Below are 112,803 nucleotides of genomic sequence, written 5' to 3'. Positions count from 1 at the left end.
TATTTTTTTTTAATTTCTGCAAAGATTGTTTTTTGGAAGATTTCATGTTTTCCTTTTCTCTCCTCTTCCTTCCCTACCTCTCGCCTTCACTTGTGAGAAATATGATATAGTTTATATATGTATAATGATGTTAAAAATATTAATATTCTGCTTTAAGGTAGCTTTGCCAAAGGGTTGGCTAAGTGGTACAGTGGATAAGAGCACCGGCCCTGGAGTCAGGAGTACCTGGGTTCAAATGCGGCCTCAGACACTTAATTACCTAGTTGTGTGGCCTTGGGCAAGCCACTTAACCCCATTGCCTTGCAAAAAAAAAAACAACCTGTAAAAAAATTATTAGTCATGTACACATGTATTTAACATTCATTTCCTTTCTTTCCTTATCCAAAAGGGGGTTGGATTCAATGTCCTTTAAGGTCTTCTTTCATGTTTAAAATTATGAATGTATAGTCCTACCCAAAAGATTTTACCAGGACCCACTACAGAGGGAAAAGTACTGGAACTGGAGCCAAATTTACAATGCTAGCTTAGGCTTACTAATTGTATAATTTTGGGCAAGTCACAACATCTGGGACTCAGTTTCATCATCTGAAAAATAAGAGTGGTTGTCTTCTATCACCCTTGAGGCACCTATTACCCAGCAATTGAAGACTAAGGCAGAAGGAAATGCTTAAAAGAGAACTTGGTACCTATGAAGGAACTCTGCCTCTAAGAACAAAGTAGGGAAAAAACTTACCCATATCACTTTCTCTAGTTCTACCCCTGTATATATTACCATGGGTTTGGTGCTGGCTATCATTTCTGTTGCTAAAGCTCCTGTTTATTCAAGGAATAAATAGGGAAAGGGGAGAATTCAGTGGGAAAGGTTAAGAGGGTTATCATTGGGTGCCTGCATTTATGCCTCATCTCTATCCCCAAGGCATATTAATCTTTGGAAATGGGTAGAGAGGTGCTGCTGAGGGGAATTTAGCCTAAGCCTTAGCGAAAGATATAGTCTTGGAGCTTAATAGTTAGAAGCAACTAAAGACCTCATTACTCTTTTTTGTTTTTTTGTTTTGGGGAGGCAATTGGGCAAGTGACTTACCCAAGTTCATCCAGTTACTAAATGTCTTGAGGTTAAATTTGAATTCAGGTCCTTCTGACTCCAGGACCAGTGCTCTAGCTTACTTAGCTGCCCCTCTCCCTCCCATTAATGCCACTGAGTTAGACTTGGGGAGGTAGAGGATATGTTGGAGAGTCCATAGAGCTGGGGAAGTATTTCTCTTATTCAATTAAGCAAGGTCTGTGAGTGTATGTGGACAAAGATTAAGAGTCCTTATGGGCACCAAACTGGTCTTCAAATGTAGTTTATCTCTTCTAGTCTTACTCTGGGAACAAGAAGCTACCCCATTCACAACCTGGTTCCAGAAAAATGGTTCTTCAAATATGTCAGGACTCCCTATGGAATTTCTGGATTCTTCATTCCCCAGTCCATTGGTTCATGTTCTCTCTACCAATTTCACACTTTTTCCCCCCAGAGCTACAATGACCCTTGCTGCTGTAGATTGGAAAAAGTAAACACAAAGGTAAGGATAACTTTGCCAAATAGCCCCAGAATAAGCCAATAACTGACTCAAGCTATGATTCCATCCCTACCCCTTAGCCCAGGAAGCACTTGTTCCATACCTACCCAAGAGAGTCATGGGAATAACTTGAAAAATGGAGGCACCCTGACCCCCAATCCCTGTGGGTACCCCTTACAGTTCCTCAAGTTGGATGCAGCCTTACCTGGAAGTAAGGGGATGGATGAAGTAACCTCAGAGTTCTTTCTAGGTCTATGCCCCTAGTACAAAGGGAGAAGAGTCAGAGTTTTCTGTAGTGGGAGTGTCCCTTGTTCTGGATGTGGAGGATAATTATAACAAAAGCTTCACAGTTCTACAAAATACTATTTATTGAGTTCTACTTATGGGGGGGCAGAGGAGGCCTGAAAGTAGTGGGAGCACAGTGGAGAAAGCACCAACCCTCCTACCCAATCTGGTTCTCTAGTCCTTTTGGCTGAGGAGGGACTAAAGGTTACCTCATCCTCTGGACCTTTCCTTCCCCAGGGAATTCTTGGTAGAACGAAGAGCAAGGTTGTGGACAGGTGCTAGTAATGTCTTGCCTTTTCTTTCCTTGTCTCTCCTCAACCTGTCAGAATAGGTCACCCTAGAATTCTTGGAGAGGGTGCTCCCTTTTTCTACTGTTATTCCAGGTCACCTAAATTGAGTTTTTCAAAGGCAGCCAAAGTCACAGCTTCATAACCCTGGGGGCACTCTCCTTCCTGCACCCAACAGATGGAAGGTCTGAATGAACCAGGGATGGTGGCAGACTTGATTCTTCCTATCTTGCCTTCTTCCCTTCAAGCCCTGGCCCCAACTTTGGACCTCACTCAGAGGCTCTGAGGAAAAGGCAGCATTCAGGGTCTTCTCTTAGTTCTCTCTCCCACATGCCCCAGGCTGCTTTGCCTCAGAGCCAGTATTTCACGATGCTGAAGTCTTTTTCCACCACTGAGACTCTAGATCCCTAAGTACAGAAGCGAATGGAGCAGAGAAGAGCCAGGTTCCTTCAGGAAGCAAATATGTTTCAGGTTGGCTCCTCTGCCCTGCTATTTGAAAGGGAGCCCCTTATTTCAAACCATAGTCCATCACATCTCTCTATAATCAGGGTCAGAGAGAGATAGCCTTCTGTTTGGAGGGCAAGAGGAAACAGTGGTTCAAGTTTAGCCTTCTAGCTCCTCTGGTGAGCAGTGGGAAGTAGGAGATCACTGCAGGGCGGGTTCCTTGACTTAACCCTGATGAAAACTCATTCTAGGAAGCTGGCTGGCCCGAGCGCTTCTGGCTGGGTAGCCTCCTCCCCACACGGTGCCACCGCCGCAGTACTTTGGGACCACTGCCTCCCAGTTCTTTTTCAGGTTCTTCCAGGGCATGGTGCCTCTTGGAAGTTCGGCTGGTCACTAGTTTTTCTGTTTCTACCTTCTCCAAGGAAGCCACCGGAGCATCCCCATAGGTCCGGTAACCACCAACGAGGCAGTAAGTCTCCCCATGCCAGCCCACCTGGGTCTCCCCACAGCCTCTGTAGAGGACATGGTAATGACCAGGTGTGGGGGGAGAAGTGGGAGCAGCAGCTGCTGGGAAAGAAATTAGAATAAATTAGACATTACTACAGGTTTGCAATTCAATTAAGTACTTACTATGCAATCAAGCATTAGACTGAGGACACAATGACTACTATGAAATAACCTTTGCCTTCAAGTAGTTTTAATGAGAAAGAATAGAGCATACTCAATATAAATCAGATATCCCCCTCAAAAAAGTAACTTGGGGAGGAAAAACACTAATGGACTATTTAAGATTTGAGTTAAACTTGAAAGGAAAGAGGGATTCCAGGCTTAGGGTAATTTGTAGGCAACATTAGCTAGGCAGAACAGGTAGAACATAGAACATGCATTGAATGGGAAAGAGTCACATGGAATCAGTCTAGTTACTGAAGCTCTTAACTTGGGTCAGTGAACTTATTTTAAATGATTTTGCTTACTGTATTATTTTGATATAATTCACTTCATTTGTAGTCCTGTATTTTTTATGTATGTAAATGTTACTCTGAGAAAAGGGCAGAGGATAGAACTATAAGCTACACTGAGTTATAGGGGGAGGGATAAGGATGAAAATCCTGCAAAAGAAATTGAAAAGGAATCCCAAGACAAGTAGAGGTGTGTAGGGCAGTAGAAAAGTAACTGAATTTGTAGTTAGCGGATCTCAACTGTCACCTTTGTCACTTACTATCTGTATGACCTTGAATCATTCCCCATATGAGATCTGGCCATTTCATTTTGTTATTTGAGGGTAGCAGTATAACCCTCATCTAAAATATGGAGGTGTTGAACCAAGTTACTTATAAGGTCCCTCCCAGCTCTAAAATCTATTGATCCTCCCACTGGTAGGTAAAGTCAGGAGAACTGAAAACTCAGGGAGCACAAGAGTATCAAAGAGGGAGGGGATGATCAACAGGGTCAAATAGTGCAGAAGTCAAAAAGAATAAGGCTTGGGTGGTAGATTCTTTCATACCTCTCTACCTCCTTATATTGCCTCTTTTATAGGAGTCTAGTGATTAAAAAACTTTGCATTAGAGAAATGTGAGCTATTATTATGATTCTTAGGTAAATACTTTATAGATTGTTGTTGCTGCTGTTATCCTTCCTTTGTTCCTGAAGAGGACCAAAGATCAAAGAGGAGGGTGATGCTTTTTGACTTGCAAGTGAATTGGATTTAAGTGAGGCAGGGCTGTGTACCTCCTCCAACCTCACTCTCCTCCCAGAGTCACCAGAGTGCAGGAGCAAGACATAGGTCAGGAGGACGGGTAATGGCCCTGGATGCAGTGGAAGATTGTGGCTTTTTTAGTTGGGTCTTTCCCAGGTCTCATTTTGTCTGAGGCAATATCCATTCAGTGATTAAAGGCTAGGTAAGAATTGAAGGAAAAGATGGCTTAATTTGCCTTCCCAAAAGAATCAAAGAGGAAAGGAAGACCCTCAAGAGTTTCTGAGCAGAACAGAAACAATTGAGAATTCCACTCACTATGAGTCACCAAAACCCAAACAATGAACTGGTGAAGTTTGGGCTGGGATTGATTATTGGCCTATCAGGAAGAGCCAGAGTGATTTGAGTTTGGTCAATAGCTCTATTTGAATAACAATAGGCTTTTTTTTTTTTTAGCAAAGCCTAGTTTACCAGAGCTATATCTCTAGTAATCATGAAAACTACATGGGACAAGAGAAATAATTTTTCCAAGTTTTGAAAGAAAGTGATTTCATATGTATATATATATATATATATATATATATATATATATGTAATTAGAAATTAAAAAGAAATCTAATCCCTCCAAACCCCAAGATTTCTTACCAAGTATAAAAGATCAAAACCACACGTAAGAGTATAACTCTTCATGTGGACAAAGTGAGAAAAGGAGGAGGGGGAAAAGGAGGAAGAACAAACACAATATCCTAGGAAGAAACCCTCCTCCCTACCCTACTCTCTTTTCTAGATCCTACTCTTTGCAATGAATTAATACTATCTCTTCTGACCATACTAAATATGAATTTTTCAAACTGAATATTAAATTAGAAAGACAAAATTCTGAAATCAAAGGGACCAGAATCTGAGTGGCCAAGGACAGATTGTGGTCTTCTCATCTGAAACCTAATACTCTGTCTGGGGTCTCTTTTCTTTCTGTCTTTCATTGTTAGTGTTCCATAGATTCAATCATTACCTCTATGCAGATGAAAATCTAAATACCTAGCCCTTACTACTCTTTGAACTCTAGATGCTCAGTCTCCTATCAGATATATATCCACCTAGTTTAAGTATCACAAACAACATGTCCAAAATTTACTCAATTATTTACTGCCCCCCTTATTTCTATTTTTTGTTGACTCAAAAACGAACTCAAACCAACAAAACCAAAACCTTCCCCTGGTCTTTCCTATTTTTACTTAGGGCACCACTATTTTCTAGTCATTCATTCTTTTTCCAGGACTTCCTAGTCCCCCTTAACTCTAGTGCCTTCACTCTAAGATCTCCAATTTATTCTGTACACACACATACACACACACATATGGTTGTTTGCATGTTATCTTCATTAGACTGAGAGCTTCTTGAGGGCAGTACTATCTCATATCCTTTTTTTTTAGCCCCTTCCTTAGCACAGTAAACACTTAACATCTAAACTGTCACTCAGGTTCACCACCCTGAACTCATTCTACATTCTTCCTTCTCTCTCATTCACTAATTCTCTTCTCTGTATTCCCAGTGTCTAAAATTGAGGCCCATCTCATCTCTCATGGACCATTCTAATAACCTTCTAGTTGGTCTCCCGATTTTCAATTTCTTACCCTCTTCGATTTATTCTCCACAGAGCTGCCAAACTGATATACCTAAAATACAGATCTGAGATTCATTATGCTTCTCAAAAATTGTATGCGACTCCCTATTTCCTAACAGACTCCTCAGCCTGGAATCCAAAGGCCACCTACCTTTCTAGTCTTACTTCATATTAACTCCCTTTCTGCATTTTTCCTATTCTAAACTGGCATGAAAACTGTTCCCATCCATAAGATTCAATGTCCTGTCCTAGTGTCTTTGTACAGATGGTCTCCTCATGTCTGAAATGCAGTGCATCCTCACCTTGACCTCTTAGAATTCCCTCACTCAAGGACTACCTTCTCCTTCAAGTTCCTCCTAATCTCCCAGAAGGTAAAGCTCCCTCTTTTTGAAATTCTTTAGTATTTTCTCCTTGTATAGTATCTATTGCCACAATGAAATAAAATCTTCTTAAAGGCAGGGATCATTTTTTGTTTTTGGACCTCCAGCAAGGACAGCTCCAGCAAGGACTGTTTTGTATGAAGTAGACCCTTAATATTTGTTGAACTAAACCGAATCTCCAAGAATAGATTCCTCTGGTCTCTCTCCATAGCCCATCTGTCAGCATCACTTTCATTCTCTCTCTAGTAGCACTCTTCCTAGTGCTACCACTTCATTCATTTTTTCCACCTTTTCCACCAAGTATTCAACCTTTGACCATAGTGGTCCAAGATTGCTCCATCAATATGGATGGTTCTCACAACCCCTCCAACCTCCACAGATTCAGCAGTCTACTACCCAATTCACTCTATGCCTCACTTACACTTTGGTCAACAAAATCAAAATTACTTTGCTGAAAAGGTTGACCTGCAAAAATACCTGTAGCATCAATGCATACATAGTATTTTCAATAACTGAATCACATTTCAAGTATCAATGATCTCTTCATTGTGCATCCAACCTCAACAGACACAAACCCTCCACAACTCATTAGATGGATGATCTTTGATGAGTTAATGCTGCTGAAAAAAATGAGCTTGGAGTCAACCTTTGATGAGCCTTTCTAAACTTCCATTGTTTGGTTCTTGATTGACAGACTACACTGCGTATCATTGGCCTCACATCCAGTCTTTTCAGGTGGGTGAGTGGGCCAGAACTTGGACTCTACAGGCAGTGACTTTTGAGAACCTCTATTCAATTCCATGGTGGAGGATCTTCTCATATGGGAAATGACCCATTGTGCATCTAATTACACCCCCACAGGTAGATGCTCTTGTACATTTCCTTCTGTATATCAAGCCTACCTGCTGTACTGCCCTCCCAGGGGACGAAGGACAGGTTGGAGTGTATATAGAAGATCCGGTCAGACATTCTCACTCAGCTAACCAAACAGATAGGTATCTCTTTGAGAAGAGGTAGGGAAAGATTCCCCCAGAGTGACCCGTTTGTGTGCTTACCCCACCATGGAAACTGTTGGGTAGGGGGGGTCCTGTGAGGTAGTCACTGCCCTGTGAGGTCATCATTGCCACCGTGAGATCACATAAGGAACCTGCCTTAGGATAGCAAGAGTCTAAGTCTTAGAGTTTTCATATGGTATGGCGAAAACTCTATTTATAAATTGGTTTTTAGGCAGTATAGTAGAAGGGGACTGACATTTCTTAGTGCTAACACATAGCCTCCCTCCCAAGCAAAAATGTCTTTACTAAGCACTTTTATGGCTAGCATTGTCAGACTTATGTAAGATGTTGTCTCTATGAAGCTCTTGGAAAAACAATTTTTTTTTTTAGGAGGGGAGTCCAGATCTGTGATTTAATTGGTGTGAAGAGCTTCCTCCATCCCTGCAGATTTGCAACTATCTATAATTTAAAACCTTACCAAGGTGACCAGGTGCCAGGAGATTAAGTGACTTGCCATAGATGTCACACAGTTAGGATGGTCCCAAGAAGAGGTCTTCCTGACACTAGGACTAGCTCCCTTTAACAACCACACCTCCTGCCTCATAGAGAGAAATTTAGTTTGCATGAAAAAATTAGTGTGCTAAACTGCAAGGTATGAGATGTGGATGACATTCATAAAAAGAAAATGTTGATTTGCCTGGTCAAGGAGGACTTCAGGGATAGGTAGGAATCTAAAAGTTTGGCAAAAAGGAGAAAATATTTTAAGTAGGGATGCTAAAAAATGTTCAATCAACTATGAGCAGAGTGAAAATGGACACAGCAAGTGAGGATTGTGAAGAGGATTTATGACTTGACCATGGTAGAAAAAAGACACATGCTGGGGAACCTTGGATAGGATGGTACTTACTGGTCCAATGGTCCTTGGACCTGAGTCCTCAAGAGGGACACTTTTCCTCTAGTGACTTAGAGGGCTTCATCAATCATTGCCACACTAGGCTCTAGACCAGGACTGTCCAAAATGCAACCTGTGGGTGATTTTATGTGGTCACCTGTGAGTTTACTAAATGATTTAGTAAATGAAGCCAAGCTACCACAGAACTCTCACTAAAATGGCAAATCAAAATATATTGTCCATTGTTTCAATAAAAACTTTTAAAAGTAAGTTTGGAATGCCCTGTTCTAATTCTAGATGCCTCTTAGATAAGAGGAGCACAGGGTGGAAAGATACCATGGTAAGAACATTGGCTTTGCAATAGGGGAACCTGGGTTCAAAATCCAACCCTATTACTATGAGACTTTGGCAAAGCTACTTTATTTTATTTAGTTATTTTTAGTTTTTTGCAAGGCAATGGTGTTAAGTGGCTTGCCCAAGGCCACACAGCTAGGTAATTATTAAGTGTCTGAGGCTGGATTTGAACTCAGGTACTCCTGACTCCAAGACTGATGCTCTTATCCACTGCACCACTTAGCCACCCCTTTGGCAAAGCTACCTTAAAGCAGAATTCATTTACTTCCAAGTCTACTATGTGGATATTACTGTACCAGCAATACAATCTTTGACCCATGAAAAATTATCTACTATTTGCAAAGAATTGTACCAGGAACTGAGGGTTCAATGACAAAATAAACTCCTTGCCCTTACGTAACTTATAGTCTAATGGCCTCATAGATGATAATTTGAGGAGGGAAACGGCATTAACAACTGGAGGAATCTATATACACAGAAGTAATATAGGATAATCATAAACATTTATAAAGAAAGTCCCTGGCCTTATATAATAACACTTCTCAAATTAAAAATTTAGAAGGCACTCTCATGTCAGAATTTTAAAAAAAATCCTTCTAAGGCCAGTCTCATCTACACAGAGACAAGGAAGTTCACTGACAATAATGACATTTACATGGCACTTTAATTTTGCAAAATTATTTTTATTTATTAATAGTTCATTTAAGCTGTGAAATAACCCTGTGAGACAAAGTCTAAAAATATACTAAATATATAGATTAAAAAAATTGAAACTGAGAAAGATTAAATGACTTACCCATAGCCATATAGGTCATAAATGTTTTATAAAAGGCTGAAATCTAGATAATCTCCCCTCTCCCCCAATTATATGTAAAGACAATTTTCAGCATTTACTTTTTCACAATATTTTATTTTTCCAACTGCATGCAAAGATAATTTCCAATAATCATTTTTTTCAGGATCTTGAGTTTCATATTTTTCTCCCTTCCTCTCTCTCTTCCCTCCCCCTCCCCTTGACAGAAAGCAACCTATTATAGACTCTACATGTATACCCATGCTAAACATAGTTTCATATTAATCATGTTATGAATGCAGAATAAAATCCAAATGGAAGAAAAAACATTAGAGAGAAAAAAGACAATACATAAGACAACTCTTAAAAGTTGAAAATAGGAAGCTTTGGTCAGCATTTAAACTCCACAGTTCCTTCTCTGGAGGACAATATTTTCCATGACAAGTCGTTTAGAATTGTCTTTAATTATTGTACTACTGAAATGAGCAAGTTCTTTATAGTTGATAATCACTCACATAACTTGAAGCCCCATCCCTCATGATTTCTTACAGAACAATAGTGTTTCATCACATTCATATACCACTATTTGTTCAGCCATTACCCAGTTGATGGGCATCCCTTCAATTTCCAATTCTTTGCCACTACAAAAAGAGCTGCTATAAATATTTTTGTACATGTATGTCATTTCCCCTTTCTTATGATCTCTTTGGGATACAGATGGCAGTAGTGGTATTGCTGGATCAAAGGGTATGCAGAGTCTTTTTGCCCTTTGGATGTAGTTCCAAATTTTTCTCCAGAAAGGTGGGATCAGTTCACAACTCCACCAACAATGCATTAGTGCCCTAGTTTTCCCACATTCTCTCCAACATCTCCTTTCTAATCATATTGATCAATCTGATAGATGTAACACTTCAAAGTTGTTTTAATTTTGCCTTTCTCTAATCAATAATGATTTAGAGTATTTTTTCATATGACTATAGGTAGCTTTAATTTCTTCATCTGAGAATTGCCTTTTCATAACCTTTGACCATTTAACAATTGGGGAATGATTTGCATTCCTATAAATTTGACTCAGTTCTCTATATATATTTTAGAAAAGAATCCTTTATCAGAAATACCAGCTTTAAAAATTGTTTAGCTACTTACTGCCTTCCTTTTAATCTTGGTTGCATTGATTTTATTTGTGTAAAAACTTTTCAATTTAATGTAAGCAATGTTATCCATTTTGTATTTTATAATGTTCTTTATCTCTTCTTTGGTCATAGTGTAAGACCCTGAGTTTCAAAATCTGTGAACTTTAGCCTGAATGCCTGTAAGACCCTGAATGTCGAAACCTATGAACTGTTGCCTAAATTCTTCCCCTAAGTCTCTGCTTGGTCAGCTAGCTGAGTTTCTGCCGGATCAGCTTCTGAAGATTCTGCCTGGTCAGCCCTCAGACTATGCAGCAGGGGGGCTTCTCCAAGGACCTGCATTCAATAAGAACATGCCGCACCATCTCAAGACAATCTGCAGGCAGATGCTTGAAACTCCCTTACCAAACCATATATAAGGTCTCTCCTCACTTTACTCGGGGTTCCAGGATCCTAGCCCTGACCTAGGATGGAACCCTAGCTCAAGCTAGTTTAATAAACCCTTGCTATTGCAACTCCATCGTGTCAAGTGTCACTTTTCTGTAATTGGGGACTTTTCTCGGACCTTAACAATAGATCTGACTGACATTGCTTGTTCTCCTAATTGGCTTATGTATCCCCTTTTATGTCTAAATTCTGTACCCATTTTTGACTCTATCTTGTTATAGGGTGTGAGACGTTGATCTATGCCACCATACTATTCTCCAGTTTTCCCCAGCAGTTTTTATCCGAAGAGTGAGTTTTTATCCCAGAAACTGGAGTCTTTGGGTTATCAAACAATAAATTACTAGAGTCATTTATTACTGTTATTTTGCACTAATCTATTCCACTAATCATCCGTTCTACTTCTTAGCCAGTACCAAACAGGTTTTTTTTTTTGTTTTATTTTGCGGTTTGTTTTATTTTTTAGGTTTTTTGCAAGGCAAATGGGGTTAAGTGGCTTGCCCAAGGCCACACAGCTAGGTAATTATTAAGTGTTTGAGACTGGATTTGAACCCAGGTACTCCTGACTCCAAGGCTGGTGCTTTATCTACTACGCCACCTAGCCACCCCCTACCAAACAGTTTTAATAACTAATGCTATATAAGATCTAGTAACTTAAAATTGCTCACTTTCTTTTGCATTTTTTTCACTGATTCTCTTGATTTTCTTAACCTTTTTTTCCTCCATTTGGATTAGCTACTATTTTTTCTAGCTCAAAATAGTTTTTGGTAGTTTGATTGCATGGTATTGAAAAAAGTAATTTAATTTAGGTAGAATTGACATTTTTATTATATTAGCTAGACCTATCTATGAGCAGTTGACATTTATTTATTTAGATCTGATTTTATTTGTGTGAAAAGTGTTTTATAGTTGTTTTCATATAGTTTATGAATTTGTCTTGACTGGTAGACTCCCAAGTATTTTATGTTATCTAAGATTATTTTAAATGGAATTTCTCTTTCTATCTCTTGCTGCTGTGTCTTGTTGGTAATATATAAAAATGTTATTTATGTGAGTTTATTTTATATCTTGCCACAAGGTATTTTAGATGATTTTCAAGGATTCTCTAAGTATACCATCATATCATCTGCAAAGACTAAGTTTTGTTTCTTCATTACTTCTTCTAATTTCTTCTATTTCTTTTTCTTCTCTCATTGCTAAAACAATTTTTTTTTAGGTTTTTGCAAGGCAAATGGGGTTAAGTGGCTTGCCCAAGGCCACACAGCTAGGTAATTTAAGTGTCTGAGGCCGGGTTTGAACTCAGGTACTTCTGACTTCAGGGCCAGTGCTCTATTCACTGCTCCACCTAGCTGCCCCCAAACTAATATTTTTTAATAATATTTTTAGGTTATTTTTTCAACTACATACCACAGCAGTTTTCAGCAATCATTTTTTGCAAAGTTTTGAGTTTTACATTTTTCTCCCTCCCTCCCTTCCCTCCCCCCTCCTCCTGATAGAAAGCAATATAATATAGGCTCCACCATGTATAACCATGCTAAACATAGATTCATATTAATCATGTTGTGAAAGAATCAAAACAGAAGAAAAAATATTAGAGAGAAAAAAATGATACAATATATAAGACAACTTTTAAAAACTGAAGATAGTAAACTTTGATCTTTTAACTCTACATTTAAATTCCTCAGTTCCTTTTCTGGATATGGATGGTATTTTCCATCAGAAGTCTTTTAGCATTGTTAAAGCTAACATTTCTAATAAGATATTGAATAGCAGTGGTGATAATGAATATCTTTGTTTCACCCCTGATCTTATTGGGAATGCTTCTAGCTTATCCACATTATATATAATGCCTACTGAAGATTTTAGATAGATATAGCCTATCATTTTAAGGAACACTCCATTTATTCCTATTCAGCATTCATTTTTATAAGATTTTGAATTCCACATTTTTCTCTCTCTTTCTCCTCATCCTAAAATGGTAAGCAATTTGATATAGGTTATGTAAGTGTAATCATGTAAGATAAATTTCCACATTAGAGTTGTGAAAAGAAGACACATACCAAAAGGGAAAAAAATTATAAAAAAAAGTAAATTAAAAAATATGCTTTGATCTGCATTCAGAGTCCATCAGTTCTTTATCTGGATGTGGATAATCTTTTTCATCATGAGTCCTTCATAATTTTCTTTGATCATTGTGTTGCTGAGAAGAAATGTCATTTATACTTGATCATCATACAATATTGCTATTATTATGTACAATGTTTTCCTGGTTCTGTTCATTTTATTTGGCATCATTTTGTATAAGTCTTTTCATATTTTTTTTTCCTGCAATCTACCTGTTCATCATGAAATCTAGATCTTCTTGGCACTATGTCAGTAGTCTTTTCTTTATACCGTACTACAGAAGAGAAGATTTGATGAAAATTAATGCAAACCTAAACTATCTTGGTATATAGAAAGAACTATGCTCTTGTTTCCATTTTGCTGCAAATATCAAGTTTAGTTTTAGGAAATCTATATTCTTTGAGCAATGGAGTCTTTACAATTTCCCTTTTATCATCGAGGATCTCACCACTCAGCCATGTACTATTTCAGTATCAACCTCAATTCCTCATTCACACTCATCTTACATAACCAATTTATTGTTGTATATTTATTTATTTATTATTTATTTTTGAATTTTAAAATTTTCCCCCTAATCTCAATTCCCTCCCACCACCCCCCACATAATGAAGTCTGTTAGTCTTTACATTGTTTCCATGTTATACATTGATCTAAGTTGAATGTGTTGAGAGAGAAATCATATTCTTAAGGAAAAAAATATAAGAGATAGCAAAATTACATAACAATATTACATTTTTTAAAATTAAAGGTAATAGTTTTTGGTCTTTGCTCAAACTCCACAATTCCTTCTCTGGATATAGATAGTATTTGCTATCACAGACACTCCAAAATTGTCCCTGATTATTGCACTGATGGAATGAGCATGTCCATTAGGGTTGATCATCATCCCTATGTTGCTATTAGGGTGTATAATGTTCTTCTGGTTCTGTTCATCTCACTCAGCATCAGTTCATGCAGATCCTTCCAAGATTCTCTGAATTCCCATCCTTCCTGGTTTCTAATAGAACAATAGTGTTCCTTAATGTGCACATACCACAATTTGTTCAGTCATTCCCCAACTGATGGACATTCACTCAATTTCCAATTCTTTGCCATCACAAACAGGGCTGCTATGAATATTTTTGTACAAATGAGAACATCACCTATTCTTTGTAATGCCTAGCTCTCCCACCACAGCTGCCACTTTGACTGTTTGATCATCTGAGGGAGACAGTGGTTCCTTGAATACTTCCTGTGTTACCCTTCACCTTTGGCAGGAGAGAGAAGTATGCCATGCTCTTTAAACTCAACTAGCCAAGTTGAGTTTAGTGCTAGACACTGAAGTTTGAAGACATGACATCAAATCTCACCTTGCACACTAACTATATGACCCCATACAAGTCACTTTTCCTCTAGTGATATAAAGGGCTTTAAAACTTTAAATGGATATAAAATGTTAACCACTAGCTCTTATTACCTCAAGCTACCATTAGAACAAGGCTCTGGGATATTTTGTTTTATCATTCCTAGTTGCATATTTATAGTCCAGTAGGAAGGTCATCTACTTCCAGCAGGATCACAAAGAAAAGTCCCAAAAAAGGGAAATAAACCCTGGAAATCTATTAATAGAAGTCTTACTTGGGCTACAGTGTGTTTGCTTTTGACATGATTCATTTGTGTGTACTATGATTCACAGAGTTGTGACAGAAAGGAAAGAAAGGGCATTGAAGAATTAGGATGAGGTACTGTACATTAGTAAAAAGGGCTTTATAAGACATATATATATATATGTATATATACATATATATATATATATATGACTTTATAAGATTTCCCATTTACCTGTTCTTGCCAAAGCCCATTGCCACCAGATCAAATGTTGTTCAAAAAATTCAATGAGGAATTACAGTAAGCAATTTTTTTCACTCCAGAATTATATAAAACTTAGCCAGGAGCACATGGATAGCAGGAAAGGGAACCCTAGCATCAAAGGCAGCACCAGGTAGAGTAACCTCCCAACACAATCAGAGACAAAACCTTCTCCATTTCCCTGGGTAGTAAGATTGACCATTGAGATGTTTCACGGCTGGTTAGACAGCTTTAGATAAGGATACCAGAGTCCCAGGGACTCAGATCCCTAATACTTTGTGTCTAGTCACTAAAGGAGATGATTTCAGAGAATCATGGGCAAAATGAACTGATGAAAAGTGAAGTGAGCAGAATCAGGAGAACAATTTATACATAAAAAACAATTGGGGGCTGCTAGGTGGCGCAGTGGATAGAGCACCGGCCCTGGAGTCAGGAGTACCTGAGTTCAAATCCTACCTCAGACACTTAATAATTACCTAGCTGTGTGGCCTTGGGCAAGCCACTTAACCCCACTGCCTTGCAAAAATCTAAAAAAAAAAAAAAAGCAGAATTGGCCAGATGAAAAAAAGAGATAAGAAAGCTCTCTGAGGAACATAAATACTTCAGATCTAGAATGGAGCTAAAGGAAGCTGTTGCCTTTATGAGTAATCAAGACACAATACTTCAACACCAAATGAATGAAAAATTAGAAAAAAATGTGAAACATCTCATTGAAAAAAAACTGATATGGAAAACAGATTCAGGAAAGATAATTTAAAAATTATTGGAATACCTGAAAGTCATGATCAGGAAAAGAGCCTTGACATCATTTTCAAAGAATTACTACAGGAAAATTGCCCAGATCTCCTAGAAGAAGAGGGCAAAATAGAAATTGAGAGAATCCATTGATCTCCCCCAGAAAGAGATCCCCCCCCAAAAAAACAACCCTCAGCAATATTATAGCCAAGTTCCAGAACTCCCAAGTCAAAGAGAAAATATTACAAGCAGCCAGGATACAATTCAAATATCATGGAGCTGCAGTCAGGATCACACAGGACTTAGCAGCAACTACATTAAGGGTTTGTAGGGATTGGAATATAATATTCCAGAAGGCAAAGGAGATCAGAATGCAACTGAGAATCAACTACCCATCAAAACTGAACATCGTCTTCCAGGGGAAAAGACAGACTTTCTATGAACCAGGGGAATTTCAAATGTTCCTGTTGAAACAACCAGAGCTGAACAGAAAGATTGACCTTCAAATATAGGACTCAAGTGAAGCATAGAGAGTGGAGGAGGTTAAAATAGGAGGGACTTAATGATGATGAACTGTATGTATTCCTGCATAAAAAAATGTTACTGATAATACTCATATGAAACTTCTTATTTAGTAGAGTAGTTAGAGGAGCTTTTACAGATGTAGCACAGGAGAGAACTGAATTTGAAGATATGGAATATTGTAAAAATGGAGTCAATGGCTAAAAGGGAAAGGTAATAGGAGTAAGAGAAAGGAGAGGTGGAATAAGGTTAAGATATTTTGTATAATAACATTTTTTTTATTATTGCAGTGAGCTACTGCAATGATATGGAAGGGGGAAGGCGAGGTGGGGGGATAAGGGAAACTTTGCTTTCATCAGAAGTGGCTCAGAGAGGAAACAGCATATATACTCAATGGGGTATAGACATCTAGACTAAAAAGGAGATAAGAGGGATGGGGGAAGGAGGGGATGTGAGTGATGGAGGAGTTGGTGGACCATGAGGGAGAGTGGTCAGATATAACACATTTTCTTTTTTACTTCTTGCAAGGGGCTGGGATTGGGTGGCCTGTCCAGGACCACAGGGCCAGGTGGATGCTGGGCCTAAGGGGTGGTATGTGTGCTAGGGGCCTCTTGGCCCCAGGGCCAGTGATCAGTCTGCTGCACCACTCAGCTACCCTACAGCACTTTTAAGAAGAGGAGCAGTGTGAAAATATAGTATATGGTAGTAAGGGAGGTATGAATGGAGGGAGTTGCGATCAGCAGTGGCAATGATGGAAAAATATGGAAGTAGCTTTTGTGATAGACTTTTCATAAAGAATATGATCCACCTGTGACAGAGCTGGTGGTGATCAAACACAGACTGAAGCACATTGTTTTTTATTTTTTATTTTTATTTTTTCTCTTTCCTTTCCTTTCTTTTATTGCTCATGAGGGTCTCTATTTTTTGGGGGGAAGGGGGTATTATGTTTACTCTTAAACAAGAATATTTTAGTAATGTATAAAAAACATCATTTGTACAAAAATAAAAAAATAAATATGTATTAAACTCAAAAAAAATAAAATGAAATAAAATAAAATGCTCTAGGCTTGGAGCTCTGCTTCCATTTCTTATCATAGATAGGATATTTTGGACCTTACAGAACTCTGATAAGTGTAATGACTAACCAACCATATCTACAAAAGACCAATGAGGAAGCATGTTATCTACTTCCTGATATAGATGTAATGGAAATATAGGGTGTATGTATGTATGTATGTATGTATGTATGTATTTGCCCATGTAGATTATGTGTGCCCACATGGGCTTATTTGATTGTGACTTTCAGGAAAGCAGAAATAAGTATCTCCAGAGTCTCTTCTCTTGACATATGAGAGAGGAAATAACTGAGGAAACAAAAGTTTGATGTGACTATATGGATTTATTAAGTAATGCTTGCCAATTGCTAAATGAGACCTCCTCAGCATAGGTCTGAACCCAAATATAAACAGAGACAGAATTTTATACATTAAAAACAACCAATAAGGCCAATTAAAAGGAAACAATCACAACATTAGGTAGTTTGATTTCTAATTTTCTGAAAGATTAAGTGATAAGTTGAGGGAGAGAAATTAAGGGAGTTAAATTCCTTGAAATCAGAAAAAGAGGTGTCCACCTCCCCCAAATGTCAGGAAATAATCAGAGAAACGTGGAAATAATAACTGATTGATCAATATGGGGCCAGTTTTCAGATAAGACATTGTTTGTTTGAATGTACAATTGTGAGAAAATTCTTTGCATCAATCTTTGACTCTGAATGGGTTTTTGGTCACCATAACCTGGGTTCCTTAGTTAAGAGTCTCTAAACAACAGAATTCAGTTTTTTAGCCATGTAAGCCTGGATTCAAACAATACAATAAGCTTTTCTCCCAATTTTCACAATTGAATAAAATTTTTTTCACGAGACAGAAGTTGAACTAGAACCATATTTGAATAAAGAGGGAACTGAGCTAGCTCCAGATCTGTGTCACAAGATAGAGTCAGTGCGGTCCACTTGTCCTATTCTGCACCATTCTCACTCTGCCTACATTTCTCTGAGTTAGTGTTTGATTCCTGTCAGGAGATGAAGCAGACAATTGGCATTGGAAGATGGTCTTGGCACATTCCTCAGAGAAAGTATATCAGGTCAGAATTACATGTGTCTGCTCCTGTGTATTGTTAATCTAGGCAAAGTCTAAATTGAAGTCTTGATTAGGTTTCCCTTACCAGGAAGGAGAACCCAAGTTATTTAATCAAGGCTTGACTCCCTCCCACCAAATGCCAGCTTCACAAAGACCACACCCAGGGCAGCTAAGTGACACAGTTCTCCTGGAATCAGGAGAACCTGATTTGAATATTTGAACTTAAGACACTTACAAGCTTTGTGACCCTGGACAAGTCACTTATCCTGTTTGTATCAGTTTCCTCAACTGCAAAATGGGGATAATAACAGCATCTCTTTTTTAGGATTCTATGAGGGTCAAATGAGATCTAATATAATACCTGGTACAATCAATTAATAAAAACATAAACATAAAAATGTTTATTCCCTTCTCTACCCCTCCTCTTTTGAACCCCTGGTTACAAACACAAGGTGGCAGAGATACATTTTTAGATATGGCCACTCTAAGTATATGTTTTGCTTCACTACTTTTTTCTTATGAGAAGTACATTTTTATTTTCTGTTTTAATTGTGGAGAAGGATCTAAGGGGAAGAAGAGTTAACAGTAGTAGTACCAAAAAAAGAGGGCCACTAGAACTTTTTTAAGTGTACAGAAGAGAACAAAGAAAACAAGGATAATATGAAAAAATTTAAGGTAAGGTGTGGAATTTGTTATTTTCTATTACATTACTTTTTAAAAAGATAGCTGTAAAACATGGAGATTTCATTTCATCTAGAATTCTCTTTTTATCTTCTGCTGTGTGTATGAAAATGGTCCTATTTTGGTGTTTAAATTTATAGGTCTAATTTTTTTGCTATGTTAAGTAGAAAACTTGGGTTCAAAACCTGGTTTTACCATCCAGGTTTCTCTGTAAAATGGATTACAAAAAACCCATTATTTCTATATTATCAAGAAGTTTTGGGGGCGGCTAGGTGGCACAGTGGATAAAGCACGGGCCCTGGAGTCAGGAGTGCCTGGGTTCAGATTAAAAAAAAAGTTTTGGAAAAAACAAAAGCTATACAGTCTAGGCATGCCATATGTAGCTTAAAAGCCTTTTAAACATAATATCTCAATTCTCACAACTCTCCTTTTTGGGGTAGGGATACCAACAGTGATGGGATTCAGTTGGATTGTACCAATAGAACCAATACCTTATTTTATGTTGAGCTCCACAAACAAGTTGTTAAAATGGCACTAAGATGGGACATTTACATTCTTTACTTTTTTTTTTACTATTCATCTGCTCAATAGCATTTTCTAAGCACCATACATAGTACTGTTCAATCCATCCATAAGTGAAAAAAACTGAAGGAATTATGGTTGTAATGTTTATTTTATTCATTTTTTCCTTTTTTTTTGTCTGTTTGGAAGCTCATTTTATTTTCTTTTTCTTACTATCCCAACCTGTGTTCGTTCAGTGTGGCAGCTCTGCTCTTTGATTCGCCACAGTAGCTACATTTCTCACCCTAAAAGCATATTTGACTTGGGACAGAGACACATCCTGCAGTTTTAATAATCAACAGATGAATTCTTACCATAGGCCATAAAATTGGATTATCCTTCTGTTAGGCAGAATGTCCTTTGTAACCATGAACATTTAGCTTTTTTTTTAATGGTTATTTGGATTGGTTTTTTTTTAATTTAAATTTATTTTTTATTAAAGATATTATTTGAGTTTTACATTTTCCCCCCAATCTTGCTTCCCTCCCCACTCTCCCCCACAGAATGCACTCTGTCAGTCTTTACTTTGTTTCCATGTTGTACCTTGATCCAAATTGGGTGTGATGAAAGAGAAATCATATCCTTAAAGAGAAGTCTAAGAGGTAACAAGATCAGACAACAAGCTGTCTGTTTTTTTTTCTAAATTAAAGGGAATAGTCCTTGTACTTTGTTCAAACTCCACAGCTCCTTATCTGGATACAAATGGTACTCTCCTTTGCAGACAGCCCAAAATTGTTCCCGATTGTTGCACTGATGGAATGAGCAAGTCCTTCAAGATTGAACATCACTCCCATGTTGCTGTTAGGGTGTACAGTGTTCTTCTGGTTCTGCTCATCTCACTCAGCATCAGTTCATGCAAATCCCTCCAGGTTTCCCTGAAACCCCGTCCCTCCTGGTTTCTAATAGAACAATAGTTTTCCATGACGTACATATACCACAGTTTGCTAAGCCATTCCAGTTGAAGGACATTTACTGGATTTCCAATTCTTTGCCACCACAAACAGGACTGCTATAAATATTTTTGTACAAGTAATGTTTTTACCCTTTTTCCTCATCTCTTCAGGTTATAGACCCAGTAGTAGTATTGCTGGGTCAAAGGGTATGTACATTTTTGTTGCCCTTTGGGCATAGTTCCAAATAGCTCTCCAGAAGGGTTGGATGAGTTCACAGCTCCACCAACAGTGTAATAGCGTCCCAGATTTCCCACATCCCTTCCAACAATGATCATTATCCTTCCTGGTCATACTGGCCAATCTGAGAGGTGTGAGGTGGTACCTCAAGGAAGCTTTAATTTGCATTTCTCTAATAATTAATGATTTAGAGCATTTTTTCATATGGCTATGGATTACTTTGATCTCCTTATCTGTAAATTGCCTTTGCATATCCTTTGACCATTTGTCAATTGGGGAATGGCTTTTTGTTTTAAAAATATGACTCAGTTCTCTGTATATTTTAGAAATGAGTCCTTTGTCAGAATCATTAGTTGTAAAGATCGTTTCCCAATTTATTACATTTCTTTTGATCTTGGGTACATTGGTTTTATCTGTGCAAAAGCTTTTTAATTTAATGTAATCAAAATCATCTAATTGGTTTTTGGTGATGTTCTCCAACTCTTCCTTAGTCATAAACTGTTCCCCTTTCCATAGATCTGACAGGTAGACTAGTCCTTGATCTTCTAATTTGCTCATAGTATTGTTATTCATTTCTTAAAACTCATTCTTTTACCTTTGATGAAATAATACATTTTAATTCCTTCCTTTTTGTTATTTCAGTAAACAAACATATAACTTAAAGAGAAAAAATGCCAACCAACCAGGGGGTGACAAACTGTCATTTTTCTGTTTTGGGTTATGCCCCAAATTCCCCCGAGATATGATAAGCTGGTGTTTCCTGAACAGTGAAACCAATAGGAAGCTGGGACAAAATGACCCAGTAGAAATATAGATTTCAAGGGTTATCTTATCACCCATTTCAGAAGCCATGGAAGTAGAAGAAAAAAAAGTTAGAATAGATAGAATGAGTTTTGGTTTTGCACATGTTCTAACATTGGCTGCTGTGGTCAAGTGGCTGCTTTTGCTCCAAGATACATTTACTTACTGTGAGTAATATAACATAACATAATCTAGTTTTGTGTACCTCTTTTTTTGTTCTTATTTGAGTATTAAATGCAGGAAATATTAAACTACCTTTTGGTATCTCTTTTTGTATACTTAAAATGGTCATTAGGGCAGAGAACCAATTGTTGATTTATTTGAACCCTACCACTGGATATTAAATCAGTAAGTACCCTGTATATGCTAGGACCTGAACTAGATGCTAGAGATACATATTCAAAAAGTGGGAAAGTCTCTGTCCTTGAGCCAACTTACATTCTAAGGAGATGCATTTTCACAGATAAGTAAAGAAAATATATTTTCAAAGCAAGGGGGTAGGGGAGTGGGAAGGGCAGAAGAGATAGCAGCCAAAAGTTCAAAAGTGGGAGACAGAATGTAGTGTGTAAGGAATAACTCTATGGGCAGCATCAGATGATGAAGGGCTCAGTATCAAAATGACCAGTTTGTATTTTATCCTGGGATCAGAAGGGAGGCAGGAGGGTCAACCTTGTGTTTTAGAAATATTAATTTGACAGTAGAGGAAAGATTGGAGGAGAGAAACCCATCAGGAAGACAATGATATTACAGGCAAGAAGTGATGAAGGCTTAAATTAGGGTGGTAGCTATGTTAATACAGAAGGGGACAGATGTGAAGATCATGGAGAAGAATTGAAAAGGTTTGGAACTGATTAGAAATGGGTAGGTAGTAAGAGAGAAGAGCTGAAGATGACATTAATACACTGTTGGTGAAACTGGAAGTTTTTACCGTCATTCTGGAAAGAAATTTGGAACTATATTCAAAAAGTTACTATACCATTAAACTCCACAGCATTGATACCATTACAATATCTATACTCCAAAGAAATCAAAGAAAAAAGAAAAGAACTCATATGTATAAAAATATTTATAGTAGCTTTTTTTTATGTGGAGGAAAAGAACTAGGAAGTACTTATTAATGGGAAATGACTGAACAAACTGAGGTATATAAATATAATGAAATACTATTATAAGAGATGATGAAAAGATGCTTTCAAAGGAACTTAGGAAGACTTATGTAAACTGATGCAGAGAAAAGTAAGCAGAATCAGGAGAATAATTTATATAATAATAACATTGTAAAGACAATTTTGAAAGACTTAAGGATTCTGATCAATGAAATGACCAACTACAATTCTGGAGGATAAAAGATGAAGTATGCTTCATAATTTTTTTATGGACATGGACAATGTGGAAATTTGTTTTGTTTGATTATGTATATTTGTTACAAGGACCTTCCCCCTTCCCCCCACAATGGTCTCTCACAAGATGAGGAAGAAAGATAGAAGGGAGAGAGAATTGATTCTTTCTAAGTAGAATAAATTTAATTTTTTTAAAGTTGAGGATAACTTCTAGGTTGCAAACTCAGGTAACCAGAAGAATAGTAGTGTCTCAACAGAAATAAGCAAGTTAAAGGAAGGAGTGAACTTAAGGAAAAAGATGAACTTTTTTTTATCATGTTGAATTTAAAATGTGTATTGGACCTCCAAGGGATGTCCATTAGGGAGTTGTAGTTGTAGCTCTAAAGCTCAGGAGAAAAATGAGATTTGATAGTAATCTGCATAACTGAACCCATGAAAACTTATTAAATTATCAAGAGTCAGTCCATCCATAGTCCATAACCACCTATTATTTGCTAGACATTGGTAAGCCCTGGAGACAGAGGCAAAAGACAAGACCCTACTCTCAAAGAGTTCACAGCCTAATGGGGGAAACATTACAGAAAGATGTACAAACAAGATAAATTGGAGATAATCTCGGATTGACACTAAAATTAGGGAGGCCTAGGAAAGGTTTCTTGCTGAATGTAGGACTTTAGCTAAGATTTGTAGAAATCCAAGGAAGTCATGAAGTGAAAATGAGGAGAGAGAGCATCCTAGAGTCATGAGAATGCCTTGATCCACTGAAGAGATAAGCATGGAGGACACTATCATTAGATTGAAGAATGTGGAGATGAGAAGGGGGTGCTGTGAACAAATCAGCAGAATTTGGTGTAGGAAGACTGCAAATGTAGTATGGGGCCAGTTTGTGAAGAGCTTTGAAGACCAAATGGAGGATCTAATATTTGATCCTGGAGGCAATAAAGAATCACTAGGATTTACTGAAAAGGGGGTGACATGGTGGATTTAAGAGACAAAAGGGTCAAAATATACTCAGGAACATGGGATACAATAAGGATGTTGATCCTGCAGAAGAGATGGAAAGGATTTGTCTGATTGGTAGAGAGAGAGAAAGAGAGAGCAGGAGAAAGCAGAGACTGAAACTAAAGGAGAAAAAAGTATCCAAAAAGAGAGGAGGGTCAAGTGTCACTTGATATATAAAATCAGGGATGACTGTTAAAGGTAGACAAAAATGTAGGATTAAGAAGATAAAAGGATCACGTCCAAGTTTCTTAAGGATCAATCGATCAACAAGCAACGAGTACATGGTAGGCACTGTACTTTGATGGAGATAGAGTGACAAAAACTGGGTCATTGCCAATTGTCTTGACTTTTATCTTGCCATTGGACTCTTGATGACTCTGGAGGAAAGAATGAGGTTGATGACTCTGCACAGCTCTGCTTCACTCAAATCTAATTCATTTGCAAGTCAAGACATCACTCTCCTGATGCATTTAGTCCTCATAAAGAACAAAGAATGAACAACAATATTGATAAAAATCAAGTTAATACAGTATATGTATTCTATTGAAGGAGACAACACTCTGTACTTCGCTGTCATCAGATATATTGCAGGACATTCATAACATGGAGAGGATTCTGAGGAGGGCAGACAGATTGATGAAGGGTCTTTAGTGCATTCTTAAACTTTGTGGTCTTAGGAACCATTAACATTCTTAAAAATTATGGAGGACTCCTACACAAAGAACTTTTGTCTATGTGGAATATATCTATTGGTTTTTAAATTAAAACATCTTAGTATTATTAGGAAAATAGTTTTGTTTCAGTAGACATCCTGAAAGGGTCTTAGGTACTTCTCAATGATCTGCAGAACACATTTTGAGAACCAATGGGTCGAAAGGATTAAAGGTATTTAGCTTAGAAAATGAAATATTCATGGAATTATGTATGCTAGATGTCTTTTAAGAATCTGAAGAGCTGTCATGTGAATGAGAGAAGGTGATCTTGGGAAAATTCTACCTGAGAGAACTGAGATTCTGTTTTTGTGTACAATGCATGTAAAATGAGTACAAGGTAATTTTGAGAGAGAAGACAACTGTTAGTGGCAGAAGAGAACTAATTAACTTGTTTTTATGTATTTTTTGAATTTAAATCCTTTTATTTATGTTTTTCCAACTGTATTTAACTGAAATTTTCACCAATCATTTTTTTTGCAAGGTTTCAAGTTTTACATTTTTCTCTCTTTCTCCCTTCTCTCTTCCTTCCTTGTGACAGAAAGCAATCTAATATAGGCTCTACATTTTTGTACATGTGGGTTTTTTTTAACTTTTTGTAATCTCTTTGGGATTCAGACTTAGTAATGGTATTGCTAGATTAATGGGAACGCACAATTTTATTGCCCTTTTGGCATAATTCCAAATTACTCTCCAGAAGGCCTGGATCAGTTCACAACTTCACCAACAATGCATTAGTGTTCCAGTTTTCCTCTATCTCCTCCAACATTGATCATTTTCCTTTTTATTCATATTGACCAATCTGATAGGTGTGAGGTGGTATCTCAGAATTGCTTAAATTTGCATTTATTTAATCAATAATGGAGCTAATTAATTAATAAGCATTTATTAGGTACTATGTGCAAGGCACTGGACATAGGTGCTGGAGATACAAATACAAGAGAATGAAACCGCCTCTTCTCTTAAGAAGTTGACATCCAAATGAGGAAGACCACAAGCATATTTATGTGTATATGCAGTATAAATATAGAGAACATAAATACAAATAAATATAAGGAGGTTGGGGGAGGGCCCCAGTAGTTGGAAGGATCAGGAAAGAGTTCATGGATGCTGTTTGAGCTATGTCTTGAAGAGAGGGATTCTATGCAAAAGTGAGGAGGGACTGGATTCCATATAATGCTAGGGCCTGAGATGAGAGATGGGTGAATAGAGAGAATAAGGCTAAAAGGTAGGAGATAAAAACTTATTTTTCCAATTACATATTATGAAAGTTTTTCAGCATTCATCCATATGCACACACATATTTTAAAGTTACATAATGTTCTTCCACCCTTCCTTCCCACCCTGTTCTCCTCAGTGACAAACAGGTAAATATTATACATAAATATTTGTGTTAAACATTTTCACAGTCATTTTTGGTATGAGGAATTAGGATTAAGGGAAAAGAAAAGAAAGACATGAGATAGGAAAGAAATATATGAATTTTTTTTTTTAAGTCAATGTAGTGTTCATTCAGATTCTAAAAGGTTTTTTGGTCTTGTTTTTGTCTTGCTTTGGTTTTTCTTCCTCTGGATGGGGATAGTATTGTCCATAGCAGGTCTAATAGGGTTGTCCTAGTTCTCTGAGCTGTTGAGAAGAGCTGCATCCATCAAGGTGGATCAACTCACAATGTTATTGTTAATATGTACAATGTTCTTTTGGTTCTGCTCAGCATCAGTTCATATAATTCCTTTCATGCTTCTTTCAAGTTCAACCATTCATGGTTTCTTATAGAATAAGTGCTCTAATAATATTCATATACCATAACTTGTTCAGCCATTCCCCAATTGATGGACATCCCTCAATTTCCAATTCTTTGCCATAACAAAAAGAACTATGAATATTTTGGAACATATGGGATTTTCCCCATTTTTTATGATTTCTTTTGGATATAGCCCTAGTATTGCTGGGTCAAAGGATGTGAACAATTTCATTGCTTTTTCAGCATAGTTCCATATTGCTCTCCAGAATGGTTGGATCAGTTCACAACTCCTCCTGCATTACTGTCCCAATTTTCCCACAATCTCTCCAACACTGATCATTTTTCTCTTTTTGACAAATTTTAGCCAGTCTGACAGGTGTGAGATGGTACCTCAGTTTTAATTTGCAATTTTCTAATCAATACTTAGAGCACTTTTTTTCATGAGTTCTAATTTCAACTGAAAATTTCCTGTTCATATCCTTGACCATTTATCAATTGGAGAACAATTTATAACCTTATAAATTTGATTCAGTGTTCCATTTATTTTAAAATGAGACCTTCAGCAGAACCCCTAGCTGAGAAAATTGTTTCCCACCTGTTTTCCTTGTAATCTTGGTAGTATTGATTTTATTAGTGCAAAAACTTTTTAATATAGTTAAAATCATCTACTTTTCATTTTATAATGTACTCTATTTCTTGTTTGTTCATAAATTTATCCCCTTTCCATAGATCTGATAGATCTAGAGTATTTCTTGATCTCTTAACTGGTCTTTGATATCACACTTTATGCCTAAATCCTGTACCCATTTTGATCTTATTTTGCTATAGTGTGAAATGCCACTGAAGTTAATTGAGTAGAGGGGTAAGCATGATTATAGCTGAGCTTCAGGAAGATCATTCTGTTAGCTGGGTAAATATTGGAGAGGAAAGAGACTTGGGGCAGGAAGATAAATTAGAGACTGGGGGGAGGGCATGAGGTCCTGAACCAAAGGTGGTAGCTATGTGAAGAGAGATGAATGGGAGAGATATCATTGAGGTAAAAATGGCAGGATCTGACAAATGATTAAATCCACAAGGGTAAGTTTAAGGCTTCAAGGAGAGTGACAGTGTTAGTACACTGGAAAATGGGGGGGGGGAATTGTGCTGCCTTTGACAGCAATATGTTCATTTGAAAGGGTTGGTTTTGAGAAAAATTCAGATTGAGGTTCAGTAACTAAATTTGGAGGGCAGTTAGGGATGCTAAGAGGCAGCAATGAGGACCGAGTAATTTTTGTAATGAGGAAAAACATATGCAAAGGTATAGGATTTGAATGTGTTTGGTCATTTGAGTCATGTGACATCTTCATGACTCCATTTGGGGTTTTCTTGGCAAAGATAGTAAAGTAGTTTGCCACTCTCTTCTCCAGTTGATTTTGCAAATGAAAAAACCGAGGCAAAAAGGGTGATTTGTCGAGAATCACACAACTAGTAGGTGTCTGGGGATCAGGCCCATCCTTATCCACTGACCCATCCAGTCTAGGATGTAATAAGGCAAACTGACTGCACCATGGGAGAGGTGAAAGGCAATCATATATCTGGTGAAGACTGGAAAGGAAGAGATCTTAGCAACATAGATTTAAGAATTATAATGAACCTTAAAGATTATGTAGTCCAATCCCCTCTTTTAAAGATGAGGAAATAGGGTTAAAGAACTTTCCCATGGTCAGAGGTGGAATGTGAACACAATTCTTCCTGACTTCAAGCCTAGCACTTTATCCATTTCACCAAAGGTTTTAGGAAAGAGCTAGTCCTGTTTTAAGGAAGGGCTGGGGGGGGGTGTCAAAGACAAAAAAGGTAAGTTCCATAATATTCTAAAATATTCAAGGTAGCACTTTTTTTATGGTAGCAAAAAACTGTAAACAAAATCCAGCAACTGAAGTCTTTTTTAAGTGTTGCTATTTGTACTCCCCTCGACATATTTCTCATTTTTCATATTCCCCCTCCCCCATCCCATTCAAATACTATCCCTTTTATAACACAGGAAAAAGGAAAAATGGTTCAGTAAAACTAACCAACATACCACCCAAATCTAACATCATTAAGGATGTTCTACTCTCACAATCCCTATCTTTGTAAAAAATGGGAAGGGCATATCATCCGTTTATTATAATTCCAAAGTTTAGTTTGATTTTGTTCTTTCCTGTTTTTAGTTATTGTGTACATTTTCCTGATTCTGCTTAGGGGAAAGAAAATAGAGAATCTAGAGAGAAAGATTGATTTTACTATCTGCCAGTGACTGGGTGAAAAACTTTATAAATATTATCTCATTTGGTGCTCACAAACACCCTGCAAGGTATACTGACATGGAGGGGCTTGACAAGAGCCACACATCTAGTATTTAAAGCTGGATTTGAACTCCGATTTTCCTGATTCCTGACCCAGCATTCTATCCACTACACACATCTCACTGCTTATTTCACTTTGCAAAATTTCAAATCCTTTCCATACTACTTTGCATTCATAGCTCATATAATGCCATTTACATTCACATATTACAATTTGTTTAACCATCTCCTACTGAATGAACAGCCAATTTGCTTCCTATTCTTTTCAACAAAATTATTTTGGTGATGAAACCTTTTTTTTTGTGGCTGACGTTCTTGGGCTGTATATCTAGCAAAAACATTTTTGTGTCCAAATATATGGGCGCTTTAGTTGATTGGGCAATGAGTGAGCCAATTATGGTATATATAAATGTAAACATCTTTCTGAAAGGCTGTATGGCATGTGGAACACAGATCCAGTAAGTAGAATAAGAAGAGGCCTAGTACTATCTCTGATACAAACTAGCTGTGTAACCCTGGAGGCATCACAAATTCAGTACCTAAGGCAAACTATTCACTAGGATAAAAAGTTACCAACAGATCTGCATTGGTAGACAGGATTCCTTATACTGATGAAATCAGTCTGGAGATCGCAAAGTAAACTGAAGGAGAACAATAGAATATGACTACAAGGGTTGAATGTGGAAGACCAGGAATGACTCATATACTCTATTGGCTAAGCTTATTTTTTGTTATGAGAGTGAAGAGCATATGAAGAAATGATTAAGATGTGAAAAAAGGACACTAATAAAAAATGAAAAAAATAGGCTATACCTCACCATATAAAAAATTCATATGGCCTTACATATTTGTTGATCATGTATACCATATTAAAAAACTTTGGACACCACTACCCTATGCAAAAGGAACAGGTGATATTACTTCTGAGATAGTTTATACTAAATGTTTAACAATTAAATTAGATTTTATTACACAAAAGTTCACACTCATGTAGAGATGCATAAAATTCAACAATGATGTTTGGCAGTCCTCTTACAGGAATAAACTGGTACTTCAAAGCCCTAAGACTTTTCCCAATTTAATGCTCCTCTTGCTCTGCAGGAGGCTCTTCGAATCCATGGACAAAGAGAAGCGTCCTTTGTGAGTAGTTGTAAATACCCATAGAGTCACTGGCTAGCTAAGATGTCAATTCTATTGGGGGCAAAGGTTCTTTAACACGTGTCTTTATCCCTGGTAGGCTTCTCCTTCTTCGGGCTGCCAACTCAATCTTCTGAACCAGTTCCACATCCCAAGGATGAGTGACAAAACTAATCACAGATCCCAGCATCTCACTCCCCACTCGGCCCACCCTGCCAGCTCTGTGGATGTAGTCCTGCAACGTGGGTGGAAAGTCATAATTGATCACCAGATCCACCCGAGTACTGTCCAGGCCCCGAGAAGCTATATCTGTACAGAGGAGAACGTTCCTGGAGCCATTCTGGAAGGACTGGAAGATGCCCGCTCTCATGGCCGCGGGCATCTGTCCCTGAAGCCTCAAGTGTCGGATTCTGTGGTCATCCAGGATGTAGCCCAGCCAGTTGACCGTACTGGAGCTGTTACAAAACACCAGAACAGCCCCGGGGGAGCCAGGGCCGTCTTCTCCGCGCAGCTTGAGGAGCTGGATGAGTTCGGTCACCTTGTCGCTTCCCTTCAGCCTCAGGAACTCCTGCCGGACGTGGGGCATGAGGCAGTGCAGCCTGGGGCTGGAGAGCGTGGTGAGAGCGGCCAAGTCGGTGAGTCTGCCCAGCAGCTGGCCCACTCCCTCGGGGAAGGTGGCCCCCACCAGCACCAGCTGGGCGCGGGGGTCGAAGGGGTCCTCCAGCTCGGCCGGGTCTCGGGCTATGGGGCTCCGGCCCAGGATGGCCTCCACCAGCTCCAGGAAGCTGGGGTCCAGCAGGGTGTCGGCCTCGTCCAGCACGAGGAAGCAGAGGCGCTCCAGGCTCAGCAGGCCGGCCCGCAGCGCCTTCCACAGGGCGCCCGGCGTGGCCACCAGCAGGTCGGCGGGGGGCCGCAGGGCGAGCTGCCGCCGCACGAGCCCCAGGCCGCGGCCGCCGCCGATGTCGCGCGCCCGCAGCTGCAGGTGGCGGCACAGGGGCCCCGCCACGGCCCGCACCTGCTCCGCCAGCTCCCGGGAGGGCACCAGCACCAGGCCCCGCGGCGCGGGCCGGGCGGCCGGCAGCCTGGGCCGGCGCAGCAGGCGCTGCAGCAGGGGCAGCAGGTAGCTCAGGGTCTTGCCGCTGCCCGTCTCGGCGGCGCACAGCAGGTGGCGACCGGCCAGCAGCGGCGGCGCGGCCCGGGCCTGCACCCACGTGGGCCGCACCACGGCCAGCGCGGCCCGCCGCAGGGCCTCCAGCACGAGGGGCTGCAGGCCCAGGGCCGCGAAGCCGGCCAAGGCCTCCCCCTCCGGCCCGGCCGCGGCCTGCTCCTCCGGCCCAGCCTTGGCCTCCTCCGGCCCGGCCGCGGCCTGCTCCCGCCGCCCCGCCGCGGCCTGCTCCTCCGGCCCGGCCGCGGCCTGCTCCCCCGGCCCCGCCGCGGCCTGCTCCTGCCGCCCGGCCTCGGCCTGCTCCCCCGGCCCCGCCGCGGCCTGCTCCTCCGGCCCAGCCTCGGCCTGCTCCCCCGGCCCCGCCGCGGCCTGCTCCTGCCGCCCCGCCGCGGCCTCCGCCCGGACCCGAGCCTCCAGGGCCGGCGCCTGCCGCCGCGTGCGCTCGATGGAGAAGCGGTCACCGCGCGAGCGCCGGTGCTTCCAGCCGCGCGAGGCCAGCGGCGCCCTCTCCCAGCGGCCCAGCGTGAGCCGGGCGGGCTGGCTCAGCTCGGGCCGCCGCGCCGCGATCAGCAGCGGCCCGGGCCGGGGCACGGCGGCCGGCGGGGCGGCCTCGCCCCGGGCCCGCGCCTGGCGCCGCAGCTGCAGGGGCTGCGGGACGCGGATGACGGGCAGCGGCTCCCGGGGCGCCCCCGAGGCCAGGCCCCGCCGGAGCAGCAGCAGCAGCAGGCGCGGCCCGGCCCCCGGCGCCATCCCCGCGCCTCCCCCGCGCCGCCACGGGCCCCGGCGACGCGCGACGGGCCGGGCGCGCGGCAGTGACGTCACGCCGGCCGGCGCCGCCGCGCTACGGAAGCCCCCGCGGACCAGGCGCCGCCGCCGCCCCGGATCGCGGAGCCCCGGAGGTTCGTAGGCCCCCGGGCTCGTCCCCGCCGCCGCCCCCCGCCCCGGGTCCCTTCTCCTCAGGACGGGCGGGAAGGCGCGGTGGAGTCGCGGGGAGGGCTCCCCGGCGGGCAGGGGAGGGCGACCCTCCCCACGGCCGCCGTGCCCGCAGCCCCCCAAGGACCGGGGCGCGCCCAACCGCTCCCCGACCCGGCCTTTCCTGGCCGAGAAGGAGATTCCTCCGAGCCCGCCCGGCCGGGGCGCCTCGTGGGCCTGCGGGGCGTGGGGGGCGCGTGGGGGGCGCGTGGGGGGCCACAAGGCCGGGCCTGGGGGGGCCGAGCCAGCGGCCCCGGGAAAGCAACATCGTTACCGCTCTGTCCCAGGCTTACCCGGACAGGAAGAGGCTAAGTGGGGGGCCCTGGAGGGGCCCCTGGACCCGGGTCATCCGGGAGTTTGGATCAGTCCTGTACGAAAGGAGGCTGGGGGCGCAGTGGGGAGAGCACCGGCCCTGGAGTCAGGAGGACCTGAGTTCAAATGCGGCCTCAGACACTTCATAATGACCTAGCCCTGTGGCCTTGGGCAAGACACTTTCACCCCATCGCCTTGCAAAAAAAACCTAAAAAAAAAATTTTTAAAAAATGCCTCAGGACGAAGCCCTTAGGAATACCTACAGTTAGTGAGTTGAAGAAAAACATACTATATACTCTGAAATTTAAGCCCAAATCTGTCAGAAACAATTTTAATATATATCCAAGCCATTTATAGTTTGTAGAAAGACATATCTAAAATGGCATGTGTTATAATATATCTCTCTGCCCCAAGAAGATTTCAGGTAACATTTGTAGGAATCTTGAACAAGAAAAAGATTATAATAAAATACAGTTTGGGATTCATATCCCAGAATAGTCATGGTCTTGCTTGGTTTTTTTTTTTTTTAGTTTTTTTGCAATACAATGGGGTTAAGTGGCTTGCCCAAGGCCACACAGCTACACAATTATGAAGTGTCTGAGGCCTTATTTGAACCCAGGTACTCCTAACTCCAGGGTCGGTAATCTAACCACCCCGCCACCTAGCCACCCCTACTCCCCCCCCCCCTCGATTTCTTTCTGAATTATTTCTCCTTAAAGAGATCTTTCTGTAATCAGTATCTTCACCTTAAATTTCAGTCATACCATCTAGTTGAATTTATCCTTCTTCCATTTTAAAGGAAGCCCTTTGTTCTTTCCACTTTTCTAAAGGAAAAAATGTCTGATTCATGTAGCACATACATGCTGCCTCTCTTTTAGATATCTTGGTACTTCAGCTCATTCGATGTGCCTACCTAGAAGAGCCAATTGGCTGACAGCTGGGGGTAGCTGGTAGTTGTAAGAGCGCTGCATTTTGAATCAGGAAGAGTTGGATTTGAATCCTAGCTATATAATTTTGAACAAGTCACTGAATTTCTCCATGCCAGGGTTAATCTCTTCCTGTATAAACTGAAAAGATTGAGCTAGAGGAACTCAGTCCCTTCTGCTTCTAAATCTGGGACTTTTGTGACTGAGGTTTGCCCATCCACATAAAGTCTCTGGAGTTGGGACTAACAGATTCAGGTATCTAGATTAGGAAGTCACAAAGGTTCAGTTCAGTTAAGCAAATGTTTATTATTTATTATTAAGTGCCTACACCCTACTTGGAGGAGAGAGGAACAGAAAAATGACCAAGTATAAGTTTGCATTAGAATAAAACTTGGTTTCTTTTCTCAAGGAGCTCAAGGATACAAATGCATGTCCATCTATCCCAGTGTGCTAGGGAGGAAAAAAGAGGAAAAGGAAAGAGGGAAGGGGAAATAATCCAGGCTTCTGGATCCAGTACCATTTGGAGCTGGGACCCTTCTTTCCTTTAGAGGGAGCAGACTACAGACAGGAAAGGGAGGGATGGGTGTGTCAAGCTATGTATGAAGTTCTGGGAAAATATGGGGTCAAAAGGTACCCTTGTTTTCTTGGTGTTGCCACTCAGCATGCCACTTCCCTTTCTGTCACTTTATCAGTCACAATTTGAGGCTGCTTTGTTTTCCACCCACATAGAGTAGTAATTGAGTTAATACTTGCTAGCAACTGTGAATCTTAAAATGTTTGTATGATGCTTTGCAGAAAAACTTTTTTAAAAAATCACCCATGGGGGGCAGCTAGGTGGCATAGTGGATAGAGCAATGGCCCTGGAGTCAGGAGTACCTGAGTTCAAATCCAGCCTCAGATGTTTAATAATTGGACAGCTGTGTGACCTTGGGCAAACCACTTAACCCCACTGCTTTTCAAAAAACCCAAAAAATAAATAAATGAATGAATGAATGGATAATCACCCATGGAAATTGTTTTAAACACTATAAGAAGTAATTTTGCTGTCTAATTTTTCCTCAGTGTTGCTAAAAATACATTCTGAGTTAATCCATACATTTTAACCTTCATTAGTCTTCTTCCAGTAAATTACCCAGAAGATAGCTAGGTGGCATAGTGGTTAGATCAAAAGAGCTAGAATCAGGAAGACCTGTGTTAACATCCAGCCTGGATGTGTCTTAGCTGTGTCATCTTAGGCAAATCACTTCACCCCTGTCTCAGTTTCCTTAACTGTAAAATAGGGATAATGACCTACCTTGCAGGATTGTTGTGAGGATCAAATGAGGTAATATTTGTGAAAACATTCAGGGGGCAGCTAGGTGACACAGTGGATAGAGCACTAGCCCTAGAGTCAGGAGGACCTGAGTTCAAATGTGACCTCAGACACTTAATAATTACCTAGCTGTGTGACCTTGGGCACTGCCTTGCAAAAATAAAAAAAAACATTCTGCTCAGTAGTTGGTCCAGAGGAGGTGCTATATAAATGTTTAGATGTTATTGTTATTATGATATCAAGATGATCCTGGACTCTTTTTAGGTTTTTGCAAGGCAGTGGGGTTAAGTGGCTTGCCCAAGGCTACACAGCTAGGTAATTATTAAGTGTCTGAGGCTGGATTTGAACTCAGGTCCTCCTGACTCCAGGGTCAGTGCTTTATCCACTGTGCCACCTAGCCACCCCGATCCTGGATTCTTGATGCTTGAATCTACTAGAACACAAATTCTAATAGATCTGATGTAACAGGAAAGGCTTTGAGTAAAAAAATTATACACCTTGTCTATTACGTCCAGGATCAAATCAAACATCCTGTTTGGCTTTGATAGCTATTCATTGTGTCCCTCCCCGGTTTTCCAGTCTTATTGCCCTTCACTCCTTGCCACAAAGTCTACTATATAGTGATAAGCTTTTTTCTTTTTTTTTTTGCTGCCCCTCTCCCTACTTATTCCATTTTCACTAACTCTTCTCCATGCCTGAAATTGTCTCCTTATGATCAGCTCTTTCTATGGATATAGACTGCGCTGATAAAGTCTGAATGCACACCAAAACATGCTATTTTCCCTTTGTGTGTTAGTGTGGTTTCTTCCTTTGTTCTGTTTCTTTCACAATATGACTAATACGGAAATGGTTTACATGATTGCACATAAGTAGCCTATATCAAATTGCTTACATTCTTAGGGAGAAAATTTGGAATTTGAATTTTGCAAAAATGAATGTTAAAAATTATTTTTCTGTGAAGCTGGAAAAAATAAATACTCTTTAAAAAAAGAATTCTTCCTCCTCACCCTTGCCTTCAAGCTTCTTTGAAGTCCCAGTTAAAATCCCACCTTCACCAGGAAGCCTCTCCTAGTTCCTCTTCAATGGGTTTGTTTCAGTCACTTTGTCTCCTCATTAGATTGTGAACTTCTTGAGGGGAAGATCTCTTTCTGTTTTACTTTGTTTCCCCAGTGCTTAGCACAGTGGTTGGCGAGTGGTGGACATGTAATATATATGCTTTTTTTTGGAACTGTCAGTCATCTTCATCCTCAATGATCTCAGCTAAGTTAGAAAACAATTATCAAAGGGTTTGAATCTTTGGGATTCATGATGACATTAACAAATTGAATCATCTATGAAGACACAGAATGATTGTAATCTGTATTGGCAAAGGGAATAGTCATAGCTAATATTCATGTAATACTTACAGGTTTACAAAACATTTTATATATTTTACCTCATTTACACCTCCCTGCAGCCCTGTGAGGTAATTACTACAGGTAATGGCCTCATCTGTAAAGTGGGTCATTTAACAGTCAATCAGCAAATTTTATGCCAGACATTGTGTACTAGGAGATGCAAATATAAGAACAAAGATTGAGGCATGCCAACTCAAAAATCTTAATTTCTGATGAAGGAGATAATAAGGACCCAAAACTGTATGCAGCATAAATTCAAAATGAATAACCACAAATAGTTTGGAAAAGAGGGTATAAGCCATCAGAGAGGAAGTTTTAGTATTGTATATAAGCCAGTGAAGAGATGATCAGTTTTGTTGGATTTCAAAATGCAGGAGGGATAGTAATGTCCAAAAAGGCTGGACAGACAGACTAGGGTTGTGTTGTGAAGAGCTTTAAATGCTAAACAGGAGTTTATAGTTGACCATGGAGGATTCATAGAAATCACCGGAGTTGATAAGTAAGGAAGTCACACTCAGGGATAGATTTATGGAAGATTACTTTGTCAGATGGGAAGATGGAATGGAGAGTGAGGGAGTCTTGAGGCAAAGTGACTTAATTAGAAGGCTGTTTCAGTAATTAAGTAGTGAGGTAATGAAGATGTGTACTAAAGTAGTAACCATGTTAAAAGAGAGATTGAGTTAGTAGTGAGAAATATTATGAAGGTAAGAATAGGAAGATTTGACAACCAATTGCATATGTGAGGGTGAAGGAGAGAAGTTCAGAATCACCTGGACATTATAAATCTGGGAGCCAGGAAGGATGATGGTACCTTTCAAGAAAATAGGGAAGTTTAAAAGAGGGAGAGGATTGGGGAAGGAGCTTGATTTAGTTTTGTTGGGTTTGAGGCATTCCTAAGACAAAAATAGTTTGAAATATCCAATAGGGAAGTGGTAAAAGCTCAAGGATGACTGGAGAAGATTATATAGAACTAATTAAACCATGGAAATTGGTGAGGTTTTCAAGAGAGAGAGAAGAGAAGATGCTCTAGGAGAGAACCTTGAGAGGGGTGTGTGTCTGTGTGTGTGTGTGTGTGTGTGTGTGTGTGTATACACACACAGCCACAGATATAGACTGAGAAGTAGGAAGCGAAGTAGGAGAACCAGGAGAGAGAATCCAAGAGAAGAGAGTCATGGGCAGAATCAACTGTAGTAAGTTGAGAAGGTTGAGATTTGGATAAGACCATTGAATTTGCACATAAGAGATTTTTGGAGAAAGTTCAGTTGAAAAATGAGATTAGATGAATTGTTGGTGGAGTTGTGAATTGCTCCAACTTTTCTGGAGAGCAGTTTGGAATCATACCCAAAAGGCAATCAAATTGTGCATATCTTTGCTCTAACAATACCACTACTGGGTTTGATCCCAAAGAGCACTAAAAAGGTAAAAATCCACATGTACAAAAGTGTAATTTTACATTTTACTTATGATTTTTTTGTATGCGTGATTTTTCATTCTACCTTTTGTAGTAATGTATTTCTTGGCTCTGTTTACTTCATTTTGCATTAGTTCATACAGATCCTTCATCATATTTGTCCTTTCTTGTAGCACAATAATATTCTATTATATTCATGTGTCACAATTTATTTAGCCATTTTTTTAATCGATGGGATGTTTCAAATGTTCAAACAAAAAATGTTGCTATAAATATTTTGATGTGTATGGGGACTTTATTCTTGTCAGTGGCCTCTTTGGGGTATAAACCCAATGGAATGCTCTTGGTCGAAGAGCATTTTAATAATTTAATTTGCATTATTTCAAATTGTTTTCCAAAATGGCTATATTTTTTCACAACTCCACCAGCAATGCACTGGTGTGCCTGGCCCCCTTAAACATTGATTATTCTCATCTTTTACTTTTGCCAGTTTATAGTTGCACTATAATTTCTCAGTCACTCATCTATGATTAAAGTGATTGATAGTAAAACAACAATGGTTTTTAAATAATAAGCGTTGTCTGTCTGATCTCAAGTGACATTGATAAATATTGATTTCAGTGTGGGATAGCCTAATATCTGGATTTTATTCAATGTTGTAACAACAGTGATGTAGTTTTGAGTAAATTGAAGATACAAATATTCATTGTTGTTTACTACTTCTCTTAATTTGGGAATGTGTATAAATGAGTAGATTCTGTAGATTTACCCATCCATGTTGGCAGGTTGAATACAAACATATACATAACTTAGGAGCATTGAATATAAAACAGGTTGGGCCAGACCAAGAAAAGCTGTGGCGTGTCACTAAATTCACAGAAGGGTAGGTGTGCCTCTCTACCTACCTTTGGGGCTAACTTGTGGCTGCACTTCATATAGAAGAGCTTGGCTGTTTACAGACTTGCTTCTTAGATTTCCTGCAAAGCCTGCAAGATTTGAATAGGACCTAAAGGGATGTAGAAATGAGGACAAGCAGCAGGGCCTGTTCTGGTTACACCCGGCTGGGAACTGGTTCTCTGATCACTTTCAGCTTTCCTATTCTCAGTGTCCTAAATTGGAAGAAACTATGTTCAGCAATTCAATATTCAGCACGTTTATTGGGCACCTGTTATGTACAAAACACCCTGCTTAGTTTGAGGATTATGAAGAGAAAAGCCTATGTAATCCCTCATGCAGTCATAATGTAAGGTATAGAGTTTTGGGGGGAGGGTGTGGCAAATGAGACCCTTGGGAGAGTGCTCTGGGAAGATCTGAGAAAGGAGAAACTATTTTGGACTGAGGGGGCCTGTTTTGAATTGTGTGGGACAAATGTCACTTAAATAATGTATATTAGTATAATGTATAATAGTGTATCTCTCAAGGTATGAAGAGAAGACTTTATTTGTTTCTTGAGAAATGGGCCATAACCAATTAGAGAAATTGAGGCAAAAGTGAAAGGTTCAAGAATCACATTTATCCTAACATGATTTCCCCCCCCCCCTTCAACTGACCCACCCTCGTTTATAAGGAATTTGGTCTTACAATCTGAACACTAAAACTACCCTAGGGGAAAGGGGCATAGAATTCAAATAAAGCAAACTAATCTAGGGAAAAGAACATAAAATTCTTTAGTCCCAGGAATTGAATGATTTTCCAAACTTCAACAGATAACATGAAGTCAGTTGACTCTTCAACAATATTCCATAAGTTTGCTTTGTCAAGGGACGAGGGGCACATAGCTAACCAGATTCAGTCTGTAATATTTTACTGAAGAAATCTCAAAACTTTATCCCTCACAGAATGTTTTGAGTCGAGCTTTGAAGGAAGATTATTGAATGGGAAAGTATTAGCAGGGTGTATATTTCAATTAGAGTGATGGCCTGAAAGAATGCAAACTGCTGTAATGTGAGGTAGGCACTACAACCTATAGTGTGAAATAATAGAGGAAAAGAGAGCCAGATTGTGCTTTAAATGCCAGACTAAGGAGTATTTATATTTTACTTGATAGAAAAGAGAGCCAATGAAGATGGCTTAATTGTGCAACTACTTAAAGATACTTCATTGAGCATTTACTACTGTGTTCCAAGGCACTATTAAAAATTGCAGGAGCTATAAAAATGAGGAAAACAGTTTTCTGTCAAAGAATTTACAGTCTGTTACTAGTGTTATAAGTTTGGTTTCAGTGTTAGATGATCATATCTTAGTAATTTGACATCATATAAAGGTAGATAAGTGACTTGCCCGGGTCACACAGCTAGCATGTGCCTGAGGTTGGATTTGAACTCTGGTCTTCCTGAGGCCAGGCCCAGTGCTCTATCATCTCTGTTACCTGACAATTCTTCCTTCATTTATGTTCTTCTGGTACCTCATGATGGCTTGGACATGACCCTTGGTTTGCAAAACCATGCCAGAGGATCGAAAAGCTTTGTAAGCTTCAACCATGTCAGAAAAATTTGGGGAAGAGACACAGAGCATGTGTGTCTGATATCCAGGGACCAGCCTAGTTAAGTTTGGCCAGATTTACTGCAAGATGTTGAATTTTTCAGCAATAAAGCCCTCAAATTCATTCTAGTACATCTTTAGGCAGATCATGGTCTGTAAGTGGAGTGGAGACCCCACCTCACTTGTGAAATCTCAGTTCTTTGAAGTTCTAGACAAAGGATTAAAAAAAAAAACAAGTGAAGCCACAGTATTTCCTTACTTCATGAAAAGCTGTGTGATTAACAACCATCCAAATGATAGGAAATCTGGGTGCTAAGCCAGAGCACTGTTCTTCTGTACCTTCTCCAATATACTCTCTCCACATTGATGTCTAGGGGGCCTAGTAGTGTTGGGACCAAGGAAGGAGTTAGCAGGGCCTGAACTGTCATGCCAGCTCTGACCCTGTTGGCCTTGGCACCTTATCCAGGCTTTTGTGCTCTAACATTTCTTCTGAAATGGGTCTCCTGAAAAGTAAGTTATTAAAGCTTAAAGCACCACTCAATTTCTTAGACATCCTTTATAAATTGTGGAAAATATACCAACCTGAATTGCTAGAGGGAATTGGCTTGTCTTAAGAGTTCCCTATCTCAGTGAAATAAACATCCCCTTATTCTGATTGAATGTCTAGCATAGGGCTTCTCAAAGTGTGATCTATGGCCTCTAGAAGTCCCCAAGACCTTTAGAGAGGAACTTTGAGGTCAAAACTATTTTAATGAGAATAAGATATTATTTGCCTATAAAAATCCTTCTCTCTTTTACAGCTGCCTTAGCAGTATGAGGTTGAATTTTCTTTATCCAAAATAATATATTGCAACTATTGAATGCAGAAGCAGATTTTAGAATCCAACTTTCTTCTATTAAATCAGACATGAAAGAGATTTGCAAAAATGTGAAACTCTGCTCTTCTTACTAAATCTTGTTTTAGAAAATACAGTAATTTTTTCATAAAAATATCATTTATATTTATATTTTGTTAAAATAACATTTGTTGGGGTGGCTAGGTGGCTTAGTGGATAAAGCACCGGCCTTGGAGTCAGGAGTACCTGGGTTCAAATCCGGTCTCAGACACTTAATAATTACCTAGCTGTGTGGCCTTGGGCAAGCCACTTAACCCCATTTGCCTTGCAAAAACCTAAAAAAAAAAAAAAATAAAAAAATAACATTTGTTACTGTTATTTTTAAATGAATTAACAAATATTTCAAAACATCTTAAGAAGATTCCTGAGGTTCATGTTTACATAACTAGTGATGGTGATGAGGATGATGATGTTTGTCCTTTCTCAAAGATGACCCTGATCAGGGAGATGACAACATGAAACAATTTAAGTGAAGGGGGAACTGTGCTAAGTCACCAACCTCACTTTCTCTTCCAGTGCCATCTGGATCCAGTGGCCAGAAATGAGTCAGGATGACTGAAGATGGCTCTGGATGTGAAGCAGTCAGGGATAAGTGACTTGCCCAAGGTCACATAGCTAGTAAAGGTTAAGTGTCTGAGGCCACATTTGAACTCAGGTCTTCCTGACTCTGGGCCTGCTGCTCTACCCATTGCATCACCTAGCTTCCCCCATATGTAACTAGTGTATCTTCACAAGAATACTGGATAACAATCTGATTGTTCCTATATTCTCTATTACCAATTTTCATCCATCTTTAGTAGTAATAACTGTGATTATTTCCTTAGGTAGGGGACAACATTTTGAAGTTTTGTGGTTTTTTGCAGCATCTAACAGTGGAGTTATAACTCAGGTATATCTTAAATGATAACCAGCAATCAATTGTACTGTACAAGGTATATGTGTTTACGATTACAATGAGACTCCTCCCATAGAAGCAAATTGGTGTCTGTGTCACCACAGATAAGTCCCTCAGCCTCAGTTTCTTGTCCTCAAAATGGAAGTGATAGTACCTGCACTAACTCTATCATAGGGTTGTAAAGTCACTGAAGTCCTACCATTGCTCTGTGACTGAGAAGGAAAGAAATCCAGTCATAGCTCATTATAGAAGATAGCCTTCTTTCTGTGGGAAACACAAACAGGGCTGTGTTGAAAATATGTTCAATTTGTTGTATACTTGGAAGGAGAGGCAAGGGCAGGTTCACAGCTGGGAAGGTAGCCCCCTTTTTCTCCTCTGCCTTTGTTGGAAATGCTAGTTTTCTCTGGTGACAAGTTGAGAATTTTTGAAAAAAATTTTTTTTAACAATAAAATATCCTCCCTGTTTCTCTTATTCTGGTCCTTATTTGGTCTGGGAGGATTTAGAACTATCATGACATAATCAGAACATCTGATGGATACTGGAGAGAGAGACAGAGACAGAGAGAGATGACCATGTAGGTTGTGAGCCAGGATAATACAGAGTTAGTTGAGTGGTGTGTGGGGCTGGTGTGTTCAGATGAAATTAGGACAGTGAGTATGGGCCCCAGGAGGGAGTGGGGAGTGTTTGCCAGGGATTGAAGTGCTTTAGTGGAACCAAAGTGTGAACTAATTGCTGGTGGGCTCCACCCTCTCCCCACCCCCCATCCTTCTAGATAATGGCCATGAGTTATGAGGATGCCAGTGAGCCTTGATGAAAGGCTGAAAGATTAGATCAGATTTCCTTTCAGTAACATTTCAGACACTGTGGCCCTGAGCTCCCTCCAGGACTGTTTTCAGTGAGATTAGCAGAGAAGAGGGCTCAGAGTAACTGAGGTGCCAGGGCAGCCTGTCTGTGATATCTCCCCTTCCTTTCCATTTACCATATACATAGACTATTGCCGTCAATAGTGGATTCTTGCAGCATTCCTGATTCTATATGACTGAGTCATTGAAAACCATTGTCTCTGAAGAACTAAGGAACTAAGGTTTCAGGTTATTCAAAGGGCAAAGGAGAGGTATTTGGTAAACATGAGCAAGCCTTCAACACTTTGCCAAGAAAAATTACTCAGTAGAGTGGCATAAAAGGTGTCATTTGAGAGATCTGACCAGTATGAGGTGAACTGGGCAGGTATTGAAATGGCTATTTAGCAGCCAGCCCATGGGCTATATTGGAATCCACCAGGGTCAAGAGACCTAGAGGAAGGCCTTTGGAGAATAAGGATAGAAAAAGAGTGAATGGACTATAGTTGGCTCCCTTAGGGGTGCTCAAACTTTGGAGATCCTGGGCTTTATTCCTTTATTTTAACAATGATGTCAATTGTGTGATGTGTGATCACTAAACAGAAAAAAATACATCATGGAATACCACAGTCTGGGAAGACTCACAGTTCAGTATCAGTCAGAGGGCAGGGAGAGTAAGAATTCCAGTGGGATGATAAATCATAGCTTATATAGTGCTTGAAGATTTTAAAAATGCATTTCTCAAGAAAACCTTCTGAAGTGAGAGCTGCATCTATTATTGTCTCCATTTTACAGATAAGGAAACTAAGCCTCCAAGATAAATGGTCACACAGCTGGTATCTGAGTCAGAATTTGAATTCAAGGCTCTCAAGTCCAAATCTTTTCCGTACTGTGCTATCCATGTATTTTCATTTGTTGCTTTCCCTGGACAGCTGTTACAAAGCCTGGGATTTGTAGTTAGCTTGAAAGCCCAGAAGTTTTCTTTCTACTGAGAGATTTGTCCAGGCCTTTTAGGGTTATCTTGTGAGTGAAACAAAAATTTTGTGTCCCAGAGGTGTCTGTGTTAATAGGTCTGTATCACCTCTGTCTGCCACTGTGTACTTGCTAGACTGACTTTCTCAAAGACAAAATTATTTTCTATTGAAAGATGCCTTAGGGAACATATTTCAAAGTCTGAGACTTATAAAGTGGACCTTGAAGCAATTTTTGGTGCCTACATCACCAGTAAAGGAGGCAATGTATCATTATAAAATAAATGTTAATAGAAGAAGAAAGAGAGGAGAGGGATACAAGGGCAAATAAGACACTATTGTTGGGTTCTGCAAATATATATACTTTTCAGTGAGGGAGGGATCAAATTGAGTATTTTGGAATTTGTTTTTTAATTGTATCTTATTTTTATTAATGTTTTTACATTATAATAAAACTTGAAAAGAAAATGAATGTTTAAATTGACAATTGGAACAGAAATGGTCAGAACTTTGCCCTTATATTTATATTTCTCCCTCAATAGACATATCCCTTTTTTTCCCTTTGAAATTGAATGTAGTATGATCAGACTTCCTCTTTGTGTCATGTAGGTCAATTTAGTTGATTAAAAATTTCATAGCTCCCAGAAACTCTTATTTATTCATTATTTATTCTCATTTTGTACAAATGTTTTTTTATGCATTAATAAAATATTCTTGTTTAAGAGTAAACAAAATACCCCCTCCCCCCAAATATAGACTTGCTTGAGCAATAAAGGGGAAAGAAAAAAATTAAAATTTAAAAAATAATAGGATAATTGTAGGTATGGCCAGGTGGCACAGTGGACGGAGCACCAGCCCTGGAGCCAGGAGTACCCGAGCCCACATCTGGCCCCGTACACCCAACAATCACCCAGCTGTGTGACATGCAAGCCACCCCAACCCCACTGCCCTGCAAAAACGAAAAAGAAGAAAAAAAAAGATATAAAATAGTAATAATAGTAGGGGCAGCTGGGTGGCAGACAGAGCACTGACCCTTGAGCCAGGAAGACCTGGGTCCAAATCCGGCCTCAGACAGCCAACGATTACTGCTATGCAGCCCCAGGCAGGCCACCCAGCCCCATTTGCCCCGCACCCCCCTCCAAATAATAATAATAATAATAATAATAATAATAATAATAATAATAATAATAATAAATGTGCTTCAGTCTGTGTTCCAACACCACCAACTCTGTCGCAGGTGGATCACATTTTTATGCTAAGTCCATCCCAAAAGTTACTTCCATTTTGTTCCACCATTGCCAATGCTGATCACAACTACCTCCTTTCTTATTTCTCCACTACCATGTACTATGTTTTCTCTCTCTTTTCACTTTGACTCTGCTGTAGGGTAGCTGAGTAGTGCAGCAGACAGATCCCCGGCTTTGGGGCCAAGAGGCCCCGAGCCCCCATACCACCCCTTAGGCCCAGCATCCACCTGGCCCTATGGTCCCGGACAGACCATCCAATCCCAGCCCCTTGCAAGAAGTAAAAAAGAAAATGTGTTATATCTAACCACTCTCCCCCCATGGTCCATCCTCTCCTCCTTCATTCACATCCCCACCCCTTCCCCTGCTCCCCGCTCCTTCTTACTCCAGATGTCTATACCCCATTGAATATATATGCTGTTTCCTCTCCTAGCCACCTCTGATGAGAGCGAAGATTCCCTCATTCCCCCTTTCCTTCCCCCTTCCATATCATTGCAATAGCTCATTGTAATAAAGAAAAATCTTATATGAAATATCTTGGCCTATTCCCCCTCTCTTTTTTCTTTCTCCCATTATATTTCCCTTTTTTTTCTATTGACTCCATTTTTACACCATATTTTATCTTCAAATTCAGCTTTCTCCTGTGCTTCATCTATAAAAGCTCCTTCTACCTGCTCTATTAACTGAGAAAGTTCATATGAGTTTTATCAGTGTCATTTTTCTATGCAGGAATACATGCAGTTCATCATCAATTAAGTCCCTTATATTTTCCCCTTCTCCTCCAATCTATGCTTCACCTGAGTCCTGTATCTGAAGATCAAACCTTCTGTTCAGCTCTGGCCATTCCAACAGGAACATTTGAAATTCCCCTGGTTCATTGAAAGTCCATCTTTTTCCCTAGAAGAGGACATTCATTTTTGCTGGGTAGTTGATTCTTGTCTGCATTCTAAGCTCTTTTGCCTTCCGGTATATTATATTCCAAGCTCTATGAGCTTCCAATGTAGTTGCTGCTAAGTCCTGTGAGATCCTGATTGCAGCTCCACAGTATTTGAATTGTGTCCTTCTGGCTGCTTGTAATATTTTCTCTTTGACTTGGGAGTTCTGGAACTTGGTATAATATTCCTGGGGGTTGTTTTTTTAGGATCTCTTTCTTGGTGGGATCTGTGGATTTTCTCCATTTCTATTTTGCCCTCTGCTTCTAGGATAGCAGGGCAATTTTCCTGTAGTAATTCTTTGAAAATGATGTCAAGGCTCTTTTCCTTGATCATGACTTTCAGGTATTCCAATAATTTTTCTTTTTTTCTTTTTTTTCTTTTTTTGCAAGGCAAATGGGGTTAAGTGGCTTGCCCAAGGCCACACAGCCAGGCAATTATTAAGTATCTGAGACTGGATTTGAACCCAGGTACTCCTGACTCCAGGGCCAGAGCTTTATCCACTACGCCACCTAGCTGCCCCTATTCCAATAATTTTTAAATTATCTTTCCTAAATCTGTTTTCCATATCAGGTGTTTTTTCAATGAGATGTTTCACATTTTCTTCTAATTTTTCATTCTTTTGATTTTGAAGTATTGCTTACTGATTTCTCATAAATTCAGCAATCTCCCTGAGTTCTATTCTTTGTCTGAAGGATTTGTTTTCCTCAGAGAGCTTTCTTATCTCTTTTTCCATCTGGCCAATTCTGCTTTTTAAAGCATTCTTCTCCTCAATAACTTTTTGAACTATTTTATCCATTTGACCTAAGCTGGTTTTTAGCATGTTATTTTCTTCAGTACTTTTTGGATTTCCTTGACTAAGCTGCTGACTTTGTTTTCATGGGTTTTCCTGCATCTCTCTCCTTTCTTTTCCCAGTTTTTTTCCTAACTCCTTCATTTGATTTTCAAATTCTTTTTTGAGCTCTGTCATAGCCTGAGCCCAATTTCTGTTTTTCTTGGAGTATTTAGATGCAGGAGCTTGTGCTTCCTCATCTTCAGACTGAGTGTTTTCATCCTTCTTGGGCTCATTTGCAAAATATTTCTCTGCTTGCTCATTTTCCCAGCCTTAGCCTGTTTTTGGGGTGCTTCTTGAGCTTTTGGGACACTCCCACAAGGGTCTCAGTATGTGGGGCTCTGTCCTCCCTCCTGGTCTGTTAATGACCATAAGCACTCCCCTCTGCCACAGGGCTGATGTAGGGGGCCTAGACTGTGATCAGGATCTGAATGTGTTCAGAACCCCAGAGTCCTGTTCCAGGGATGGAGGACAGAGCTCGGCAGTCTCTCTTCACTCCCCTCGCTCAGCTCAATGGGCTCATGCTCTGGGGGCTCCTGCTTACCAGCTCTGCCTGCTTCTGTTTCCTGGATCTAGACTGTGTGCCCTGAGGGCTGGGCTTCATGTGCCCACTCTGGCAGAGGTCCCCCCACTGTTCCCCCAATTTTGCCCCACGTTCCTGGGTGTGTAGGTCAGGAAACTCCCCCACTGCTGTGAGCCGCAGCTCCTAGTGTCCTGGGACTGCCTCCGGGAGGCTGAAGTTCTTTCACTCTGGCAGGCCACCCCGTGGCGGTTGCCCCTCCAACCCTGGGGAGCAGAGCCTTTCTGCTCTTTTCCAGGTTACCTTGAGTAAGAGAACTGTCTCACTGGGTCCCTCTGTGGGTTCTGTCTCTTGAAAATTTAGAGTCCTTAGTTTCGAAGTTTTATGAGAGAGCACCTAAGAGAGGATCCTCTCTTGCCGCCATCTTGGCTTTGCCCCTCCCAGAAACTCTTTCCCAAAAAGCTCCAAAAGCTGTAGAATTATGGCTCTAACCATATTTTGGATGGGAAGAACCCACAGAAAGCCTGAGTGAAGCAATTTCCCAGTCCAAAACAACTTGGTGGATCTGTAGGAAAGGTCTGGGATGGGGGATTGGACAAAAGCCCCAGGGAAGACAGGCTGCAACTGCATTATGCTATAACAGAGCAAACCAGATCCAGCCTTCCAGGAATAGCCCATGGGGCACCTGGGTCTGTGGCAGCAAGAGCTATTTCTGGACCTCTTAGCCTAGGGATCACTGGGGATGGCTTGGAGGGTCAGCAAGAGAACTCTGCTGCACCAGAGTGAGCAAGGAACCTGTGGAGCTCCCCAGCAGCTGCTCCCCGAGTGCTCAGATCACTGGCGGTAAGGGGTTGGGTAGAGACTTCAGAGGTCTCTCTGCTATCCCTGGGACAGGATTTTGCTGCTTTGCCCATACACAGATTGAAGTCGCAATCTGAGTCACCATATGATCGTAATGGAGCAAGGCCCCTTCTCATGGCTCAGGGCAGAGGGAAGTGCTTGGGGTCATCCACAGACCAGAGCATAGGCAGGAGAGCAGTCAGAGCCTCTCTTAAGACCTTGAAGGAATTAAGGTGGGGGAGGTATCCCCAAAACCCCCAAAAGCTTTGGAAGCACAATAAAATCAGGTCATAGACTAAGGAAATGAGCAAACAACAGAAAAAAAATCTGATTATAGAAAATTACTTTGGTCCCATGGAGGATCAAAATACACACTCAGAAGATGATGAAGTCAAAACTTCTGTATCAAAAGCCTCCAAGAAAAATAGGAATTGGTCTCAGGCTAGGCTATGGAAGAGGCAAGAAAAGACTTTGACAAGCAAATAAGAGAAGTAGAGAAAAAATTGGGAAGAGAAATGAGAGTTATACAGGAAAATCATGAAAACAAAGTATGAAACTTGATGAAAGAGATTCAAAAAATACTAAAGAAAAATACAATGTTAAAAACCAGTTTACCATATTTCCCCATTAATAAAGCACATCCTTTTTATTTATTATTATTATTTATTTGTTTAAAGGCAGTGGGGTTAAGTGATTTGCCCAAGGTCACACAGCTAGGCAATTATTGTTTGAGGTCATATTTTGAGGGTGGCTAGGTGGCATAGTGGAGAGAGCACCGGGCTCCTTGGATCTTTTTTTTTTTTTTTTTTAGATTTTTGCAAGGCAAACGGGGTTAAGTGGCTTGCCCAAGGCCACATAGCTAGGTAATTATTAAGTGTCTGAGGCCAGATTTGAACTCAGGTATTCCTGACTCCCAAGGCCAGTACTCTCTCCACTGGGTCACCTAGCCGCCCCTCCTTGGATCTTAATCAGTGATTATGCCGCAAACTTTTAGGCTGTGTGGCCCTGGCCACTTAACCCCAATTTGCCTTGCAAAAACAAAAAAAAAAAACCTTAAAAAAAAAGGAAGGTCGTATTTGAACTCGGGTCCTCCATGAAACGGAATGGACTAAGCATGCTTCCATGCACCAGACTTGCTAGGGGAGTACTTGTGGTCAATCCCAGACCAGAGCACTGGCAGGAGAGTGGTCAGAGCCTCTCCTGAGACAGTGATAAGGAACTGTATGAATTTATTTTATTTTATTTTTTGCAAGGCAAATGGGGTTAAGTGGCTTGCCCAAGGCCACACAGCTAGGTAATTATTAAGTGTCTGAGCCTGGATTTGAACCCAGGTACTCTTGACTGCAAGGCCAGTGCTTTATCCACTACGCCACCTAGTCACCCCCCATATGAATTTATTTTAATAAAACTTGAATTCAATAACCTTATGTGATATTTTTTTTCAAATTTTCGGCCCTAAAGTTAAGGTGTATCTTATACATGGGGAGATACAATAGGTCAAATGGAAAAAGCAGTCTGAAAGGCAAAGGAGGAGAAGAATACTTTAAAAAAGCAGAATTGGCCAGTTGAAAAGGGAGATAAAAAACTCTGAAAAAAATAACTCCTTCAAATGTTGAATAGAGGTAAGGGAAGCTGATGATTTTATGAGAAATCAAGAATCAATAAAACAAAACCAAAAGAATGAAAAAGAAGAAAATGTGAAATATCTCTTTGGAAAAATAACTGACTTAGAAAAGAGATCCAGAAGATACAATTTAAAAATTATTGGGCTACCTGAAAGTCATAACCAGCAAAAGAGCCTAGGCTTCATTTTTTTCAAGAAATAATCTAGGAAAATTGTCCTGAGATCCTAGAAGCAGAGAGTAAAATAGAAATTGAGGAATCCATTGATCACCTCCTGAAAGAGATCCCCCCCCCAAATCTTCCAGGAATATTACAGCCAAATTCCAAAACTAACAAGTCAAACAAACAATCAGAAAGAAGCAATTCAATTACCCTGTTGCTACAGTCAGGATTGTACAGGATTGGCAGCATCTACATTAAGGTCTCATATGGTTTGGAATATGATATTCTGAAAGGCAAAAGAGCTTGGATTACAACTGAAAATCAACTACCCAGCAAAACTGAACATCCTCTTTCAGGGGAAAGATGGACATTCAATGAAACAGAGGACTTTCAGATTTTCCTATTGAATGAAACCACCAGAGGCTGAACAGAAAGGTTGATCTTCAAGTATTAGATTTAGGTGAAGCATAGAGAGGGTGAATGGGAAGGGAAAATTTTGAGGGACTGAATGATGTTGAACTGCATGTATTTCTGCCTGGGAAGAAGGTACTGATAAATCATACAAACATTCTCGTTTATACACAGGAGAGAGCTGAATATGTGGGTATGAGATATATATATATGGAGTTAATGGATGAAAAACGAATGTACTGTGAGAAAAGGAAAAGGGAGGTAGAATGAGCTAAGATAGTTCACATAAAAGAGTCAACAAAAAGCTTTTGCAGTGGAGTGGAGGGGAGAGAAGGCAAGGGATATGAGTGAGCCTTTATTCTCATTAGAAATGACTCAGAGGTAATAACCTACACATTAAATAGGGTATAGAAATCTATCCTATCCTAGAGGGAAAATGAGAGGAAAGGGATGGAACGGAGTAGTTGATAGAAGAGAGAGAAGATTATGGAAGTGGATAGTCAGATATAACACTTCTGATGAGGGACAGAGTGAAAGGAGAGAGAGAAAATAGGATAAATGAGAGTGGGGAAGAATAAAATGGAGTTTAGTATAGTTAATAGCAGCAACTATGGGAAAAAATATTGAAGCAACGTCTCTGATGGACTTAAGATAAAGAATGCAACCCATCCCAGGGACAGATTGATGGTATCAGAACATAGACTGGAGTACACCTTTTTTTTTTCCTCTCATGTCATTTCTCTTAAGGTTTCTCTCTCTTTTGTGGGCGGCGAGGGTGTTATGTTTACTTCCAATCAAGATTATTGTAAAAATGTGAAATAAATCAGTTTTAAAAATTTTCATCACTTTCATCATCAGTAACTAGAGCAAGCTTAGAGAACAAGCATAATGGTGAAGAGTCCCAAAGCCAAAGTCACAGAGGGAATTTAAAGGATCAGGGAATGTTTATCCGAGAACGAGTGTCTGTTTTCAAATATTTGAAGGCTATTCCATGGAGGAAGGATAAGCTGTATGACTCCACCAAGGAGAATAGTGACCTAAAGGTGAGAGTGTAGCATTAGAGCTGCCCAACAGTGGAATGGGCTCTTTAATGAGGTAGTGAGCCTCCTGCTCCCTGAAAAGGCTGGACCACCATTTGTGGAGGATGTTCTAGTGGATATTCTTCACCAAGGAAGGGTTGTCTAAGGATATTTTTGTGACATTTTTTCAGCAATTTATTATGGGGCCTACAATAGACTATGGATGTTAGCCAAAGACCAATCAAGCTTCATTTCAAGAGACTTTTCACTGTTTTTTTCAGGATGACAAATTTCTCTGCCAAGGCAACTTTTCAGGGAGACCAAAGTTATAGAGTTTGCTGTTTGCATGGGGGTGGCTTGGCTCAGGATGCTCCAGATGTTCCAACTGATTTGTTTGGTTTAGGTTGGGAGAACATCTTGCTTCCCCAAGATAAGCTTTTTACCTGAAATCTCATTGTCATGGAGATTAATTCAGCTTTACCACTCTACTGTGCCAGTTGTGCCACTTGGTTTCATCATAGCTATGTGGCTGAGACCCTTTAGCACCAGTACCTGTCCCTGAGCCTCTCTCTCCATTTTCAGCTTCCTTTTGTGAATTGTTGTCCCCATTAGATGGTGAGCTCCCTGAGGGTAACCCCAGCATTTAGTACAGAACCTGCCAGATGTTGTTTATGTCTGTGAAGTAAATTTCTTGGTAACATTGTAGTCCATGGGGCAGCTAGGTGGTCCAGTGGATAGAACAGCGGCCCTGGAGTCAGGAGTTCAAATCTGGCCTCAGACACTTAATAATTGCCTAGCTATGTGACCTTAGGCAAGTTTCTTAACTCCATTGCTTTAAATAAATAAAATTTAAAAAGCCCTTAGGGCAGTAGCAGTGTAGTCTCTTCACAGGATTTGTACTCTTGTAAAATTCAGATCATTAAACCCAAATAATTCATACAGAAGTTTCCCCCCCACACTCCATAGGCTTTTAAAAATTATTACTTTCTCAATTGGCAAAAATCTACCCTCTCCCTCCCACCTCCTCCCCATCCTCATCCCCCAGTGAGAAAGAAATAACAGAACCCCTACTCTAAACATAGTCAAGCAAAATCAATTCTTCATTGGCCATGTTCCCACCCCCCAAAAAAAAAGAATTTCTCAGTCTGCCCTGGATCTTGAGGTAGATAGAATATTTCATGTGAGTCCTCTGTCATCATTGTTGATCATTGTGTTGATGAGTTCCTGAGTCCCTCAAAGCTGTTTATCTTTTTAATTATGTAGTTATTATATAAATCACTTACTTGTCTCCACCTTCCTTCTGTACCAGTTTCTACAAGTCTTCCCGAGTTTCTCTGAAACCAGCCTCTTCATTATTTCTTACAGTGCAGTTCCTAGTTAAGAAATCGGGCTATACCCAATCAGTTTGTTCTCATGTCCTGCAACCAGACCATATTTTATAAGGGAAAGATCCAGTGGACCAACTGTGTACAGTATGTGTTTATGTGGCTGTCAAGTATGCACACATGTGTGTGTTTACATTTTAATTCCTCTGAGGTTTTCTGTGGTTTTGCGGGGGTAACTATTCAGGTATTGATAATTCTGATACAGCATTCTTGCCTTGATAATTTTTTATAGAACTAATCAGTCAGGTCAAAATAAACAAGGTGAATCAGGGACAAAGTACCCTGAGCGAGCCAGACCAAAGATAAAAATAAGAACTATCATTTCACATGTCAGAAATGATTTTCTTTCTTTATCTTTCTTGTTTCAGCTCACAGCAGAGGAGAAATGATTGTGAACAATCTCACGCTGTGTTACCAAGGCAAAGTTATCCTGGCCCCTATGGTCCGAGTAGGGACACTCCCCATGCGGCTTTTGGCCTTGGATTATGGAGCTGATATAGTCTACTGTGAGGTAAGAAGTTTCCTAGAGCAGCCTTTCCTCAGTGAGTTCTCTCTGGCACATGGGAAGATTCATTGAAGCCCCTGAACTCATTTTTCAGAGACCTACTGGAGCCACAAGGAAGGAAGAATTGTGTGTTTAATATGTGGGCAAGTATATACATGTGTTTCCTGAATGAATAGTTGTGACTGAGGAGATTTCAGCATTGAGAGCCTGACATCGATGGATGCCAAGTAGTCTTGGTCTCTGACCTGGTCCAGTCTTTGAAGGCATATTGTGAATCTGAAGGGGAATGTGGGAATGCCTGGGCCCTCTTGGATCTGTTTCAGGTTCAACTCCAGAAAAGGAAGTTGTCCTGGGAACCTGGGTCTGTTTCAGATCTTCCTAAGGTGGAAGGACATAGAGTTATGTTCTGGAATGGGTGTCCTGGGCAACCTTGGGTGATCTAATCTACAACAGTCCTGTGTCTCAGACTAAAATACAGAAGTAGATCTAAATGCTGAGATAGGCCCCCAAACTAACATAATATCTTGGCTTGGTCTAGAGATAAAAGGATTTTGCATTAAGTCGGGCCAGATGTCAGTTGCTTAAACCTCTCTTGGTTTCATTTTCCTTTTCTATAAAATGAGTTTCTACTGGATAATCTCTAAGGTTCATCCCTAAATTCTGTGATTTAGACCCTAAGAGCATATTTGTCCATTAATTTGAACACACTAATACCACAAACATCCAGTTTATTTCTATGATTTGTGTTCCTTTTCCTGTGGATTTGTGCTCTTTATTCATTCATTCACTTTTCCATAGTCACGCTCATTGTGCATGTTCTAGTTCTACTTTCTTCATATTGAACTTGTTCATCTAAGTTTTCTCCTGTTTGATTCAAATCACTCCTTTTTAAATGTCCTAGCCACTTAGGAAATAAAGACAAAAATGAAATAGTCTGTTCTCTTGAGGAGTTATACTTGTTGAGGAGAAGCAACATATACTTGGAATGTTCAATATAAAATCTATACCAAGCAATTTCCAAGAGGGGGATATTGGCAGGTAAAGGAATCAGGAAACATTTATTGTAGGACATGCACTAAAACTGAATTTTTCAGATAGAACTAGAGATAGTAGGAGGTGAAGATCAAGATGAGATGATTCCATGTGGGGGGTCAGCCCATGTAAAGCCTTGGTTAGAAAGTGGAGTAAATGAAGGAGAACGAGAAGCACTGACTGGGGCCAGCCTGTAAAGGGCTTGAAGAGTGGAGCAGGAGAGTTTGGCTTTTATCCTAGTGGGAAGGCAGAGCATTAGAGTTTTTTTGAGCAAAGATGACCTGATCAAAAGTTTACTATCAGGGCATCTAGGTGGCACAGTGGATAGAGCACCGGCCCTGGAGTCAGGAGGACCTGAGTTCAAATCTGGCCTCAGACACTTAATAATTACCTAGTGTGACCTTGGGCAAGCCACTTAACCCCAGTGCCTTGCAAAAAGAAAGAAAGAAAAAAGAAAAGTTTACTATCTTCAATTTTTAGAAAAATATTGTCTTTTGAATTGTCATTTTTCTCTCTAATTTTTTCTTCCATTTGGATGTATTTCTTCTTTCACAGCATGATTAATATGGATCTATATTCAGTATGGTTATAGATGTAGAGCCAGTACTCATTGTTTTCATTCGGGGGAAAGAGAAAGGGTAGGAGAAAAATATAAAAAAATCATTGTTGGAAACTACCATTACATGTAGTTGGAAAAATAAATAAAATAGAAACGAAAGGGGAAAACAAAACAAAAACAAAAAAGGATGACCTCATCAGATCTATATATTATGTATATTAATTTTGCAATTATGTGAATGAATGGAAGAGGGAGGAAAAACAGAATCTGGGAGACCAATTAGGAGATAGTTACAACAATCCAGATGAGTGGTGATTAAGACCTGAAGCAGGCTGGTGCCCTTGGAAGGATGTGGAGGGAAGTAGATAAAAGAAAATAAGATTCCCTGGAGGGCAGCTAGGTGGAGGCTAGAAGTGAATGGAGCAGAGTCAGAGGTGATGCCCAGGTGGTCTCTCTGAGGGACTAGGACATGCATTAAGTTCCTGTATTGAGATACAAAGACAAATGCAAGTCAGGTTCCTCCCTCTGTAGTGGGGGAGCAGCATCGGAGGAGGAGGAGGAGGAAAAGCATCCAAGGCTTTTTAGGGAGGGAAGACAGGGGCAGGGGGGTGGGGTGTGGCTTCATCTAGAAGGTAGCAGTGGAGGAGATGTTTGAAGGAAGATTGAGAAGTAAGAATGGAGGGTGTTCTTGGCAGGCCTGTGGGACATGCAGGGGCACGGAGCGTGGCGGGGGGAGCAGGTATGACTGGAGGGCCTGGCAGAAGAGAGTGGAGAAATCAAGACCCAGAGTGGCTTTGGAACAAGGACAATGAGCATGAACTGTGCTACAGAATGGGGAGGAGCCACTTCATCTGTGGGCTCCCTTTTCTGTTCTTTTTTGTGTTTGTTGTGAAAAATAAAAATGAAAATTAGAATTCTGGAGAGTGGAGAGGGAGAAAGGGGTCAAGTATGAATGCTTTTCATGCCAAACCGGGTATGTGATTGGTGAGAAGGGAGGATGAGACAGAAGTGGCTTGACTGGAAAGGTTGAAACAGTTGTGAGGTGCTAAAGATGAGATCCAGTTAGTAAAGACTAAGGCTAGGTCGGGATGGGCAAGCCAAAATTTGTAGTAGACTCAGTCTCCATAAAGAAGTGGAGAAGCCAGGAGCTGGCAATGATTCTGGTGGGCTTTGGAAATGATGGATGTAGTTAAGAGCCTAAGCCAAGGGTCTCAAGGGAAAAGGGCACTGGGATAAAGTGGAGCTGGTTAAGCCTCAAGTGTAGATTCTGAAGGGAGAAGCCAGAGGCCACAGCAGGAATTCTGGCCTGGGACAGCATGAGGGATAGATTGGAGGTTGATGTGAGGACCAAGAAGCCTGGGTGAGAGACAGACAGGAAGGGATGGTTGTGGGGAGTGAAGAAACCCAGGGCTGAGGTCAAGACATGGGTCCTGAAAGCTGACGTTGCATGGGGTTCGTCCGAATGAGGATGAAAATCCCACACATAAGGGCGGGGGTGAGGAGAAGAGGAAGACACTATTTCTTTACATTTCCTGTTTGTCATTTCTTGTGACAATAATATTCTGTGACTTTCATGTGCTCAATCTGTACCACCACTTCCAAATTATTGTTTACCTTTCCAGAATGTGTTTGTTAAGTGTACATTCTGTGCTCTGAAGCCCAGCTGCTCCCGTGCCACTGAATCAGAAGGGCCAAGCTGGGCCCTTTCTTTTCAGTCATGTGGTGTCTGGGTATGCTCCAGAGAGGAGGGCAAGCATTAGAATCTATGAGCATGTCTACATAGATGTGTGCACACTCGCACAGTCTAGACCTGTGTGTAAGTGTCAACATACATACCTATGTGCAGACACACACCTTAGATCTGTCTCCAGCATCCAGGCATGGGGAAGATTGTCTGGTGTACATGTGTATGTGCACATGCCTTATCTGTATCCAGTCATACAGAGAAAGAGAGAGAGAGAGAGAATAAGACAGCTCATCACAAGGGACAAAAGGATAGCCTCAGAGTCAGGAAGGCCTGGGGCCAGTCCTGGAAAAGTCAATTAATTCTCAGTGCCCCAGACCACTCTTCAGAACTGTAAGTTGCAGAATAGATGCCTATCTGCATTGGTAGTAGGCTTTTCCTCACTGCTGAAATTCCAGTCTGAGAGAGACAGAGACAGAGACAGAGACAGAGACAGAGAATAAATGCTGACTACTTTTTCATAACCTGTGAGAAGACTTTGCTTATTATTATGATTCTATGAACTAATGTTTACTTAGTCTAATATTAATATTAGAAAGGCTAAGTAAGTTAATTGACACAAAAATTTACTTTGAAATATAAAACTTTTATCCTGTGATCTATATATTTTTTGCCTTATGGATTAAGAAAAAATTTGACACAGATGTATCCTTTATTTTTAAATTTCAGTCCTTCTTGTGTTAATGCATAGGACAGTAAGCCCTAACTTAGTTCATTTGTCTCAGTTGACCCTTTTCTAATGTTTGAAGCATTTCCCCTTGAGCATCAAAGAAGTTAGAAAATTATAGGAAGGAAAAGTCAAGACTCTATTGAAATGACAAAGAAAAAAAAAACTGTATGTAGTCTCTGTTGAATAGAGATGTTCTATAGAGGAATCATTTCTAGTAGTAATTTTTTTCAGGATTTTTTTTCATTTCAAAATTGTATTCTAGTATAAATGCTGATTCACCAGGCACTTTTCAGGGAGTTGATGATGTTTTCAATTATTTGTGGATTCATTTATTGAAAAACAGTTTTTAAAGGTACATGCTAGAGACCTCAATATGACAGGTTTAATAGGAGCAGAATAGCTCAGAGCAGCTCCCTGTTCCGAGCTGCCCATGAGATCCTTGAAGCATATCACCTAAGGCAAGGAAGAAGTGGTAGGACCCCAGATGTGACATGCTAGGATCAAACCATTCCTTCCAATGCAGAAAATGTAGTCTGGATACTAAGATACATTCAGATATTTAGACTGGAAAAGTAAGTAAATATGAAATCCCCCAGTCATACAGAAATCCTATGAATCCAGTCATGCCAAAACTCAGGCCCAGGAGAGAGGCAAGAAAGCTTTGTTTCATCTCTAAGCATTATATTCTAATGGGGAGAAGTAACAAGTGTTCCCTTAGAAGCCCTAAGATCTTCAAAGGCAGGAGGAGGGTTTTCAAAAGACCTAAGAGTGGTTTTTCTAGGTTTTGATGATTTTTAAGAAAGAACAAGAAAGGAAAAAATATACTCGAAAAGAAAGAGGAATGGAGGAGGTTACTTACTATCTAACAAACCTGATAAGACTACTCAAACATCGTGAAAAAGTTGAGAGAAGTACTCTTTCGAACCTCACTTTTCATCTCGACCAGAGAAAGAAGAGTTAAAATTATATCTACATGTACCCATGCATATACATAAAGTTTTGGGGGTAGAACTACAAAAGAGAAGCAGGTGGGAATAGGGAGAAGGAAGCTGGAATTAAGGGGAAGAGTAGATTTATGGAGAAATTAGACATTTTTTTTCTTTTGCAAGGCAGTGGGGTTAAGTGGCTTGCCCAAGGCCACACAGCTAGGTAATTATTAAGTGTCTGAGGCTGGATTTGAACTCAGGTCCTCCTGACTTCAGGACCAGTGCTCTATACACTGAAGCACCTAGCTGCCCCTAGGATTAGACGTTATTAACAAAACAAACCGCAAAGGGGCAGTTAGGTGGCAATGGATAGAGCACCGGCCCTGGAGTCAAGAGGACCTGAGTTCAAATCCGGCCTCAGACACTTAATAATTGCCTAGCTGTGTGACCTTGGGCAAGCCACTTAACTTCATTGCCTTAAATAAAAATTTTAAAGAACAAACAAACTGCAACTCAGAGAATAGATTCAGAAGGGAAGAAAGGAAAAGTAAGATGATGTGATCAGGGGCTGGGTGAGGGAAAGAGAAACGGAACAGAGGAATAGAAGTAGATTGTAGCAAATATAGATTACTAGAGTTGAGCACACTCCCAATTCATTACCCTTTTCTTCCTCTGTAGCATGTCTCTATTCAACAGGGTCTACCATACAGTGTTTTTCCTTTGACATTTCAATGGCATAAGAGCTATTGTCCTTTCTTTCCTGTAAGGGGATGCAGAAAAAGAGATAAAGGAAAGAAGTATAAAAATATAAGATGGAAGGAAGTATAATTCATAATCATAACTGTGGCTATGAATGGGATAAATTTTACCATAAAATGAACAAGAAATAAAGGAAATTATTCAAAATCATCTTGTCTAGTTATACCAACAAAACCTGCAGGTGAAATGGCATTGTCAGAGGAGAGTAAGTGCATGTAGAAAAGAAATGGTGAGGGGTGCCTAGGTGGTGCAGTAGATAGAGCACCGTCCCTGAAGTCAGGAGGACCTGAGTTCAAATCCAGCCTCAGACACCTAGCAATTACCTAGCTGTATGGCCTTGAGCAAGCCACTTAACCCTATTTTCCTTGCAAAAACCAAAAAGAAAAGAGAAGAGAAAAGAAATGAAATGATGAGAAGTTAGAAACTTCAGGACTTGGTAGCTGATTAGATATGGGGATGAACTAGAGTGAGAAGTTAAGACAAGCAGAGATTGGGTGCTTAGATGGATAGAAAATGAGGAGTTGAGAATAATGTGGAGGTAATGAACGTGGGAGAATGGGAACTTCTTTTTTTTATTTTTGAAAGATTTTATTTATCTTGAATTTTATAATTCCCCCCCCCCAATCTTGCTTCCCCCACCTACCCACAGAAGGCAGTTTGTTAGTCTTTACATTGTTTCTTCCATGGTATATGTTGATCTAAGTTGAATGTAATGAGAGAGAAATCATATCCTTAAGGAAGAAACATAAAGTATGAGATATAGCAGAATTACATAATAAGATAACATTTTTTAAAAAATTAAATGTAATAGTCTTTGGTCTTTGTTTAAACTCCACAATTCTTTCTCAGGATTGGAATGGAAGACTTCTTTGACTGAAATAGCAAAATTTGGAAGAGAGGAGAGTTTGGGGGGAAAGAATTTAATTTTGGATGTTGAGTGTGAGATTTCTCCAGGACATGCAGTTTGAAATGTCCATTAGGGATTGGTGATGTGAGTCTGAAAATCAGTGGAAAGACCCCAGTCTACTTAGATAGATCCGGGAGTTATCTTCATAGAGGTGTAATGATAAACTTACTAAAGTAAAGCACATGAGGACTTGGTGTACTCACACAGTTAAGGGATGTGATTGAATGATGAGCCAGCAAAGGGTTTTGAGTCGAATGGCCTCACTTTTCTCAATAAAATAGGAGGAAAAGTTCTCATTTAGGGATTCTAGGGAGGGCAGGTATGGGAGAATTGAAGAAGGAAGAAAAGATCTCCAAAAGTTTCTTTTTTTAAAAATTTTATTTATTTAAGGCAGCAGGGTTAAGTGGCTTGCCCAAGGTAACACAACTAAGTTAATTATTAAGTGTCTGAGGCCGAATTTGAATTCAGGTCCTCCTGACTTCGGGACCAGTACTCTATCAACTGCACCATCTAGCTGTCCCTGGAATAGTTTCTTTAGGGAATGAGACAGGGACTCCACTAGGGAGAAATGAAATGCCTCCCTTCTTCCAGAATAGGCCCCATTGAAACTGAATAACTTGAATTTGCAAGGGATCTGGTCAGTACAATTTGTGAAATAGCTGCAGCCACTCATGAGTAGCAGCTCAGAATTATCTAAAAATTAAAGTTTTGGAACTTGAATTTTTGGAACAACTCCAGAAACTGTTTTTCAACTGACAGAGCCTGATTTTTTTCTAGTTTGACCATTAAGCCAGTTGAATAAAATAAATGAATGATCATCCGATTTGAAGTTAGAACTGACTCAGTTCAAGACTCAAGTTCGATTCAACTCTTACTAAACTGTTGCCATAGTTTCTCTTCAGGTATCCACACTTCAAGTCTCTTATTCCTCCTGTCCATCCAGAATAATCTTTTTGCCATAGAATTAGCCATGCCATTCCATTGCCTGGCATTCAAGGCCTCCCATCCCTACTAGCTTGCCACTCTGCCTTTCAAAACTAAAAGTCCTTGTTTTCATTCACTTTCCATGCCAGCCAAGGGAGACATTCCCAGCCCCTGAGCATGGACTTCTTTCTTACATGCATTTATTTAAGATGTTCCTCTTTCCACCTGCAAAATTTCTATCCATTTTCTGGGGGCAGCTAGGTGGCACAGTGAATAGACCACCAGCCCTGGAGTCAGGAGGACCTGAATTCAAATCCAGTCTCAGACACATAATAGCCTAGCTGTGTGACCTGGGCGAGTCACTTAACCCCACTGTCTTGTAAAAACTAAAAAAACAAACAAAAAACTTCTATCCATTTTTTAAAGGTTAACTCAGACTGACTCCCACAGAATTCCTTCTGCCATCTTCTCCTTGATCACAACCTGTGCCTTCAGGCAGATTTATTCTGTATGTTTCCAGTGCCTACCATAGTGCTCTGTAGGCCAGAGGTGATCAATACTTGCTCTTCTGTATTATCACAGGCTTAATATGTGCAGAGTGTTTACATGACTGAGCAAATTGATTAGTCTCCCAGAACCTAAATGTTCTTATCTGTGAAGTGGAACATCATCATATTTGCCCATGTTTTTATCAAATGATGTTGCTGGTATTAATTCTGATTACTTACTTATTTTATTGACTTTGACTTTTTAAAAATTATCCCAGGTTGCCCACTTCTTCAGGCTTAGCTTGAGTTTGGACCTTTAAGTTATAGAAGATATAGAACTGTTGACATTTAGAATCATATACTTGTCCTCTGGAAAGACTTCAGTGGTTTAGAAACACCACAAACTGGCGGCTATCAGGGGAGCCACAGGCCTGTGAATAATTATGCTTAAAGTAGAAAGATCAGTTATTGCATTCAGAGAAGGAAGATGGTCACTGAGAGGCAGCATTTTGTATTTTATGTTGGCCTAGATGATCAGGCCAGTCCTCTGGGGGCTAGAAGGCTGTGCTGCCCCCAAAGGAAGCTGCCAGCATGGCACCCCCCCCCCTCCTCCTCCAAAACTGGTATGCCTATCCCAGGTGTGGGGCCTAAGGAAGGGAGGTGACTTTACTGCCTGGCTCACATTGATGCCATGTGGTGGAGTCAGGATTTGAATCTGGAATCTCTTACTCTGGCATCAGGTTCTTTCCACAGCTTCTTCTTGATCAGGTCAGCTTTTTGTTACCTTGGAGTTTATTAAAGGTTCCATTCGTGTTTCTGTTTCCTATTGGAGGGTTAGTGAGATCATCTGATCCAGAAAGGTCTTCAGATGTTAGATCTTTCATCTTCCTCCTCCTTATTTTATAGGTGAGAAAACGGAAGCTCAGAGAAGCTGGTGAAAGCCACCCTGAACATGCCTGACTCCAAGGCCAATCTTCTTCTCTGCCCACTCAGTCCACCCCCACCCATGCTGCTTCTGTCTTGTGACCCTAGGGTCAAATCCAGTAGGTGCAGCGATACAAGGTCAACACTGGCCTAAATACAGATTGTTAGCCAGAACTCCTGTAAGAATTCTCCACAGCAGTCTTTGGATTCTTTTCTTAACCATTCACTGACAAAGCTGGGAATCTTGCATCTCAAAGCCTTATTTTGTGGACCACAAGAACTGGAAAGGAGGTGGTGGACCCAATACTAGGTTATTCATTAACTCAGCTTAATAGTCTCCTACTACCTGGTTCCATTGGTTTATGTTTTTTGTTTATTTGTTTGTTTTGGTTTTTGGTAAGCTAGTGGGGTTAAAGTGACTTGCCTAAGGTCATACAACTAGGCAATGATTAAGTGTCTGAGGTCACATTTGAACTCAGGTCCTCCTGACTCCAGGGTTGGTGCTCTATCCACTGTGCCACCTAGCTGCCCATGATTGGTTCCACTGATTTAAAAAAAAAAATGTGTTATACTACAATGATTAAAAAACAGAAAACATCAATAAAAAAAATTTTAAAAGAAAGATATTTCAGATTGCCAAAAATATTGGTATAATTGTTGGATGTCAGCCAGTAATTTATTTCAACACACCTTCTCAGTCATCTCCTACCTGTCAGATGTTCTGACCAGTGATAGCCTCAAGGCCAGTTCTTGAATCCAAGGGGCTGTGTTGGGGGACACACAGTGGCTACAGAGAAGTCAGTATGACTAGACTAAAGGAATTGAGGCAAACCACTGTAGAGAAGGATGAGAAAGGAAAAAACACTTTCAGCCAATTTGAAAAAGAAAAGCTTTATGGAAGAGCACCTGAGCTTTGATTTTCATAAGAAAAGAACTTGGGAGGGTGAGGGGTGGAGACTGTTGCTTACCAAACCTGAGGAAGTGGCCTGCTTAAATGAGGCTAGAGCAGGATGCGCTTGAGGGCCCAGATGATTGAACAGAGAGGTCAGGTAGCAGGGGGTTTTTTATCCACTCGGTAGTAGAGAGCCTTAGAAGATTTTGGAACAGGGAAGCGACAGGATTACAAGGGTGAATTCAATGAATTTTGCTGCCAGATTTGACATTTTTATGACTTGTTTCCCCACTTTGGATTTGATGGGTGATGAGCACATAGTATTTTCTAGAGTAAAAGGTTTAGAAAACCAGGAGAAAGAGTTTTTCAAACTTGCTCAGGACTCCTTTGTGAGCATATGGCCTTTTTTTTTTAATTTGATAGTACACTGTTTATGCTCAAAAATGGGTGCAGAAAAAACCGAAATATTCACTAAAACAGACCATAAAGCAGACAGCAGCTAAGATGGCATGTTTCATAACAAAACCTGATGATAAGCAAACATCAACTGGAGCTTGAGAGACTCCTAATCAGAAGGAAAGATGCTGTGTGGTTCCTTGTTGGCAGAATCAGAGACACTGGACTCACTACCCACTCCCTGGGCACCCTGGGGGGGGCACCCAAATGTCTCCCCAAACTGAGGCTTCTAAATCAGACCATCCCAGGTGGGTGTTTCTTGGCACCTTAGAGGAGGCAGAGTCCTCAGGGATCATCTAGTCCTTCCCTTGAGAAGCATGAATCTCTGCAACACCCCAAGGAAGGGAAAACTCCAGGCCATGAGGTTTCCAGACAACTTGGATTGTTATAAATTATTCCTTTTTGAACCAAAAATCTTTTTCCTGGTAGTTTCCACTTTGTAGTTAGTCCTCATTCCTGCCCCTGGGACAAAGCAGAGTTCTCTCTCTCCCCCATGACTGCCTGACTGCCTTTCAGATGGCTTGAAGGGAGCCGGGAGCTGACACCTCTTCTCCAGGACAAACACCTACATGCTGGGAGGGCATGATCACTCCCAAGCTGTGATTGTCGCTTCTTAAATGTGGTGCCCAGCACTGGCCACAGGATGTCAGTCAGGCTCTGGTGGGCGCCTGGGGTAGTCACATAGGGCCCTGCCTGCCAAGGACTCATCTGATACCCTTTCATTTCTTGACAGGAGCTGATTGACATTAAGATGCTTCAGTGCAAGAGAGTTGTCAATGGTAAGCCCTAGGCTGCTCTCCAACTATGCTTTGGGGAGGCTTTCTGTTCATATTCAATTAGTGCTGGTGGGTTGCAAATAGACTTCCATTCTTTCATTTCTTTTGGGAATGCTATTAAGGCAGTTGGTGGAGCAGGGCCTAGAGTCTGGAAGACCTGAGCTCCAAGCCAGTCTCAACCACTTACTAGCTGGATGACTCTGGGCAAGTCACTTCACCTTTTGGCCTTAGTTTTCTCCTCTGTCAAATGGGAATCAGACTTGTGAGGATCAAATGAAATCATAATTGTAAAGTGCTCAGAGCCAGACCTGGCTCTCTGGTCACTCCGTAAATGTTTCTTCATTTTCTCATCCCTGATAAAAGCTAGCAGTCTGTGGGAACATAAAGGCTTTCTCATTTTGTTTTTATATTTTAAATTCTATAAGAGCAATCAGATTTCCTAAGATGTTGACGAATATGAAAAGCACTGGGAATAGTGAACATCTTTGATCTGTAGATAGTTTCATGACTAGATTATGGATGATTTTTATATAGAATTGTGTGTGTTTAAAATGCCCTATTCAACTAAATAACCTAATTTTAAAGAATGAAGCAAAAGAACAAATTGTAGAAATAATCAACCATTTAATCCAAGAAAATGACAACAATGAAGCGTCATGATAAAATTTATGGGATGCAGCCAAAGCAGCTTTTAGGGGGAATTTTATATCTGTAAATACTTATATGAATTAAATAGAGAAAGAGGAGATCAAAGAATTGAACTAAAAAAGCTGGGAAAAGAACAAATTAAAGATCTGCAATGACCAAGTTTGTAAGCAGGAAGGAAGGAAGGAGTCATTAGACAGAGAGAAATTGAGAATAAATGAAAGAATAGGGATAACTGAGGGGCAATCTGGAAGAAATGGGACAGAATAGATCTCTCAAGTGGAAGGTTTAGTTTTGATAAGGAGTAAGACCACTTCATCCTGTGAGACAAGTGGAAGAGGAGAGAGTAACAGAAGGTTCCTGTGGAGTTGGAAATTAGGAAGAGGGATGAGAGGAGGTTCCTGGTGACTGACTCAAGTCAAGCTCTGAGCTGAGGGCTTGGAAGAAAGAGGTTGGAGGGGATGAAAAGGTTTGAAAGAGCTGCTATGTATCGAGATAGCTAATTGATAAGGAAGGATTGACCAGCTAGGGTTATATAAGGACCCAGTCAGAACTGCTGAATGATTGTCTCCACCTTTGATTAGCAATACATGTGCTGAGTCTTGGCCAAATCTCACCTAGGGATTCAAGTGTGGAGAGTAGAGTTGAATCAGTTCACCAAGGGGTCATAAAGGAGGGAAGATAGAGTAGGGAAGATAGCCTGGGAGAGATCAAGGGATCCAGGGATTGGTGGTCACTGTGTCAACATAGAGTAGGGTTATCTGGAAAATTCTCTCATGTAGACAATCCAGTTACACATGGTGCTGGGTCTTTGAGATATTTCTGTACTTGAAAGATGTGCTTTCTGCTTCTCTGTATAAAAGCTGAGGTAATGATATATCCACGTGGAATAATAAGTTTTTCTATAAAAGCTTTGAATTTTAGATCTGGAAAAGACCTTAAAGGTCATCTAGTCCCCCTCCCTATTTGGACAGGTAAGGAAACTAGCTGCAAGATCATTGACTTATGCAACTATTTCCTCCCTGTCACAACCATCCTTCTACTTCCTTTGATCAGATTGGCAGCAGGAAGATGTTGTCAATAAGTAAACATTTTTTAAGAGCCTGCTCCTTCCAGGCATTGTGCTGAAATTGTTCTTCCTCTTTGATTGCAATCTTTTTTGTTTTTTTTCTTCTTTTCACACAGAGGTGCTGGATACCGTTGACTTTGTAACCTCCAATGACAGAGTTGTTTTCCGTACCTGTGAAAGAGAGCGGAACAAGGTTGTCTTTCAGATGGTGAGAGACTCCAGGCCCTGCCTTGCTCAGTTGGACCCCACTAGTTTCCTTCTCTCTCCTGTATTACTTGGGATGCTCTCGCTGACCCCATTCTGAACATCACTCCTGCACATTTGACAGCAAACCTGTTCTTTATAAAGTTTGCTTCATTGATCAGTACACAGCTCTTCTCTTAGGCTCAACTGAGGTACATATGGAAAGCACTGTGCAACCTCTAAAGTGCTATATAGATTCTATCCATTGTTGTGGTCATCATCATCATCATCATCATCATCATCATTAATTAAATGATACCCTTATTCTGGCCCCTAAGAACTCCATTATAGAATTTTTCTAAGAATTACAAACCTTGAAGCAACCAAGTAGCACAGTGAATAGAGCACCAGTCCTGGAGTCAGGAGTTCAAATGTGGCCTCAGACAATTAATGATTACCTAGCTATGTGACTCTGTCAAATCACTTGATCTCATTGCCTTACATAAATAAAATGTAAAAAAAAAGAATTACATATATATATATATATATATATATATATATGTATATGTATATGTATATTTTTTAGATTTTTGCAAGGCAAATGGGGTTAAGTGGCTTGCCCAAGGCCACACAGCTAGGTAATTATTAAGTATCTGAGGTCAGATTTGAACTCAGGTACTCCTGACTCCAAGTCCAGTGCTGTATCCACTGCGCCACCTAGCCGCCCACCCCCAAAACGAATTACAAAACTGTACTAGAGTACATTTCATCTAAACCAAGAAATAATCTGGTATGTTTTTTTGAAAACTTAATTTTTGGATACTTAAATAATTCAGCTGTTTAGCTTTGAGTTATTTATCTTTAGACCCTGGTACTCCTTAATACTCACTTCTAGGGCTTCATATCAATATCTTCTATAACTGTTTGTGGAGCCAGAATTAATTTTTCCAGAGACTAACACCCAGATTTTTTCTTCAACTTTTGAAAGATGGGGAGAGAATGTCTTCCCATGTTTCTACCTCTGGGAGGCAGTGTGGTGCAAGGAAAGACTACTGATCCCGAAGTGGAGGGTCATTTCACAGTTTAGCCTCTTCTTCCCTACATGATGTTGTGCACATCACTAAGTCTTTCTGGGGCTGTTTCTCCAGGCTTCAAAGGGAAGTTGAGTGGTGGAGAATCTATATGATCATTAAGGTCCCTTCAGCTCTGAGTTTTATGATCCTTTGTTCTCTGATTGGAACATTTTTTGACATCTTTTCGAAAGTAGATCCTAAATGCCTTCACAAGCATCAGCATCAGCTACATCCTCTGGTTTTCACATGTTCTCATTCCTTAAACATTAGTATTTATACAACAATGTTATTTATACGGTGAGTCTGGTGATAACTGTCCTTCAGAGAGAGCAGTAGTCAGATTTCTATCTATGTTTTGTATGTCTGTATGCTTTCCAGGTTTGTTATTAATGTCTTATTTTGTGTCCCCAGGGATCTGCAGATGCTGAGCGAGCCCTTACTGTAGCCAAGCTTGTGTAAGTTCTGCTCAAAGTTTTTTCTTTGCCTTTCTGATGGCCACCAGAGGCACTAGCTCTGTTTCCTTGCCTTCCTCTGCACTGGCAATGGTGCTATTTGAGCTGTATTTCAGGCTTTTCTCCAGAGCACCTGACTCAGTGAATGCCATTCACTTTCAAGTCAAGGCTCAGAAATATATCCCTTCTAAGAGACTAGTTTGAGGGCGTCTTAAGACTCACAAGTAGAGCAACTTCCAGTGGGCTGTTTGTAAACAAGTGTGAGACTTGAGGATCCCTTCCTAAGTCAGGGCAGACATCGGCTGTTTACATACAAGACACGGGATGGAAGAACCTGTTCTCTTATCCCTTCACATCATGGAAAGACCACCATGGAAAGACAAGTTGTTTACCTTCTCGGAGCCTCAGTTTCCTTCTCTGCATAATGCGGGGCTTTCTCAGGGCGAATCATGAGTGGGGTGACCTAGGCCCTCAGAAGATTGCAAGCCCACCAGCCACAGGGTCTGTGGGACTGAGCCACAGGCTGAGCAGCTGCCTTCGGAGCCTTGGGTCTTGCAACCCATAGCAGCTTGGGGGTGAACTGAGTTCCAAGAGTTTGGGACTAGGTCAACTAGATGGTGCAGTGGGGATAGAGTACCGACTTCGGAGTCAGGAGGACCCGAGTTCAAATGTGACCTCAGACACTTAATAATTGCCTAGCTGTGTAACCTTGGGCAAGTCACTTAACCTCATTGCCTTAAATTTAAAAAAAATTTTTAAATAAAAAAAAAAAGATTGGGGCTGCCTGCACCAGAGAAATGATGGATCTTGGAAAGGTCATATTATCACTTGGTAGAAAGGGAAACAGATCATCTCTGTTTATGTTGAGGACAGTGGAAGGCCCATGTGTCTGCCATAAAGGTGCCATGGCTCTGGTGGAAAGGCTTTCAGGGGCCCACATGGGACAGAAGCTCTGATAAGTCACATGGGCTCCTCATGATTGTGTGCCTGGGGTCCTGGGGTAGGCAGTGGCTTTGGAGGGGCCCTACCTGAGTGGGGAATAGTCAGGGCTTCTCTCTGGCTGGGTCTTTGGGAGCTGTGGTCAGGCACCAGGGTTCAGTGAAATTTCAAAGCCTTCCTCAGCTTCCTCCTTGTGTTGGTCTCGAGCCATGTGTGAGTGGCAGAGCCAGAGATCCCTGGCATACTCATGCCCACCCACCAGGGTCCCAGACCTCCACATCTTGCCATCCACCTCGTGCCACACACAGGCCCCTTCAGAATTGCCCTCTGTTGCCCCCCCCCACCTTTTCTTACTTATGCTTTCTTCCTTCTTTGAGTTAAATATTTATTCCTTGGGGCCTTTTTCTTTCTAGAGAGAATGATGTAGCTGGTATTGACATTAACATGGGTTGTCCAAAAGAATACTCCACTAAGGTAAGCTGATACTTCCTTTTGCTTTAGAAATGTAGAATGAAGTAGAGATGTGCAATTGTTATTCATTGAATAAAGTCTTACACTTATTTTCTTTTTTGAAAGTCATGGATTCAGTCAGCATCTTTAAAAAGATAGTCCAAAGGAGTCAGCCTAACTGAAATGTCTGGGTTCAACAAAATAATATTATTCTGGAGCACCAGCTCCCCAGGGGTAGGAAGCTTTGCTTCAGAATTACTTCAACAAAGTAAACTTCTGAGCCAGACAACCCTTTAAGTATCTTTGCTTTGGTCCAAGAGACTGTTTAGCTACCCAAGGGGACATGAGGCAAAGTCCTTTGGACAAAAGAAACATCGAGATCCTTCTGGTATAACTTAATCCTCGCTACTAAGACCTAGAAGTCTTATCTCGTGTAAACCTGAATACTTGGGCTCCATCTGATTCATTTTCTAAGAGCTTCTTATTAGTTGTATAGAACAAAGGTCAACAAACTATATTTGACCTGATGGCCAGATATAGCCTATCACCTGTTTCTGTACAGTCTGCAAAACAAGAACATTCTTTTACATTTTAAAATTCAATTAAATGCTTTTTAAAAAAACCTTCTCAGCTCACAACCTGTACTGAGATAAGTGCCAGGCTGGCTGCCCATGGTCCTCAGTCTGTGGTTTGCTGATCCCTGGTGTAGCATTATGGAAAGGGCATTGGCTTTGGAGTCTGGACAGTCTACCTTGGACACTTCCTGGGGATGTTAAGGCTCCAGTGAGCCTCCATTTGTCAAGCTTGGAAGTGCTCTCTCAGTTCATATAAGCTATAACTTTTAGGTAAAGAATAAGGTTCCTTTTGAGAACTGCAGGGAGCATTTTCCAGCTTTCACACTTGTCACCTCTTCCCCAAGGTAGAGTCTCCAGACTCAGCTGCAGATGGTCACTCAGGATGCATCCAGCATCGCAGACTCAGCTTGAGTGAGTCTTTACAAGTTTAATTATCCCTCTGATATTTAATCTCTCTTCCTCAAATATAAAATTAAACAGTAATTATTTAAAATAAACCATTTGAATGTGTCCCACAGGCATTCATTAATACTTGGCTCTCATGTTAAAATAATTACTGCTTGAATTCTTTCCCCTAACCCTCCCACACTGCTAGTGGATGGCAGCATGCTGGGTGAGTCATGGGTTTTCACACTGTTTTAGATGCTTTATGGGGCTAATGGCCTCCCATTAGTTAAAAGCTTGAATTGAATTTGATATCTTAGGATGGGGAAGAGAGGGAGAGAGCTTATAAAACCTTAGATTTAGTGTTTTAGCTAAGCAAGGGAGAAATGACTGGCTACAGTAGACAAATTCAAATCCATCTAGACTTTGTTTTTGTTTTTTAACACTACTGCTCTTTACTTACTTTGGGATTGGGGGACACTGTCTCCCCAGCTCCCATATTTTTATCTCTGTCCAAGGCAGACTAACCAGAATCCAAAGCTTTTCTTCCATATATGTAGTAATTAGTAATGAAGAGTGAGTCCCCAGAAGTAGATCCTTTGCAAAGGTAAAGCATAATCCAGAGAGCTTATACATATATTAGTTATAATAGGTCTTTTCTCATGTGCTTTTTCTTAAGGGAGGAATGGGAGCAGCGCTTCTGTCTGACCCTGACAAAATTGAGAAGGTGAGTGATTTACACTTCCCTAGACTAGAGTGTAACATATTTCTACTAACGTCATTCATATTCTAGAAATTACACAAAAGCTATCCATATCTTACATAACTTAGAAGTTCCCACCTTGAATAAGATATCAAACATGGTCCTGACCCTTCCCACAATACCTTTTTTGTGCACTGGGCACGTTAGATGAATTTGGGGGGTTTCCTGCCTCATTTCACTGCTGGGATGAACATTTATTACTATTCCTTTGTAGTTCAGCATGCACATAAGTCTGCGATAGACCTATTATACTGCTATTAAGACAATAATGGGAGGAGAGGCAGTGCAGTGCCATGGATAGACCCTAGTGCCTCTGGCTCTAGGACACATCACTCAATCTCTTAATGTTCTTGGCAACTCTGGGAGACTATGAGCCACCAGGAAAGTCTTAAAAACAATAATTAGCATATATGACACTTTAAGGTTTTCAAAATGTCTTTCAGATATCTCACTTCATCCTCACAGTTCTGTGAGGTAGGTGCCATTACTTTTCCCATTTTGCTGATGAGGAAACTGAGTCGGAGGTTAAGTGATTTGCCCAAGATCACACAGCTAGTCATTGTCTGAGGATGGATTTGAACTCAGGGCTTCCTAATCCCAAGACCCTCTCCATTGTATATCACCTAACTGCCCAGAAGAATCAAAGTAATAAATGACCCAAAGAACAATCGAAAGTTAGATGATGGGATAGTTTAGTAAATAGAGCTCAGGAAGACCTGAGTTCAAATTTGACCTCAGACACCAGTAGTGTAACTCTTAGCAAGTCATGTAATCTTTTTCAGCCTTTTTTTCCTCATTTATGAAATGAAGATAATAATAGCACTTACCTCACAGGGTAGGTGTCAGGATCAAATGAGATAATATTTGTATAGGACTTTGAAAACCTTAAGATGTTATATAGATGCTAGTGATGACGAGGGTGGTGACAAGGATAACAATGACATATGAATTGGATGTAGCACATTACCAACACTGACTTTGGCTTCAGAATATTATGTGAGACACCAGAGAGTTGTATGAGCAGGAGACGAGGTGAGACAAGCGAGAGGGAGGGATGACAGAGGAACAGTCCACACCCTGAACTTTGAGCTCCATCCAAACGAACAAGCCTCCTGTGCTTTGGCTGGGGGCCTGGGTGGGCTGCAGGCTGTGCCTTGAAAGTGAAGGGTATGTCCAAGGAGTGAGGATAGAAGGTCGGTCTCTTAGGTCAAGAACCTACTCTAAAAGGAAGCAGGCTCTGGGAGTTTAGGATTGCTGAAGGCGTTTGGTAAGAGCTTATTCCAGGAAGTGAAATAAAGCAATGGAATAGGGAAATTTGAAGGGTTGATTCCCAATTAAAAAAAAACCTTTTGCTTCTAGATTTTGTTCTATAAAAGGCATTGATAAAATTCCTCTATCTCAGGATGGCAGTGACATAATCAAAAGGAGTCAAACCCTCCTCTCTAACTCTAAATGAGTTGTCTCAGTCTCATTAGGTCCCCGCCATGGAGCAGAATTACAAAATGAAGACAATGCTCAATTGGGAAATAGTATAACCAATTTACATGACTCCTCTTAGAAGGGTATTTCAGGGTAGTTCAGCCCTTTCCTTCATTTTACAGTGGAAGGGACCAAAGTCTAGTGAGGTTAAGTCATAACCAGTGCCACCATTTTAATCCAGGCCTTCTGACTCACAGTCAGGCCTTCTGACTCACAGTCACATATATGCATGCACACATACCATGTCTGTGATGTGGGGCCATGTAGTTCTTGTTACAGCTTAGCAATTACATAACAACTTGCTTTTTTAATTAAAGAATTAACTCATAATAGAGCTCCAAATGATCTTGTTTCTCCCCCTTTCTATAGATTCTAAGTACCCTTGTTAATGGGATTGCCAAACCAGTGACCTGTAAGATTCGGATCCTGCCAACGGTAACACAGTTCATTCTCTTTTGAAGTTGAGGGGAGGAGGGAGGGGGCAAGGTGGAGTTAGATGATAAATTCCTGGAGGGCAGAGATTGTATTGTGCCTCTTTTTGTAGCTCCTGGTACATAGGAGGTGCACCTTAGAGAAGAAGGGAGATCCCTTTGTGAGTTAGGTAGGTGACAGTGATCCAGGTCCCATAAACACTGAGTGATGCACTCCTCCTTGATCATTTTCCTCAGCTTGAGGACACATTGAATCTTGTCAAGCGGATAGAGAGGACGGGTGTAGCAGCCATTGCAGTCCATGGAAGGTAAGTCCATTTGAGGGAATGGGGGATTTCTAGGATTCTCTTTTCAGTGGCTGGCTGGATCATAGATTTAGAGATCTTCTTCCTCAGCCCCCTCATTTTACAGATGAGAAAACTGAGACCCAGAGGGGCAGAGCTAGGATTTGAACCTAGGGTGACTCCAGATCTCATATCTTTCCTTTATACCTCTCTGCTTGCCATCCATCACTGTGCCAGAGGAGCACAAAGTTCCTTAAATACTCATCTCTTGTTAGTAAGACAAAGGGGCAATCACCCTCTGGAAGTGACTACATCATTCTCTTCGACGTTTGTCTAATAGTATGAACTCTTCTTTTGGACCTAAATCCTTGTGATCACCTTTTACCATCTAGGGTAATATTGCTACATCATCTTTATTCACCTTCTCAAGCCCATAAGACCCTAAAAAAGCTCTTCCTAGGAAAGGTATCCTTAGGATCCCAAAAATGTTATGGTCTAAGAAAAGGACACCAGGGGCTGGCATTACTCCTCAGATGAGTTGTCCCACCATTTTACAAAATGTTCTTTCCATTGTCCTTGTATGTGTGCACTGTGAGGCTGGGAGCTTCGGTCCTGGATGGTGATGTGGTAAATTGGGCTGTCAGCCCAATTCACCATCTCCAGATGACCTTTCTCTTGTCTTTTCTCTCTATGGTCACCAGCTACTATCATTTACCAGCATCTGCTTTAAGCATCCCTTAAAACCGGTGACCCCGTGGGTTATTACCAGTCAGTTGTCTTCTCAAAGCTAGGACAAATTGATGTTTTCCAAGGAAAACCAAGTAACTAGTCTTTGAATCTAGCTTGACTCAGTTTTCTAGTTCCATACCCTCTGGCCTTAGAACCCACAGAGTTGTCACTGCTCTTCTGGGAAGTACAGCTGCATGGCCTTGCAGGCTGCTCCCCAAGGTGTTGGTTTCTGAGATCGCAACAATCTTGTAGATGACAGAGGTGGTTAGTAGCCTGATGGTGAGATTAGTGCAGGATGAAAAAAAGTCATAAATACCAGTGGCCTTTCTTAGAGATTTTAAATTTTCACTAAAGCAAAGTGGAGCCCCACCCTCAAGTTCTGGCATACTGGTTCAGCCAGAGATGAATGATACTCCCCTGCTCTTTGCTTTACAATTAAAGGGCTCCACAGCCCAGAGAAGTCCTGATGAAGAATGTGTGTGTGTGCCTCCTGGGATGTGATCTGTAGACTTCATAAAAGTGTCACCATTTACCTTTGCTCCTGTGTCAAAGGGTAAATAATTTACAGGTAGATTTAAAACACTGGAGAAACTTTGATCTTCTTATTGTCATTTTAACTGATAACTATAAATAACTGAATAACCAGGATCATAATAAGCCATTAGGGATGCTAAGTAGAAAACTGTTCTATTTAACCGAAGGCTAACTGAGCAAATGGTTGGGGATATCATAGTCATGACTAGCAGCCAGACTCTTTTGTATTTACTTGGATGAGTTTTCCCAGAGAGAGTTTTCCCAGAAGAGACTGAGGCATCAGACGGTTCATGGCAATCCCACAGGTAGGAGAGCTGAGGTAACCCAGCCTCCAACAGCATTGTAACCAGCCTGGGGACAGACAAGGGCTGGCCTGTTGGGTGGTGTCTCTGATGCTGTCACCTGGGTCACTGCTTTACCACAGTTCCCTAGGGTTTGCTGATGTTAGGAAGGGGACTTTGGGTTCTCCAGTGCTATGGCTGCACAAAGTGCAGCCATACTATCTCTGGGAATCTATGAGGAGAGGCAATACAGCTAGAAGCATCTGAAACACTTAGCTTACCTCATTTGAACCCCCTAGGAAGCCTGCTAAATAGCCAGTGTGGGTCTTCTCTTGTTATATAAATAAGGAATGGAGTCTGAGATTGGTTATACTTGGTTATGCTTAGCACTTTCTTTCAAATGCAGAATTTGAACAACCCAGGTCATCTTCTGCCAACACTTTTGACACCATAAGTCACTCCCTTACACCAAAATTTCAGTTAGAGTCTGATTGACTTTGTCATCCAGAGACACCTCCCTCCCTTCCTCCTCCTCAAGTCAAGGGTAGAAAGATGAGCTCTAATCTGATTAGAATATGTAGCCAGAACAGCACCCAAAGATTGTCCACAGACAGAAAGGGGATTCACAAGGTTCTGCACTGTTCACAGCAACTGATTGTGACTCCTTGAAATATTGAAGCTTGCTCCTTCAGAGAAACCTCTTGTCTCTTTCTCTCCTCTGGCCTTTTCTTCAGTCTGAGTCCAGTGTCTGTGATGGCTAACATGAACCTTGGTAGCAGCTGCAACCACTATTTCTTCTGCTTTTGATGGAAGGTGATTAATATACCCAGCTAAGCTGGGATGAGCCATTGACAGTGAGCCCTGAGGCCCATCTAGACAAGCCCCCAGAGAAAGGGACACTAGCTGGAATGATTCTGTACACCAGCCCCACAAACATTCATTCAGGTCAATAGTCATCTCTTAGTTCATTGTGCTAGTCTCTACTCTAGGGATATAAACACAAAATTGTGACTGTCCTCAGAGACCTTACTAGGAGTTCAAACTAGGAGTTAAAACAAGTACACAATGCTTTGAGGAGGGAGAAGGTATTAATAAATGGAAGATAAAGATACATAAGGGAGATGTATGAGCATATGTATTGATGCTTGAAGCATTCTAAAACCATGAGCATGATTGATATTTTTTCCTCTTGTTTAGAGAAAAATTCATGGTGTGAGGTAGTTGGTCTTGAGTTTTAGTTCCCTCCCTGAATAACATGCTCTTCACCTTCGTCCTCTGGGGATTTCTCAAGGTTATTAGCTGTTTTAATTGGAAACTCTCTCAAGGACCAGGGCTATATGTTTTTATTGATTTTTTTTTCTTACATCACCGTAGTGTCTCTCCTTGCCTCTCCTGGAGAACAAATAGTATTTTTTTGGGCGAGGACAGAAAAGTCAGCATAACTGATTGATAAACTGGAAAGCTCTGAAAACCTGTGTAATGAGTAATTGCACACTTCCCCCACTTCCACAAAGGAATAGGACTGGGCTGATCATCTCATCTCTCTTTATTGGAGTCCTGCTTGATCTTTATGATTTTGTTATCATTTACTCAAGATTATTGGTGTGTCATTCTTTCACTGTGGCTCTTGTTTTCTTTGGTCTTCTTCCCTCACTGCATCAGGTCATAGAAATCTCTGCTTTCATCACTTTTTTTTTTTAAGGTTTTTGCAAGGCAAATGTGGTTAAGTGGCTTGCCCAAGGCCACACAGCTAGGTAATTTTTAAGTGTCTGAGACCGGATTTGAACCCAGGTACTCCTGACTCCAGGGCTGGTGCTTTATCCACTGCGCCACCCTTGCTTTCATCACTTTCACAGAATTGCAATGCTAAAAGGGACTAGCTCGTGCAGTCCATCTACCTGAACTAAAATCCTCTTCTCACATTGTCCTCCCCCTGTTGTCCACCTCTCAGGGGCCTTGACAAGTAGCCTTTGTGCTTCTGTTTTATGACTGCAAATAAGGGAGATAGCTCTACTCCTGAAGTGCCTCAGGTAGGTATCAATCCAATTGTAAGAAAAGTTCTGTAGATCTGCAGTCTGCACCACTGTTCCTTGTTCTGTTTCCCAGGACTAAGCAGAAAACATTGAATCCCTCCTTCACAGGCTAAAAGAACTCATTAAATACTTTAAAATAACAAGTCTCCAAGGAGTCTTCTTTTCTTCAGTCTAATCATGCCTCCTATCTTATACCCAGTGGCCTCACTCTCTGGACATTTTAGTAATAGCCTCCAGGTGGTCTGCAGAGAAGAAGGCTCACATCTCTAGAGTACTCTTCCTCCTAACCAGAATGAGTGGTCCATAATGCATGTTTTATTGTCCCTTTTTCCCATGAAAATGTTTGTCCTTCATTCTTTTTTTTTTTTTTATAGGTTTGTTTTTTGTTTTTGCAAGGCAATGGGATTAAGTTGCTTGCCCAAGGCCACATAGCTAGGTAATTATTAAGTGTCTGAGGCTGGATTTGAACTCAAGTACTCCTGACTCCAGGGCCGGTGTTCTATTCACTGCGCCACTAGCTACCCCTTGTCCTTCTTTCTTGAAGAAGACCATGACATCAGGGAGGGGATGCCAGGGTATGCACATTAATTGCATTTGAGTGAGAGGTGGGGCCCAGGTCACACAGACAGTGTTTGAGACCAAATTTGAACTCAGGTCCTCTTGACTTAAGGGCCTACACTCTACTCATTACCCTGTCTAGCTGCTCCCCTTTTCCCATAGAGACAAACTGAAATTTTAAATTGTCTAAATGATGTTCAAGGTCATCCAGCTCTTAAATATTAGAGCTAGGCCTTAAACCCAGGTCTCCTAACTCTGAAACCCAGCCCTCTTTGTTCTCTACCATGATTACCAACTTCCTGACTTTGTGCTCCAGGCAGGCCCACTGTGTGTGAAGCAAGCGGCCGACCTTCTAACAGGTCACTGTCTTTTATAATAAGATGGACATGGCCTCCACTTGCATAATCATCATGCCACTCACCCTCTTCCCTCAAACCTACCAAGAGGACACAACGCTGTATTCCAATGGGCCATGTGAAGTCCTAGGAGCTGTTTATTCTTTCTTACACAGACACAGGGTCCTTAGGAGACCCCTCTGAAGCTTTTTATTGATGAAGTTGACAGTGAGTATCCTTCAAGTTGCACAGTTGCTATTTGCAGCAGCTGGACATTATGAAGAACATTTTCATAGCCTGATTCTCAAATTCATTCAGAACTCTCATGTGGGGTTCTCCCATCCCAGTGATTTATCTATTTCTCATTTGTTGGTTAGCTCTAGAGCATCCTGTTTTCTTCATCCTTTGTTTCAGCAGCTCAAACTTGTCTATCAAATGGTTGTTTGGGGCTAGGGGATCTTTTAGGTAAGAAATTGGTTTATCCTCTCCACTAAATCATTTTCATCCTTGAATATATATATATACCTTAATTAAGTGTTCTCAGTGATTCTTTAGATGACATTGTTCTCAGTGTATTTGAAGATTCTCTTTATTTATTTACTGAAACCCCTTGAAACCTTGCGAGATACTCCTTGAATGATTTTTATCCCTCCTGATTCCTAGGTTATACTTTTCATCTGCCATAGGATATTTCCTTCTTCCCTTCCCCCTCTCTCCCTTTCTCCTTTCTTTCTTCCCCCCCCTCTTTTCCTTCCTTCCTTTTTTGAGACAATATGCTGTTTAGCTTTGCTAGGTAGCCAGACAGGGCTTAGTTTTTTTTTTCTTTCTGCACCTCATATTTCTGCTATTTTTAATCCTGACTTTCTAGTCATTTCAACTCACTTCAGGAAATAGTTGATGGGTATACAATGGTGAAAAATGGCATAGTCCTGACTCTTACAATCTGCTCTGGGGAAGTGACATAGAGATAAGAGTAATGCAAGGTTAAGGATTATAAGAAGAACCAATGGAAGAGAGACAGACAAATTGTTCTGGGAAAATTTGAGAAGAGAGAATCCTTCCTACTGAGATCAGGGATCAGGGCATAAGATGTGTGAGAGGGTCTTTAAAATTACTTATCATTGCTTAACTTAGATCTCCATTTGTCCTTCAAGACTGGTTTCATCAATGAGTATTACATTTATAGGGGGCAGCTAGGTGGCACAGTGGATGGAGCACCGACCCTGGAGTCAGAAGGACCTGAGTTCAAATGTGCCCTCAGACACTTAATAATTACCTAGCTGTGTGACCTTGGGCAAGTCACTTAACCCCATTGCCTTGCAAAAAAAAGGGGAAAAAAAGAGAATTACATTTATAAAAATTTTCATTAAAAGCAACTTAGAAAATAGATGAATGTCCTGACGAATAATCTATAATTGACCTTTTGGCCCATAAATCAGGAGACCCAGTATTTGGGCATTATATAAATTTAACCTCTGAGGCTGAAAACTAATTGATCCTTGGGGTTCCCCTTATCCCAAGGACTACTTGAGCATTATACAGAGAAGAACCCCAGAGCTTTTGTTTCTATGGTTTCCAGTCTTCTCAGAACTAACCCAATTCTGTAAGGCATGTCTTCCTTGTGGTTCTCTCCCCCCTACCCCCCACTAAAGCTCCTTCACTCTTTCCCCTACAATGATTCTGTTGAGGATCTGGATCTGACAGCATGACTGGGTCAGAGCTTTCTCCCACTGTTGCACAGAGAGACACACCCTCCTACCTCTCACTGAACCAAAAGTGCCTTTTGGTTTCATCAGAGGTCAAACTTATTTCTGAGACTCTAAGAAAAGCACGATTGTATTACCTGACAACCCAGAGAAAGTTTGGGGTATATTTTGTTAACCTCAGTGTTTTCTCTCCCATCTTTTGTTATAAAGGAAGAAGGAAGAGAGACCTCAACATCCTGTCCACTGCGATATTATCAAAGCCATTGCTGAAGCTGTCTCTATTCCAGTGATAGCTAAGTAAGTTTTTCTTATTAATTAGTAATTCAGTGTGATCCAAATTGTACCTGGATGCTAGCCCATGGAAATTTAGTTGGGGAACAGAGTGTATTTTATAGGAATAGTTCTGCTCCTTTGGTCAACATAGGGAGAACTTATTTTAGAGACAGAGAGTCAAGAGATTGGGAAATCACCTAGGCTGTGCCTGCTAGTATTTGTCTGAGTTTTTGAGTGGCTTCCAATTCAATTTTATTCCGCTTTCTGAATTGATCCAGGTTCTTCCTTTCTTTGGCTGCCACCACCCATTCTTCCAACCAGGGCTTTCTCTTTCTCTAGAGTTCATTAAACATGAATCCATTTTCCTTCTGTCTCTGAAACACACACACACACACACACACACACTTTTTTTTTTAGGTTTTTTGTTTTTTTTTTTTTGCAAGGCAAATGGGGTTAAGTGGCTTGCCCAAGGCCACACAGCTAGGTAATTATTAAGTGTCTGAGGCCAGCTTTGAACTCAGGTACTCCTGACTCCAGAGCCAGTGCTCTATCTACTGCGCCACCTAGCTGCCCTCACACACACCTTTTCTTGATGTCTTTTAAGAGTTTTTACTATTTAACTACTTAAATTTACTACTAAACTACTTAAGTAGTTTTTACTACAATGAGGAAATCATAGTTAGAAATTGCAAGCTTGGGAAAATTAAAAGAAATTGCTGCTGTTGGTTGGAATGTAGAGGCAGGCCTAATTGTCTCTTTGACCTCTTCCTTTGGTTCCTTCATTATGTCATCTTGTTCTTGTCTTGAGTGAGAACCTCAGAAGATGAGCCCTCTTTTAGCTCCTTTTTTAATCTGAAGCTAGTGGTCTAGAGTTTTCCTCTCCATTCCATTTAAGAATGGATAATGATGTTTGTCCTTCATTCTCAAAGAAGACCATGACATCAGGAAGGTGATGCCATGACAAGCACATGAATTGGATTTGAATGGGGGTGGGGAGGGGCTTGTGCCAAGTCACCAGCCTCACTTTCTCCTCTAGAGCTATCTGGGTCCAGTGACCAGATGTGAATCAGGACAACTGGAGATGGTCCTTGATATGAGGCAATCAGGGTTACATGACTTGCCCAAGATCACATAGCTAGTCAGTGTCAGGTGACTATGAGATAAGATTCAAACTCTCATCAGAAGGGTTTACATCTCAAAGGAAATTCTAGGCCATCATCTCTGTCATATTTTCCCATTCCACCAAGGACATCCTTTTATATCACTCCTTGAAACAAGGTAAGGCTGTAATGTAAGGTAGGGAACAGGTATAGGAATAGACCAGATATGGAGCAAAGGTGGAGATGGGGAGACAGAAGCCAGAAAAGCAGATGGAGTTAGAAAACACAGGTGGTGAGGGTCACATCATAGCACCAAGTCAGCAGGAGGGCAAGGAGGAATTAGAGGATAGCACAGGGATTTAGAGGAAGGTGATCAGTGTGATAGGAACACCTGCAACAAAGAGCTACTGATGCCAAAGCCATAGGTGTGTTCCAGCCCAGAGTCTGTAGGTGGGACCTTGGGATTGGCTAGTTATCTTGACAGAAAGCAAACGTAGAAGCAGCTTCTGCTTGTGTCCGATCTAGTTAAGGTGGCTGGTTCTTCTCCAGGAAGGAAGCTTGGGAGTGATTTCTAGACAAACAGAACACCTACTTATTGGTGACAGCTCTGTTCTTCCAAGCCAACTGAAATCTGGGACCCTGGATCCAGGTGTCCAGACCTAGTGTATATGACTTTCATCCATATTCAGCAATGTAAGAGGTGAGATAGTCAGGCTGCAGAGTGTGGATGTATTGTGAGCAAACTGCTCATGTTACTGTAATCACCATGGAGTATTCATTCCTCTAATGAATGCTGCAATCTGCTGAAATGGAAGATGCCATCCTCCCCACTTAACAGCCTGCTGAGAGAGGGCAGCAGATGGCTACCGGCTCCATAGACTGCCCTCTTGTCTTGTTCCCATGGGAGATGCTTGCAGTATCTCAGACAGGGGTTGCTCTCCCATCTCTGTGCTGCTTGGGGGGCTTGGTCTCATTATTGCAAACAGCCATAATCCCTTGTGTTGGCTTTCAGTGGAGGATCTCATGACCATATCAAAGTATATTCAGACCTGGAAGCCTTCCGGCAAGTGACTTCAGCATCTTCTGTGATGGTGGCACGAGCAGCCATGTGGAACCCATCCATCTTCAGGAAGGAGGGCCTGCAGCCTCTGGAAAAGATCATGCAAGAGTACATAAAATACGTAGGTCTCATTACTTGTCAAAATATCATAGAGATGCTGATAGGGACCTTAGGAATTCCTTTGTCCAAGGTTATTGTAGGCAGTGCTGTACAGATCCCTTGTTTTTTTCATTGTACCTTGTTAATCATGTGTGTGTGTGTGTGTGTGTGTGTGTGTGTGTGTGAAAAATACCTAATAGAATATCTGATATATATGTTGTGCTTAAAGTTGCCAAATTATTTTCTGTATACATTATCTCATCTGATCCTTACATCAACAAAACTTGTGAGAAAAGTACTCCAGGCATTATCCCCATTTTGCAGATGAGAAAAAAACAATGCTTTTTCCTGTTCACCTTTTTGCCTCTGGTTATAGCTTTTCTCTTTAAAATCACTCCCCATTTGGGAGCATCATGTTAATGCATGCCCCCACCTCATGCTCTGGTATTTTTTTTCTCCTTTATTGGTTTTTCAAACATTCCCTTTTTTCTTTCCCTTCGATCACTCCACTAAAACAATAGGAGATGTAAGGTTGAAAGGCCCTTAAAGCTGCTTAAAGTCCTTAAAGGTCATTCATAGGAATGACCAGAGTCTCAGTTGTTGATACTGGGTTGTTTTTTTTTTTTTTAAATAAAATATAACTTCTGCCCTTGTGAAGGTAGTAATTTTCTGTGGTGGATACAGAAGAAGTGATGTAGACATGAATTTTTATGGAACATCCAGAATAAACAACTTAAGAATAGGAATGCCACAGCTAATTAAACCACTTGTATTAAAATAAAAATCCATCTCAGTGGAATGAGCAGAGTAGAAGGGGTTAATGTAACAGCTGTTGTGGACAAAATTATCTCCATGGCAATATATCTTTGGGCTATTAATCAAAACCATTTCTAAGAATCTGCTGCTTCATTCCCAGAATATTTTTAATGCCATGAGGCAAGAAGGTGAGATTGGGAGCTAGTTACTCCTATACCAATTTCCCTAAAGGGGGAGGGTTTGAAGGACCTGCCAGGTGCAGTTATAAATAAATCCTTAATGATTATAAATAAGTGAGGGCATAACACTTGAGCCTAGGAAATAAGAAGTTGCTAAATGTTGTTTTTGTATGGTCCTCATCCCACTGACAGACCTTCAATCACATCTTTGACTAGAAAAGTAGCACAAGTTGACCAAGTGATGGAATGCTGACTGAGGAATGGTTTTGAACCACAGAGAGTCGCTGTGTTCTACAGTCTAGAAAGAATCTGGAGCCAATGAAGGCCACTTACTAAAAACTATAGGGTGATATGGTGTGTCCTAAACATCAGAAGATTTCACTTTCAAGCCTCATTTTCCTCATATGTAAAATCAGGGATTTGGCCTGGACTAAAGTTTAAAATGCTTTCCCCTTCAAACCTTTTATGATCCTCTGTGATTGTCTCCCACACCCATCCCCTTCTGGCCAGTAGCTTTATATATTTCAGAAGGGAAATGAGATCATAAGGGAAAAAACCAAATGTAAATTGAACATGTGAATTTAAAAAAAAACAACATAAAATTGGGTAAGAAAGAGACACTTTCAAACTTTTTGGTTAACCTGTTAAGTGACTCCTTGTGTTCTCTTCCAGTGGGCATGTCATCACATAGGAGAGAAGCAGCTGACTTGTTTGAGCAAAGTGCCTCTTAGCCTTGCCAGGTGTTGCTTGTAGTAAACAAGCTAAAATCATGATTGTAGGTGGCCTGGCAAGCCTGGTTGGGGTACACCCACTCCCAGTCTCACTTCGAGCAGTAACGGCATCTTTACAGTTGTTAAAGATGCTGAGATAGAGAGGTGGATATGCTTGGAACAGGCTTGAATGTGCTTTCACTGCTAAATAGTAGAAGCGCAGGTTGTTGGGGTGAAACCACAATGCACTGATGAAACAACCAGAGGAAATGGAATAAGGCTGGGCAGAACTTTGCAGGGTGAGCTGACTTGTCTTCTCTCTCTTCTTCCCTGCCCTGAATGAATTTTCGCCATGAAAGACCTAGGCAAAGAAAACATTCTCTGTAAGTGGTGCAGGAAAATCAAAGACTCTTGATTTGTTGCCTTCATTTTGGGGTGCTGGACATCATTAGTAGTCAGGTTTGGGATCTCTTCTCTCCTGCAAAATTTAAGGGACAGCCCCAGGAGGGTAGTGTTTAAGCCCTAGCTCTGCCACTCACCACCTGGGGCAAGAGACATCAGTTGATGTGTAAAATGAGAAAATTGACTGATGTGGGCCCCTTCCAAGAGTCTGTGGTTCTGTGAGATGATGCATTTGATGTGACATAGGACAAAGCTGATGACTAGGGTCTAGCAGAGGCTTTCCTAGGAGGTTAGGACTCACTGATGAAGGGCCATGTGCCAACCTAGGCCTCTCTCCCCTGCCTCGCCATCCTAGGAAATGTGAATTTTCATGTTTACTCATCATCTGTGAAGTATCTTGAAAACTGTAGGCAAGGAAAAGAAAAACATTCTTACCCCTCCTGTTTGGTTTCTAATACTTGGCTCTTCACCCTTAACTTAAAGGGAACAAGTACTTTAAGATGCAGCTTTCTTTCTTTTTCTTTTTTTTTTTGCAAAGATATAGCTTTTTTTGTGGGACTAAACACTTTTTCCTGCTCCTAAGAGGAACCAGCTGTGTAGATTCCTCTGAACATTGCCCTGAAAGGTCCCTTCATAGGGAAGGGCCACCTTTGGTGTCAGAAACTTGGGTTCAGATCCTGACTGGGGTGCTGCCTAGCCATGGGACCTTGGGCAAGTCAGATGGTGGTCATCCTCTCACAGAGTTAGCATAAAGGAAACACTTTGAAAACCTTCAAACAACTTGTTAATATGAATTATTATTCTTATTACTGCAATCCACAGTGGTACCAGGGAAGATGCTTTCTTGCTATCACTCAACCTCATGGCCCAGGAAAGAATCAGAAGATCATAAGTCTGTCCTTCAGAGTGCCTCAGAGATCATCTAGCCTACCCCTCTTGTTTTACAGATAAGGAAACTGGTTTTAGAGATTCAGTGATTTGCCCCGGGTTACTCAGAGAAAACCAGATTTGAACCCAGGTCTTCTGACTTCAAAGTCTCATGAAGGGTCCTGCCCTCTTCCCACATACCCCATACCTCACAGACACCTCCTCTGCCTTAAGCCTCCTCCTTTGTTTACTTTCCTCCCAGGCGGTGAGGTATGACAACCACTACACCAATACCAAGTACTGCTTGTGTCAGATGCTGAGAGAACAGCTAGAAACTCCCCAAGGAAAGAAGCTGCATGCCGCTCAGTCTTCCCAGGAGATCTGGTGTGTATGGCGGGGACCAGAGAGATTTACTGCCTGGGGGAAGAGGTCCCGAGACCAGGGCCAGTTTGAGAGGTGGCGGGGCTGGAGAATCATTCCTTTCCTTCAGAGTACCAACCAACAATCATTTCTTGAGAAGCAGCTACAGATCAGGACCTGGAAATTCAATGACAAAGCCTATGACAATCCTGGCTCCTAGGGATGACCTGGAGGAGATTCCCTGGACTACTGGGGCTTAAATAAATATGTCCTAGGGCTTCCTTCTCTGTTAAAAGAGGATCAGTTGTAAGGCAGGAGCTCTTCATCTCCTGGGTCTGCTTTGCTAAGTTCTTTATTCAGAGAGATCAAAGGAATGCTGAGAGGCTTGGAGAGATTTATACCTTTTTACTGTACAACCTTGGAGGGGGAGGCTGCAGGGTTAAGTCCAAATCTATCTGCATAGCCCAAGTTTGCTTATCATCTTAGTCTATTTTCCCCCCATGTCTGAGATGACCCACATTTGTCTGTCTGTATCATCAACTATAAACAAGTTCTAATTGGCTACCCAAATTCTATATAAAGATGTCCGGCTTGATTGTACAACCACTATTAAGTGAATGTCCAAATATGGTCTTATCTAGTCAAGCTGAACCTCTGTGATTAAGGGGAACAAATGGTTTGCTCTGCAAAGGACATAGATACAAAGATGCAAAAGCAGTAGAAGGCTAGTGTGAACATGTGCTGATATGAAACTTGAGGTCTCCACTTCTTTTTTTAAATGCAATGGGGTTAAGTAACTTGCCCAAGGTCACACAGCTAGGCAATTGTTAAGTGTCTGAGGCCAAATTTAAACTCGGGTCTTCTTGACTCCAGGGCCGGGGCTCTAGCCACTGCACCACCTAGCTGCCCCAAAGTCTCCATTATTGTAAGTGTTGGAGAAATTCTGAGAACAGAGATGGTAAAGGTTCTACCAGATAAGAGTTAGAAGGGACCCCATTCAGTATCCTTCTGGGCCAATCTGAATCCCTTCTATAGAATCCCTAAATTTGTCCAGACTTCTCATGAATTCTGTACTTGAAGCACAGTCTCTGGGTCACTCACAAAGGGCTGTTATTATAACCTTATTCCCTAAAGTTTTATCTTTCTTAATGCAACTCAAGATGGCAGTAACTTTTTTGGCTGCTACATTACACTACTGACCTATTTATAAATCCTCCAGATCTTTTTCACAGATGTTATTTCATATATTGGAGAAGGGATATGAGAATCCAAATGTAAGATGAACTGAATCAGAAAGATGTTCTGTTTCAAACTTTTTGGTCAGCCTATTAAGTGACTCCCTATGTTCTTTCAGTGAGCCTGTTAGCACATAGGAAAAAAAGAACTGACTTGTTTGAGCAAAGTTCCTCCTAATCTGCTGGGTGTTACCTATAAAAAAAAGGCTAAAATAATTATCATAGGTAGCCTTGCAAGCTTGCCTCACTGCTGGGTCCCTCTCCTCCAGTGAAGAAGCCATGCAAATCTTTACATCGGCCCCTACTCAGTTTCATTTATTAAATTCAGCCCAGTGCTCCAGCTGTCAAGATCTCTTTGGATCATGTCTGTCACCTGCAGATTTAAAGACTGCTTTTATCAAAATCTTTGATAAACTAGTAAAACCAGAGGGTGTTAACTATGGCCCTCAACCCTCCAGATTCTGTGCCTGACTTGTGTTAAAATGTCATTTGGAAAATAATTAGCAAAATAAAAATAACAGTGAAACATAGATGATGTGTTACATTTTAAAATCAAGTCAACCTGCTGCCTACTGGGCTTCTCAGAGACAAATATATGAGTATCTGACACCCTCATGATAAGGAGCTGAGGGGGATGCTCCTCAAGGATGTCATTCTCTTGAATGCCTTAGTCATCACCTCTATGCTGGTGACTCTCACATCTGTCTATCCAGCTCTAAATCCAACACATCGTGCTTAAACCTGAACTGGCTTTATCACATCTCCATCTACCCTTCCCAGTCTTAGTCAACCCAGTCTGGAAACTTCCATCAACTTTGACTCTTCCTTCCTATCACTTCTCAAGTCACTTTGATGCAGTTGCCACAGCCTACTTCACCCCCTCCCCTCCTGTGGTCATCACCAACCCACGCAGGCCCCTTCACCTTTTTTCCAGTCTACCTCAAGAGCCATCTTTAAGGCCACTGCCAGAATAATGTTTATAATACACAAATCTAGCCATGGTGCTCTGAGCTCCTAAATCTGCCTTTCCCTGATTGTTCTTCTTTCTACTCTGTGATATTTTGGAGTTATTGGATAGAGGATGACAGTGGTACTGTTGTCTTAGTAGTGCTTTATTTACTTCCTCAAATGCTCCTTAAGGACATACTTTGTGTAGGGTCAGGTAGTTGAGCATTCAAGATCCTCCCTAATCTGACTTCAGCCAACCTCTCATTTTCATTTCTTAGAAGGATTCAAACTGAACTGCCTTTAGTTCTTAATATGTCTTCCATTTATATCTGCCCATAGGCAAATCCTTTCATTTCTGGAATGCATTCCCTCCCAGGGAATGTGCCTATTTCTGTCTTGCTTATAGATCCACCTCAGGTATTCCCTCTTCTCTATAGTCTTTTGCCCTCTCCACCAGCTGCCCTCCAGTTCTCATAAGCACTTTGGATCTCCCCTTTTCCCTACTATTCTTCTGTTTTGTTGCACCTATTGGAGTACATTCATATCCTTCTTATTAGATTCCAAGTACTGAGTCCTTGCACTGTGTCGCTTCATATCCTCGGACAGAGACCCTTAGACATAGTAGGTATTTAACAAATATTTGTTGAATCAAACTGAATACAGAAGAGTGAAAGTCTGTGGTTGTGGAATATTGTACATATTGTCAAACAAAACTGGTTGGTTTTCTGAATTTCTTTTTCTTTTCCTGCCTAGATTCCTTATTAGAAGCAATAGCTCCCTCGGTAGGGAATGAGGAGTGCTATATTTGGAAATGAATTAATAAAAATGTACATAATTTTAAATATAGAATAATGGTGGGAGAAAGGTGTTGATGCCACTTTTATCACCTAGGAAAGAAACAGCTGCTTGTTTGAACAAAACTCTTTATCTGTCAGGTGTTGCCTGTAGAAAAGAAGCTAAAATAATCGTCATAGCTGATCTTACAAGCCAGCCTCACTGCCAGGTCCCTATCCTATATTGGTGAAATTGGGTTTTTTTTTTTAATCTACGCATATCTTTACATTTACCCATACTCAATTTTATGTCATTAAATTCAGCCTAGTTTTCTACCTGTAAGTGACAATGTGGATTGAGCTCTGTTCTAGGCTAGAGGAAGATAATAGAATTTAGATGAGAAGGACCATTCATTGTTTCTGAGTCTGTCTCTTCAGGCAAGTGAGTTACTTTATTGGTTCCAAAGGTAGCCTCGGGCAGACTGGAGAGGTGAGAACCTGACCAAGTTTGTGGCATTCATTAGACAGAAGATGTGGGAAGAAGAAGAGCTGTGGGAAAGGCACCAGGCTTTATTTGATGTAAAACACCTTTCTGAGTTTCCAGGTCTCTCTTCTCCATCTTTGCTGAAGCCACATGTTTGGTAAAGCAGGAAACAGACTCACTGCCCTTACAAAGAAAGGATTGGTTAAGAGGCAGCCTTGCCAATGTATTGTCTTCATTGTTCATAAGGACCTGCCTAAAATCAAGATTGACTGGATGGTCTTAAACCTCTGCCTTTGGTATGGTTAGCCCCTTGGTATCTCAGCAACACCAAGACAGCAAGTGGGCACTTCTAACTGACCAGCCATTGCCAAATGGTGTATTTCCAAAGGATCACAATGCCTCCTCATGGTGGTGATCAACCATTGCAGCCAGTTCAAATTAGTACCAGTCTGGGATATTTGGTCCCTAAATAGCAACCGCATGAGATGAAGAACTGGTGAGGTAGGAACTGATAGGGCTCGGAGAATGAAGGGGGTGGAAGGCAAGCACATGCTTGTTTTGGGGAGAGAGTCTTGTAATACATTACTAAGGAGACTCTGGTGTCTTCCACAGCGATGCCTTTGAATTGGGCAGCTTCTACGAGAAGGTGACTGCAGAGTTGGCAGCCAAAACAACCACACTCCAAAACAATCCTCAGGAGGAGGATGACCAGGCTGAATATGCTGATGTCATCAAAATGGCGGTTAAGTTTGACAAGTAGGTCATTATCTTGTAAGGATCCTGCATCAGACACTTACTAGCTATAAAATGATGGACAAGTTTGGGGGAGGGGGGTTTGTTTTTACAAGGCAATGGTATTAAGCAACTTGCCCAAGGTCACACAGGTAATTATTAAATGTCTGAGGCCAGATTTGAACTCAGGTCCTCCTGACTCCAGGGCTGGTGCTCTATCCACTGTACCACCTAGCTGCCCTGATGGACAAGTTCTTAACCAATTAGAACTTTTATTTCTTCATCTGCGATGAGGAGGAATGACTATTGTAACATCCACCCCCCCCCCCAAGGTTGTTTTAGGGATAGTACTTAGGTCACCTGAAATGATACAGGAAATGTTGTTGTTGTTGGTTATTGGTAGCAAACTCTTTCATTTTATTAATGTAGAAACTTCTCAAGCCTTTATTGGAGACCTGGTGGGGGGTGGGGATGCAAACCCAGATCCACCATCTTTTCTAACCCCTGTAGAAATCTTTGACCTTTTGATATTTCTTTCTCCGGGTGTTTTTGCGTTGAGTTGTATGGCCTCTGTGGGAGTTCTCCAAATCCAGAAGGGAAGTTTTCCTTGACTCACATTATGAAGTCCCCAGAGGAAGCTCAAAACATTTCTGGATAGTTTTTTTTTATTCTTGAGCTTAAGATTTTGTTTTAGACAGATCTTTCCCAAGAAAGTGCATCTTTCTGAAAATAGAAGCCATTTTTTTTGTTAAGAAGTTCTATGAGAATTTGATGTCCTCCCTCCTCTGTTCTCTTTCTTGTTCTGGAATCTGAAGGGGGCTTTATGCACTATCAGAAGAGTAGCACATTGCTGACTAAATCTAAGGTCCCCCAGATCTTCCTCCACCCTCCCTTATACATGACTCTGCTGGGCCCTTTGGCCTAGAGGAGGTTGAAGGCCTCTTCAGGCCCTGTGATAGAGAACTTAGACTGGGTTTAGGATTTTCTCCCTCCCTGTACCCCCATTCCCATGCTGCCTGTGCCCTGGAGTCTTTCCCAGAACCTCAGCCCTCTTGGAGCCCTTCTGTTTTCCTGATGCTGTTGTCATTTGTTAGACTAATCATCCTGTTGTGACAGCTGCACTGGCTGCCTAGGATGCTCCCGCTGGTTTTCCCCTGGGAGTTGCTTTGCTTTGAATCATGAATTTCATCCCTGCATGTGATTCTCCACCCTTTGTGAGCTGGGATTTTTCTCTTCCTCCAAGCCCTGAGGGAAGGTCTGAGGGTTGAAGGACCTTCATTCTGGAAGTAATTTCAGTGACCCTGGGCACCTGTGTGTCAAGAGGAGGCCTGCAGGGCTGGCTATCACCTTATTAGAAGGCCACCTTCTTGTCCAGATGACAAGATATATGCACTCTTTGGCCCCTCTCTCACATCTGTAAAGAGTTTTTTCCAGCCTCCTGTGCCCTCCTGCCATCCTTCCTCTTTCTCCCTTCCCTTCTGAACCAGATGGTGATGCTGGTCATGGTCACTAGAAGCTTTGTCTTCACTGGTTTAGCCTGATGTCCCTCCTTGGTGCCCAGAGAGACATTGGAATTTAGGTCTGGAAGGGACCTTTGAGTTGAGCTTGTCTAGCACCTTCATTTGACAGATGAGGATAGGAAGGACCAAAGAAAGAAGAGCCAGAGCACTGGTATGAAGCCCCAGTCCTCTGACAGTGCTTTTTCTGCTTCCACAGTTGTGGGGCCTAGGGAATATTCCAAGAGATCCCAGCTCAGTGGGAGAGTTCCTCTGATACCGCAGTTCTATTACCACAGCTCCTCTCAGTACTCAGACCCAGACACCTGGGAGCCACAGCATTATAAGGGAGAGTAGAGCCATCTGTGAGTTCCCTTGCAGATAAACGACCCTATTCCATTTTGTCCATTTGTCTTGCTTGCACCCAGCAGAGAGAGAACAAAAGTAAGAACTGGTTGATAAAATTTTCCCCTCTTCCCTTTCTTCCCTTCTCCCCAAATGACCTCAGTTTCTTTTCTCCTTCAGGAGGCAATACCCACCCCAGATCACACCCAAAATGTGCCTACTGGAATGGTGCCGGAAGGAGAAGTTAGCCCAACCAGTATATGAAACAGTGAGTTGGTGATGGTAGAAGTCCACTCTGCTATGCCTACTGATCGATCTGGCAGGCCTGCAGGGAAAAATCCATTCCCTATCTGCTTCAGTGAGCCTCAGGGGCAGCATCTCCTAACTTAGGTCAGAACAGTCCCCCCATGTGTGGCTAGTTGGGAGTCAGTAAAAAGCAGGCTAGTCCATGTCTTGGTCCAGAGGCAGACCAGAGCAGATTTGGCACTAACATGAGCTTTGAGTCAACTCACACCAAATCATCTGAGTGACCCAGTTCATTAAGTGTAAAACTGAACAGGAACCTACAGAGATCTCACCCTGTCCCAGGGCCAGGACAGTGATGTTGCCCAGTTTTCGAATCCTGATTCAATTAAAAGTTAATTATGGGAAATAAGTTAATTATGGAATTGGAAACTGGTATCAGTATCTGGCATAAGCCACTATCCTAATCATTTCCTTGGTGATGATATAGTGAGGTGAATTCTGACCTGGTTTATCAAACCTAAAGAATTTATAGGTCACCTTAGAAGGTGAAGTGACTCCTGGATCTTTTCTGGGCCATTTAACATTTTATATCAATGACTTGCAAGGTTACAGACATAAATGAAGAAGTCTACAGATGACAAAGCCAGGAAGGAGGCCAACACTGTTGCTAAAAGAGTTGGGTCAAAAAGATCTTTCTAAGATAAGATAAAAGCAGTAGACCAAATCAAATAAGACAAGATTAGTAGGGATAAACGTCATGGACTTGGCTTCAGGAAATCAGCTGCACAGAAAAGGAGGAGGTGGAGCAAAGTTGCCATCTGTGTAAGAAAGTTCTGGGAATTATAGTAGATAGCAAGATCAGAATGATTCATCAGTGGGAGAGCACAACCAGAAATATTACCACATTCTGGGGCTGTCTAGGGAGAGGCCCACTACCCACGACATGAGAGGGTAAGCAGTTCTTCCCTAGATAGACCAGATTGGGTGGTGCCCCACTGTAGTAAGAACATTATTAGCAAGCCAAAGGGTAGCCCATCCATAGGAAGACTGGATTCCATGCTACCTGAAGAAAAGCTGAAAAAGCAAGGTGAAGTGCAGAAGTGATGTGACAGCACAGGTGATCCATGCTTAGTAAAATAAGACCCAGGATTGGACCATGATAACAGTAGCATTGATCTAGTGTTTTAAGGTTTGCCAAGTATCTCACATATACTTTCTCATTGGATCCTTCCTATAATCATGGGATATAGATGCTGTTATTACCCCATTTTATCAATGAGAAAACTGAGGCACACAGGTTAAGTGACTTGCTCACAGTCAGGCAACTAATATATGTCTGAGGCCATGGCTCTGTCTGCTTCACCACCAACTGCTTTAGAAACGTGAAAAGCTTGTGGTATAGCATTGTACTAAGAAAGTATACTCCTATCAGGAGATCCAGGAACCAGTGGGGAAGTATATGAGGAGCACATGGGTAATCAATGGACACAGAAACAAAAGTGTTTTTTTTTATTGATAGTTAATATATCACCTAAACAAAAAAAAAAAGGAAATGAATAAGCTCAGGAAAGAAAATAGGAGCCTGATCTAGAGGCATGCTCTTCCAGTGAGGGTGACTTCAGTTAGCCAGACATCTATAAAGGCAGAGCAGCTAACAACTTGAATTGCTTTAATTATTTTATTTCACCCTTCAAAAGGTGGAAGAAGCATCAAAAAAAAAATTCTAGTCTGGATCTGATTCTCACTAAATGGAAGAATTGATTACTAAAGAGAAAATGATAGGAACACTGTAGGGGACAGTATTAGCTCCTCTTTGGAATTTGTGACAGAAAAGGAAACCTATGTATAGTCTGATATTCACTGTACATTTGAGAGTGTATATGTTTCAGGAAAGAATAACTAAAATTCTAACAAGGGGAGCAGCCCAGAAGGGATATGGAACTCTCAAGAATTTAATTTTGAAATCACATAGGAAAAACAGTTCCAGTAAGAAGAAATTGGGAATTGTCTGAAGAGAACAATATGGTACATGGAGAGTTTACCCACCAATTTAGATTTTCCAAAGATAGGAACTGATTATGGAAGCAAGGGCAGGGAATAAAGGACTAATACAAAGGACTGGCACCACCTTTTTAAGCTTGGTGTTGGGAGTGAGAATGAGTTGAGGACAGCCAAAAGGGATGGGGGGGAGGACTCTGTGTTTGGGGAAGAGAGGAGGCTCAGTCTAGTGCACTCAATACAGTGGATTATTTGAGGAAGATTTCCTTAGGGATTGTACTGGAAAGGACAGAACAAACATTACTCATAAGGGATTGACGCCCATTCTCCATTAAGGCCTTAAGAAGAGATGCTTGGATATCCTTGATGACTTCAGGTCCTCCAGCCCAAGGGAACTTCATACTTGGGGACTGAAAGGTCTAGTGAATTTGATTGCTGAGACTGTTAATTAAAGAATATAGTGAAAGGGAGAACAAATGATCCAGTTTGGAAAAGGGAGAAGCTCATACACTCATGAGCTAGACTTAAATTCCTTGCAAAATTCTAAAGCATTAAAGTATAAGAAAAAATGAAAGGTGAAAACTATATGTTTGGAAAAATAAAATATTATTTATAAACAAATAAAGGCATAGTGAGAGAGTGGAGAAAAGGTAGCAATGATAACAAAAGAACCAGCATGGTTTTATCAAGAATAGGACATAGAAGTCCAATTGTATTTCCTTCTTTAAAAGGGCTTCTAAACTGATCAAACAGGAAAATGTATTTAGTTTACCTAGATGTTAACAAAGTGTTTAATAAAGCACATGCTACTGTACTTGTAGAAAACATGGAGAGATTATAGGCTAAATTTTAGTACCATTAGATGGATTGAGAATAGGTTGAAAGGGGGTGGCTAGGTGGCGCAGTGGATAGAGCACCAGCCCTGGAGTCAGGAGTACCTGAGTTTAAATCTGGCCTCAGTCACTTAACAATTACCTAGCTGTGTGGCCTTGGGCAAGCCACTTGACCCCATTTTGTCTTGCAAAAAACCTAAAAAAAAATAGGTTGAAAGAACTAGTTCAGAGTAACCATTAATGGTTCAATGTCAGTGGATTACTCCTGTACTAATTAACATTTTTATCAGTTATTTGACAATAACTGTAGACAAATATCATGCTTATCAAATAACAAATGGCACAAACTTGAGAGGAATAGCTAATTTATTGGCCCAGAAAATTTGGATAATGTAATAAATTGAAATGTAATGGGAATAAAGTGTGGTCTTATTTTTGAGATTTTCAAAATTGCCTTCACAGTTTTAAAAGAGGAGAAAGACAATAGTGTATCTGAAAAAGATTTCAGGGTTTCTGCATATTGCAAACTCAAAATGAGGCAACAGAGTGAGTAGGGGATAAGGCAGCCAAAAATAATACTAAAAAGTATATTATCGTAAGAGAGGTGTGGCTTCTGGAAATAAGAAAGTGATATCTCTGCACTGTAACCAGGGCAAACCAGGGTCCGGTCTCAGAAAAGAACCGATAAAATGGAGATGACATCAGGAGAAAGGCTTCACCCATGTTCATGGGATTTCAAGGCTTCCCTGTGGGCAGAAAATAACAAGAGGCAAATTTAGACTGACGGAAGGAAAAATGCCATTTTTTTTTGTTTTTGCAAGGCAATGGGGTTAAGTGACTTGCCCAATGTCACACAGCTAGGTAATAAGTGTCTGAGGTCAAATTTGAACCCAGGTCCTCCTACCTCCAGGGCTGGTGCTCTATCTACAGCACCACCTAGCTGCCCCAGGAAAAATGTCTTAATAGAGAACTGACCCAAAGTGAGGTGGACCATATCAGGAGGTGGCAGCTCCTCCTCATCCAAGCTCTTCAGACAGAGGTTAAGTGACTATTTTTCACCTAGAGTAACTGTTTGAGATAGTAATTATCCCAAATGACTTCTGAAGGCCTTTGTGGAAGAAGAGTGATGTCCATGACACAAAGGAAGTTCAGGAAAAGTTTCAGAGGAAATATGATGAGTTTTGGATGTAGCTATTTTGAGATGCCTATGGAGTATCCATTTGATAATACATGACTGGAGATAAGGGAAGAGCCTGGGGTCAGATAGATTTGAGAATCATCCTCTTGAATATGATCATTGAACCCATGTGAACTAATGAGAATACCAGGTAAGACAGTATAGAGCAGTGATATCAAATCCACACACAAGGATCCTTTGGTTTTGAAGTAAAACATCTTTTTCTTATTGTATATTTATTGTATTAAATATTGCCAATTGCATTTTGGGGTTGCATGTTTGATACTTCTACCAGAGAGTAGCAAGAGAAGAGGACCCAGGGGAAAGGCATAGGTGAAGATCCAGCAAAGAAAAGGGGAGATCTCCAGGAAGAGAACCCAGAGTAGGTGCTAGAAATCTAGAGGAGAGACTCTCCAGGAAGACAAGACTGTCAAATGCTACCAGAGTCACAGGGAAGAACACTGAAAAGTAGCTATTCAATTTGGCAGTTAAGAAAGTAATGGGGGCGGCTAGGTGGCAGTGAATAGAGTACTGGCCCTGGAGTCAGGAGTAGGTGAGTTCAAATCCGACCTCAGACACTTAATAATTACCTAGCTGTGTGGCCTTAGGCAAGTCACTCAACCCCATTGCCTTGCAAAAACCTAGAAAAGTAATGGCCAAATTCCTTCTCTGATACAAATACAATCTGAATACCTAGACTAGGGAGAGTCAAAACAGGAAAAAGCTATCAATCAATATCCTTAAATAATATAAATGTTAAAATTTTAGATAAAATATTGGTAAGGACACCACAGGAATACATTTCAAAAAGTGGATTAATACCAGGAGCACAGGACTGGTTCAATATTAGGAAACTTATAGACATGATTGAACATATTCATAACAAGAACAAAATTCATGAAGATGTAGAAAAGGCTTTAACAAAATACAACACCCATTCTGGTTTTAAAAAAAAATGCCAGAAAGTATAGGAATGAACAGATCTTTCCTTAATATGATCAGTAGCATCTTATCTAAAGCCAAGAGCAGAATTATCTGTAACAGATGAACTAGAGACCTTTCCAGTAAGGGTGTCCATTATCACTATTATCATTCAAAATAGTGCTAGATAGAAATGCTGGCTACAACAATCAGACAAGAAAAAAGATGCTGAGTGAAAAAACTCACTTTTTACAGAGGATGCAATAATTTGGAGACTCCTAGAAGACCAACTTAAAAAAAGTAAATGAAAATAAACCCACATAGCTATGGAAACTTAACTTTTGTCTACCTCAGTTTTCCTCAAGTGTGAAGTGGGGATACCAGCTAGCTCTGGGGTTGTCTTGTTTGTGAAATGCTTAGCAGAACTTCCAGCTGTTGTTGGCAGAGGACAGAGATTTGAGGTGGACCTGGTCAGCACAGCTTCCTGATGATCTCCTCAGCCTGCCAAAGAATTTCCCCAAAGGAGCAGCCCTGGGGTGGGATCTTCTTGCAGTTCTTCTCAGGGACGCTCAAGTAGTCTGTACTGGCAGGCTGGTCACCCATGGACTCTGTGTCCCTCTGTACTGTCTCCCATCCAGGTCCAGAGGCCGGTGGACCGCTTGTTTCGCTCTGTGGTCACCGTTTCCGGGCTCAAGTATAGCTCGGCACTGTGGTAAGTAGCAAGACCTCAATTTGTCTGCCCCTCAGAATGTTCCCATCCCACCCAGGGTTCAGTTAGAGACAAAAAAAGGGTAGGGAAGAAGGGACAAGATGTGGGACACTGACCATGATCTTTGGCCTCTCTGAGCTTCGGTTTCCCTATCTGTAGACTGGGAGTACCAAGGCAAGGGACCAGTTGGCCGCCCTTCCTGGTCCTGCATCTCAGACATTTGCTTTTCTCTGTGCCTAAGACCCAAGGTAGCAAGAATCTCCAGCCATCACCAAGTGATATTCCTGATTGGCTGTTTGTTCTTGCACCACAGTGTCCATAACTTTAACCTATTTATATTCGGCCAATGAGTGGGCATGGTGGCAGGCAGTGGTATGAAAAGGCACAGAGGAGCATTTGTTCCTCTAGGAAAGCAGCCGGCACCTACAACAATGACAAGACTGGCTATGAGCAGGGCAGGCAGCAGCCAGTAAGGACGGGTCCCCACTGAGGAGGATCCCCAAGGTCTGAGGTCCCCAGAAGCACCTTGGAGGCAGGGCTTGGACCCAGCTCTTCCTCAGGCCCAGAGTAGCTCCCTGTCCACTCTGCCACGATGTCTCTTAAACACAAAGATATCTGCAGCCAAGTGTTGAGATGGTCCTTGTCAGTCATCTCTTCTCAGACTCAAAGGGTCAGAGGTATATGCTCCCCTGGTGCCTGTTTGCTGACAGGACATTCAGCCAGCCTTCTTCAGAGCAGGCTGCACAAAGAGCCCAAGGCTGGTTTGGCTTTGGCTGGTCCTGAGACCTTCACCCTACCACCTATCCCTCTGCTTGGTCCTCTCTAGGGACAAGTCCAAGAAGCTAGCAGAGCAGGCTGCAGCCATTGTCTGCCTGAGAAGCCTGGGACTCCCCGATACACAGAGCCCCCTGATGCACAAGCGCAAAGTGGAGGAGAGGGAAATTTGGAATGACAGAGAGAATGAGGAGGGGGTCCTTCCCCAAGGAGCCCCTCACAAGAAACCCCACCTGACTCTGGGGCCCTGACTCTCCTTCACATTCTTGGACGATCCCTATTGCCATTTGCAGAATCCTTCTGGACTCAGCCCCAGAGCAAATGAGGGAAGCTCCTGCAAGGTGGACAGCTCTGGAAGGGGTGGGGGGATGGGATTAGGGTGGAATATGGAGCTGCTTAGCTGCCCCCCCCATTTGTCTGGTGGGTTTATGGTGTAGATGAGATGTCTGACTTACTTTTCTTTAAGTCAGGTCTGAACTCCACCAAAGGGAGTGGGAAAGGAGACATCCAGGATGTGCCCACTGCAGGTTCACTCGGGCCTTGGGATGGGCAGAGGGGTGTCAGGGTAGATGTTGAGTAACATGGTATTGTGGAGAGGGGGAAGTAGGAGTGAACCCAGGACTGACAAGTCCAGACAGCTTCTAGTATTTTTTCCTCTTGTGGCACAAGCTGTTCAGATAGTCTTCTGTTTACCTCAGTAAAGTTGGCTCTCTCCATCAAGATGAGCTTCACCCCTCTGAGCATCTAAGCTCTCCTTGAGGCTGCTGGAGGAGCAGAGGCAGTCTTCCTGAACTATGAAGGCAAGGGAGTTTCTGCCTTTTTTTCCATCTTAGCACTGCTCACCCACACCTTCTTCCCTATCTCCCAAGGGAGACACTTGGGGAGAATTTACCCCATCCCAGTGGTAATAGACTGCTATGAACCTGTAGTCATCCTGCCACTGCCAGTTGGTAGACCCTGGGCAACCAGAGTTCTGAGCCCTCTTAGCACAGAAGTGTTGGTCAGAGCCTGGGCAACCCTGACTGAGGGTCCCACCTACTCTCCTGCAGCTCCTGATGGCGCTGGGGAAATTGAGAGCTCCTAGTTCTAATGAAGGATGAGAACTGTCCACAGGGCCTTCCTTGCCTCCAGGCTGTCTTTTCATTGAGGTTCATCTTTTGGATGGGTTGGGTGTCCAGGAAAATTAAAAAAAGGTTAAAAGCAATCTTTGTTTGCCCTCTTAATCTGCACAGTTAGAGGGAACAAGACCCAAAGGCCCATTTTTATTTATTTATTTTTAGATTTTTCAAGGCAATGGGGTTAAGTGGCTTGCCCAAGGCCACACAGCTAGGTAATTACTAAGTGTCTGAGGTCGGATTTGAACCCAGGTACTCCTGACTGCAGGGCCGGTGCTCTATCCACTGTGCCACCTAGCTGCTTAAAGGCCCATTTTACTAATGGGAACACTTACAAATTGAAACTGAAAATGGTGCTTGGAGCATAACTGGAAAAAACACTGCAGGCTTTTGAGAGTCTTTATGCTGTAGATACAAAACTCTGGATTTGAGCCCTTCTGGTTTGTGTTTGTGAAAGTCAGTGTCCTCACTGAGAGGAGGATGAGACCTCCAGCTATCTCTTTCATAAGGTTTTGAGGCAAGTACTTGTAGAAATAGGAGCTAGTCAAAGAAGAGATTAGCAAAATTGAGAGTAAACCCATTAATCTAATAAAAAGTAGTTGATTTAAAAAAAATGAAGTAGATAAGCTATTTTCTAATTTTTTTAAAAAGAAAACCAAATGACAAAAATGAAACCGGTGAATTTACAAACTAAAAAAAATAATTGCTAGAAACTAACAAAAAAATTCAATAAAACATGAATTGCAAAAATATGAATCGCCCAGATTGACGGTGGAGGAACTAGCTCCAATACTACATAAACTCTGTGAAAAACAGTAGGCAGAGATTTCTACCCAATTTTTTTCATAACAAACATGCTCTTGATATCTAAATCAGAGTCAAAATAAACTTAGACTTGATTTCCATAGTATGACAAAAATATTGAATACAAGGTTCATACCAATATATCAGAAAGATAGACTATGACCGTGCTGGCTTCGTAACAGAATTGTGGAACTTCAATATAAGAGAAAGCATGATTGGACATGGGATGAACAAAAACCAAAACCATGAATAGTCTTTCAAATGTAAATTAGCCTTATGTGCCTATTGGCTCAACACTCGTTCTGCCATAGGAAAAGATTCCATCCGAGAGGGGGCTTATGTCTCCGAGGGAAGAACTCCAGGATTGGCTGGCAGGAGCTTGGAAGAGTGGGACCCCTGGTTAATAAGCTAATGTGCCTCTTCCGTCAGAGGCATCCTAGGGTTTAGGGAACTCTGGGTATGGCTAACGGCCCGGTGGGCATGCCAATGGATTAAGAATAATGAGGAATTTGGAGAAGTCGTGCCCGGGGGGGACTGAAGGCGAGTGAGGAGGGAGCTCTGATCCGGTACCAGAAACCATTACCGGACCAGGGGAAGCACCGTGGGCGATGCGGCGAACACAAGCCCTGGGGCAACCAGGCGCGAAGGTGCTGCCCAGGGCCTAAGAAAAGGGTGGCCCCCGGCACGGGGGCGCTGGCCTTGGGTCCCGTGCCCCCACCCCCACCGGGTCCCCGGGTTCCTCCCCCGAGGCTGGCGGCCCGGCTGGAAGGAAGTGGCAGCTTCTCAGAAGTTCCTCCCAGGTGAGACAAACATCTCTGACCACAGCCCGCTTCGCCTCCCACACTCCCGCCGGGGAGGGGGCGGGGGGCTCCCGTTAAAGGTCACCCTGCCCCGCAGCCGCCCCAGCTTCCTAAGCGGCAAACCAGAGCCCCCCGCACCCCCAATTTGCCACCTCCCGACGGGCCACTCCCAGCCGCCTGCCCCGCGCGTAGGTACGAGTCTACCTGGGCGCTGCCCCGGGCGCTGTTTGCCACCCCCCCCCCCCGTTACCTTCCTTTTCCTGCATTTGATGGGGATTACTAAATAACTCCCTCCCAGGCCCCCGGTCCCCCGGCCCCCCGCCGCAGGAGTCCCTCGGGCCCTGGCCCGGGCCCTCTCCCCGCCCCCCTGAAGCAGGTGCGCCGCCTCCCCCCAGGCAGGCCCGCGGGCGGCCGTGAGTCGCGTGGAGAAGGCGCCCCGACGCCGCAGCCGGGGGTCCCCGGGACCCGCGGGGTGCGGCCCCGGGCCGGCCCGACACGTTCCGTCTGTTAGCGGGGGCCGCGCGCGGGCCGGGGCGCCTGGGCCGGTGGAGTCCCGGGCAGAAGAGCCGGGGCCGGGCCGGGGCCGCGCGGCCCCACATCCCTGCAGCGGGGCCGGGGCCCCACATCCCTGCAGCGGGGCCGGGCCGGGCCGGGGCCGCGCCGCCCCACATCCCTGCAGCGGGGCCGGGGCCCCACATCCCTGCAGCGGGGCCGGGCCGGGCCGGGGGCCGCGGGGCCCCACATCCCTGCAGCGGGGCCGGGCCGGGCCGGGGCCGCGCGGCCCCACATCCCTGCAGCGGGGCCGGGCCGGGCCGGGGCCGCGCGGCCCCACATCCCTGCAGCGGGGCCGGGCCGGGCCGGGGCCGCGCGGCCCCACATCCCTGCAGCGGGGGCCGGGCCGGGCCGGGGCCGCGCGGCCCCACATCCCTGCAGCGGGGCCGGGCCGGGCCGGGGCCGCGCGGCCCCACATTCCTGCAGCGGGGCCGGGCCGGGCCGGGCCGGGCCGGGCGGGGGGCGCACCGAGGACTCGAGCCGCGCTGCCCCGAGGACCCCCGGCACTGGCGGAGCCGCGGGGGTGCGGGCCCCGCCGCCAGGAGCGTGTCCGACGGCCTTCTGTGCACCGGCCGCGGGCCCCCGACACACGGGCACCCCGAAAACCCTGGGGGTGGGGGAGCCGAGGAGCACGGACAGCCCAGGGCAGACGACTGTGCTCCGGGAGGTGTGGAAATAACCGGGGCGCGGGGCCCGGGGCAGGCATCCTGGGGGTGGGGGCGCTCTTCCGCACCTGGCCCAGGGAGATGACCGCCTTGAAGGGGCGGACAGTCGCACAGCGCTCTTCCTCTCAGTTTTCGAGCCCTCTAGAAGGTGGGCGCCCCGAAGTCAAGGATCGGTCTTATCGTTTTGTCCTTCATTTGGCATTCCCAGATTGGCACAGTACCAGTCACCAAACAGGAGGAGTTCACCTTTGAACTTGACCTGGAAGGACCAGCATCCGAGGCCAGAGCCCTCCCCTCGGACTCCCTGCCTACCTAACTGCCCTCAGTGGACATTTAGCACCACCAGCTGTGTGATCTTGGCCATCACTTAGCCTCCCATCCAGGGTCATCCCCAGCGGCCCTGGTCCCTAAATGGTCAGTGGATCCAGATGTCCCGGAGGAGAAAGAGAGGCTGGTTCATGGCATCTTCTCCCAGATGTCGTGGTCTTCCAGAAGGAAGAACAAGTATCAATAAGGCGACAGTGTCGAATCTAGGTTGAGATTTGAGAGATTGGAGGCAGGGGCATGAACCAGTCAGGATACCTCAGTAATCAGGAGGAGAGATGATGAAAGCAAGTAGTGTGATGGCTGCCTTAGTGGAAAGAAAGGGACAGAGAGAACGGGAGACAGACCAGATGTGACTAGCCTATTGGATCCGAGAGTGAGGGAAACTGAAGAGAAGGCTAATTTAGGTTAGGGACGGAGATGAAAGGAAGGGAGTTAACAGGATGGCTAGACTGAGGGGAAAGGTAATGAATACGCTCAGTTTGAGATGCCTCTGAGAAATTTAAATGGCAATATCTGTCAAGTAGTTGGAGCTAGGGGACTGTAGAGCAGCCCGTGCATGTAGATTTATTTAGGAGTCATCAGAATAGAGATGCTAACTGCCCCCACCCCCCAAAGGAATTTATGAGACCATTGAGAAAGCACAGATCAGAAGACCCTGGACCAAGAGAGGAGAATGATGACCCATCAGGAGACAGATGAACTGCCAGGTGAAGTAGGAGAGGATCCCACTCAGTGAAAACTCAGGAGAGTTGGCCAGAGAAAAGGGAGATCATTGAAATTGAAACAGAGGAAGACTCAGAAAAAGCTGCTGAATTTTGCAGTTAAGAGATTTTTGGTGATTTTGAAAAAACTCTTAGAAAAAAAAGAAAAGAAAACTCTATCAGTAGAATGGTAGAGTGAGAAGCCATATTACAAGAGGTTGACATGTAGATAGAGAGCAACAAGTATGATAATCATAATCCAAAGGAAAAACAACTTTGACCCATGTTCTGGTCCTGGTTGATGACGTGTTCTGATTGTAGGTGAACAACCTCTCAGTGGAGAGTGGGGTAGGTAGACACAAGCATAACATGAAGCCTAGATTGTCAGACATTGCCCATGGATTGAATTGATTCACTTTATTGTCTTTTTTTTGTTGTTGTTGAAGGTAAATTGTTCTGATGGGAGAGAGATGGAAATTCATTGGAATGTGACCCTGATATTCAAAACAAAACAGAACATCAATAGAACATTCAGTTTTTTCAAAAAACAAAGCTTTGGTACCCAACTCCAAGTTCACCCAAAAGAAAGAAAGAAATTTAACAACTAAATTTGGTTGTAAAAAGAGGAGAGATATAAGATTACATCTTAGAATAAGTGAGACAAGCAAAAAGCCTTTTTTTAGGATGAGAAAAGCAGTTTGTAAGCTTCTGGGAAGAAGTTGGTAAACAAAGAGGCTGAAAATTAGAAAGAGAAGGGATAATTGAAGGGGCAAGTTAGCAGAGAAGAAGGGAGTTGAATACCAGGAGCACAAGCAGAAGGTTGTCTGTGGCTAGGAGGAGGCCCGTCTCTTCCTCCAAGGCTCTAGCAGTGGTAAAGAAAAAAATGGCATGTCTTTGTATCTCCAAGGCCCAACCTAGTGCCTGCCATACACAGAGCAGGAAAAGAATAGAAGATGGATTATCCATCACCCAGAGAAGAAAATGGAGGCCAATGGCAAAGCAATGAACTTCCATACTATAAAGTATAGCAGCAAGACAGGAAAGGTGGAACCCTAACTCCTTGAGCCAGGCCCCAGCTGCTTCCCTTACTTGGCCACAGTCCCCATGATCCTACCTACTTCTCAGAGCATATAGAACCCCAGGGACTCTACTTTCAGACTAGGCACCTATGTATCTGGCCAGGAGCTAGAGGCTTGGGGGGAAGCAGGGGCAGGAAGAGGGGGTGGGAGGAAGAGGATAAGATGAGGAACAAATAGTAAGGCTTAGGTTTGGTTTGGCCTGTTTGAGGCTCTTAATTTCCTTCCCCTTTTTACTCTTTCTTGCTCAAACCTTGCTCAATATAGATTTTGGCTTCTCACCCTCCTGTGTCTCCTCCTCACCCATTCCACCCCCAAAGATGTTATCACATTGTTTGATTTCTACAAGAGAACTGGACTCTCACTCCCATGCATCTATTTCTAATTCCTTCCACACTTGAAAGACAGTTACTATCATAGAAGCATAAAGTAGAATCAGGGAATCTGGGTTTCTGCTATCCCAGACCTGCTACTTAGTGGCTATATAAACTTAGATAAGTCACTTCCCTTTACTTGTTCTTGCTTATCTCATGTGTAAAAAAGGTTTTCCTCCCCTTATGATCGATTAACATTTCAGTTTTATAGATGAAGAAACCAAGGCCTGAGACAAGTTGTGACTTTCCTAATGACACACATATTAAGTAGCATCACACAGGTCCAAGGGTGATTCTACCTATACAACACTGATTGGAATTCAGAGTCAGTGAATTTAAAAAAATTTTTTTTTCATGAATGTAATTATATATTGTTGATTTCCTTTCAGAAAGACCTGAGTGCAAATCCAACCTCAGACATATACTGTGTTACTCTGTGCAAATCACCTAATACTGTTAGCCTCAATTTCTTCATCTATAAAATGGGGTCACAAAAGGATCAGACACACCTGAAACTGAACAACATTTTATTTAGAGAGATGCCCAGGGGGCCAGAATAGACATCTCTAGCCTCTTTTCCCCTAACCTTTCCTAAGAGAAAGGGGAAGCAGGAGATTGAGACCATGAGGGAAAAAAAAGAGTACCAGACTAGAATAACGTTGATCTGTTCCCATAAATGTTTTTAGTCTGGGGGGATATGATTAAATTCCATCTTCCTTCTGCTTATTGTATCATTTTTGGAGGGAAGGAAGACCCCAGGCTTTTTAGCCTAAACTTGAGTCCCTTTTCACACACATAGAACAGATAGTCACTTATCCAAATTGGTAACAAAACACATCAGAGAAGATCCACATAAGAGAATATACACTAGACAACATAGGGTGAAAGAACTCTGCCACTGGCAAAGTTCAACTAAGAGAGTTATGGATCTCACCCATGGGGAAACTTTGGAAAGTATTTAGAGAAACAAATAGGGAGCAAATGAAGACTGCCTGTCATCCCTCTCATGTCCTACCAGCATCCCTTCCTTCAGCATTCTGAGTTGAGGTTAGCTTCTTCAGTCCTCAGAAGCACTCAAAGCATCCATCTTCATCACCAACTCCATTTCTCCCCTCAGACAGGGCAGGGCATTCTTCTCCATCAAAAAGAAACGAGTCCCATACCAATGGACTTTGGGACTGGGACTGGGACTCTCTCCAGTAAGAGAATTGATGGTTGGATTGAAACAATATGTTTAAAAACAAATTCTGAGAATGGTCCATAGGCTTTCCCCAGCCTATCACTGCCAAAGGGTTCCATGACACAAAAAGGATTAAGAGCCCCTACATGAGATCAATTCTAAGATTTCTTCAAACTCTGAATCTTATGATCCTATGAAGTGAGCTTTGGGAAGAGTCTGCATGTAATAATTATGATTCACATATCAATAGGATATCAAAGCATCTTCCTCCTAAGAAAGTAAAGGAGTTATAGTCAGCAACATGTATTGAACACTATGTCTTAGACACTGGGCTAAGTATTGAGGATACAAAGAAAGACCAAAGATAGTCCTTTCATCAAGAGGCTTACAAGCTAATAGGGAAGATGAAAAGCAAGAAAATATGTATAAACAAGTCAGTGGAGGATAAATAGGAAATGATTAAAAGAGAGAAGGCACTAAAATTAAAAAGGGGGGAAACTTCCTGTAGAAGATAAGATTTTAATTGGTACTTAAAGAAAACAAGGGAAACCAGTAGACAGAGATGAGGGAGAACATTCTAGTTATGGAGAACAGCTAGGAAAAATTGCTGGGATAATACCAAATATCATCCTGTTTCATTTTTGTCTTAGCACAAAGAATGCATATAATAAATGTGTGTTGAGAGAATTATAATTAGATGCAGAAGAGTCAGAAATGGAATTAAGGTTAATTCTGTTAGATACACAATGATCTGTACAATCATCCAGACCAGATATCTCCACCTCATGAGAAGTACCTAATTCAACAAATACCTTGTTAAAATTAGATATAATGAATACCCTTAATTCCCTTAAATCATGAACCTAGCAACTTTATCAAAAAAGAAACTAAGATTATGCTGATTGAATTCATGTTTGACTTGTAGAGATCATGAGAGCTGTTTAGTTGTATATACCATGTTTTTTAAATTTAGTTTTAATCTTGCTTTTTATCAATTACATGTAAACAAAAATTTTTCATGTTCTTTTTTTAAATTTTGAGTTCCAAATTCTCTCCTTTCCTGCCTTCTCAAAAAGGTAAGCAATTTGATAGTTTATACATGTGTAGTGATACAAAATATTTCCATACTGGTCATGTTGCAAAAGAAAACAAACAAGAAAAAAAAATGAAAAGTATATTTCAATCTATACTCCAACCATCAGTTCTCTCTCTGGAGAAGGAGAACATTTTTCATCCTAAGGCTTTAGAATTATCTTGGAACTTTGTATTGCTGAGAATAGCTAAGTCATTCACAACTGATCATTGTATGCTATTACTGCTGTGTACAGTAGTCTCCTGGTTCTGCTCATTTCACTTTGCATCAGTTCATGTAAGTCTTCCCAGGTTTTTCTGAAACTATGCTTCTCATCATTTCTTATAGTACAATAGTTTTCCAACACAATTATATGCCACAACCTGGCTGCCTCGATTGATAAGCATCCCCTCAATTTCCAACTGTTTGCCACCACAAAAATAACTGTTACAAATATTTTTTTTTTGTATAAGGGAATCTTTTTCCTTTTAGATTTTAATCTCTTTGGGATATAGACTAGTAGTAGTATTTCTGAATCAAAGAGTATACATGATGTTATAGCCCTTTGCACATGGATCCAAATTGTTCTCCAGAATGGTTGGATCAGTTCACAACTCTAAGAATGCATCAGTCTCCCCTATTTTTCCACATGCCTTCCAACATGTGTCATTTCCCTTTTCTGTCATATTAGCCAATCTGATAAGTATGAGGTGGTACCTTAGATTTATTATATATTAGAGTTATTATATATTTATTATTATATATTATTATACATTAGAGTTATATGTATAATTGCAAAATATATATTATATTATATATTATATATTATATATTAGTTATTTTAATTTGTCTTTATCAATAATGATTTAAAACACTTTTAATAAGACTATAGATAGCTCTGATTTCTTGGAGTTTTTTGGTTTTTTTAATTTTTTTCCAAAGGCAATGGGGTTAAGTGGCTTGCCCAAGGCCACACAGCTAGGTAATTATTGAGTGTCTGAGGCTGGATTTGAACTCAGGTACTCCTGACTCCAGGGCTGGTGCTCTATCCACTGTACCACCTAGCCACCCTGATAGTTCTGATTTTTTCTGAAAACTTCCTGTTTTTATCATCTGACTGTTTATCAATTAGAGAATGACTCATTCTTATAACTTTAACTCATTTCTCTATACATTTGAGAAATGAGGTCTTTATCAGAGAAACTTGCTATAATTTTTTTTGCAGTTTCCTGCTTTCCTTCTAATCTTATATTAGTTTTATTTGCAGATGCCACATTAAAAAAAAAGATATTGACCATCTGTTCTATATCCAGTGTGGCTAGAGGCGGTTAAATGCAGTGGATAGGGCACTGAACTTGGAATCAGGAAGACCTGACTCAAATCCCACCCCAGTCATTTAATAGCTGAGTAACCTTGGGAAAGACACTTCACCTCTGCTTGCCTCAGTTTCCTCAACTGTAAAATGAGAATTATAATACCAGCTATCTCCCAGGGTTGTTGTAAGGATCAGTAAGATAATATTTGTTAAGCACTTAGCAAAAGACCTGGAACATAATAGAAAATTAATTCAAATTTGTTCCTTTCTTCATTTCTATGGTTAATGTAGGGAGAACAGGAATTTTGTTGATAGGAAGCAACAGGATAAAAAAAATCATTAGCTGTACTCTGATTCACCCAGCCTTGCTAATTACAACTCCTGTATTGATTTGTATAGCCAGATAAAAACCAGGGACTATAGTAATTGAAAATTTTTCTTATATCCCAAAGAGCAGACAAAGTTTAGAGAAGAGTTTGAGGCAAAAGCAAGGGTGTCAGATTCAGGCTCAAAGTTTCCCCAGTGACTTCTGTTGGCTGACTGGATATGCTGGTGGGCCTGCCTCACAAAGAAATGAAATAGTCTTATAGCTAAAATGATGTGGGGAGAGGCCATAAAGCATCTTCAGCTCACCAAAAGAATCTTGGCTCTTAGCCAAGAGCAACGGAAGTCACACCTCAATTAATATTCTAGGCACAGTCAGAAAGAATTTCTTCCCTCAAGAAGCTTATGGTCTAACAAGAGAAGACAACATTTCAAAGTAAATTGAAAAGAGGTATGGGAAGAGAAAGTCCAGAATTAGGAGAGAAGGCAGGAGAGGAATGAAGTATCTGGCCCTGATGTCTTCCCTAAGATGAAGTTTCTGAGAAGAGCCCTCAAATCAGAGGGAGTGGTCCCAAGGATAGAGACCTTATGTGAGAAATTCAGAGGCAAAGGGTATAGAAGTCTCTGTAGGAAGGCAGAGAAAGTCCTGAGAGTCAGAAGTTCAGTCTAGGGAAGAGAGCAACCCAATGAGAAGCCTGTGGATGAAAGTGCCACAGAACAAAAGCCGGGGGGGGGGTACAACAGAGAGAATCCCCCAACAGTAGAGAAGACCAGTAACAGGGTCAATAACATAATAACATATCCAGAGGAGTAGCAACACCAGCATCTCTTCAGGGAAGCAGCAAGCAACACACTAAAAGACAAAGCAGGATGTCAGTTGGGAACCAAGAAGCACTCTTAAATGTTTAACAACCAGCCCTTCAAAAGAAAAAAAAAATGAATACAAAATATACTTTTAAGTTTAATCTGCATCATTAACATTTTTGCCATCACTTCTTTGTCTAGAAAATCAACAAAACAAAAAATTAAGCCCTGATTTGTAGCATGTGCTGCTTTCACACTGAAAATTTAACAATCAGCTCTCTAAAGTTTGAGCTAATTCCAGTATGCCACTAGAGTGTAGCCATTGGAGTATAAATACAAGTTCATCCCCTGTGTTTTCTTTTCCACCAGAGTTTTGGAAATTTTTATAGGAACATGAATTTAGAATTGGAAGGGACCTTGAAGGCCACTGAATTCAGAAAGTATAAAGTTGGGGGTAAGGGGAGATTTTCCTTGTGTTTCATTAAATATCTTGTATATTTAACTAACAAATCTTCTAATTGGCTGAATGAATGAACCAATGAATGAATTATAAAGCATTAAGAATATACTATATATGAAGCAATTGTGTAAACTTCTAAGAACATATGTACAAAAAAAAAGAAGAGAATCTTAGCTGTCAGATTCTACCATTATGCAGATCATGGGTAGGGGATGGAAGGAGTTATCCCAATTCACACTCACCATGGCAAATCAGGTCCCCAGAATATTGTTCCCCTCAAGGGACTGGAGCAATGCCAAGGGATCACAGATGGTTCCTTTAGTATTATTGGCCAATACCCTCAATTCTTTTTGTTTGTTTGTTTGTTTTTGTTTTAGGTTTTTGCAAGGCAAATGGGGTTAAGTGACTTGCCCAAGGCCACACAGCTAGGTGATTATTAAGTGTCTGAGGCTGGATTTGAACTCAGGTACTCCTGACTCCTGGGCCAGTGCTCTATCCACTGCACCACCTGGCCACCCCCAAGCCTTCATTTCTTATGACTTGTCCCCAGGATCATTCCACTCAGTATAGCTAATGTCTCCCTATATCTCTGTTTGACCCAATGATTAGTCTCCTAACAGAATCATGCAGAAATAAAATGTGCTACCTTAGAGGATAGTGTTGAGGTGAATACCCTTTCAATGGAGGTCTTCATACAAAGGCTCAATAGCTACTTATCAGGGAATTGCAAAGGGGATTTCTGCTCAGATAGTGATGGGACTAGATCATCACGAAATGACTCAGAAGTCATCTGAAGTTGCTTCCAGTTCTGAGATTCTATAAACTTATAAATGTCAGTTATTTTTGTTGTTATTCTTTACCAGGCCTTTGGGCAGACAGACCTTGAATGGAAGATTAATGAAAAGACATAGAGAAGAATGACACAAGATTTTTCTACATTGGCAAAAGGAGTGACTACAACAGGAACATGAACAAAGTAAGCTCCTGGAAAACTAGAAGGGTTTCATGTTTTTTGCCTTGGTGTGCCCAGTATCTAATGGGGTGAATGGGGTATTCAGGGAGGACTAGCAGCTCTGGTGTGAGGGCTTGTGGATCCCCTTCGCAGGGCTGCTTATCCACCTTTGAGGTCCACCACCCAGCTCTCATGTATGACTCCCATAAACTGTATTATCCTCAACAGCCACAGCCTACTACACTGTTTTGGCAGATGGGCTAATTCAGGTTGAGGCTAACAGCAGGCCTCTAACCCACTGATGTGTTAGAGGTTGGTCTACCCAAGCATGTTAAGACTTCCTCTAGTGCAGAGGCAGGAAATGTCCAGCTCTTGGGCCCTATAAGGCCCTTGAAATCATTTGATCTGTGTTTGTTTTTGTTTTTGTTTTGTTTTTTTAGTTTTTGCAAGGCAAATGGGGTTAAGTGGCTTGCCCAAGGCTGCACAGCTAGGTCATTATTAATTGTCTGAGGTCAGATTTGAACTCAGGTACTCCTGACTCCAGGGACAGTGCCCTATCCACTGTGCCACCTAGATGCCCCTATATATTTTTTTTTATTTTTTTAATTATTTTGTTTTTAGGTCTTTGCAAGGCAAACAGGGTTAAGTGGCTTGCCCAAGGCCACACAGCTAGGTAATTATTAAGTGTCTGAGACCGGATTTGAACCCAGGTACTCCTGACTCCAGGGCCAGTGCTTTATCCACTACGCCACCTAGCCGCCCCCCTTAAATATTTTCTAAAGAAAAAAATTTGATGTGCAATTTTTAGACAGAACCCTTCAAATAATTGATATCAAATGTGACACAATATATCCTGGAGTCTAACAGTTGAACTGTAACTTGTGTGATGTCTAATGGCAGAATGTGAATATTTCCACAACAAGTTCATTGCTCTTTGTATAAAATTTTACTTTATTGATAATGGAAGAGTTTGGGTCTTTTCCTTTTTAAGACTGCAAATTTTCTAACTAATTACAGTATGCCTTTACTTGGAGTCATGGAAAAAAATTTTTTTAAGGAAATTGATGCTTCTTATAAAGATAGGATTTATCATTGACTGGTGCTTTCATAGTATTATTATAACTAAGATCAGTATGGTTAAATATCCCAAACAATTCTTAGTTATCAATGCAAAAATGTCCAATTCTAACTATAATTGTAACTATGGAAAAATTTCAGTTCCTCTTGGTTTTTTGGGTTTTGATTTTAGTATAACTGATTGTTACAGCTTTTCTTGTTTGGCTGTTTAAAGCCAAAATCAGATAATGTAATTATAGTTTCAATGGACACTGTTGAGCAATGTACAGTGTATGGTGTGCTTATCTATCCACTTGGAGCATTATTTCCAACTCTTTTTCAAATGCTGTGTTGTAAAATAATGTCATATTGTTCATTTCCTGGTATAGTGTATTTTTTTCCCCTTTCATTTGAGTAAAAGCATGGCACCAAAAAAAGAAAATCATTTGATCTGGCCCTACTAAGGCAATGGCAGGCAAGACTTGAAATTCAATTAATCTAGAAGTTTTTTTAGGGATGAATTAATTGAATATTTGAGCAAATAAATAACAGGCTAATTTTTAAGTTGTTAATTTTGTATGGCTCTTAAATGATGTTATAAATATCCAAATGGCCTTTGAAGTTTGGGAAAAAAGGTTTCCCACTCCTGCCCTAGTGGAATGGGAGGATGAGGACAATTTTGTTCCAATGGCCATGAATGCAGCTGAAGCAAGTGCTGTGGAGTGATTAGATCTTGATCAGACATCATAGACACCAAGGTCATCCACTGCATCCCAGGACATCTCCTGTCATCTTAACTTCTTTTTTGCCTTTGATCTTCAATGACTCTAGAAATGAGTGAGGATGATGATTTTGTACAATTCTACCCCACTTAAATCAAATTCATGAGTAAGTCAAGCTATCCCCTCCATGATGTCATTGATCCTCTTCAAAAATAAAGGACCAGGGACAGCTAAGTGGCGCAGTGGATAGAGCACCGGCCCTGGAGTCAGAAGTCCCTGAGTTTAAATCCGACCTCAGACACTTAATAATGACCTAGCTGTGTGGCCTTGGGCAAGCCACTTAACCCCATTTGCCTTGCAAAAAAAAAAAAAAACCCTAAAAAAAAAAAATAAAATAAAGGATGAATGACATGATGATGCTTGTCCTTCGTTCTCGAAGATCACCACCACCACATCAGGGAGGTGATGCCATGACAAGCACATGAATTGGATTGGAGTGGGGGGGCTGTGCTAAGTCCCAACCTAATAGGATGACTATTCATAAGTAGATGCTTAATAAATGTTCATTGATTGATGAATCAAGTTTTTAGATCTAGCAGCTTGTCTTGAGATTCTAAAAAGAGCACACTGGCTTTGGCGTCAGAAAACCTGTGCTTAAATCCCAAATCTGCTATTTATCACCTGTGTGAATTTGGGCAAATTGAATAACCTTTTGGGGCCTCAGCTTGTTCCTCTCAATTAGTAGAATTGTGCTAAGTGATCTTCTAGCTCTAAATCTCTGATCCTCCTAATGAGGCCCCCTTAGCCCTCCTTCAAAACAAACCTCCCAGCCTTGGGTGAGTAATCAATCCCAAAACACCAAAGAAGCCCCCAGGGAAGAACTGATTAAACACTGGGGCTGGGGGAGGGTGAGAAGAATAGGAGATTCTATTGGAGGTGAGCTTCTTCCACTTTCTTACTCCCATCATTTCAACATACAGGATTGCCAAATAAAGGGCCCCTGATTTCCCTCGCTTTGCCCTCATCTTGGGGCTCTGTGGTCCATCTCTCCGAAGGTAAGAGCCCAGGTACACTCTGTGAGAAATGCCACTTTCCTTCCTCCACCCCCCAGCACATATATTCCATCCTCAAGCATGGTCACCCTCTCCACCCAGCCTCATTCCATACCCTAACTTCTCTTGTATGGCCCTCAAAAAGGGAAGAAACTGAGTCTTGAAATACCTATGGAAATTCTTCCTGTACTTTCTCTCCCTCAGGCTGATGATGAAAAATGACCTTTCTAAAGGGACCTGCCCTTGGCCTCCCCATCTCTGCCCTAAGTCTGAGTCAGAGAGACTGAGCT

General features: G+C 41.5%; 3 protein-coding genes and 1 long non-coding RNA gene across 5 annotated transcripts; 2 read left to right on the top strand and 2 right to left on the bottom strand.

Annotated features, from left to right (window-relative positions):
* Positions 1–1,924: 1,924 nt before the first annotated feature.
* On the bottom strand, positions 1,925–7,283 carry DPEP2NB (DPEP2 neighbor). 2 transcript variants are annotated; one of them, XM_074202105.1, is made up of 2 exons: positions 7,175–7,283; positions 1,925–3,142 (listed from the first exon to the last, which is right to left on the bottom strand). In XM_074202105.1, exons 1-2 carry the CDS (start codon positions 7,239–7,241, stop codon positions 2,823–2,825), a joined length of 387 nt encoding a protein of 128 aa, XP_074058206.1. In that variant the 5' UTR covers positions 7,242–7,283; the 3' UTR covers positions 1,925–2,822. The 2 variants fall into 2 exon arrangements, with proteins under 2 accessions (XP_074058206.1, XP_074058211.1); XM_074202110.1 differs by having other exon boundaries at positions 1,925–3,139.
* Positions 7,284–29,482: 22,199 nt separating this feature from the next.
* Positions 29,483–31,589, bottom strand: DDX28 (DEAD-box helicase 28). The gene is given in 2 exon segments (XM_074202083.1): positions 29,483–31,013; positions 31,245–31,589. Coding segments are annotated over 2 exon segments (1,743 nt in total). The 3' UTR covers positions 29,483–29,615.
* Positions 31,590–31,666: 77 nt separating this feature from the next.
* Positions 31,667–99,705, top strand: DUS2 (dihydrouridine synthase 2). The gene is made up of 16 exons (XM_074202082.1): positions 31,667–31,738; positions 52,589–52,731; positions 63,740–63,785; positions 65,613–65,704; positions 67,164–67,207; positions 68,557–68,617; positions 70,232–70,279; positions 72,164–72,229; positions 72,463–72,533; positions 78,896–78,982; positions 81,071–81,239; positions 84,394–84,515; positions 88,544–88,687; positions 90,685–90,772; positions 96,318–96,391; positions 97,215–99,705. Exons 2-16 carry the CDS (start codon positions 52,606–52,608, stop codon positions 97,411–97,413), a joined length of 1,437 nt encoding a protein of 478 aa, XP_074058183.1. The 5' UTR covers positions 31,667–31,738; positions 52,589–52,605; the 3' UTR covers positions 97,414–99,705.
* A 106-nt stretch (positions 99,706–99,811) lies between these two features.
* On the top strand, positions 99,812–112,513 carry LOC141499253 (uncharacterized). Its single transcript, XR_012471709.1, has 3 exons — positions 99,812–99,881; positions 109,595–109,707; positions 112,442–112,513. It is a non-coding gene; the product is annotated as an uncharacterized LOC141499253 (long non-coding RNA).
* Positions 112,514–112,803: the final 290 nt, after the last annotated feature.

This window comes from Macrotis lagotis, chromosome 1, assembly GCF_037893015.1.
Source record: "Macrotis lagotis isolate mMagLag1 chromosome 1, bilby.v1.9.chrom.fasta, whole genome shotgun sequence".
Lineage (NCBI taxonomy): Eukaryota > Metazoa > Chordata > Mammalia > Peramelemorphia > Peramelidae > Macrotis > Macrotis lagotis.
Note: the sequence above shows the minus strand (reverse complement) of the source record. Positions and strands in the feature narration are given on the sequence as shown.

Bases quoted from the DNA above. Each gene is read 5' to 3' on its own strand.
- DPEP2NB (XM_074202105.1), bottom strand. From the start codon at position 7,241: ATGTCTGACCGGATCTTCTATATACACTCCAACCTGTCCTTCGTCCCC. The intron at 3,143-7,174 runs GTAGGCTTGATA...TTTCTTTCCCAG, and splicing joins CTGGGAGGGCAGTACAGCAG to CAGCTGCTGCTCCCACTTCT.
- DUS2 (XM_074202082.1), top strand. From the start codon at position 52,606: ATGATTGTGAACAATCTCACGCTGTGTTACCAAGGCAAAGTTATCCTG. The intron at 72,230-72,462 runs GTAACACAGTTC...CATTTTCCTCAG, and splicing joins AGATTCGGATCCTGCCAACG to CTTGAGGACACATTGAATCT. The intron at 88,688-90,684 runs GTAGGTCATTAT...TTTCTCCTTCAG, and splicing joins ATGGCGGTTAAGTTTGACAA to GAGGCAATACCCACCCCAGA.